Source organism: Onychostoma macrolepis, chromosome 05, assembly GCF_012432095.1.
Source record: "Onychostoma macrolepis isolate SWU-2019 chromosome 05, ASM1243209v1, whole genome shotgun sequence".
NCBI lineage: Eukaryota > Metazoa > Chordata > Actinopteri > Cypriniformes > Cyprinidae > Onychostoma > Onychostoma macrolepis.
The window spans coordinates 38891640-39035818 of record NC_081159.1 but is presented as its reverse complement, the minus strand read 5'-3'; the positions used below and the strand labels follow the sequence as shown (position 1 = coordinate 39035818).

The window sequence follows — 144179 nt, the reverse complement described above, 5'->3', positions numbered from 1 at the left end:
ATGATGTTTTCTCACCTCTACACATGAAAATGCGGACAGGGCATCAATGAGGATTTTATAGGGATTTATTTATAGAAGAATTACATCATGTTTTTGATCATATTGCTTAACAAAATCAATGTGCAATGCTTTGACCTAGAAATAAACAGTCATGGCCAAAAATATCAGCACCCTTGGTAAATATGATCAAAGAAGGCTGTGAAAATTAATCATTGTTAATCCTATTGATTCACAAAAATCTAACCTTTCATTGGATAATAAGAATTTAAAATGGGGGGAAATATCGTTATGAAATAAATGTTTTTCTCTAATACACATTGGCCACAATTAACGGCACCCTTTTATTCAATACTTTTTGAAACCTCCATTTGCCAGTTTAACAGCTCTAAATTTTCTCCTATAATACCTGATGAGGTTAGAGTACACCTGACAAGAGATCAGAGACCATTCCTTCATCCAGAATCACTCCAGACCCTTTAGATTCCCAGCTCCATGTTGGGGCTTCTTATCTTCAGTTCACCCACTCGTTTTCTATAGGGTTCAGGACAGAGGACTGGAATGGCCAGCAGAAGCTTGGTTTTGTGCTCAGTGACCCATTTTTGTGTTGTTTTTGAGGATTGTGTTTGGATTATTGTACGGTTGGAAGATCCAAACATGGCCCATTATATGATTTCTAACAGAGTCAGTCACTTATTGATTTTTTTATCTGTTGATATTTGATAGAATCCATGATGCCATGTGTCTAAACAAGATGTCCAGGACCTCCCGCAGAAATATAGGCCCACAACATCAAAAATACAGCAGTATATTTCATTGTACACATGGGGTACTTTTTATCCATGTGTTCACCAAACCCATCTTGAGTGTTTTCTGCTAAAAAGCTCATTTTTTAGTTTCATCTGACCATAGAAGCCAGTCCAATTTGAAGTTCCAGTCGTGTCTGATAACTGAATATGCTGGAGCTTGTTTTTGGATGAGCTAGGAGAATTTTTCTTGAAACCCTCCCGAACAACATGTGGTAATGTAGGTGCTGCTTGACATTTTTTTTTAAGGTTTTCTGACCTTAAAAACTCAACTATTTTCTGCAATTATCCAGCTGTGGTCCTTTGGAGAGTCTACTCAAACTCTCCTTCTCACCGTGTGTCACACAACGCTGTGTCTAAAAGACAGGAAGACTCAAGTGCTGTGCAAAACAGAGGAATGAAGTTTATTAGAAACTTCGGATGATCATATCCAAAAACAGAAACACAAATTCGGGAGCAAAAACTGGGCTTCCAGTGCCCACACCAACTGGACGGATGGCTGGGAGGAATAGACCAAAAAGGGTTCAGTCTCACGCTCCCAATCCGGACACGCTATCCAGTGGATCAATTAATCCTTGCCTGAGGATCCTGAACACAGTACAAAAAATTAGAAGAGAGGAGATCTCTACATATGCAAGGTAAGACGTAACACAAGAAGACATACCGACACAGAGAGAAGGCATAGATGGGAATAAATAGGAAAGGGGAAACAAGTAACAGGTGCGGGGCTAATGGAGCGCACAGCGCTGTGAGTTAGCGTTGATTGCTCCCCCACGTGCAGCCGTAGATGACAGGATGAAAACAAATCACCACGTGTAGCTGACATAGCAGAAATGAGTTGGAGAGAGGTGCCGACCATGACAGAATCCCTCCCCTCAGGGATGCCTCCTGGCATCTCCAGAAGACTCACCATGACACCGATGGAACTGGTCTATGAGAGCGCGATCCAGTATATCGCGAGCCGGAATCCAGCATCTCTCCTCCGGACCATAGCCCTCCCAGTCTACCAGATATTGGTGACCCCTACGCCTTACATCAAGGAGCCGTCGTACAGTGTAGGCAGGCAACCCCTCGATGAGTCTGGGAGGCGGAGGGGCAGAGGTCTGGGGTTGGAGGGGGGAGCGAATGACGGGCTTGATTCTAGATATATGAAATACCAGATTAATTATCTTAAGCATAGGGGGTAGTTTGAGTCAAACAGTCGCCGGGTTAAGCACTTTGGCCACGACGTATGGTCCAATGAATTTAGGTCCCAGTTTACGTGTGGGCAGCTTGAGAGGGATGTCTTGGGTAGACAACCAAACCTTCTGACCGCAAACATAAAGTGGGGGCTTAGAACGGTGACGGTCTGCCGACGTCTTGTTCCTTTCGCCAGTCCGGATAAGGGCTTGTCTGGTGAGCCTCCATGTCCGGAGGCATCTTTGAATAAACGCATGCGCGGATGGAACAATGGCGTCGGATTCTTGTGAGGGATATAAAGGGGGCTGGTAGCCTAAACAGCACTGGAAGGGTGACAATCCCGTAGATGAGACCGGGAGGGAGTTATGCGCATACTCGACCATGGCTAATTTGGAACTCCAAGTCAGAGGCTCTGCTGACGCCACGCAACGCAGAACCCTCTTTAAGTCCTGATTGGCCCGCTCGGACTGACCGTTAGTCTGCGGATGGTAACCGGAGGATAGGCTTGCTGTCGCCCCTAGTAATCGACAGAACTCTGTCCAAAATCTAGATGAAAACTGGGGACCCCTGTCAGAAACCACATCCACCGGGAGGCCATGGATGCGGAAGACATGATCAAAGACAATGAACGCTGTCTCCCTCACTGAGGGTAGTTTGGGGAGGGGAATGAAATGAACCGCCTTCGAGAACCTGTCTACCACGGTGAGGACCACGGTATTGCCACTAGACAGGGGTAGGCCTGTGACAAAGTCCATGGAGATGTGGGACCAGGGTCTCGAAGGGATAGGCAGTGGTCGGAGAAGCCCTACTGGGGGTCGATTAGAGCACTTACCCACTGCGCACACCGGGCAGGCAACCACCACGTGTAGCTGACATAGCAGAAATGAGTCGGAGAGAGGTGCCGACCATAACAGAATCCCTCCCCTCAGGGATGCCTCCTGGCATCTCCAGAAGACTCACCATGACACCGATGGAACTGGTCGGTATGTTCTCTCACACAACGCTGTGTCTAAAAGACAGGAAGACTCAAGTGCTGTGCAAAACAGAGGAATGAAGTTTATTAGAAACTTCGGATGATCACATCCAAAAACAGAAACACAAAGTTTGGGAGCAAAAACTGGGCTCCCAGTGCCCACACCAACTGGACGGATGGCTGGGAGGAATAGATCGAAAAGGGTTCAGTCTCACGCTCCCAATCCGGACACGCTATCCAGTGGATCAATTAATCCTCGCCTGAGGATCCTGAACACAGTACAAAAAAATAGAAGAGAGGAGATCTCTACATATGCAAGGTAAGACGTAACACAAGAAGACATACCGACACAGAGAGAAGGCATAGATGGGAATAAATAGGAAAGGGGAAACGAGTAACAGGTGCGGGGCTAATGGAGCGCACAGCGCTGTGAGTTAGCGTTGATTGCTCCCCCACGTGCAGCCGTAGATGACAGGATGAAAACAAACCACCACGTGTAGCTGACATAGCAGAAATGAGTCGGAGAGAGGTGCCGACCATGACACCGTGCATTAGGACGATATAGACACACGTCCTCTTCCAGGCAGTTTCGTAACATTTTATGTTGATTGGAAATTATTAATTATTGCCCTGATGGTGGAAATGGGAATTTTCAGTGCTCTAGCTCTTTTCTTAAAGCCACTTCACTAATTTGTGAAGCTCAATTATCTATTGCTGCACATCAGAATTTGGGCTTTTTTCCCCCTCAAATTTATATTTCTGTGAAACAGGAAGCAATGGCTGGTTCAAGTTCATAATCACCCTGGAGTGCTCAAAATTATGAATATGAATGGGAATATACTTCAGAGATATTTTACTCATAAGAATTTCTAGCGGTGCCAATAATTGTGTCCAACGTGTATCTGAGAAAAACATGTATTTAATAATGATACCCCCATTTTAAATTCTTATTATCCAATGAAAGGTTAGATTTTAGTGAATTTTTAAAATAAAAGATCAAAAGGATTAACAATGCAGATTAATTTTCACAGCCTTCTTTGATCATATTTACCAAGGGTGCCGATATTTTTGGCCATGACTGTATGATTCCAATTAGATATGTTTTGTCTATGCTCTTACTTAGTATATTTACAGGATATTTATATGAGAAATGCTTTAGCATTTAGCATCTTTAAATCTACAGATAATGTGTCTCATTCTATGACAATGTAAATATAATCAAAAATAGGTGTTTAAATACTTCTTGGGGTTTTGAAGGATGTTTGGGCAGAAAAGATTACATTTGTGTAAGCTTTTGCTAAGCTAAAATGCTATTTACCAATGTGATTATATTTTATGATGAATTCTATTAAGAAAACACTTGAACAAAAAGCTACAAAAACTATATTCTTAATGAGTATTTTTGCATTGTGCTCTAGAAAAAAAAAAGTTATTCTGGCTTGTTTTCATTAATGTAAGTGTATTTTGTCGTGATGACAGATTTTTATTCACTTGTAGGCTATACTAAAATAAATAAATAAAACTCAATTAAAAAAAAATCTAATAATAATAATAATAAAAGTGAAAAGAAAAAAAAAATCTAGAAGTAATCCAAAGTAAGAAAATAGTAATATACATAAAGATACAGAGTGCTGCAGGGATGACATATTTGTGTAGACCAAAACCCATAAATAAGTTAGTATTTTAGCACTTCCATTACCATCATCTTGAAGTCAGTGTGTTTTTTCAAGGGTATTTTAGTTGCTAAAAGTGCCTAAAAAAAGGTCTGTGTAATACAAGCTCAAGATATTTTTATGTATTATTGCATCAGTTATACCATCTTGTCATTTTGTCTTAAAGCTTTGACTTGTCTTGCGGCTAAATTGGACTACAGAGGCAATCAGGGACATTAAACATCACTCCGAACAGGTAAACTCATCTACATACTAATGGGCTTTTGCAGCTTTATTGTGTTTATAATTGCGTTCTTGCCAGGGCTGGACTGGTAATCTGGCATACCGGGCATTTTCCCGGTGGGCCGACGCACTGAAGGGGCCGACAGAATTATAATTTTTTTTTTTTTTTGCCAAGGACCATCACTAGCAGCCAGTGGCCCATTGGTTTGACTCCTCTATTGACAGCGTAAACCACCCAATCACAATGCGCTATAGACGGAGCCATGAAGTGTTTTGCTCCGCCTATATAAAGAACGCTTCACCCCCAACTTCTTCCTCGTCGGCTTTTCCCACGTTTTCACAGCAGCTTTATCAATAACAGGCTTGCTCTGCGGTGAGTGATGCGGCGTAAAGAGCCAGGAGGAGGAGGAGAGGAGAGCAGTTGAATCGGTAAAGTGCTTGATAAGGACTCGCAACGGAGGCAGGCATCTATCCTGTGTGCGCGAGCCATTAGTGCAGAATACACAAACATTTTTTAATAAAACGTAAATTCGTACACCGCCAGACTTGACGTTTTTTTATTATCCAAAACAACTCGATGCAATGATACATATCTACACTACCAGTCAAAAGTTATTGAACAGTAAGATTTTGATTTTTTTTTTTTTAAGAATTCTCTTCTGCTCACCAAGCCTGCATTTATTTTATCCAAAATACAACAAAAGCAGTAATATTGTGAAATACTTTTACTATTTAAAATAACTGTATTATTTTAGCAGCAAATCAGAATATTAGAATGATTTCTTAAGAATCATGTGACACTGAAGACTGGAGTAATGATGCTGAAAATTCAGCTTTGATCACAGGAATAAATTACATTTTAAAATATATTTAAATAGAAAACAGTTATTTTAAATAGTAAAAATATTTCACAATATTACTGTATTCAGACTTGGTTAGCAGAAGAGACTTCTTTCAAAAAAAATAATGAAAAATCTTACTGTTCAAAAACTTTTGAATGGTAGTGTATATCACATATACATACATTATATATATATAGAGAGAGAGAGAGAGAGAGAGAGAGAGAAAGAGATAGAGATAGAGAGAGAGTGGTGGGCCACCAGGACCAAAAAATGCCAGGGCCGATTTTTTGTCCCAGTCCAGCCCTGGTTCTTGCAAACTATTCTAACTCAAACTTTCAGAGAAGATGTTTTTCTGTTGTTTCAACTAAAAGTTCTCAGAAGTGCACCTATTATGGATTTTTGAAAGTTACCTTTCATGCAGTGTGTAACGCAGCTCTTAGTGAATGAAAACATCCTGCAAAGTTTTAAATCTGAAAGTGCACTGTGTATAAAGTTATTGTCTCTCAAAAGAAAGAGTCGACTCTGAATCATTGAAACGAGTCATTTTTCAAATGAATCCCAAGCTGTTTCATGTTGATGTCAACATTAAACATTAGCATATTGCCTGCATGCCCACTTGTTGGTCTTAGGCATAATGAAATTAAAATTCGACCAATCGACCAATCACCGCAGATTAGCGTCACGCAAAGGAGGGGTTTGGAAAAAATGAATTGTTGAGTGAATCGTTTGGGAGTCGTTGAGCAAGTAAGGCAAAAATAAATGCATATTATAAGACAATGAAAGTGTTTTTTGACCTTGCACGCATGTCAATCTGTTGTTGGACTCCCAAAACCAAAATATGAACCTTTCATTCACACTTTAATGTTGGTGATGTCAGCATGTGATGTCATGCGACTGTGGTTTATTTCATTCAAGCCTACAGTATGTTTAGCTTTTACTTCTGATGATTGTATTTTGACTTCTCAACTTATAAAAGTTGTGTTCATTTGTGACATTTTGTGAACAAAAAAGAATCAATCAAAGTTTATTTTCAGCAATAATCCAAAAGCCATTGGAAAAATCCTATTGAGTTTTTGACTAGTATGGCTGTCACGGTCCTGCTGGAGCCAGGGAAACGCGGGGACTAGGAGTTTCTTCCAACATAGGCTTTATTTTGGAATTGCAGGAACACAGGAATGCAGGACACACAATTAACAATTAACAACCGACAAGACGACAGGGAAACACAGGGCTTATGAACTGAACAAAATCAAACGAGGAGAACAGGTGGGGAACAAATCAAACACGGCTGGAGACTAAAGAACTCATAATGACAGGAACAGGAACAAACCAAATATGGGCACGAGAGGAGGGGAACCACAAGACAGGACTGACATTTCTCCCCCCTCCCAGAAGGCGCATCCCGCGCCTAGCAACATCCAACGGGGAGGGGGGGTGGGCGCTCTGGAGGCCTCTAGGGACCAGGAGACATCATAGACGGCCTCCAGGGCGGCGCCCGTTCTGGGAACCATGGCGGATCAGGGGAGTCCGGCAGCCATGGTGGATCAGGGGAATCGGGATGCCATGGCGGGTCAGGGGAATCGGGATGCCATGGCGGGTCAGGGGAGTCGGGATGCCATGGCGGGTCTGCCTCTGAGACCTCGGCCCCAGCCCCCACCTCGGCCTCTCTGGCGGAGCCCTACTACCCCCCCCCCCAAAAAAAAAATTTTCCTGGGGAAATTAGAGGTGGTCTTGGGCTGGGGTTCAGGGGAAGCGGACTCTTGGGAGCGCCTTCGTGGCGCAGACACTGGGGGGCGCTCTGGCAGCGCGGAGCTGGACGGGACCAGCGGACACTCTTGGAAGCGCCTTCGTGGCGCAGGCACTGGGGGGCGCTCTGGCAGCGCGGTGCTGGACGGGACCAGCGGGAACTCTGGAGGGTTCTTGCGAGGGGCCGGCACTGGCGGGCACTTGCGAGGGGTCGGCACTGGCGGGCACTTGCGAGGGGCAGATTCTGGCGGGCTTGCCTGGGCCGCGGACGGCGGCGGGCTTGCGTGGGCCGCGGACGGCGGCTGGTGAGAGGAAGCCGCGGACGGCGGCGGGCTTGCGTTGGCCACGAACGGCGGCTGGTCAGAGGAAGCCACGGACGGCGGCTGGCTTACGTGAGCTGCGGCTGGTGAGAGGGGGGGCCGCGGATGGCGGGCTAGTTCCGGCTCGGGCCCGGACGCTTCCCAGACACCGGTAAATAGCCTCTCTCCAACACAGTCCCGTGTTGTCTGGGAGCTCCATGGGATGGTGGAGATTGGCTCCGAGCCGGAAAAGGTGGAGGATGCCCGCGTCTTCCAGCGGCATGCCCCTCGCGAGCTTACAGAACTCGGCCGCATACTCATAGAAATGGAGATCCCGTTGGGCAAGGGCGAAGACCTGCACGGCGACCTCCATCGCCGCGGGAAACAAAAAACAGGAACAAAAAACTGACAAAAACGTGGAAAACAAAACGGGGAAAAAACGGAAGAGGTTACGGTTTTGGTCGGTTGTTCTGTCACGGTCCTGCTGGAGCCAGGGAAACGCGGGGACTAGGAGTTTCTTCCAACACAGACTTTATTTTGGAATTGCAGGAACACAGGAATGCAGGACACACAATTAACAATTAACAACCGACAAGACGACAGGGAAACACAGGGCTTATGAACTGAACGAAATCAAACGAGGAGAACTGTAACAGGTGGGGAACAAATCAAACACGGCTGGAGACTAAAGAACTCATAATGACAGGAACAGGAACAAACCAAATATGGGCACGAGAGGAGGGGAACCACAAGACAGGACTGACAATGGCCTACAGAAATACACCATAAATGCAGCACTCTATTTACCGATTGCTCCGCTTCAGAGTGCCGTGACTGCTGCCACCCATCATGTTCTCCAGTAAGTGCTCTGTGAATATGTGAGGATCATTAGTTCAAAAGAACATTCAGCAACAGGTGTGCTCGAGTTAAAAAGAGTGACCTTGAATTTACATTTGAAAGATTCTGGCAATACTATTGAAAACAACCTCAGAAGGTTTTAAGCCGGACTCTTCAGAGAGTCTCTTCAGAGTGGCATTGCCTTGTGATGACACAGTGCTGTGTTTAGCAGTCATCCAACCCCCTTTTTAGTCAAAGAAACCCAGGTGTGTGAAATTTAGCCCCAGTCCAGAACAGCTAATACTGGAAGCTATTGTGGTGCACAGCATAAAGGAGCTTGCTTTGGGAAACCCAAAACTGCAGGCTGCTCTTGTTGTTCTTATGCAGCATATTTACTGTGATAAGTTTAGTGCATGCAACCTTTTTTGACATAAAGTGCAATTTTTAATTGCCATATCCACAATGATAATATGCACAGCCCCCATTTAAATTCATAAAACAATAAAATAAAAATAAAAATAAATTATTAGCTGTAAGATTCTGTCATTTACAAAGTACTGGATTGAAAGTGAAAACAACATAAAAATGAACCACAGTACATTATTACTGTGACTGTAAGTGGGTCTCAATCACAGTCTCTAGGATATTAGTGACATCACACATGCAATAAACATGAAATAAAATATTATAAAATTTCATAAAATATTATAACATTTGGTGTTATAAAACATTGTTATTAAAATAAACATTTATTTATTTATTTTATTTAGTTTAAATAAGTTTGGGATCAAATGTTAGTATTTAGTTATTGCTGAACCTAAAATATTTGTTTGATTATTTTTCTTACAATATCTTTATTAAGAGGGTTGAATGGCTGAGCTTTATGACTGCATTTAACACTACAGTTTAAGGAAAAATCAAGAAAATGAAATTATATTACTTGTGGGAGGTTCCCTCCCATTTCTATTTTGTTTCTGTGGTCATTGAACGAGCAATGCCAGGTGGTCCAAATCATAACCAGGATATAGTTCCTTTCCGGAACCTTCAATCTCTCTGATCTTCTATGGTGGAATGAGCTTCTGACCTCTATCTGATGAACTGAAAGCATCACAAGACATTTGACACGTTTAAAACTATAGCTACTTTTCATAGTAGGTTCATTTTATGTTAGATTCATTGAACATATCTAATAGTTTTCTCACAACAAAAAAGTGACTGCCAAAAGTGGAATAAGAGCAATTCATCAAGGAGGCAACAATATTTGTAATATGTAGGTTTGACAACTAGATTAGGGAGCAAGCTAGAGAAGAGGAGAAATGCACAAGAAATATAAATGTAATATAAAAATGGCATCTGTTCCAGATAACAAAAAAGTATATAATGTATTCATGCAACATACCGGCAATTCATACATATTTTACGAGTTGCCAAATTAGCAGAACATGCTAATATTATTGTGTCAGTGTTTTTCTCAGTGGTATTAGAGATATGACAGAAGATGCACCAAAACATGATTAGAAAATATCAAAGGAACTTGTTACACCATCTTAACATGAAGCAACACAAATAGATTTATTTTTGGGCCAAAGCATATCAGAACACAATTTAAAATGAAGTGTTGTCACAGCATTTCCTTTGCCAGACAAATTGAACAGGGACTTTGTGCCAGCACATTGGGCTTTCCCATTTTCACAAGCGGATTATTAGTGCCATTTTTGAAGGCAAACATCACTAGTACTTTTGCTCATATCCAAATAGCGTTGTCACTGTACCAAATTATTATTTAACACTCCTTTTAATCATTTAAAAAGTTTAGTATTTGTGAAAATATTAATGCAAATGATTAATTATGAGTATTACTTACACATTAAACATTACTTGATTTATTACATTTTAGTGCTGTCAAACAATTAATCGTGATTAATCACATCCAATATATATATATATATATATATTTTTTTTTTTTTTACATAATATATGTGTGTATAATGTGTATATTTATTATGTATATATAAATACAAACACACGCATGTATATATGTAAGAATATATGTATATATATATATATGTATGTGTGTATTTATGTATACATACGTACGTGTGTGTGTACTTGGATGGGTTAAATGCAGAGCACAAATTCCGAGTATGGGTCACCATACTTGGCCACACATCACGTCCTTTCCTTTTCCTTTTGCTTTTGATCACTTTAATGCAATAAAAAAAAGATACTGATGTACAGTTCTATTGCACTTACATCATTGTGGTCTGGGCTGTTTGTAAATGACGTCAGGCCTATTTGTTTACAGCACTGTCTTCACAAACTTCCAAGTAATGGAAGCATAAGGAGAAAAGTACAGCTAATTCAGCTTTTATCGAAATACAACAGAAGGAAGTCAACCTGGGAGGAAATTAGACTGATGAAAGGGGCATGACACTTTTTTGTTCCTACTTTCTTTATGATTCATTTTCATGTGCAGCATCTGTTCCTCCATCTACCTTTCCCGCTTGTGTGTGTCTGTTTAACACCACCTGATTTTAACACATGTAAATAAATTCACACGCTTGCTCTCTCCAACATTTATTCACATAACTCTTACACCTCCAACTGCTGGTGTGTCCTAACAGAGATAATTTTAGCACTGCAACCAATGACAGGAAGGGGAAAAAAGCTCTGCCAAGCTATGTTTACATATCTTTGTCAAGAATTTGAACGTTTCTGGTTGCCAAATCTCTCTCAACTTCACTGCTGTGCATTCTAACAGATGGAATTATGTGCTCTATTATGCCAGCTCTCTCATTCTCTCTTTCTCTCTCTCTCTCTTTCATCTTATATGTGTGTGTGAGAGGAAGTTTCTTTCAGAAATCTTTTGAAAAAGGAGCCCACACATGCGATCGCACGGCTGAATAACTCTCCTCTCTTTTTTAAAGTTTTACTGCCAGCAATCCGATGCGTCTCTCCTCCCCCAGTAAACAGCATGTGTGTGTTCTTACCCCATCAATAACTTTGCCAATGCTGTGAAATATGATTATGAACACAGAGACTTAGTTGACACTCTCAGCGATCTTTTGCAGTTCCCGCAGCCTTCCTCTAATTTTGTCTGTTCGATCATCGCCCCTCCTGTTCTGAGAGGAAGGAGAGAGACGTCCTGAAATAAAAAAAGTTCCACCCACCCTCAGGCTTCAGGCCCTCGGTAGTGTCTGCGTGTACTTTGCTAAACGCTTGTGTTTAACAGTGAAAAGCAAACAAAAAACCAAAAAGCGTAGGTTTGGGGGACACATTTTAAGAGCTGCCAAACCGACCACACGGAAGTGCCCACTTATAACACAGAGCCGTCCAAAAACGCCCAAATATAAACTGCACACAAGAATGAGCGCAGATACACGTATACAAGCGATAATGTAAGACTGTGAGAGGAACAGTCTTATAGCACTTACATTTTGGAGTGAATCCCCTAAGTCTCCCATAAATAAAACAAAATATTTTTCTAAGTAGTAAATAAAACAAAGATTATTGGATTACCTTTTGCAATAAAATAATATTTCTACTTCAAAATTTCACATTTAATACAATGTGTTACTTATGGAAGTTTGTTTTTGCCACAAGAAATAAATAAAATAAAATAAAGTTTACATATCGCCAGGGGTGTGAAGTAACGAATTACAAATACTCACGTTACAGTAATTAAGTAGGTATTTTATTTATTTATTTATTTTTTGAGTAGTTTAAAAATTGTGTACATTTTAAGTGATGTAGGCCTATCGGTACTTTTACTCCGCTATTTTCCTCCGTTTGTGGTCGTTACATGCTTATTGTAATAGTATTTTTATCCATCAATGTGATTGGATAGAGAGATAGTAATCGGTCTCGTGACTTTCGTCAAATCAAATTGTGCATAGAAAACTTTAACCGCAACTGCTGTTTACAACCTGGTCTCCTAAAAATACGTACCTCTGCGCACTTTTTGTGCGACACCGTTTTACGTACCTTGCTGCACGTTTCGCCGCAGTTTCAAATAGAAATGTTCATTGAGTGGCGCTAAAACACAGGTTCAATATGTGAACCCTGGCACGTTTTTATTACGTAGATATCGGTACGTATTGCTGTTTTTTTATTACGTTGCTTCAGATACTTATTGCGGCGGTTCAGAATTCAAATATCCGGGGACTGTCGCTAAAAGTTAATGCTCTATCGTGTTGGAAATATGCCCTACACCAAATCCAGCCCTAAACCGACCCGATAGTGTTAACAAATGCAAAACTGATATAAAAATGTATTAGCTGATGCAACTGTGCCATTTGAACTTCCTTTTACGCAGATTTTAACTGCTTTGTCGAACTGTAGTTACACGGGATTCGAACTGGTACTTCTCGTCTTCAAAGTCCGTCTCCGTACTCCGTGAGCTACCGAACAAGCTTGTCATCTATGAAAACCCATAGATATGAAGCTGGATGTGCGCGATGCTAACGTTCAAAAGCATCAGTTTTCAAATCTCCCTGCATATTAATATTGTTTTGAAGTCATAGCATGATATTCTTCAAGTAATTGTGCGAAAATCACGCTTTATGAATGAAAGTGTTCATTTACTTTGGAAACTGCAGTGATATGTACTTATTGGTACGTATTTCATGTCACGCTAAAAAGTGCACCCAGGTACGTAAATGCCATGAGACCAGGTAAGCTGTTTATCATGGCCGCTGGAAATGCAGTCTTCAAGCATCAATTCAGTCGCATCTTCCTCTAACATGTTAAGGTAAATTTCGGATTTCTGCCTACTAAATGATTTGTATATATGCTCGTCTCGCTCTCGCGTGCGTTCTGCAGCAGTTACTTGGATAAGTCGTTGTTGCTTGTTGAACTTATTGATTTTTGATGAGTTTGAGCGCGTGATGCGCGCTGTGGAAAAAGTGTGTTGGAAACACTGTAAAACGATTTGAAATAATGTACTCAAATTGAGGACCAATCTGCACCTTACTGATGACCCGTGGCGTTAATAGCCTACTGCATCTGTGTCAGCGCGTGATGTAATAACACTGAAGCTCGTTAATAAACGGAGGGGGAGGGGGGGGGTGTTTGGATCCATTTTATACAATCCGCCTTCATTTAGCAAGTGCACTCGCGCATAAACAATTTTCAAGTTCAACACTCTTTGTTCCATTCAGTTGTGGATTTTAACCCATATCATGGTGTGTGATGCTGAACTATGTGTTTCTAATGGTGTTTGTATTTGCACTGTTCTAAACATTAATATTTTATGTGCAATGACAGCATGCTGTCTCAGTGGCCTTACACATGATTTTAAATCTATTTTTCAAACTTTGGGGGTTTTGGGATTGTACTGAGAGTAACGTTCATATTTTCTTCAACTGAATACTGTTTACGTGCTGTTTTGATGTATTTTAAAGAATTGGCAGTCAAAATTAAAACTGCTGGATGATAGATATTCTTCATTCTTTATGACAAACAAGATAATGTGAATTACAGAATGTACACCGGTTTTTAAATGTATAAATTGCAGTGTACAGTGTTTATTATGAGGGGGTAGAATTCATTGCTCAGTACTCATTACTCAATACTCATGAGTACTTTTAAATAGGCTACTCTTTTACTCTTACTCAAGTAGTTTTTTTGGAGAAGTACTTTTACTCTACTCACACTACATTTTTTGGAAGGTAATGGTACTTTTACTTGAGTATATTTTTTTCAGTACTCTTTCCACCACTGCACATCACAATTGAGTTGTTTTTTTGTTTTTTGTTTTTGTGGGGTTTTTTTACTCAGAATTGTGAGTTATAAACTATATACTACCTTTTAATTTTTTTATTTCATGGCGAAAAAAAAAAAGAATTGCGAGATGTAAATTCAGAATTGAGAGAAAAAAAAATGTCTGAATTGTGAGATTAAAAAGTCACAATTAACTGTGGAAGAAATGGGTTTACATTGTAACTTGCTGTTTCTTTGTAATTAGTTGTGAAATTTAATAGCAATTTCGGAGTGAAAATTGTTTCTAAAGTTTTTCAGTGTGCAGAATATGTTTTGTTTCTAAAGTTTTTTTGGCAACAGTAAATAAGAAAGATAAATGGCAACAATTTAAAGGTGTATATATACACATGAGAGAATACAGCAAATGTATTCACTTCAATAGGGATCATGCGGCCAAAGGGTGAGAAAATGCTGCTGCAACATACTGTTTGGGTCAAAAATAAGATTGAAAAGATCTCCTGGCTTTAAGGTTTTATTTGGAGATAATGAGATCAATGTAAAGGAATCAGTTAGTTACCTTGGTTGTTTGTTGGATTGCCACTTGTCGGGAGTGGGCCAAGCGCAAAAGGTTATTAACAAGGTAAATCAAAGAGTTCGTTTCTTGGCCACAATCTCAAGGTTTCTGGACAAGAAAGCGATGTTAACTCTGGCAAGTGCTTTAATTCAACCTTATTTTGACTATGCATGTTGCTCTTGGTATAATGGTGTCTTAAAGCACCTGAAACATAGGCTTCAGACTGCTCAAAATGGGGTTATAAGGCTTATTTTGAACCTCCCCATGAGATCTCATCTTGATATTTCTCATTTTGAGACTATTGGGTGGCTAAAAGTCACCTGTGCATGGTACATAGGACTGTGCATGGGGTTGTCCCCAAATATTTGATCAATTATTTTAATAGAGTGAGAGATGTTCACAGCTACTCCACAAGGTGCAGCCTTACTGATTTTGTACTTCCTAGAGTTAAGAGTAATTTGGGTAAAGAGTCCTTTTTGTATGTAGCAACAAGCTTGTGGAACAGGTTGCCAGGAAATCTAAAAATGATTAGAAGTTTAGGAGGTTTTAAGAAGGCACTGAAAAAATGGCTCAGATGCCAATCTTAGTATGATAATGTTGTTTTATTGTTTTGTTTTTGATAGATCTATTTAATATATATATATATGGATGTGATGATTGATGCTTTATCTGTTGTCTTTTGTTTTTGCTCTGTCCTTCCCACCTAACCCCCCACCCCTATGGGACCACAATGGAAATAAGCCCTTGGCTTTATTGTGTTATCCTGACCTTGTTTTTTTTTTATGTTTTAATGTATGGTACAATTGTATGGTGTATCGTATTTATTTATTTATTTTTCAACAAAAGGGTCAAATAAAATCAATCAGTCAATCAACACACACTGATGTAAACTCATGGAAAACAAATTAGCTACATTCCCTGCTTGATTTCAAACTGATTTCAGTCTTCAAAGGCATCCTACACTTTCCCAGATATCTATCTTTTTTTTTTTTGTCTGTAAGCACCACAACCAGTTTAGCACCCCAAACAATATTAGCAATGTGAAACGTTTATGTTCACCAATTTTTAGCAAAGCACCATCAAAGAAGGCATCATCCTTGTTATGCTACAGCTTTTTTAAACTTCTGGGAACATTTATGCATCTGTACTGCAACTTAAAATTTATAACTAAGTTTATATCTCACAATGTGACATTATAATAATTAGCATCTCATAATTATCACATTATTTCTTGCATAGTTACCCTATATGTCAAAATTGTAACTTTGTAAATACTGTATACACTCTCATCCAAAAGTTTGTGGTCCGTTTCTTATACTCACCAATTATACCTTTATTTAGGAAGTAACATTATAACAATAACAACAGAATAGTAATATTGTTAAATATTATGATTTAAAATAACTGTTGTCTATTTAAATATATTTTAAAATGTAATTTATTCCTTTGAGTCAAAGCTGAATTTTCAACATCATTACATTTAGCTTTCTAAATATTTTTAATCTTTTTTTCTGTAGCTTTTAAACACTCTGTACTTTCAAGAATGTTAATGTTACTCAACGACCACAGGGCTGGTGGGAACTACTAAAGAAGTCAAGACACATACCTCCATCTTTCCATTAAAGTCTAGTTGTTCAGATTGATTTCTTGACTTCTTCTGGGAGAGTTTTCTTGCAGTACTCCTGTAGATAGATAAACAAAGTCAGTTTAGATAGAACAGGATTAAAGTCAAGAGTGACAGCCACATTTACAGTAACTGCAGTGAACATTACTTGAAATTAAATAAAAGTGAAGTATACAGCTAAATAATAGCAGACAAATCCTTAATTTTCTATTTATAGTAAGAGAGGTGAGAAAAACTTCTGTACAAAAAAAAAAGTTGATGCAACACCACATTAATCACATTATTGACATAATTTACATGCACATACGGATGCTGAAGAGCTGGATCGCTACAGTTAGATCTCCTGTGTGACAGTTATTAGCTGCTGCTGTACTTTTCCATTTGTCTGTCACATATTCTCAGTATCGATCAGCTGCCCACTGTCAGATGCTGGAGGCGTTTTTGTCAATTCATCAATGACATGTACTGATCGAAGAGACAGAATGTCCATCGCTATTCTGCCGTCCCTGAGCAGCAGTCAGACTGGGCTTTTTCTCGTGCCGTGTTCAGCGGGAGAGGTCACACAGGGCTTGTGGGATATGTTAAAACATGGACCATCTTCAATATTAACACACTCCAGCAGGTCAGCAGCATCTGCCCTGCTGAACTAAAACAGCATGAATTCACATTCATTAGTGCAGGTTTGATGTTGGTGTAGATGGTGCAAATGTGAACACGCTGTTCACCAGCAAAATCTAGCAAGTCTGTTTGTTTCAACTAGTTTTGTCTTGCTGGTGAAGCTGATAATGACCAAGCCTTGCTGATTTAGTTACACAACCAACCTTTGACTTTTCAGCAGTACCAATGTTCATCAAACCACCAAAATATAACTCTGCTAATATTTGCAACTTGTTTCAGAGGATTCTGGGAATCCTTGGATAAGACATCTGTAATTCCATAAGCCTTGGTTTGTTTTATCTGTCTTTGGAAGTATTTGCCAGCTGTGGCTTTCATGGTTATTATAGTAACTTTCAGAAATGTTACTTAAAATAACCATTAACTGAAATATATCTATATAATTAATTAAAATGACAAAAAGTCAACGAAATTGCTAAAATACAATGGCAAATATAAAAATAAAAATCAATTCAAACATTAATACAACTATAGTAGTATCTCAATGATACTAAAATAACACTGGTGGATTTCAACATTATTTGGTTGTAGATTTCTTTGTATTAAAGTAAATTATTATTATTATAGCTTGTTATTGCATGTGACTTATGTTGCACATGAGCATGCTGAATTATGTCTGTTTGCGTACTATATTTGACCATGCGGTGCATAAAACGATCACAGAGGCTTACATAATAGATGTTATGTAATTCATACAGTACTGTAATGAAAAATAGTGTGACGTATTTCAATATACTTCCATACTCTGGGTCACTAAAACATATATATCCAAGACTTTTTGCAGAGTCATCCAAACATTTGCAATGCAGCTTTTTAGTGGAAACTTTTTGGTGCAACACAAGCAATTTCCAGTTATTTTAACAAACAACAAGAATTTATGAATCCAAGAAAGAGATGACTGTGCCAGCGAACTCATACGGCGCAAACGGCCATCTGTAGCTGTTAGCTCATATAGGAGAAAAATGAATTGCAGTCTTCTTTAATTAAGCATCAGTCTGCAGGTTTTGCAGTCTGCTGTTCTGGCTTGTTACCGTCTGGAAATTTAGGCTCAAATCATATATACAAGTATGTAAACAACAAATTCTTCTAGCTATGCAAGCTTGATTTCATGCATCATTGAACTTCAAATTGTATCAAAAGGTAATCTTTAATAACTCTATAATAAACATTGCTGCAAAGTCTACCTAGCATAAACTACATCTTATTTTAAACTACTACTATTATACAGTTCTTACAAACAAGTTTGTAAACACAACAGCTGTTGAAATCTGTACACTGTAAAAAAAAAAAAAAGTTGAGCGAAAAAAACATTTTTTACCAGCTTCAGCAGATTTTTGAGTTTGCTCAACTTGTTTTTGTGGGAGATTCTCAAATTTTTGTTGTATAAACTTAAAACAACAAGTTGAGAAAACTCAAAAATCTGCTGAAGTTTGTTGCCTTAAAATTTTAAGTTGGCTCAACTTTTTTTTTTTTTACAGTGTATATTTAGCAACCTAAATATCCCAAAGTATAGCCTTCATTTAATAGTGTACTAAAAAGATTCATCCTTCCTTGTCCAGTGCCTGTGCTTTTTCTCTTCAAAAGTTATGAGCGATAAAAATATCTACTTCTACACTATTGGACTGTGATTTACTCATTTCATTCACCTTTTCAGGTGGGCCATTTTGAGATAACACACATCAAGCTTACATCCAAACCAAAATACAGTATACCTCTATTTACATCATGAGAGTGCAGGTTTTTAATATTTCATGTTTCTCTTGAACCTGTCTGACAAAACAAACCAGCTAGGTTATATATTTTATTGATCAGTAAGGCTAGTTGAAGAACTGCATAAACTGCCTGGAGATGTTTTCAGGAATACAGTTTAGTCGCAGAATGAAAAAGCTGTGTTGTGCGGTCAGAGCAGCGTTTCATAGCTCAGGGATGGATGGTGCTCTTCAACCCCTGGACTGAAAGCTCAGTACAGGCACACAGATGAACTTTACAATGAGGACAACTGAGCTCTTGTCCACAAGTCAGGCATACAAAAGCAGTTCTCCACATCTGCACTGAAAGCAAGAAAGAGATGCAGTGATACAAAATGATACAGACAGAAGACTAAAATCAATAACTGATGAAATCTTACACACACACACACACATACACACACACACACACACACACACACACACACATACATACATATATATATATATATATATATATATATATATATATATATATATATGTATATATCACAGTGCTCACTGTGAGACAAGAGTGACCGAGACAGAGACACACTTCCTACTTCAATGTTACCAATTTAAATCAATCAGAGACATATACATCAACAAATTCACAAGCATTATAAAGAACTTTACAGCCATGACTGAGGAGGAACAAATAAAGATAATACTAGGAGAGGGACAGACAGCAGCACTGGCTGCGAGATACGTGTGGACGTGCCACAGCCTGAGAGACAGCAGGTGAATGTACATATTGTGTGTAATATGTGTATTATTATGTCTGACCTCAGTGCGTTTCCCTACAGTCTACCACAGTGACCCTCAGCCTGTGTGTGCTTATATGTGGTAACACTGTGGTATGAAATGTTCACACAAGTTCTTATTTGTTACACTGTTTATTTAAGTTTATATTGTTATAATGTTTTTATTATATTATTTTTATCTTTTCATTGTTATTATATTTCTCCACATATATTTCAAGCTTTGGCAATATTGTATTTTTTACAGTCATGCCAAATAAAGCAATTTTGAATTTGAATTTATGTATATGTATATATATATATATATATATATATGTGTGTGTCACGGCTACACCAGGCTCCACTCAACGCTCCCAATCACCCGATTACTAACCAGCCACACCTGTCACGCAATCACCAGCACACACATAAGCACCCACTCAGCACTCACTCATTGTCTGGTCTCCCTCGTGGATCACAGATGCTAACGCTACTCAACTCTCCAAGAGTGTATTATCTCCTTCCAAAGAAACTTCTTCATTGCATACGATCTTCCAGGACATTCTCCATCACTCACCTGTTCTCCCGACTCCTGGATCCCAATACTTACCCCTCTGTGCTGTGTGTGTGTGAGTTCCAAGTCCGGTAATCCAATCATCATTCCCTCCAGTGTCTTGTCAGTCTCTCCAGTCTTTATCATTTCTGCTGCACTGTGTTTGTCAATAAATACACCCGTTGTTGGGTTTTGCAACAAACTGTCTATCTGAGTCTGTGTTCCCTGACAGAAGACCAGACCTGATCAACATGAACCCCACGGGTGTTGACCCATTCCAGGAGTTAGTGGACTCCCTCCGCAAAGTTCTCAGTGCACCCACCACTCCGGAACCTCATCGCTTCCCCACCGAAAGAGCAAAAATGTTGTATATCCTCACTCTGTTATCAGGTCGAGCGCTCCAGTGGGCAGAATCCTTATGGCACCAAGATGGTCCTGCAACTCAATCGCTCAGTTCCTTTATGACTCATTTCCGTGAGGTATTTGGATGACCGGCTGGAGATTCAACCATCAGCGAGCAGCTCTATCACCTACAACAAGGCACGAGCTCGATCCAAGACTACGCGCTTCGATTCCGAACTCTCGCCGCATCGAGCGGATGGAATGAGCGCTCCCTATTGAGGACCTTTAGACAAGGTTTGAAACCCACATTAAGGCTGCATCTCGCTGCATACGGCGACACCATGGGGCTCAAACAATTCATTCAACTTACCATTAGAGTGTCCAATCGCATCCAGGGATGTATGGGGCATAATTTGGGCCAAACATTTCCTCTTCATACCCTCCAGCCAGAGTCCCCCAGCTTTCCAGAACCTGAACCCATGCAAGTGGACCACACTCGGATTTCGCCAGCGGAACGTCGACATTGGTTAACCCAGGGCTTGTGCTTATATTGTGGCCAGACGGGACATCGTCTTCCTACCTGTCCAATCCGTCCTCCAAGACCTTCGGTTAGTACAGTTTACTATTCCTCCCCCAATACAAAACCACTCACCATTATGGTTCAACTCGCTGTCCCCGGTAACTCCGTTACAGCGCATGCCCTCCTCGACTCTGGGTCAGCCGCCAACTTCATCTCAGACGAGCTCAGCAATCAACTCCTACTCAAGAAAAAGATGAATACCATTCAGTACCAACTCCGGTCCATAACTGGTAGCCCCCTTGGCCGAGGGAAGGTCCGTTACTCGGTCGGACCCATCAAATTACAAGTTGGGCAGTTACATACTGAAGAAATCCACCTGCTGGTTCTGGAAAATTCCACCGCTGGGGTTGTATTGGGGCGCCCGTGGCTCGTTTCCCATTCTCCTGTCATCTCATGGACCACTGGTGACATCCTGAAGTGGGGTAAGAGTTGCTTCCCCAGATGCTTTCCAGTGTTACCACATGCTATGTCACCTTCACCTGTCATTTCTCTCAACTCCACGTCCGTCGAAAGTCCCACAGAGAAGCTCTCTGTGATAATCCCCTCAGAATACTCCCACTTCAGCAACGTGTTCTGTCCGAAACGAGCCACCCGTTTACCACCTCACCGACCATGGGACTGTGCCATTGACAGCTTGCCTGACCAACCAGTGCCCAGAGGTAAAATCTATCCTCTCTCCAATCCCGAGCAGAAGGCTATGGAGGAGTACATTGAAGAGGCACTTCAGCAGGGTTCCATTCGTCCATCTACCTCCCCTGCTGCTTCCAGCTTCTTCTTTGGGGTAAAAAGGATGGTGGCTTGCGGCCCTGCATTGATTACAGAGCCTTAAACCGTATCACAGTCAAGTTCCGTTATCCCCTTCCTCTCGTCCCAGCAGCCCTGAAACAGCTTCGCGGAGCCCGGATCTTTACCAAGCTGGACCTCAGAAGCGCTTACAACCTCATCCGAATACATGAGGGGGATGAGTGGAAGATGGATTTTGTCACTCCTACTGGCTACTATGAGTTCCTCGTCATGCCATATGGACTCGTCAACGCCCCCTCCATATTCCAAGGATACATGAATGAGGTGTTCCGGGATTATCTCCACCGTTTCGTCCTGGTGTACATAGATGACATCTTGATATATTCCCGGAACGAGGCCGACCATCGCCACCACATTTCCGAGGTCCTACAGCGGCTCCGCGAACACCATCTCTTCCTGAAAGCTGAGAAATGTACCTTTCACCAGACTTCAATCCAGTTCCTCGGTTATGACATCAGTCCCAAGGGAATCAAGATGGACGAGAGGAAGGTGGAAGCCATCAAGACCTGGCCCATTCCCAAAACCATCAAAGAACTCCAAAGATTCCTAGGTTTCTCCAACTTCTACAGACGATTCATCCAGAATTACAGCTCAGTCACTTCCCCACTCACCAGTCTGCTGAAAAATAAGCCCAAGTCACTATCCTGGACTCCCGAGGCCGACAAAGCAATGAAGACACTGCAACAGGCCTTCACCTCAGCCCCTCTCCTGATCCATCCTAACCCAGAGAAACCTTTCGTTGTGGAAGTGGACGCGTCCACATCAGGAGTAGGGGCAATCCCAGCAGCAGGGGAATCCTCCCAAACTCCATCCATGTGCCTTCTCTAAAAAGTTATCCCCGGCGGAGCAGAACTATGATATCGGTAACAGGGAGCTCCTTGCCATCAAGCTCGCTCTGGAAGAATGGAGGCACTGGCTAGAAGGAGCCCTGCATCCGTTTGAGGTTCTCACTGACCATCGTAACCTTGAATACCTCAGAGAAGCCAAGCGCCTGAATCCCCGACAAGCCAGATGGGCTCTCTTCTTTACTCGCTTCGATTTCACCATCATCTACCGTCCAGGGACCAAGAACTCCAGGGCCGATGCCCTCTCCCGCCTTCACGCTCCCGAAGATCCTCCTGAACACCCTGAAACCAGAACTCATTGTAAGCCCAATTCAGTGGTCCCTGGACGAGGAACTAGCCAGTGCCAGTACCCTCGAACCTGCTCCACCGGGGTGCCCTCCGGACCTCACCTACATTCCCACTTCTCAACGCAATCAGTTAATCCATGACTCTCATGTATCTCTGGGCACTGGTCACCCTGGGGCCAATCAAACCCTCTCGCTGCTTAAAGATCGCTTCTGGTGGCCCGGTTCTGTCACGGCTACACCAGGCTCCACCTCCACTCAACGCTCCCAATCACCCGATTACTAACCAGCCACACCTGTCACGCAATCACCAGCACACACATAAGCACCCACTCAGCACTCACTCATTGTCTGGTCTCCCTCGTGGATCACAGATGCTAACGCTACTCTACTCTCCAAGAGTGTATTATCTCCTTCCAAGGAAACTTCTTCATTGCATACGATCTTCCAGGACATTCTCCATCACTCACCTGTTCTCCCGACTCCTGGATCCCAATACTTACCCCTCTGTGCTGTGTGTGTGTGAGTTCCAAGTCCGGTAATCCAATCATCATTCCCTCCAGTGTCTTGTCAGTCTCTCCAGTCCTTATCATTTCTGCTGCACTGTGTTTGTCAATAAATACACCCGTTGTTGGGTTTTGCTACAAACTGTCTATCTGAGTCTGTGTTCCCTGACAATATGTATATATACGATATATACACCGAAATAAAAAATAATATAAATATTTATAAAATAAATAGAAATATATAAATAGCTAAATAGAAATATTAAAAACTAATAAGAATGGCAAAAGCATGTTAAAATATTAGTAAAACTTTAAAGTACAGTACAATTAATATAAAAATTGAAAATATAAAAAAAGTCTAAATATTAATACTATAATAGCAAATTAATAATAAAGAGCAATGTATCACAAATTGTTGCATGACTATACTTTATCAGAAACTGTACCATATTCAGTAATAGCATGAAAGTGTAAGTTCAAAGTTGTATTTGTCAAATAAATTCATAACTCATAGCTGCAGTACTTGTGGACAGTGAAATGGACCATAAATGTGCCACTGCTGCTAGATTTAGCAGTAAACTTTATCTGGCATCCCTTTGGCTTCTCCGGGGCATTTATGATTCAGCAGCATGGACCGGATCTGCTCCGATCGTGTGTCAGATGACCCATAGCAGAGAACAACAAGTCCCTGGATATGCCAAAGATTTTGAAGTTCATGGGACGGAATCTAAAATATATTCAAGAGGTTTGTTTGTGGCATATGCACATATGGACATTATAAACAGTGATTCAGGATTCAGGTAGAATATTTTCAGCAATGCCAGCGGAGATATGACTCTTGAATTTAATTAATGTAGTAGATTGTCAAATTGTTATATAACCTTTACATTAAATTGAGGAATGCTCTAGATCAAAGAAATAGTTCATCCAAAAATGAACATTTTGCAATAAATGTACTCACCCTCAGGCCATCCAAGATGATGATGAGTTTGTTTCTTCATTGGAACATATTTTCATCACTCGTTCACCAATGGATCTCATGCAGTGAATGGGTGCCATCAGAATGAGAGTCCAAACAGCTGATAAAAACATCACAATAATTCACAAGTAATCCACATAACTCTTTAACATCTAACATCTTCTGAAGAAAACACCACATGTTTGTAATAAACAAATCCATTCAATTTCTAAACATCGCTTCTGGCTAAAATAATAAAGTCCGTAATCCATGATACTGCTTTTTTCAGTTCAAGTTTACTATATTTTCAAAACCACTATGTGGCATGTACATGCTAAAACGCTGTGTATTTCAACACTTATTCTAGTGCAGTGCCATGCCTCATAGACTCCTGTTATAAGTGCATTACTGCCAATATAATTTTTGTTTGTTTTCACAAACTGATGGATGAGCTGAAATTATCTTCTGCTGCAGATAAAGCTTCACTTGTATTAAACCTGGAACATTCTTTTAACTTTGATTCAGGCAGAGAGATGTGATGTGAAGCTATAAGTCACCATTTTCACCTGTAAACAACTGAATTTATCTTATTTGTGTTAAACATCTGTGCATCTGAATAAAGTCTATACCATATTCAAAGGGAGAAGAGAGTGACAGATGAAAAGAGAGTTGAGGTGAGGTACATATGCATCATCATCCTCACATTGATACACACCTTATTTATGAAAGTCTTTTACACTGTCTAAACTTGAATGTTCCCGTTATAATCACACTTTTGCAGTGAAGACAGTTTTGTTGATTATAACCAAAGTGTTCTAGTCTGGATGTGTCATTTGCATGCAATGCAGACGGGATGTTACTCTGTGCACATAGACCTGTTCAGACGTGACGTCAGTTTGTAGGCCGACACAGAAGGCTAGTTCACCACGCGTTCCCTCAGGAACTTCTAATGGGTTTTTAGAGTGGTGGTTTTGGATTTGTGAGTAAAATAAAGTTTGTGGTTAACATGACTTTAAAAGGCTTTCCCATTTCATTCTGGAACATCAATTACACACAGACCTCAAGATGTGATTCTAAAAACCACAGTATGCTTTAAAACAGAAGTTCTTAATAAGTAGCTTGTGCTATATGTATAGGCTACTTGACAAATCCATGTGTTGCTATCAAGATTCACATTTGTGGTATGACTGGTATATATATATATATATATATATATACACTGTGTATATATATATATATATATATATATATATACATATATATATATATATATATATATATATATATATATATATAAAAAGTGATAAGTTAACTTAACTTAAAAAATTGAGGAAACATGTTGCCTTAAAATTTTTAAGTAAATGATCATTTAAAAAATAAGTTAAGTGAATTGTCAAGTTCACTTAACTTTTTAAAAATTATTATTTACTTAATAATTTTAAGGCAATGGGTTCTCAATTTTTTAAGTTAATCAACTTATCACTTTTACAGTGTATATATGTATGTGTGTATATATATATATATATATATATATATATGTATGTGTGTGTGTGTGTGTGCGTGTATACATATATATATATATATATATATATATATATATATATATATTCTGAATTTTTCTATAGTATAAGATTATATATTATATTTATTATTTGATCAAATTGATAGACAGGCTGTTAATTTGTCCATATGTGACTAAACCAACTGACAGATTTTGTAGATTTTTTACATGATAATCAGCAGCTTTGCACATAAAACACAAACACACACACACACTTACTTCATAGTATGCTTCACACAGTTATACATAAATATATTATGGGGCATTTTAAGATACCCTTAACTGGATTGTTAACGTACAAGAATTTAAAAAAATAAATAAAAAAAATAAAATAAAACCAATTAGGATTACGTTAATTGTATGGCAATTATTTATGGTATGGTTTTATTTATTTGTTGTTGTTGTTGGTTTTTTTCACAGAGAAAAAACAGTCATGAAAAGAATAAAAAACCACAACCAGCAATAAAGTTAGTGTTATCAGGCTTTAAAAGGCACGTTCTAGCTTTATTGCATTAGGTCACTCAAATATAGATGGGTATTAGTGATCCTTTCATATATTCCATTTATCTCCGGTGTTTATATCTAAGCACAATCTTTGTTTACTAATAAAGACAATTCCCTCAATTCATTCTGTATGAGCCAATGAAGGATTAAGCCGTACATCTGTCCCATTAAACAGCATAACATGCACTCCATAATATTATCTTCATAACATTTTCTCAGAAAGCTTTATCGGATATGAGAAAACACTTTATTGCACATGCACAAGAGAGTGATGGAGCTCATGTGCAGAGAGAGAGAGAGAGAGAGAGAGAGAGAGAGAGAGAGAGAGAGCGAGATCTGCAGAACGAATGGTCACCAAGAGCTTTTCTACTCCATATGTTTGTACAAAAATATAAACAGGGATTTCACTATCATGGAAAACCTGGATATAGATATAATTCCTGGAAGGCCTTGAAAAGTAAATCTTAAAAAAAAAAAAAACAACAACAACAACAACAAAAACAAAAAAAAAACATGGCAATATTTAGTTATTATACAGCAGTGTTCAAATGTTTTTTTTTCTTTCTTTTTTTTTTTTTGTTTGTTTGTTTTAACCAAGGCTACAATCATTTGATCAAAATACAGCAAATACAGTAATATTTAAAATATTTTTACAATTTAAAATAACTGTTTTCTATTTTACTATACTGTAAAATGTAATTTATTCCTGTAATACTCAGCTGAATTTTCAGCATTATTACTCCAGTCTTCATTGTCCCTTCAGAAATCAGTCTAATATGCAAATATTTTTTTGGATGAATCAGTTCACAGATTGGTCTGCATAGAATGATTAATTTTTTTTTTTTTTTTTTTTTTTTAATATTTGTGAATTTCTACACAGGCCTACAGATTTTTTTTTATTTTTTAATCATTCTATGCAGACCAATGTTATACGGGTGAATTCCCCCCGCCTTCTTGAGCTATTGATGCCATTGTATATAATGTGCTATTTCTGGTTATCCATTATTAATTTATTCCACTAGTGAACATATCCAATAATAGGAGGATCACTAAAATAAACTGAGTAGCATTAGTCTGATCATGTGATCTCAACATGACTGTCCCCACATTGCGACCTGCTAGGCTACCAATATGATTGTAGTCTGTACATCATGTTCAAAAGCACTATTAATGTATTTATGAATAAAACTTTGTAATGAGGGGAAAACTGACTTAAGCCTATGTAGGCTACTATATAAACATCTGACAGATTTTGGATTTGTTGGGGATCAAGGCTGTCAGTAAAGCGCGTGGGTTAATACGAAGCGCGACCCGCTGACATGTGTCGCAGCTCCAGGTGTTTCTTTGATTCATGTTCGACGTATCAAATGCGCTATTTGTTTTTGCAGGCATCAAGATTCAGATTGTCTTGCCGGTCTGCAGCGCGTGAAATGCAGGAGTGCCACCTAATGGCTGCCGGAGGTAGAGCGTACTGCTGCTGTCACCTCTTTATTGTGTGTGTGTGTGTGTGTGTGGGCTCGGCTATATGAATCACTCTCTCAGCCGGTGAGGGGGTGGTGTGTGTACTGACAGAGAAAGCAGATGTTCGCTGCTTTTGGAAGACACACAAAGTACGTGGATAGATAGAGAGAGAGAGAGAGAGAGAGAGAGAGAGAGAGAGAGAGAGAGAGAGAGAGGACGAATCAATGAAGATGTTATAAAAACAGTAGAACCTTTTTATGATGGATTTCCATTAAGCCGCAGGTGGAAATGAGAAAGTACACCACTGATGCACAGTCTCTTTACATCTGCACAGACTCATCACAACCCTGAATGGAAGAAAAGAAAAACAGAAACAAAACAAGAGGGGAAAAGACAAAGATATCATTGGAAATTCAGTGCAATTTCATGACCTCATTCAAGGTCAAAGAGGACAGAGATATAAAATAATATGACTTATCACCTCTCACACCTCTATATACACTTTTAGGCAATATACAGCTCAATAATAAAACAGAAACTTATTCTCCTGGATGCGGTTTTTCATCTTTGCTCATAGAGATTCATGCAGCATTCAAGTGAAGTCAGAATGATCATATTTATAGGCCAAGTGCACATAAACGCCACTATAAAGTCATAATTACCAGTGGCAAACTCGTTACTTTTTTAAAGGCATGAAATGGCAGTTGCAATCATCTTTTCTTCGTTACATATAACTGACTGAAATGGATTCTTGAATGAACCCTGTTTTTATTTTCTCCAATTGATTTTCGTCCATTGGATTGATGACAATTGCTAATTGGTTGCAGAGTTTATATTGTGCCACCCTCACAGCATGTTTTTTTTTTTTTTAATATATTGATTGATTAATGTATCAGATACATATATAAATATGTATCAGATGTACTAGTAATAATAATCGTAGTAGTGGTAATCGGATAAATCATTTATAATAAACACTACAATGTTCTGTAAACCACCCCAATGAGTTGGGAGTATGTTGAATGTTGACTGTGCAGTTTAGTTTGTACACATTTTGTGTGATGTTAATGAAAATCAGTGACTGCTAAAATACTACTCATTTATGTTGACAAATAGGTGTGCAACAAAACTACATATCACACCATACTTTCTGATAAAATAAAAAATGCTACAATATAAAGAAAAAGCACCAATTACACACCAAATGTGCTTGCTTTGCTCTTCATTAAGACTAAAAAAAAGATTAATGTCTATGTCAGGAATAAAGAACAGGGCGAATTATCCAGTAAAACGCATCACATTATAATAGTTCTGTTATTGTTAGCTAAAACAAATACTATTAAGAATCACGGTAACACTTTACAATAAGGTTCCATTAACAAACAATGAACAATACATTTATTACATGTTAACAAGCACAACATTTTACTTTAACAATGCATTAGTAAATGCTGAAATTAACATAAACTAAGATCAATAAATGCTGGAGAAGAATTGTTAATTCTTAGTTCGTGTTAACTAAATTAGTTAACCAATGTTAACTAATGAACCTTATTGTAAAGTGTTACCAGAATCATTTTCAGTAATTGAAATAAAGCTAAAGTAAAATAGAAGATAACTATTAGATGAAAACCTTACAAAAATAACCTGACATAACGAAGTAAAATAAGTACCTATAACTGTAACAAATAATAATAATAAAAAAAAAAAAAAAAATATATATATATATATATATATATATATATACTAAAACAAACTAGAATTACAATGGAAACTAAAAATGTAAAAATAAATAAATGAATAAGCATATGATGAATAAATGCATCAATACATCATAATTGTGATTTCCAAACTTGTAATTCAGACCATCCATCCTTTCAGACTTGAACACAGCACCAGAGCTTTTTGAGCCAATAAACTGAATCATACCGTAAATGCCATATGACTCATTCCTGAGGTAGAGGACAATAACATCAAGACTGATTGGATGATGGCACCAACCTCACTAGTAAAAGATAAAGTTGCTAAATAATAAGTGTGAATGGAATGGAATTGCAAAAAGAATGGTTGTTTTCAAAGAGGTTCCCTGAACACTCACTCCGTCTGCCATTGGTTGAATAAACAGGTAGCCCCATACTAAACTCACACCACTCACTTTGACTTTGGATGAGCCAAAGCTGTTGTGTTGGGCTGGTTGAGATGTAGTCACAGCAAAGGTTGTATCTTGTGCTTTTAGCAATATATTGATTCATTTGTACACATCTGATTGGCGCAGATCCAATTTGCCCACAAATTTAGGATGGTGTTAAATGACAAACTGATTCTGTATCCAAACAAATGGTCTGCAACTCATACATCATGAAGTGACACCATTACTGTGCTTAATAATGGAGTCTGTGGTCAGACCATTCATTTATTTTTGGCCTCGACTGATTCTGAGCAGCTATCCTTTCCAATTAACTCTGACTGCTGATCAGTAAGAGAAAATCCACACCGCTTTTTACGTTCCAGGGCTTCCATGAAAAACAATGCGGTGCACCCGCATTATACAGACTCACTCACAACAACGCACATGCACATGTGCTCTTCCTCAAGCTTTCTTGTTATCCTTCTTCATCGGGGAGCTGGATCCATCACGTTCAAAGTGAAAGAGGGCACCTATCAAATTATGGAGATGAATGCCCTGTTTCCAATGCATTATACATGCAGAAAGAAAGAGAGACTGTGTGTGAGAGAGAGAAAAACAGGCAGAGAAAGGAAAGACATACTGTCCTTTATGAAAACACACACCTTTGTTTCAGTATTCCAGGAATCCCTCCATGTACCTGCTGGTGAAATCAAATTAAGTGAAAACTGCAAGGCCCCTGTCAAAGCACAAAAAGGTAATTAATTCCACAGTTGAAGCTCAAACGCAGTTTCAAACTCTTCTGTCAATGTTACGCCCACGGCCCACGATAATTGTCACCAAAGTCAGCCACTACCTTTACTTACATCTGCCAGTCAGCATTTCAAAAAGTACTTCAAAAAGTAACTAACTAAAAGTAGGTTAAGAATCTAATGAGATTACTGAAGGAATGACTTTTCAAACACTTCTCCCATCTGCCATTGGTCGTTTCAACAGACAGTTCCGCCCCCAAACTAATAGTTTGGTTTAACCAATGTTGCTTTGCAACACAATCAGTATTCGAATATGTCTACCTTCATACTATATAGTATGTGAAAAATAGTATGGCAAAAGAGTAGTATGTCCGATAGGCTGCAACTGATATAGCACACTTCCCTACTATATAATATGTGAAAAACAGTATGTGACAAAAGAAGTACAATATGTCCAAACTATAGGCAAAAGTACCCAGATGACCTCTTCCAGCAAGATTCTGAAGCCTGCACATGATGGACACTTTACCATCCCTGGAGGCCACGGGAGAGGATTTTTTAATGGCAGTGAAGTGACACAACTGATAGGTCACATGATAAAGGCAACATGGCGAATGTATTACATTCAGATTACATTCATACTATATAGAACATACTTTTTAGCAGTCGCAAAGTAGTTATCTATTCAAAATAAGTACCTATTGAAGAGAGTATGCAATTAGCGTATATATGCCTATTTCCATACTATATAGTATGTGAAAAACAGTATGGCAAAAGAATGGTATGTCTGAATTCATAAGGTGTATCGAAAATCGAATACTTTGTCCCTGGATAACCTACTACAGTAATCTGGATTTTGAAGTATGTATCACATTTATACTACACTACACAGAATGTTATGAATGAGTTTTTGGAGTGAGCATTCCACTGACTGACTTTTAACAGTCAAGATTCAAACCAAATAGACAGTATGCAATTTCAGACCCACACTGTAAAAAAAAAAAAATCCGTAAAATTTACGGTAAAAAACTGGCAGCTGTGGTGAGAAAGACACATGATGAACCAAAGCCCATCACAAGCAGCTTTTAAATAATAACATATATACAGTGTCATTCACACAAACATTAAACACCATCACAGTGAGACTCATTAAACTGAAATATGCAATAAAAATTAATTTAACAACATTAGATGTAACATACAACCTTAATAAACATAACTGATAAGAAAAAACTAAGAAGAAACCTAGTTATTTCAAAGAAAAAACATCAAATTCAAACAAAATTTGAACTGCAACGCAGAGAATTCTGGGAACGACAATTTACATTCTTTTTCACTTCCAAAAGCGGTATTTCACCATAAAATTGTCTGAAATGTCTATTACAGTTTTTCACCGTATATATTAGTTGAACTTACCGTTAACCATTTAACAGGTTTTTACCGTAGCTTTTTCACAGTTTTTCCCCGTTAAAATCACTGTAATTTTTTATAGTGCAGATAAAGTTTTGATAGCAACTTACAGTACACTTATCATGGGAATCAATGTATAAATTGCTTACTTATGAATGTCTCCGAAAGTGTTGCAACAGTAGTGTAACAAAACATAATTTCTTATGTTCAAATTCTTCAATTTTTACATTTGTGAGATTTCGTCAAAATTTTGCAAGCAAAAAAGGTCAATGTCAATAGTCAATACTATAGTGATGTATTGTAAGTAGCACAGTCACTTTCAAACCAAATAAGTTACCACATGAGCTTTTAAGTTGAACCCATTGTGAAATCTGCATGTGGAAATCCTTCGGCCTCATGCAAAATTCCTATTCTTATTCCTATTCCTATTGAAATGACAGGATTTTGCTGTGAAAATTCAACCATACAATATTAAATGTGACCACACCTTTATGTCACTTGGTTGGTACTTGTAGATAACCATATTGTAGTATCTTCCTGAACAATAACACATGGATTAATGGTGCTGATGTATCACCAGTGACCCCTTGCAGGTTAGACGTATGTAGTATTTATGTAGTTGTTTGTTGTGTGTGCAACAATACCATGTGTTGCAATGCATTTACCAAGCGTTTGCATCTGCATACTTGTGACAAATGAATAAATATAAATTTAATTAAACCATTTCAAAATTGTGATTCAAAAACTCGTTCAAAAAACGTATTTTCTTCCTCTACATTTCAGAGAAAAAAATTACATAAATGATGTGGTACATGACAATGTTTTAGACCCAGTTATAAAAATAAAGGTTTTTTCAAGTTGCATTAATTGTATTTAGTGTAAATTTATACATACTGCAAGTTAGATGCTATCAAATGCAACACTTTTAATGCTATTTTGTTTTTCAAATCAGTAGTTTAACTGAAGTTTAACTCCTCGAGAACATGCAGTCTGAGTGTGATCTCGTTTCCATATGCTGAGACATTCTTGAATTATATCACATCATTGTCAACAAACAATCAGTATTGTCATATGTGATAGCAGCATGGGACATCTGCACAAAGGATTGATTCAAACCAACATGGGGTCTTTCAATACGACCAATAACACACACCTCCAGCCCTCGAAATATGAATAAACAGATTACAAGTGAAGAAATATTGCCTCAGATAGGGTGTGTGTACAAAAACCAAAAAAATGTTATCTCATTTTCCTTCTTTATGCTGTGTGCATCTGTACACTGTAATCTACATATAAAGTGAGTCCCATATTTATTGCTTCACTTTTTTCTTCTATGAAAAAAACATGATTTTGCTCCTTCTGAATTCAGAAGCTGGTGTTTTATTTTTATTGTTCTTGAGTTCATAAATTACACTGTACTGGACAGTGTTTAAAGGCCCAAAGTGTATTTGCCATTTGTATGCCATGAATAATTCAATGAAATAAAAGGTTTTGATTGCATGCAACTGATTATATATAATGTTACATAACAATACGCACTGATGCTGTGGGCTAGTTATGGCAAGCTTAAAATAAACCTTATTTTTTAGAGCGTGAGGTAACATCAGTGGTCTTTTGACCCGTGATTTGACACACACAACCACTGTCAACGTGGGAATTAACCTCATGATTCCGCTTGACAAATGACACAGAAATATTACTTAAGGCTGTGATTCAAGCCTTTGTAGAGTTAAAAGGAAGATGCGAACATGTTATGATTCTACAATGCTATACAGCTATAATGATATTATATAATGTCAAAAAGGTTTATCAAAATATGATGATAACATAACAGCACTCCTAAATCCCAAAATAGTCTCATCTTATCTATGCTGACACCACATCTCTGTGTTGTCAGCAGTTTTGTGTGAACTGCAAAACTGGCCGTAGTTGCTGTCTGACCAGTATTAACCCTTGTGAAAAAAAAAAAAAACACTTTACCAAACTTGCAGAAAGATACTTATTACGGAAATAATATACTTTAAAATAATATACTGAAGTGCAAATTGAATGCAATGTTTTCAGAAACATTACATGTTGTTTACAATTAAGTGAAAATGTATTACAGTTTATATGTACATTAAATACAATCAGTAGAACTTCCGAGTGCTTTTTAATCCACTTAAGTAGGACTTAAGTACATCTTTATATGCAATTACAAAACTACTTCTGTTGTGTTTGAAATTCTATCATATGCTTAAAAAATATTACAGAGTACTGCTGAATGTACTGAAAAGCATTAATGGTAAACTAATATATACTTTAACGTCATTAAACTTTCATGTATTTACATTACATTTAGACATTTAGCAGACACTTTTATCCAAAGCGACTCACAAATGAGGACAATGGAAGCAATCAAAACCAACAAAAGAGCAACAACATGCAAGTGCTATGACAAGTCTTGGTTAGCCTAACGCAGTACATGTAGCAAGGTTTTCTTTTTTTTCTTTTTTTAAAGAAAACAAGTAGATAGAATATAGAAAAAAGAAACCTGGTGTTTTTTGTTGTTGTTGTTGTTTGTTTTTTAAAGAAAAGTAGATAGAATAGAAAAAAGAAAGCTAGTGTTAGTTTTTCAAGAAAAGCTAGCAGTTAGAGAATAAATATGCAATTGATAGAGGGTCAAGTGTGTGTATTTTTTTTATTAATTTTTTTTGTTAAAAAGAAGACAGATAGATAAAATAGAATTAGAATAGAGAGTGCTAGAGTTCGAGGGTCAAATAAAGATGGAAGATATATGTTTTTAGCCGTTTCTTGAAGATGGCTAAGGATTCAGCTGCTCGGATTGAGTTGGGCTGGTCATTCCACCAGGTGGGAACAGTTAATGAAAAGGTCAGTGAAAGTGATTTTGTGCCTCTTTGGGATGGCACAATAAGGCGTCATTCACTTGCAGAACGCAAGCTTCTACAGGGAACAGGTCTGAAGTACTGAAGTAGGTCTGAAGGGGTGCAGAGCCACAGGTGGTTTTGTAGGCAAACATTAATGCCTTGAATTTTATGAGAGCAGCTATTGGTAACCAGTGCAAATTGATGAACATAAGTTATAGCATCTAGCTAAATTCATTATATTTGAAATTCATTTCTCCTATTTACCTTTTTTTTTTTCAGGTGAATACATTTAACACTAGTGGGAAGCAACAAACTATTAGCTATTCCTAATTCCAATGTAGTTAAACTGTTGAGTAAGCTTTTTGGAGAGTAGTTAGCCAAACACTGCTGCTAATAAGCAGTAACTACACAGAAGCTAATTAAGAGGGCAATATCTTTTTAAGCATATAATGAGCACAAAAACAGTGAGGATCCCATTATACAGTATCTCACAGAAGTAAGTACACCCCTCACATTTTTGTAAATATTTTATTATATCTTTTCATGTAATAACACTGAAGAAATAACACTTTGCTACAATGTAAAGTAGTGAGTGTACAGCTTGTATAACAGTGTAAATTTGCTGTCCCCTCAAAATAACCCAACACACAGCCATTAATGTCTAAACTTTTGTGTGGCCACCATTATTTTCCAGCACTGTCTTAACCCTCTTGGGCATGGAGTTCACCACAGCTTCACAGGTTGCCACTGGAGTCACACTTGTCTTTGTACTCCTCACCTGGTTGCCGCCACACACACTTGACACCATCTGAACCAAATAAGTTTATCCTTAGTCTGCTTGTCTTCAGCAAACTGTTTGCGGGCTTTCTTGTGCATCATCTTTAGAAGAGGCTTCCTTCTGGGACGACAGCCATGCAGACCAATTTAATGCAGGGTGCGGCGTATGGTCTGAGCACTGACAGGCTGAACCCCCACCCCTTCAACCTCTGCAGCAATGCTGGCAGCACTCATACGTCTATTTCCCAAACACAACCTCTGAATATGATGCTGAACACGTGCACTCAACTTCTTTGGTCGACCATGGCAAGGCCTGTTCTGAGTGGAACCTGTCCTGTTAAACCGCTGTATGGTCTGCTGTGCTTTAGCTCAGTTTCAGGGTCTTGGCAATCTTCTTATAGCCTACGCTATCTTTATTTAGAGCAACAATTCAATTCCTCAGAGAGTTCTTTGCCATGAGGTGCCATGTTGAACTTCCAGTGACCAGTATGAGTGAGTGAGAGCGATAACACCAAATTTAACACACCTGCTCCTCATTCACACCCGAGACCTTGTAACACTAACGAGTCACATGATACTGGGGAGAGAAAATGGCTAATTGGGCCCAATTTGGACATTTTCACTTAGGGGTGTACTCACTTTTGTGGCCAGCGGTTTAGACATTAATGACTGTGTGTTGAGTTATTTTGAGGGGACAGCAAATTTACACTGTTATACAAGCTGTACACTCACTACTTTACATTGAAGAAATGGCACTTTGCTACAGAGTTGTCACATGAAAAGATATAATAAAATATTTACAAAAATGTGAGGGGTGCACTCACTTCTGTGAGATACTGTACATATATTATACATATCCCATCCCTAGAGAAGGTTAACATTACATAGAAAATTAAATAAAGTCAACTTTTAGACCCCACAGCTTTTGTAATTCTCAATATCACCACATAATGAATGAATAACGAATGAATACTTACTAAAGAATTACACAACTACTGTAAGTAAATTCAATCTTACTGGACAGAGTTATAAAATATGTAGCCTTCTAAATAGCAAATCTACGTTTGATTGTTACATCGTCAAAAATGCAACTATATTATTGACCAGCTCTAATCTGCTAATTGTAACTATAAGGCATTAAGATATTAAAAACATGAACATCGTGATTTTCTGTCAGGCTGCTTTGAAACAATTTGGACTGTGAAAAGTTCCAATTTGACTTCACAAGGTCATGATACATTGGTTTGTGTGTTTTGATCAAATCATGAGGACTTATGATGATGGAAATATTTGTTACTCAGAATAAATACATGTTTTAGCTCGGTGTTGTGTTTTTGATTATATTTTGTTGTAAAAAAATATGTTCTAAGTCACCATTAGGGTGATTAGTGTTCTCATTGGTGTAATTTTTTTCCCTTTCCAACAAATTTATATAACCTTTGAGGTATAGACATATTTTTATTTAACCTTTTAAAGGGGCTACTCATGCCACAGTCGTTTTTCATTCTTGGCTTATAAGTAAAAGCTGGAAATACCTTTGTAACAAAGTACTGCTAATGAACATCTAGATGCCGTCCACACTGCTAGGAGTGGCGTTTTTGATTAAAATAATGCTTAATTTTAATGCTTAATTTTAATTCTCAATTAACCAGTTAACTGGTTGCTTTTTGCTTTTTACCATGCATATTACTAACATATTGGCTGCTTATTAGTATTTATAAAGCACATATTAATGCCTTATTCTGCATGACCATATTTTAGATCCCTTAATCTTTAAACCCCATACCTTAAGTAAATTACATTCATAAGCAGCAAATTAGGAGTTCACTGAGGCAAAAGTCATAGTTAATAGTTTGTTAATAGTAAGAATTGGTCTGTGTGACTGAAAATTCTTACATATTCCCTTTAGGTTTACTCGACTACCTAATACACAAGTTTGACAAATTTGGTGGAAAGAATCTGTCAAACTAAGAAAGGTCTACATCAATATTAGTTCATGATCTAGTTTCCTCATCTTAAAGGGATACTCCGCCCCAAAATGAAAATTTTGTCATTAATCACTTACCCCCACGTCGTTCCAAACCCGTAAAAGCTTCTTTCATCTTCTGAACACAATTTAAGTTATTTTAGATGAAAACTGGGAGGCTTGTGACTGTCCCATTGACTGCATAGTAAATTGCACTGTCAAGGTCCATAAAAGTATGAAAAACATAGTCAAAGCAGTCCATCTGCCATCAGACGTGCAATCTGAATTTTTTACGATGTGACGAGAACCCTTTTTGTGCGCAAAAAAAAACAACAACTAAATATAGACTTTATTCAACTTTTTCTGCTCCTCCGAAACACTTCCTGCAAGCGCGTTCATGAGTTCACTAGCAGAGCACGACGCAAGCACGCCTCAGATGACGCATGACATAAACGCCGTGACCCACTCACGTCGAGGCCAGCATACACAGTAAACGACGTTTACGTGCTGCTGCGTCATCTGAGGTGTGCTTGTGTCGTGCTCTGCTAGTGAACTCATGAACTTAAAATAAAATCATATTTAACTTGGATCTACAAGTAAAACAAAAAGTATTAGTTTTGAGTCGACAGAAATTATGTTTGCTGAAAGCACAGACCAACTTTAATTGTTCAATTTTTTTTCCCACCAGTTCCACCAATACTAATTTTGCATACTAAATAGTATGGATAACATGCAAATTAGGATTCAGCCAGCCTCAACAGAACACTGGGATGTGGGCTGTATTATGGGGTGTCCTGTTATTTCTCAAGGCAAAAGGCCCAAAGGGTTGTTAATTCGTCATGGATTTAAAACGGGATATAAATGGATGAGGAATTGTGCCATTTACTTAAGAGAAATTGTCTAGAAATCATTAACTTCGGCTCAATTAATTAAAGCTTTTTATTAATCTTCCCCAAATACTCCACAGAGGGAAAGAAAATATTAACAGAGCGAGAGAAACCGTTGGTTAAGCATAAAAGGCTTCATCACACAGACAATAAAAGAGTAGATTTAATTCTCGCTCTGTATATGCTAAACACCAGAATCATTACGCTGAAAACCCAACTTAAAATCATCTCATCAGAACTTCTAAAGTTCATTGAGCACGTCTGAGCACAAGAGAGATATCAAGAGCAGCGAGAGTGCAAAAAATAAAGTTCAGTTCTTGCCATAAAACAATGTGTTCTTATATATATTTTTTTTTTCTCAATGAAACCCACGGTGCAAATTACAAGATTTGGCTTGAGCGCAAACAAACCACTCGCTTGGAATATATTACATCTGAAATATAATCTGTTTACAGGTTTATGGGGTTATGGAAATATTGACGACGGGTTGTTGCCTGCACTCCAACGTACCCACAATTCCTCACACCAAGCATGAAATGTCACATAAATAAAATATAGTTCTCCAACTTCATATGTTGTTATCCTTGAATTCAAGCCGTCATTATCAGAAAGTGATACTGATGTGTTTGTTTATTACCGTTTAAATCATGCTTATATTTTTATTATTGATGTTCCACTTGAGGAATAAAGGTGGGGTATAAAACAGCAGTGCACACTCAGGCGTCTGACATTTTAGGGAGCCCTTTCAGAGTCATAAAGGTGCCGGAGAGATGGATGAGAGAAGAGAAAGAGTGCAAAGCCAGACCATTAGTGGAATAAAGAGAAGGGAGCAGTGGAAACGCAGAGGAAAGTGAATTAGAGAAAGATTATATGGAACAGGAAGAATATAACCTCTCTTTCTTGACCCTTACCAAAATGCAACAAGGTAACAGCAGTGTGCTCTAAAATGCCATTGTTACCACAGTTATTGCTACTGGAATAAAAACTGTTGTTACTTGGTATTATCCACCAGACACAAGATTCTGAAAGGTTATTTTGCCAGTTAAAGATGTTCCTCTGATAGTAGTATGGTGTTCAAGTGATTTTTTTGGTTTTTCACAATCTTTGCATTGTGAAATTGTCTTGACAGTTAAGCACATTTTCCCCAAATTTTCATTACTATAATACAAACTTCAATTATAATTATTAATGTATATGTTTTGCATGCTCCCCATAAGATTTTCATTACTGTAATAAAAATACTTTGATGTGCAATACCTATATCTACTATAAAATAAGAATTGTTGTAAAAACATGCTTGTCAAAATGCAAAAACATCCAAAAATGTGTTTTAATAGAAAAGAAAAATTGTGCATTTTAAAATAGCATTTATAATATAGTGAAATATGACATTTTGACATACTTTTTTTTACAGTGTGTGACATTGTGAGATTCACCCATTAATATTAAATAAATATGTTTGACCAGCTTTGTTTTATTAATGCAAATACTGCAATATTTCCTATTATGTATTCATGATTTTTAGGTAAAATATGATTTGGTAAGATTCAGCCATTAATACTTTATGAATACGTTTGACCAGCTGTAGGTGCTTTGTTTTCATGGTTGACAAAACAAAACATTATAATTGGGAGGCAAAATGTGCTTAATTGTCATGAAAATAATGCTGTAATGCAGAAACTCTAAAAACAGACTTCATTTTCTTTATCTAAATACACATTTTTGCGATTTTCAGGTTAAGTATGATTTGCATTTTGTGAACTTCACCCAACTGTGGTATTTGATTTAAATGAATCCCATGTGCGTTATATCATGAACAGCCTGGGTGAGAGTGGAAAAAAAGATTTACGAATGGATGGGTGAACAGGCAAAAAACAAGCGTAAGGAGTCTCTGGTGAGAAGCTGAGTGTGTTTTATACAGCAGGTGTGTAGAAGACCTCTCCACTGGTCAGTCGGCGTATCAGCTCTTTCCATAGAAGGTCTCTCTCCATCTGCACTCCTTTCATAATGCCACGGTTCTCCTGTGCCCGACGGGACAAATACGGAATCACCTCGTTCACCGGACCATAAGGAACATACTTGTACACAGGGAATCCTGCCTGAGCTAGAGATATGAGCAGACAAGAAAAGAATACCAATTGTAAAGTGTTTTACTGCATTTCTTTGGTCATGTATCCATTTGATTGACATGCATTTTATAACTGTACTCTTGGTAATAATTTACATCTTATACTTTCATATAAAACTTCACTATCTTTGTAATACTGTATCTCATCTTACACTATCATATATAGCATAGTGTTCCAAATATATAACTTCAATAAAAATAGTTACAAATATTAAGAAAAACTACAATAGCACCTCAGAAATACTAAAATAAGATATAATGATATCCAAATAGGTTTATAATTAATAAAAGTTATTCTAAAATTGTACTGTAATTTGACTAACGTGATCCCTATAGAAGTGATTTTATAAACACTACTAGCATGTGTGTGTGTGTGTGTGTGTGTGTGTGTTTGTGTGTTCACCTAACGGAAAGCTGATTTGGTCGCACATTCCCAGGAGCTGGCCGAAGTACACCTTCTTATCTGTGGGTGCCAGACCCATTTCATTCATCCTGTTAGAGCATAAACACACAGAGCGCCGTCACAGAAAGTGAAAAATGAGAGAGGCCCCTTTGGCAAGGTCATTTAATACCGGATACATTCTGGCGATTGCTCACTCAAAGTTTTACACCCTCTTATCGGTTACAGCCATTACACGCACGAACAAGACACATTCTGAGACACTTAAGGTGATATTAAGTGTGAATGATGTAAAAGGGGGGTAACTAGTGTGGACCTCTATATGAATCAAGCCCTGGTGACACTATTTGACATTGTGACAGAGAATGTTAATGACAGCGGTCACTGGCACACCTTTGTCAAATGAGGTTACACCCCTAAGGAGTGATTACAAAAAATTAATGATCGCACATTACATTATTAATTTACGCAAATTAATTTACTCCCAGAGGGATCTAAATGTTCCTGGTGATACAGGGAAGGACCTGATATCAAAGAACAGCACTGTAAATGTGAATGTGAGTTTTTCTTTGCTCAACATCTCTTCACTTTATGTCCAAAGGTTCAAAATAACAAAGGTCAAATTCATTTAATTTTGTGATTTTTTTCAATGCCTAATATGTATATAGTTTATTGATATACACTACCGTTCAAAAGTTTGTACATTTTTAAAAAGAAATGTATGTTTATTTAGCAAAAATGCATTAAAATTGATCAAAAGTGACTGTAAAAATCTTTTGACTTTCTATTCATCAAAGAATCCTGAAAAAAATTATCACATTTTCATAATAACAGAATGATTTCTGAAGGATCATGTGACACTGAAGACTGGAGTAATGGCTGCTAAAATATAAAAAAAAATAAATTGAATTTTAAAAATATATTAAAATAGAAAACAGTTATTTTGAATTATAATAATATTTCACAATATTACTGTTTTTATTTATTAAATAAGTGTGGCCTTAGTAAGCATAAGAGACTTCTTACAGTAACATTAAAATATTATTCAAACCCCAAACTTTTGAACACAATTGTATGCTTATTCCATATATATATTTGTAACTAAGAATGAAGATACATTTTTTCTCATGTTGTTTGTAAGTTTTTTTTTTCTACATTTTTGCTATGTCACACCATGGGACACAGTCCAATTTTTATTTGTCAACTACCCATATATATTATATTATGTGATTACATTTTAAAAATGATCATCTAAACAAAGCGAGTACTTAAGAACTTTTAGTGTACTTAGTTAGTGCACACTGGAGATGATTGTGTCAGTGAAGAGAATTCTTAACATGAAATATGAGAGATTTGATAAAATAAGGAAAATCAAGATACATATCACATCCATGTCCAATCAAGCTGTAATTTTGTCAAACTGTGCAAAAAATATTATGTATTGCGTATTTGGGATACATAAAATTCTAGCTGTGGTGAGATTCAGAAATTTTATTGAAAAAAAAAAAAAGAAAAAAGTTATAATTATATTTTTAAGATATTTACATTTTTAAGATATTTAAGTTGTGGTGGAAATTACATTTGTTTGTGATGGTTCATATACTGTATATAATAGAAAGACAGAAGGAGAGAAAATCAGTCTTACCTTCTGAGTGTATGTTTAACAGTGTCTATATTGTGCGATGCCACCATGACATTTGCTTTCTTATTCAGTTCGATCTCCTCCAGCACGTAATCCAGACACCTGAAAGACACCAGCTGCTCATAAATCATCCTACTTTTGGTCCGCACTTTCAGCCAACATGACTGTTGACCGCCAAACACAAAAGCTTTTGAAAAGATCTGATTTATTTTGAAAGCTGTCAGAATGTGCCTTAATCATAAGAAGCTTACCTACGGTGAGATAAGCCAAGACTCTAGATAAATCTCTCCTGCCTGTGAAACATTCTGTTAGCACAGAGACCGTCTGAATGAAGCACAGTTCAGGGGAAGTATGATGTTCTGATAAGGACCTATATGTGACAAGTATCTGATCTGGACTCAGAAACTACTTGTCATCCTGCTCCGTAAAGAGAGGCAAAGTGAACCTGACCCCAGACTTCCCCTTCCTGAATTAAAACATTCTTATCAAATGAAGAATTTTTCCATAATTCTCTGTTCAGGAACAGCATGTTGCCCACCTTGATGGTTTCAGTAAACTCAGAATGGCAAAAATAATAATAATAATAATAATAATAAAATAAGACCAAACAAGCTTTAAAATAGTTAAATGGCTAAAAAAAAAAAAATAAGAAAAATATTTTTTTTTTTAAAAAGACACAATAAACAGACATAATTTAACACTTTAATTTCTATTCTTCAACCATTTTCATTTTTGCAGAATAAAATCTAGATATATAAAGTGTGATTTATTATATAAAATGAAATAAATAAATAAATAAAATAAAAATATAATTATTTAATTGTACAATGGATATACATTTATCTGGTTAATTCAGTGTCTAAAATAAAAAAAAATAAAAAAAATTCTTTTGGTAATCACAAATGACTGTAAAAGTCATGTAAACTCATGGGTCAAAATGATTTCTGGTAAGAGTTTAAGAGTCAGGAGCCAAAGACTGATGGGCAATGATGTCATTATATGGATAAGACTGGCCTCATGAATATTAAATAAGCTCACGATGACTATGCTTTTCTAGACAGTCCAGTCATGTTACTTAATTACGTAACATATCTGTACATGGCATAACAATCATTATAAATTATTTAAAATTAGACCAAACAAGCATTAAAATATTTAAACAGCTAAAAAAATAAAATCAAAGTCATAATTAACTGACATAATTTAACATTTTAACTTCTATTCTTCAGCAATTGTCAAGAACCAGGCTTCCTATAGTATCGTAAAAAATGTACATTTAAAATGTGATTTCTAAAATAAAATAAAAATAAATAAAATATCTATAATGAATATACATTTCTCTACTTAATCCAGTGTCTAAAAAAATACTTTTAAAAATCATAATCCAGTAGTCAAAAAATTACTGCAAAAGTTACATAAATGCATTGGTTGAGTTCTGGTGAGAATTTAATGTCATTATTTGGATAAGACTGAGCTAATGAATATTAAATCAGCTCACGGTGACTGTGCTTTTCTAGACTGTCAATTCATGTTGTTCTATGCCGTCATGCCATTGAAATATCAAGCCAGCACTGTTTGCTTATACATAATCTAATATTAATCCAGAGATACAATACTACATGTAGATATCAAACAAACGTAATATTATAAAAAAATTTGACATAACATAAAATAAACTAATAAAAAATCCTAAAGGTACAGCAAAATAAAGCCTATATCTGAAATGTAGTTTTCATATGAGCTAAGAGACAAATCATATTAAATTATGGGGATGTGGGCTGAAAGTGGGAGTCCATGGGCACACTGCATTAGACTCTATTGGAATCAGCTGTGAGGGTTAGTGGAGTCTCGTGTGTGTTTTTTTGCGAGTAGCTCTATTTGTTTTGCGTGGGTGAGTGACCGTTAATGGAGCTGCTGCCCAGGAAGAGCTGTCAGATGAGTCACTTATGAGGCTCTATTTCAGTTCAGATGCTGCTTAGAAAGTAGCAGCCTTTGTAGACAACAAGGCCGCTCACTATGTTTTGGAACGGACTTCAAGCGTGAAATTTGCATGGAAGAATTTGGAACATTTCTTGCCTGTGGTACATTCTGTTAGTGGATTCATAGTCGGGGTTGATGGGGTCTTCGTATCCAATCTCCACAGCTCGGCTTCTCTCCTGGTACATGTAAGCCCCCCTTACCAACTTGGCACCGAAACACCAGCCCTCCCTTCTTGATAGCTCCACATCCATGGACACATTATCAAATGCCTCCTGAGCACAGAGAATTCATGGCATTGCTACAGATAACCTGATTTTGTATGAATTTGATATATCATGTAAACAAACATTTGCAATGCGGACCTCCCTCAGGAGTAAATAAAGGAATAAATTGTCATGGTATTGAAATCAATGCTCTGGGGACTTGTTTAATATGTAAAGAGGTTAGATAACATTAAAGGAATAGTTTATTCAAAAATGAAAATTTGCTGAAAATTTACTCACCCTTAGGCTATCCGAGATGTAGATGAACTTGTTGCTTTATCAGAACAGATGTGGAGAAATTTAGCATTACATCACTTGTTCACCAATGGATCCTCTGGAGTGAATGGGTGCCGTCAGAATGAGAGTCCAAACAGCTGATAACATCATCACAACAATCCACACCACTCCAGTCCATCAGTTAACATCTTGTGAAACGAAAAAAATAAAAAGCTGCATGTTTCTAAAAAAATGAATTTTTTTTTTTTTTTTAAATCATTGCTTCCAGCTAAGATACAAGTCCTCTAGTTGCTTTCTCCACTGAAGATGTTGTCTTGTCTGAATCAGGAGAGAAATATACACAGATCAAGCACCATATACAAGTGTCCAAAACTGTTCTAAACAAATATGTCTGTAGATTTTGATGTGAGAGGACAACAGGGGATGAACTTCACTGGAGGAAGCATCATTATGGATTATGGAGTCATATTTTGATTGTTTAAAGTTAAAATGTCTTAATGTTGGATTTACGTCTTGCAAATACGCAGCTTTTCACTTCACAAGACATTAATTGATGGACTGGAGTTGTGTGAATTATTGTGATGTTTTTAAGCAGCTGTTTGGACTCAGTCTGACGGCACCCATTCACTGCAGAAGATCCATTAGTGAGCAAGTAATGTAATGGGAATGATACATTTCTTTAAATCTGTTCCAAAGACTAAAACTCATCTACGTCTTGGATGGAAGGGTGAGTGAATTTTAATTAAATTTACATTTTTGGGTGAACTATTCCTTTAAGAAACGTCATCTACTGTATTTTCTGGAAAATGAGTATAACAACAGGTTAGACTTTTTACAGAAAAAATACAGATAAGTTCAAAACATACATCTGTGAATAAGCAATATTACATTCAGAAATAATGTAAAATACCAGTAAATAAAAACTGAAATGTTTACAAACATTATAAACAGGTATTTTAGTTTCCCTCATTCTACCAAAGTATAAACCAAACATGAATTAACAACATTTATTATAAACCCTAAAATAATATATTTAAAGTGAAACTGAAACTACCTGGATTTGGCAAATGCACTATATAAATATTTTTTTGTCTCATGCATCTCTCTTGTTTGGCACAAATGCAAATCCTGATCGTTATGGAATATAACTTGCAGCACATTTTTGATGATTAAAAAGCAAAAAATATATTCTGAAAAATACGGTACATATAAATGTCTTAAAGGTTAATGGTAGCAAAAACAGCATAATTATTCATAAATGCTAAAGAAACCGTCATGAAAAACTGATTATTACAATTGTTGGTGCAAGAAACCATGACCAACATTATAAGCAGACCCTGAAGTATATGGAGACTATATGGAGTGTACTGCGTGCACTGCATGCATTTAATTGCCATCATCATCATTTATTACATTTCAAGATTAAATTGCAATACAAAGACAGATTCCAAGCACCACAGAGTTAAATATCAGTTTTGATGCTACATTGTCTTAAATGTTATCCTGCTATAATAGCATGTTTTCTGCACAGCATCTAACTGTAGATAAATCCCAAAATATCATCATGTGATCCACGTTAACACCATTCAAAGGTGTCAGACGTGTGTGTGTGCATGTGTGAGGCTCACTTTGAGGTAGCACTGATAGGTGTTGAAAACGACAGCTTTGTCTCTGTTGAAGATTCTCTTCATTTCCACAGTGAGTCTGCTGATGGCAGGCTGGAAATATGTCTGTTCGGCGTCCACCATTAGCCTGACGCCATTTTCCACCGCATGCTGTTCAGCACATGAGAAGCAGGCGGTGAGTTAAAAACACATTAATCAGCTGACTAAAAAAAGATATCACCACAGACAGCGGCATTTTAATTTATATGGCATCCGTCATTCCTGATACAACCAAGGATTTGTCAACAAATAATGATGCTATAAACTTCTCTATAATAATGACAGTGATACAGTGGTGCTAAAAAGTATTTGGACATTTAAAAATGTCTGAATGTCATTGCATTAGATAACAAAATAACAAACCAAGTGGCATTCATTTTAAATTGCACATGGAAAACACTTCAAAATAAAAGTAGTTTGACAGGTTTAAAGGCTAAAACAATAAATACACTGTTCAAAATGTAAATACAAAGCATTAACTACACTACTGTTCAAAGGTTTGAGGTTATTAAGGTTTCTTAATGCTTTTGAAAGTCTCTTATGCTTACCAAGGCTGCATATATTTGATAAAAAAACAGAAAAAAACAGTAATAATGTGAAATATTATAATATAAAACATCTGTTTTCTATTTGAGTATATTTTTAAATTTAATTGCAAAGCTGTGGCACATGATCCTTCAGAAATCATTCTAATATGCTGATTTGAAGCAACATTTCTTATTATCAATGTTAAAAACAGTTAAGCAACTTAATATTTTTGTGGAAAGCATGGTACATTTTTTCAGTATTTTTTGATGAATGGAAAGTTCATAAGAACAGCATTTATTTGAAATACAAATATTTTGTAACATTATAAATTTCTTTACTGCCACTTTTGATGAACTGAATGCATCTTTTTTTTTTTTCCTCAGAACAAAAACAACAACAAAATCTTACCCCAAACTTTTAAGGTTGGAAATTATATTGGCATAAGTCGCGTCACACCACAACTCACATTAGAATGAGTGAGATCCACTAGGTAACAGTTTCAACTTGTAAAAAAAAAAAACTTTTATTCTCCAGGTAACCAATTTGGAGAAAAATTGTTTTATGCAATCTCTAAACTTTGTTTGATTTGGTACTTCCAGGCTGAAAAACAGGAAGCCTTGAGTCTACCGTGAGTCACACAGCTTGTAGCACTTGTACCAGCGGCCTTTCACAGTGCGACATAAACCCGATACATGTTCCTCGCATCAAGTCGACGGGGCGGAACAGCTCTCTAACCTCCACAGTCTGCTGAAGGCTTTCTCAAAATCGATCTCTGTTGCATTCTTCATCCATGACTGTCTGTTAGACCATGACCTTCTGCCACTCCGCATGAATACCACAGGAGAAACATAAGAGGAACACAGCCAATGAACGCACCTTGGCCAAGACGTCCAGCCGCTGAAGCATCCTTTTCATCTGCCTTTCCTCTTCCTCGGTGAACCTGGACAGAAGAGGCTCCAACTCACCAGTCTGTTAAAATAACAAATAAAAAATGGAAAGCAATTCAGTATTTGAACTGAAATTCAGAATATGGGTGCATTTTCATTTGAGAAGTGAATCTTACTAATATTAATTATCTTTTAAGTACAGTTTTATTTATTTTTATTTTTTAAATGTGATTTTGGATTATTGGACAGAGATATTTCAGGTAGAGGGTACAGATTTTGTATTACATTACCTCCTGTAAAAATTTTTTAAAAAAATAAAAAGTTGAGCCAACTTAAAATTTTAAGGCAACCAGCTTCAGCTGATTTTTGAGTACTCAACTTGTCGTTTTAAGTTTATACAACAAAAATGTTAGATTTTATTTTTTTTTACAGTGCATTTTATTATGCAATAAGAAAGGAATTCATAGGTTGACTTCCTAAAGATTATAAACATTGTGTCCAATTCTCAGCAAACGCATGAGTTTGAAGAGAAACTACCCGTCTGACAGAACAATACACTGTTTAAAAAAAAATAAATAAATAAATAAAAAAAAAATTAAAAAAGTTGAGCAAATTTAAAGTTTAAGGCAACCAACTTCAGCTGATTTTTTAGTTGTCAACTTGTTTTTGTAGGAGATTTTTTAGTTCTCAACGTTTTGTTGTATAAACTTAAAACAACAATTTGAAAAAAAACCCCTCAAAAATCTGCTGAAGCTGTTGCCTTTTTTTTTTTTTACAGCACTGTAAAATAAATAAAAAGTTGAGAAAACTCAAAAATCTCCTACAAAAATAAGTTGAGAGAACTCAAAAAATCTGCTGAAGCTGGTTGCCTTAAACTTTTAAGTTTGCTCAACTTTTTTTTCTTTTACAGTGTAGAAGAAAGAGGTGTTTTGGAAACCTGATTGGAAACAATATTTATTAGAGCTGCTTGTTAATTGTTATTGATCATACTTAGTGTTAGTATTGAGCATTTGATTTGTAACAATTTGTGATATAAACAAGTGTTACTTCAGTATTACTTGTAATAGTGTTTATTCATATTTTGAATTAGATTTTACTTTTATATTTTCAGTTTCCGGATACGTTGTTTACAGTACATTCAGATCAAAGAGTAAACAACTTATCCGCGTACATACGTTGCATACATTGTTTACGTATATGTGATACTCTTCAAAATGGCGCTATAGGGTGACGTGAAGGAGACGAATTGTTGAATTAAGTCATTATTTTTGTTTTCTTTACGCACAAAAAGTATTCTCGTAGCTTCGTAACATTACCTTTGAACCACTGATGTCACATGGATTATTTTAACAATGTCCTTGCAACGTTTCTGGACCTTGATCGTGTTAGAATCCTTGCTGTCTATGGAAGGGTCAGAGATTCATCAAACCTATCTTAATTGGCGTCTTCCAGGTTTGGAACAACATGGGGGTGAGTAATTAATGACAGAATTTTCATTTTTGGGTGAACTATCCCTTTAAGTCACACCTTTAACTCATGCAAATATATGAAGACTATTTTATGTGCTTGTGATGGAAGCCTCTTGCTTCTTTTGCAGGCAAAATTCCAGACATATCTTCATAATCTAATTACCTGGGAAAACTCAAAACTGCGAAGGGGCATTGCAGTGTTTATTGAACCAATTAGACCATGAGAAATCGATAACCCTCTTAATTTATGCTGTGGTTAAGGTATCCATTTCTTTCTGTCTGCCTACCTGCAGGTTTGGGACAACCAGTAGATCAGATATCTTTGTTCTCTCGTCGATCAGACAGTTCCAGTCCAGCATGTCCACCATGCTTTGGGGAACAAATAAAATATAGCAGTCACGTTTCAGCAGCTTGTCACAAATTATGTTTCTTAAACATCAAAGCATTTGCATGCATCATTGCGGAATTGGTCGATTCTGCAGCGCAAAGTGCTCTTATATGAGTTTAGTTACTCAGGGGTTTAGTTGACTCGAGGGGGTCAAGCAGAGTAATGGAGCACCCGTGGAATAGTCCTTGAGTGGCTCTCCTCAGTTCATAAGATAACTTCATTGTCTGCCATTGATTGGGAAGATTTACAAGTCTGAGTGTCAGAACAGCTACGGGAAACTGGTGTTTCTCACCCTGATGAGTGCAGTCGTCCATCAGAGAAGCAGCTCTGAATATTGCCTTGAGCTCCCAGTCTAGCTAGACATGTCTGCAAAGAAAACACACACATTTCCATTCATCATCCAAAAAGACTGCATGATTAAAGGGGGAGTTCACTCAAAATGAGCCCATTGGGTTTTTGTGTTCCAAGGAACACAAAGTGATACATTATGAGGAATCAAGGGTCAATTCATGTAGGATCACTGATCCTACATGTTCACTCAAAAATGAGAATTTGCTGATTTCTGCTTGATCTGTGCATATTTCTTTCTTGAGAAGAGAAAGGAGAAAGTAATAATATAGACAGAGGACTTAGAAGCAATGGTTTGAAAATGTCTTGATAAAGGATATGTTTATTACAAACATGCTGCTTTTTGCTTTACAAGACATTAATTGATGGACTGGAGTGGTGTGGATTACTGTGATGTTTTTATCAGCTGTTTGGACTCTCATTCTGACGGCACCCATCCACCGCAGAGGACCCACTGGTGAGCAAGCGAAGTGATGCTACATTTCTCCAAATCTGTTCTGATGAAGAAACAAACGCCTCTACATCTTGGACGGCCTGAGGGTGAGTACATTTTCAGCAGATTTTCATTTTTGGGTGAACTATTCCTTTAAGCAAAACCTATTTAGGTTTCTGTAAAGGAAATAATCATGTATAAATGGCCGTGTAAGTGTCTGCTAAAAGACTACTTAATTATTTATTGTCACGTTAATTAGATTTTTCCCATTAAAATGAATGCAGCTCATACTGTACAGTCGTTGCAATATAGCCTCCAGTTGCTTGCTGTAGGTCAGATTTGTTATAGCCGCCTTACAGTCTATTGCAGTATTAAACACGCTTTAGTGTTGGTTGATCTGTGCGTTTGGCCGCAGTTTGAACCCAATTCATACCTGCAATTGCTCTAGATCCAGTTTCTGCTCCAGCACCTCCACGCCGTCTTTCCCCTGCTTGGCAGCCAGGAAACTGAAAAAGCGTCTCCATTTCACCAGCACCTCGGAGAACTGGAGCTACAGACGCCCGAGGGAAGGATGAGGAGCCTGTTTAGTTCACCAAGGTGACGGATTTTAACCCGTGTTTTCTGATGAATGAACCCTGCCTGAACCTCAGTCTTACCAGGAATTGTGGTCGCCCCAAGGCAGTCATCTTAATAGCCGAGAAACCGTCTTCAGAACTTCCACCTGAGCAGGCAGGTGATTTTCTTTTAGAGTTATTTTAGAGGTAACTGCAGCAATGGAAGTGAAACTGCCTTTTTTAAGGAGCAATTTTCCAGGAACGCTGAATGAATTCTATGCAGTTATACTTAGTGTTGCCTGTGCATTACAATGGGTGTTTCTCCAATAGTGCTGGCATAATGGAAAACTCGAGCTGCATGCACATTCACAAATATAAATGCTTTCAAAAGTTGGTCAGCTTCCATGCTTTCTTGGCACTCGTACACATACACTAAAAATACATACAAATAATCTGCATAGCACACAACAAAGATTAAAGGAATAAAAGGATAAAACTTTGCACCACTTTCCACGAATAGAGTACATTTTAGTGTACCATAATTTTTGTAAAGGAGGCATGAATCTTTGCTTGAGAGGTTTGATAGAAGCTACATTGCAAGACACCGCTGTTTACTTTAGAGTATAAGTGTTTTAAAACTTACTCTGCATTTTTTTTAAAAGTCATCATTATACATGCCATCATGGCATCAAAATCTAAACATGTTTATGTGTCATACTCTATGTTAGTATTGCCTATGAATATGTGCCATATTGAATGATTTAAACTCATATAATATGGCACAATTTGTTAACAATAACAAATTAACAATAAAATGTATTAACTTGGAATATGTTGTGCTTAAACCGTAAAAAATTAATTATTTTTAATAAAATTAATATTAATGATATTAATAAATTAAAATTATCAACCTTAATTAAAATGCTAAATAATGCTATTTATTTAGTTATTTATATTTTACCCTAATAACTATTGTTTCTGTTTGTTTTTCAGTTTCTGAAAGAAAAAAAGATTGTTCTGGATAATTGGGGGGCCGTCAAGTCAAAAAGGTTAAGAAACACTATTTTAAATAATTCAGACAGACATCCAAAAAAATGCAGTAAGCTCATGCAAGATGAAATGAAAAATAAACAGATCATATAATATTTAGTTGTTGTCGGTTAACATTATATGAAGGTCAACAAGAAATAAAAAATAAAATAATTGACTTTCTTTTAAGTTTTAAGCCCTGCTTTGTATCTTATTCATGGAAAGTGCCCTATTTACTTTCTATGTTTTGGTCATTGCATATGTAGCTCCTGGCTTTTGTTTTGCTTGTAAACTGACTCCAATTCCAAAGTTAATAACTGATCAGCTTTAATAGATGGTCTGTTACCCGAGGCTTTGATGCATTTCAGGAAAGTCTCCATGTGTTGGTCGCATTTCGCCTCATCAGCATAGAAATAAGTACGAGCGCTTGTCACGCCTTCACGACGATCGCCAAACTTCCGATGGGCTGTGAACTTCTCCCGGTGGTCAGCTCCTGAAAACAATGTCCAAAAGGGAAAGTTTGACCTTTTGCTTCAATATTACAAAATAATTGAACTGTTAAAATGGTGCACATACTCACCAGGGCTTTCTTTCTCTGATATAGACATGCACGATCTATCAACAAAGAGAGAGACATTGACATTTTTAATAAAACAGGGGACTAATGAAACCAACTACTTGTTCTTAGGTCTTTTTAGAGACCTTTAGCCAACAAAATGAAGAAACAGCAGTTTCTGTAGAGGGGAATCAATACTAACTGCAGAGGCTGCTATGAAGTCACTTTACGGTGGTGCACTTCTGCTATTTGTTTCCCTTCTATATTTCAGGGTCAGCACTTAAGAGTCACACACTGACTCCCGCCTGATGTCTATGCTTATACCTGCATGCATTTAAACTCTCTGCTGTACAACACTGACGCTCAGGCCAGGTATTCAAACCAACTCAAATGTTACACAGCCACACGGGGCAGTGATTTGTTTAGATTGAGCTCCTTTGATCTCCACATCTTTCGAACGGCACTCACACCAACGCCTCCGCTCTTCCTCATCCACCGTCACATTTTACATTTACATTTATGCATTTAGCAGATGCTTTTATCCAAAGCGACTTACATTGCATTCAAGTTACAGTTTTTACATTTTATCAGCTCTTGCTTTCCCTGGGAAAGCCGTGGATCTCACAACCGTGGATACAATGTTTTGACGTCTGTAATATTCCAACAGGAAGGAATGTTGAGATGTTGATGGGATCATTAGCGGATGGACTCGAGCCCTTCCAGACTTAAAGTGCTCAGTTAATGCCTCAGCTTGCAGCTAAACAAAATAGAGTTATACATGCAACATATGAGAATGACAGATCTTATCCAAAATCTCTCCATTGTTTGCAAGAGAAAATCTGAAGTGATGGGTCTATTTATCTACATATAGCAACTGAATATAAATGCAAAAGAAAAGAGATATTTTCAATGAAAAACTTTAGATTTTACTACAAAGTTACAGAGTAAAAAAGGATGCATAAAGAAAGATTTAGACTATTTTTGCTATATATATATATATATATATATATTCATACACATACACACACAGTATAGGCTATATGTGATAAATTGAACAGTTATTTATTTAATTGTTTTGTTTTGATTCAAGCACCGAGATTTTGTGGAATTGTCTTGGACAGACAGCTGAATGTTATATAGCGGACAATTCATAAAATCAATACATGCAAGACAATTACAGAGGACCGATGGTTGTTATTATAATAATGGCTGTCTGCATCAAACCAAGACTTAACAATAACAGCTTGTTCATACAAAATGATACATGGCAGCAGGAACGGCGTCTGAGAACTCACGGAATGATCAGCCCTGGGTTCCTGCATATTTGATGGCAGCCTACTCAAATGCCACATCCTCCAGCGTTCTCCCTCTATCACACCCTTGATAATGCAGAAAAGCCAAGCTGAGCACTCTATTCTGTATAACAGCATTACAGGATCCATTGGGGTGGATGTTAATGCAATATTGATAGGGGCAGAGGCTCTAAAACACACATCACGAACATAAATTAGCTTTTATTAGCCAGTGACCAGCCAGGGTCCTCTGTGGTTGTAAAGAGCATTTCCAATAAACGCTCCATTTCAGCTCATTTCGACTGTGAGGCGAGCGATCGTGGTGATCTAGCGCCCCTCTCTGGCGACGGAAAGAACTGCGCTTCAGAGCCACAGAGTAATCTGAGGAGGGACGCCTATAAAATTGCTCAGACCTCTGACAGCTGCGTTCAGAAATGAGAGCAGTGATGTGGAGGAGAAGTCCATTTATTGGATCGCACTCTGTATCACTGGATTTTCCTCATAATTCAAATGGCATATCATCTATATCTCCGTCTCTTTCTCTCTCTCAGTATTCAGGCAATACGTTTCATTTATATTTCCAGCAGGAGACCCTCGGGGACGCCACCGACTCTCTGTAATTTCCAAAAGGTCATTGACAAGAACAAATGAAGACATTTTTTAATCAAATGTCATAACGTTGACACAGCTGTTGAAATGTAGGGGAGGCTAATGGTTAAGGACCTGGGCTGATAACAGAAAGGTCACGGGTTCAGTTCCAGGTCAGGATGAATGACAAAAAGTTACATTTGGAATTATTAATAACAAACCTCCAAGTAGACATACAGGCCATAGACTGCATTTCTAACTAGCCCAGACTGCAATTAGTATACAACAAGTTACACGAATAGAAAACCGTTTACTATTTGCCAAATAATGTGTGTAAATGTTTCAGTAATGCTGACAAACAGGAAATAAATTACATTTGAGAATATATTTTTAATCTTATTCAGAAAGTTGAATATGCATTGGGTGGTTGCTAGGGCATTATAAGAAGTCAAGATCTCGGAGTTTGCAAACAGGATTATTAAAGTTAATTATTACTTATATTATAGCTCAAACTGAAACAAAAAACTACTTATTCATTCATTCATTAGAGAAGAGATGCTTTGCGCCCGATTTAGCTAACTAGCTATTTTGTGTTAAAAATAAATAAAATAAAATAAATGTATAATATATATATATTTTTTAATTATATATATATATATATATATATATATATATATATATATATATATATATATATATATATATATATATATATATATATAAAAAATTTTTTATTTTTTTAATGCAAAATAAAATAAATAATTAAATACAAATTAAAATAAAGTAGTGCTGGGCAACGATTAATCGCATCCAACATAATTTATTATGTATATATAAAGACACACATATGGTATATATTTTGAAAATATTGACATGTATTTGCATGTATATAATTATATTATAAATAAATATATATTATATATTTATATTTAGTCATTTAGCAGACGCTTTTATCCAAAGCGACAACAGAAGCAATCAATTGTAGTATTAAAACAACTAAAACAGAGCCAAAACTAAAAGCTAAAACTTTATAAATACTGTATATACACATTTAAAAAAAAATAAAGAAATTAAATAAAATTACAAACTTAACATTTAAATGAAAACAAAAAAATAAAGCTAAAAACAATTCAAAATATTAAAGAACAAAAGGTATAAGAGTATAATAATGATTCTAACATAACACTAAGCCAAACACCAAAAACAACTACATATGTGTATGTACAAGCACACACACACATACATGCATATACACACACATTTATAAATTTAATATATATATTCTTTCATTTCCATGTAGTTAGTTGAAGTACTAAAATAACTCCAATTAAATAAAACTAAAACTTAATAAAATATATTTTTAAAAACTAATAAAATGACAAACATTACTCCAGCTTTAACTAAAATTAAAATGGATAACAAATACAAATCAAACTACATTAGTTTATCAGTAATCCTAAAAAAATAACACTGAGCCAAACACACATGCTAAAAAAAACAACAACTTACTTATCCATAGTAAGAAATGGTTATAAAAACTGAAACAGAAGTGAAACAAGTAGTAGGAAAGAGGAGAAATAAAAAGCGATACTTATTTAATATATTTAAAATATATTTAATATATAAACATAACATTTTTTTAAGTATATGCATGCATGTGTATTTATATATGCATAATAAATATACAACGTACACACACATATATTATGTACACAATTTTTTTTTTTTTTTGATGCGATTAATCATTGCCCAGCACTAAAATAAAGCTTAAATAACAATTTTTAAAAAATAAAAATACACTAAAATTCATGAATGGCAACAAATAATAAAAAAAAAAAAAAAACACAATGAAATCCAAATGTATACATTTACCATTCATTTTAAACTTTTTTTTTTCTTTTAATTAAGACTCAAACTAAAATAAAAACTGAAAATATAAATATATTTGGGATGATCTCCATGTTTGACCAATAACACAATCTCCAGTCATTTTTTTTGGTCTTTTACGGAGTTCAGACACCCCTCTCTCCATTAATTCATTCCCCAGATAGAGATTTGTGCAAATCACTAACCCTAAATATGTGTAATAGTGATAGTTATGCAGGTTTCAAGCAAAAAAAAAAAACTGAGAGCAGCTCTCTATCTGTATGTGTACCACGAGACAAGCCAATCAAAAACAATGGGCCTTGACCGAAACAACCAATAGCATATCGGCTCTTTGTTAACATCTGTGACAGCAGATCAAATCTCAGTCTATTTCTGTAAGCTCTCCACATGAGCACAAATCACAGCATGGCCATTAACCTCTAGGCCCTCTACCGAAAAGAAGTTAGTGTGGTGCAAAGTAGGTCTTAAAGACTAATTCAGGCCGAATGATTTTGGAATCATGCTGCCAAGCTAGGAGGGTCTGAAAGGGAGAAAGTTTTCGAAACACTTAAGGATTCAACTAAACTAATTGCCCAAAACAGCAGATTGATATTAGAAGAGTAAAAGTTCTTAATTAGCTGCTTTAAATTAAGCACTATAGCTCTATGGAGCAAAATAATTGCGCTCATTTATATTCTGTTCTTATACTTAGTGTGATCTATATCACTGATTTATTTATTTTGCTCTTAATTGGTCAGGTCTGGCTCATGTATTCTGCAAATAAATGCCTGCAGACTAGTTAAATGTTCAGCTGAATGTAAAATTTACCTATCGATAGAAAGTGTATCTATCTATGTATCTATGTATGTATCTATCTATCTATCTAAAAATAAAATAATCTTATGCCGAATGTCTTAAGGAACATTCTCCTATAAAGACAACAGACTTTTCATTTTGTTAAATTCCACACAAATCTTACCAGTTATCTTGGTACCTATGATCAACTGAAGCAGTAGTAAACATGGTAGTTTGTGGATGTAGGGAGCAGAACTACAAGAGGGCACTTACTCCATCTCTTTCCTCTCAGCCTCTTCCTGTGAGAGATCCTCTTCTACACTATAATCCAGCACAGCCCCGACTCCATACGCTTGGTTCTTCTGCACTACTGGCCTGATGGACTGATGGTCCTCACCTGCCACAAACTGACCGTAGAATGTCATCTTCATAAACTGCTCAAACGTCTTCTGTCCCAACAACTTTCTGCTGAGGTCCATTATCTGTATGAGACAGAGAAAGTGTTGTCAAGGCATGCGGATATTACAGTATCATCTGAAGTCATCTTGAGCTGAGAGCCCTGTATTCTTTTAGGTAAGCACTCAATGCATACTGATATGAATGATTAAACGGTTTCACCTAAACACTATTGTTATTTAATGCAATGACATGCATACATATATTTAAGTGTGCCTTGAAGTCTGGGGCCACTGTGTACAGGTATACTGTAAATGTGCAGGGACTAGAGAGCACCAGGACTATGTCAATCGGAAACACAGTTCATCCATGGAACTCTCTTCTAACGAGCTGGTGATTTGAATCAGGTGTGTTGAACAAGAAGGACATGCAAAATATGCAGAGCTGGGGGTCGTGAGGACCAGGATTAAGAACCGCTGCTGTCAACGTTGGCTAAAGGTCAAAGTGACTTGCATATGTCTGAGGTACATTCTGTCCTTGCCAGTAATCTTGGCTCTAGTAACAACCCACTAACCACATGACTTCTCCCTGGCAAGATGCCACTCCTGTCTATCATCTGGGACAATGCCACAGGAGTAATTCCAGACAGGAACATGGAAGTCGTTCATATACAGTACTAGAAAAGGATGCCATGCATTTTTTGGGGGGGGTTAATATTGTATGAATAAACTATATAAACATTAAATACATAACATACCTCTTTATTCTTCTCAACCAGGATGTCATAGGAGCACAGTTTGAAAACCACCAAGCTTCTAAGCAACTCAAGAGTGTCTTTGCTCTTGTAGGCTTCTTTTGTCTGTTCAAAGTCAATGGTGATATTGTTACTGAAAGATACATGCTCTCTGCTGTCCACAGGCTCGTCCTGTGTGTTTGTTTTGGTTGGATGTAACGCTTGCACACTCCGACGATGGCGAGTGGAGATCACCAAACTTCTGTCAAGAGTCGCGCGCCCAAAGGCAGGGAGAGTTTTGCGGAGAGACATCAGTTCAAGACTTCTGTAGAGTTCAAGACTTCTCCTGCAGTATTCGAAAACCACACTGTCCTTGAGTACATTATTTAAAGCTACCTGTCTGTGGGGTCCCGCCCATATTCGGATCTGGGCTGAAGGATTGGCCCAAATCCAGTGACGTTTCTGTTTACCAACGTAGCACGCGCATGTGCTGCCTTAAAAGGGAAGCTGTTGCATAAACGTTCCGTGACGTTTTATAATCCCGAGATGTACGTAAATGTACAAATTGGTTTAGTTAAACTTTCAGGTTACACATGCAATTTGTGGGTTTAGATAATGCAGAAAATAGAGCTGTGTTTGTGATTTAAAAGTTTGTTGTGCATGTCCGTTCCGTGAAGTTAACAGAGGGGGGAGCCGTTGTATTGTTAAAGTAATTCACTTTACAAGACTGAAAAAAAAAGAAAAAAAAAAACTTCTTAGCTAAACTGACAAAACTTCTGGAGATGTCCAAAAGTTACTCATAAACAAAGTAAAATAACATTTTTTTTTTTTTACTTATTCAGACTGCAAAAGTTTAGGTTCGGGTTAGCCTACTCTGTATTATAATTTACAAACATTATATTAATAAATTACATTAAGTCTATATCATAATAAATGAGGGGAAGAATCTGTACTTATTGACTGCTTTTAAATAAAAAATTTAAGTGTAAAAATAATTGTGCTGTGTGACTTACACACAATATTACCACATGCACATATGTAGGCCTATATTGGGTCGTTGGGCTTAATCTGGCCTATTTATCTGTTTCTTTATATTCGTTTATTTACTTTTACAATTCTAATATTTCTCTTTTTGTGGTTATAATTATGGGTGGGTAGTTATTACATTACATAAAACAACTAAAGTTTATTGCATGGGTAAACTTGTGCGCGCGTGCGCATTAATGAGGAGAGAGACCGGCAGCGTGTTTGACGGGGCAGTAAGGGGGGCTGGATGGGTCCTAAGCATACACACTATAGTCACACCCACTCGATGAGGAGCTGCTCGGGTGGTTTCGGTCAGAATTTGGGAAACCGCTGCACGCCAAAGAGAGCAGGCGCACCGAATTCCCAAGAGCCATAGCCAGAGATAGGATCACTAATTAGGAATTTCCCTTCTGAAAAGAGAACAACGATCCTTTTAAAAGTTCCCGTTTCTTTTCCAAAATGGACGCACATAAAGTTTTGCAGAGCTTTTTTTTTTTTTTTTTCTTGACAAGGTCTGAAGCAGCATATCCTCTCTGAAAACCTGCATTTTGGGATTAATAGCGGGAAATTGGGAATATCAGGGTGTCAGAAATTTCCAACTATGCACCAGTTACATCCACCAGTGTTTGGAGCGCATAATAAAAGCAGAAGTTCTCCTCAGGAACTGGGGCTGGACGGAGGGAATAACTGTTTGGTTTTATAACTTCTGTGCGCCCTCTCCTCCTCTTTTCTCTTCTCTGCCTCAGCCCTTGGAGTCTGAAAGCGAGTGGATAAACGATTTATGCGGATAAAATAACTTTCAAACTATTGAAGTCGACGGTTTTGAGACTTTGAAGATACAGAATAACCCATCTGAACTTCTAGAGATTGTAAAGAAAAGGAATGCTGAGCAGAAGAGGCGCATGGAGAGATGCTGTTTCTTCTACCATGGATCTAAAGGGCACTTTGGCGGTTTTAGTGCTTTTGCTTCTATGCTTGTGCCCTGTTTTCAGTCAAGAACTCAATCCAAAGGGTAGGAACGTGTGCAAAGTTCCAGGGTAAGTCGGATGAATAACTTCTAGGGGGTAAAAGAAAGCAGTAATGTCTTCTGATCACACGGTAGACGTGATGCATGATATCAAGCAAGTACAAAGGCCTTATGTGAATAGGTAGGCTATGAAAATCAAAGTGATTAAATTAAAGTTTTTTGAATGCAGCAGTAATTAAATGCAGCAATTAAACACTAGGCCCATTTCGGTGAGCTCCAAGAAAACAGTCATGAACATAGAGGTATTTAAATTAAGATTTAAAGTTAAAAATGACTTATCTTTTACATTAATCTATGTTTTTAAAGTTAAAGATAAGGACAGGTTGTTTGTTATTTCACTATATGTTTGTTATAACACTAATTAATCACAATATATATGAAAGTGCACAGAAATAAGTGACTTTCAAACATGCCTTTTAAAACTGTACTACCATTGTGTGTGATGTTGTTCCAAATACAAATGATTTGTGTCAGTCATCCTGTTTCACATCTGGGTCCCTGACACACATTGAGGGATAGGGGGCGATACCAAATACTCAAGCACTGAAGCACTGAAGTCGTGGCATAGTTTAGAAATTGTATAAAAGTCTGTCCAAAAGAACAATTAAATGAATCGGCATTAAAATCCTTATTACTTATTAGTGCAAACAAATGTTTTATATTAGTTTAAAGGAGAAAAACAAGCATAATTCTTTATCAAATATTTTGTAATAATCTTTCACTTTACTATACTCCGCTCACTATTTCAGAGTTTGAAACAGGGGGAAAAAATGACCTGTACAGTTCCACAGTCACTACAGATTGTAAACTCTTCCCTGACCTGTAAGGTCATCGAGGGTGCAACAATTACCCACAACAAACTGTATATATGACCTACATTTCATTAAAGGGATATTTCACCCCAAAATGAAAATGTTGTCATCATTAACTCACCCTCATGTTCTTCCAAATTTTGTCTGTTGAAGATATTTTGAAGAATATGGATAACCAAACAGCAACTATTTGGTTACAAGCATTGTTTCTTCAAAGTTCAACAGAAGGAGGAAATTCTTACAGGCTTAGAACAATAGGAGAGTGAGTAAATGTTTTTTTGGTGAACTATCCCTTTAAGAATCGATGAAAAAAGCTCATCGCAGTCTTGATAATAGTATTGATGTTAAAATTTATGAAATTACAAATCAAAACATTTACAAATAAATATTGCACAGACATCAGAGGAAACAAAACCAGTGATTGACTTTATATAATAGCTAATGCCAATGGTTATATCTAGTGAGCAGGATGAACTTATCTAACAGTTATCAGAAGCACTTCCACATTGAATTTCAAACTGAGAGATTTGTTTTAGCCTTTTCTCGTGCATTTTCAAAAAACTGTGTTTATACCTTTTATAATTATTTCGGGGGTGGTGCTTGTCTAACATGCTATAGCAGAAATCCATGTGTCTAAATGATGTGGTTGGTCAAAACTTCTGCAGATCTGCTTTAAACTACATAAATTCTGTCATCATCTGTGATTGTTCTCCCCCTGTGGAACACAAAAGGAGTTATCAGCATGTTAAAGCTGCTCTTTTCCATCAAGTGAGCCATGACTGAGAATAGTGCAAAGAAGTGACCTACATACTTTTGATACTACACTCTACACTCTCAGAAATAAAGGTACAAAAGCTGTCACTGGGGCGGTACCTTTTCAAAAGGTACACTTTTGTACCTATTAGGTTCAAATATGTACACTTTAAGTACTAATATGTACATTTAAGGTACAAAATGGGCCCTTTAGGTACAAACATGTACCTTTTGAAAAGGTACTGCCCCAGTGACAGCTTTTGTACAATAAACAGTAATATTGTGAAATATTTTTACAATTTAAAATAACTGTTTTAATATATTTGTAAAAAATGTAATTTATTCCTGTGACGCAAAGCTGAATTTCTCCAGTCTTTACTCCATCATTACTCCAGTCTTCAGTGTCACATGGTCCTTCAGAAATCATTCTAATATGCTGATTTGCCGCTCAAGAAACATTTCTTATTATTGTCAATGTTGAAAACATATGCTGCTTTATATTTTTGTGGAAACTGGTATACAGGATTCTTTGATGAATTGAAAGTTCAAAAGAACAACATTTATTTGAAATATAAATATTTTGCGACATCAAAGACATTTATAATCAATTTAATGCACTCTTGCCAAATAAAAGTATTAGCTAAACACACACACACACACACACACACACACAGAGACACTTACCCCAAACTTTTGAACTGTACTTCTAATGGTAGAAGAATTGCTGCCATTAAATAAACATTTATTTGACAAAATATTAACAATAATACTTAAGAAAAGTAGTTGAGCATGGTGAACCTGGAAATAATCTCTAAACAGTCGATTAATTGGCCTGGCTGATATATATATATATATATATATATATATATATATATCCAACATGTTCTAATAATCATACAAAATGACATCGTGAGGTTCATGATTTTAATTCAAAGCACAATATGTTATGTAAAACAGCTGAATTTAGATGTGTTTATCTCAAAATGATGTTGTATTTCTTCTCACTTGGCATTTTAGGGGAATTCTACTAGCAGTGTTAAGCACTGAATGGTTTACTCTGTTGTTTAGAAGTTTGTTTACTTTGCGATTACTGGCTCCAGATGGCTATCGTTGTACTTGAGATCAGAATGGAATCCACCAGATATGATCTAGTTTGTATTCTCACAAACAGAGATTCTCACCCACCACAGACGTTGACAGGAAGTTCACGTTCGTTTCACAAAATTGCTCAGAATTTCCACACAGGACTTTATTGTTGCTGAATCAAGTTTGGCCCCCTAGCTGTTGACTGATGCTCAATTTCCATTTGTTTAAGCTTTCATCCGCGGTCCTAGCTTCGTGTTCTGGCTGCAGTGTGTTTGTTGGGTTTGACACAGAGCAGAGAAGTCAGGGCTGTGGTGTAGATCATGTCTGGCTAAGACACGCACACATAGGCTAAACAAACTCTGACTGAAGGCAGAAAGCGGCCCCCACGCTTCAGAGGAAGCCAAAGTGTGGACAAGGCCTCTCTGGGGTCACATGTGGAGGAATATGAGGGGCGGCATATGTCTTATATCCAAGGAGCACTTAGAGAGTATTAAATTTTAAGGGTAAGCCACTTGAAGTAGAGATAGCAGGGATAATTTCAAAGGTTTAAAGAAGAGTAGGAAGATAATTTTGTTTTTCATGCATGGAATGTTAGAGTGTCCTTAAATGAAACTGCACTTACACATATTGTCCATTGAATCGCTTGATATACACTCAGTTCAAAAGTTTGGGGTTGGTTAAAAAAAATTGGTTGGTGTCTTACGCTCACCAAGGCTGCATTTAATTTATCAAAAATACAGTAAAAACAGTAATATTGTGAAATATTATTATAATTTAAAATAACAGTTTTCTATTTCAATATATTTTAAAAGCAGATGTAAAAAGTGATGTAAAAGCTGAATTTTCAGCATCATTACTCCAGTCTTCAGTGTCACATGATCCTTCACGAATCATTCTAATACATTAATTTAGTGCTCAAGGAACATTTATTATTATTATCGATGTTGAAAACAGTTGATAAAAACTCCTGCTGTCAAATGCATCCAAAATAAAAGTTTTTGTTCACATAATATATGTGTGCGTAATGTGTATATATATTATGTATATATAAAAACACACACAGTATATATTTTGAAAATATTTACATGTATATATTTATATTCATATAATTTATATTATATATAAATATATTTGGTATATAAACTTAAATATATACGTACATGCATGTGTTTGTATTTATATATACATAATAAATGTACACAGTAAAAGTTTTATTTTGGATGAATCGTTGACAGCACTTATAAAACGATAAACATTTTTCTGTATTGAGAAAATTGAAAAATCTTACTGAGCCCAAACTTGGTAGTGTACGAAATTTAAAGTCCAATATATATATATTATTATTATTATTATTATTTTTTGTGAAGAATTTAAAGGATAAATACCTACATTAAAAATAAAAATATATAAGCTAAATATAAAAGTCATTTTTTTAGATGTTTAGTATTATGATTAGCAATATACAAATTTGTGTTTATGTATGTATATAAACATTACTGTTCAAAAATGTGAAGTTGGTAAGATTTAAAAAATATATATTTTGAAAGAAATCTTTTATATATATATATAAAATCTTCTGTAACATTTTTTGTCTTTACAAAAAACATGTCTTTACTGTCACCTTTGATCAATTTAATGTCTCCTTGCTGAATAAAGTATTAATTGATTTAAAAAAAAAAAAAAAAAACTGACTCAAACATGCATGTTGCATGTCTACAAACATGCATGTTGAAAATTACAGATACATTGTGCTGTGGTGGTCATATGGGAGAAATGGGTTAAATTCCAGTCCTTATTGTGTCCAAAAACCATTCCTCCCTCTTCCTCCCATCATTTTCTGTCAAAGAAATGCATACAAGTTGCTGCAGCAGGCCTGTTGTGAGATGCTTTGAATAAAACATCCACCGCAGACACATGCAAAATTCCGCCGGGATCATATGTGATAGATTAAAAGAGTAATTTGTGCAAAAAAATGAAAATTCTGTCATCATTTACTCACACTAATGTCTTTCCAAACCCGTATGACTTACTTTCTTCTGTGGAACACAAAGGAGATGCATATGACTCATGCACTATATTTCAATTCTTCTGAAGCATTAAGATAGCTTCATTTGAGGAAAGTGAACCAAATTTAAGTCATTAGTCACTGAATATGTATTCAGAATTGGTGCATGAAGAACTGCGAATGAGATTGAGAGTTATTTGGGGGTTTTTAACGAATAAAGACATTTTATATTTTGGATTTAGAAGAACCTACTGCATTTGAACAAGCTCAATTTAATATTCGGAAAGGCTATTTCAAAGCTTTCTGTTTATATGGAGTCCAGACTGTTTATTAGACTAACTTACTGGCCTAATGAAGGACATTTGCATTGCTAATCAAATCAGGCCTTATTTTGGATTCAGTCGCTCATTTGACGATGCAACAAAGTTATTGCTTCAAACAGCTCGTCTGGTTCGCATGACTGCTGTCGGCGAGAGGGTGGAGAATGGAATGAATGCTTACGCTTGTGCTTGTGCGACTGGATGCGAGTCAGTGTATGTTTGCTATCTGAAACATCTGCGCTTGTGAAGCTCAGGAGAAGCTACAGATGGCATCCAGACATTTGCAATATTCCTCAAGAGCCACATGCTTAAATCTCTCATGGACAGTTGAAACTTTGGTCAAGGCATTTGCAAAATATGCTGACGCAAATGTTTAACGATCAGCTGTCCTTCCAGACAGCAGCTTAATGTGGTATATATTGAATATTCCTTAACCAATAAGAGAGTGCACTTAATTTGACCTTGATTTGTCATCTTATCTTCAGGTCACCAGGGTTTACATGTTGCAGCGGATGGGCGCAGCAAGGCGAGGAGTGTTTAACGCGTAAGTGACATTTCCTGTATGTTAGATCACTTCCTGAGTGTCACTTGATTTATTTCTTGATTATGTCCTTCTCCCCTCAGCTCTCTGCGAAGGTAACTTCACTTGTAATGAGAACGAGGTGTGTGTCCGACCAAACGAATGCCGCTGTCGTCATGGATATTTTGGGGCAAGTTGTGACACAAGTGAGTTCATCTAGCTAATTTTAATTGTACTGCTTTTTACTCCACGTCAGTTAGCTTTGAGGTAATCTATATGCTAATATAGCTACAATTGACAAGTGGACTAAAAATACTTTATCCAAATTTTTGTCCAATAAGTTGCTCTTAAAAAAAATATCAAATGATGATCAAATGATCAAAACCAAAGGCAAATCTTTCAGTGTTCCACTCCAAATTCTTCTTGTGAAATGAACAGCACTGTTAACATTAGCAACCAATTTCAGCAGACTTTAAAGAAAACGTGACTTCAAAATTGAGCCATTTGGCTCTATTTGAATATGTCTCTTATTCTAAAGAAGAAATATCATAATCGCTCATAATTTTCATAAAGTTCCTTCACCTCTGAATTGATTCCTCAATTCTAATGATGAAAACAAGACCACTTGAGTACGAAGAAGTCATATTGATCAATAATATTTAACTTAACTCCTATTCAAAAGTTTGCAGTCAGTAACTTTTTTATGACATTAATAATTTATTCAGCAAGGATGCATTGAATTAGTATAAAGCGACAGTATTTTTAATGTTACAAAATATTTCTATTTCAAATGCTGTTCTTTTGAACTTTCTATTCATCAAAGTATCCTGAAAAGAAATGTATTACAATTTCCACAAAAATATTAAGCAGCAAAAACTGTTTTTAATGTCAATAATAATAGGAAATGTTTCTTCAGCAAATCAGCATATTAGAATGATTTCTGAAGGATCATGTGACACTGAAGACTGACGTAATGATGCTGAATATTCAGCTTTGCGTCATATGTCTAAATTACATTTTAAAAATATATTAAGACAGAAAGTTTTAAATTGTAATAATAGTTCACAATATTACTGTTTTTACTGTATTTTGAGCAATTAAATGCACCTTGGTGAGCATGGTAGTGTATTTACAATATAACACACTTATAATAAGCATTTTATTTACAAAATAGATATTTCATGCTTCTTTCAGCTTCCCAGTTGCACAGTAAACATGTTTCTTTTCCTTTGACGCTGTGCTTTTTCTGACTCCTCTAGAGTGTCCCGCTCAGTTCTGGGGTCCAGACTGCAAGGGCATGTGCACGTGTCACCCTAACGGAAAATGCGACGACGTGACCGGGAAGTGCACGTGCTACCCAAACCGCTGGGGTGAGAACTGTGAGAAGCCCTGCAACTGTCAGAAAGGGAAATGTGACCAGGAGACGGGCAAATGCACCTGCCATGCCGGGTACTGGGGGCCGCAGTGCAACAACAACTGCTACTGCAGCATCAACTCGGTGTGCGACCAGAACTCGGGCCGGTGCATCTGCAACCCCGGCTGGTTCGGCCGGAACTGCGGCGCTCAGTGTGTATGTAACAACTCGCCTTGTGAGCAGTTTACGGGCCGATGTCAGTGCAGGGAGAGGCTCTGGGGTCAGCGTTGTGAACGGCACTGTCAGTGCGCCAACGGGAAGTGTAACCCTGTGGATGGATCGTGTACCTGTAAACCTGGATACAGAGGAAAGCTATGCCGGGAGCCATGTCCAGCTGGATTCTATGGACAGAACTGCAAAAACAAGTGAGGAAGAAGTATCTTATGCTTACTGTGGCTGCATTTATTTCATCAAAAATACAGTAAAACTGTTGTGAAATATTATTTCAATTTCAAATAACTATTTTCTATTTTATTCTATTTTTAATTTTATGACGCAAAGCTGAATTTTCAGCATCATTACTCCAGTGTCTTAAGTGTCACATGATCCTTCAGAAATGATACTAATATGTTGATTATTATTATTATTATTATTAAATCTCAATGTTGAAAAAAGTTTTGTGGAAATTGTGATGTACTACCGTACTAAAGTTATACTCCCGTATACAAAAGGGGTAAGTAAGATTTTAAAAATACAAAAAGGAAATTAATTGTTTTTATTTTTTGTTTTGTTTGTTTTTCCAGCAAGGGTGCATAAAATTGATAAAAAGTCACAGTACAGACACTTATAATATTACAAAAGATTTATATTTCAAATAAATGCAGTTGTTTTGAACTTTCTATCATCTATTCATCAAATAATCCTGAAAAAAAAAAAAATATATATATATATATATATTAGAGTTACCACAAAAATGTTAAGCAGCAGAAACTCAATTTTGATAATATTAAGAACCATTTTTTACAACTGAGGACCAATAATAAAAGCATCAAATCAGCATATTTCACAATATTGCTTTTCAAAACAGTAAATCTTTTTTAAAAAAAATCTGTGTACAGAATATTGGTTTTTAAAGCTTTATATTTTTGTAATTTTATTGCCATATCATGGGGGGGGGGGGGTTGGGTTGTTAGTTTTGCAATACAAATGTCAAAAAATTCTTAAATCAAGATATATTTACTTGAAAAGCAAAATGACATAAGGTATTGTTTTCTGAATAAAATATCAAAATTATTTAAATTTGTTTAAAAAAACAAAACAAAACAAAATCTTGTTTTCCTTTTGAATTAAGTAGATTATTCTGACATTATTGGCAGACATTTGACCTTGTTTTAAACATAAACTCACTTAATTTTGATTTGAAAACAAGACTTAATATCTAAAGTATTTTTTTCTTGATTTAAGAATGTTTAGATATTTGACAAGACAAAAGTACTGAGTATGAAAAAACATTTTTGGTATATTCTGGTTTTGACTGTACCTGAACCGTCCGGTCTTCTCTTGTTTCTGTTGCTCCAGGTGTGGCCACTGTAAAGGCCAGCAGCCCTGTAAGGTGACGGAGGGTCACTGTGAAACGTGTGCGAGCGGCTGGAATGGGACAAAATGTGATCAGATGTGTGCAGAGGGTTACTTCGGAGAGAACTGTAAGGATCAGTGTCCACCATGCAAAGACGGTCACTTCTGCAACCGGATCAATGGGAAGTGTTCCCACTGCAATCCCGGCTGGATTGGAGATCGGTATGCAATTTTGGCCATTGTAGCCAACTGTTATTAAAAAAATACTGTTAATAAAACAAGAACGAAACAAAAATACAAAGTTGACAAGTGAGGGGGGAGTTCACTAAAAAAATAATTATGTCAGCGCTGTTTATTTACATATACTATCTGCATTGTTTTTAGTGAAACAGCCACTTCACTTAAGGAATTATGCAAATCAAATAATAATTAAAACATAAATTGAAGTACATAAAACCACTGATACATCAATACACTACCATTCAAACATTTGTGGTTGGTAAGATGTTTTAATGTTTATGAAAGTCTTTTGTGCTCATCAAGGCTGCATTTATTTGATTAAGAACTGTAAAAATGTGAAATATTATTACAATTTAAAATAACTGTTTTCTGTTTTAATATATTTTAAAATGTAATTTATTCCTGTGATATAAAGCTGAATTTTCAGTATCATTGTTCGAGGTCTTCAGTGTCACATGATCCTTCAGAAATCATTCTAATATGCTGATTATAATGAAAAAATCATTCTAATCAGCTGATATGCTGATCAAACATCAATAGTATCAGGCAAATAACGCTGATTTTTATGAATGAAGCACAATCTACAATACTAATATTTGCTGTAAACTAGCTTGATTAAACTAAATTGAATGTGATCAGTAATTAAAACAGAGGTCGTTGCTATTAAATATCATACACAATAGTGGAAGTGTACCTAGTGAATTAATCTCTGAAAGTTTTCATATGTTGCTGCTCATTAAGTATTTTCTTGGAGACTGTTTTGATGAAAACTAAAATCAAATTTGAAATTGACTATTTGTATAACCTCCACCTCTTTCTCTCTCTGTATTCAGCTGTGAGGTGCGCTGTCCTAACGGCACCTATGGAGAAAACTGTGAAAAAGACTGCAGCCATTGTTTTAATGGAGACTGCCATTTTGCCACAGGAGAGTGTCTCTGTGACCCTGGCTTCTATGGGACATAGTAAGTCACATCTGAGTCATGCACAAATTAAGGTCATCTTGATATCTAGGCCTGTTTTCATTAACCAATGAATCATCCTAAGAGTCATCCTAAATGGCTTAAAGATGAGTAAACCTTTAAACAAATTACAGTGTGCAAAACAGGACACCAAAAATGATTAAATGGGCATTGATTCATTGTAAACAGAGGCACTAAACATGTCCATCATAGAAAGACATGATGATCCTCGGTGGAGCATCACATAAACACATAATTGTTTGTTTTGCGAGGAAAATCATATCTTTGCCCTTATAACAGAAGGAAAGCATTTTTGATACTCTGTTGACTATAATTACGATTGCAAGACTTACTAATATTAATCGCTTAAATGTTCAGATTTCACTAAAACTTTGTTCAGAAGACAATTTCAGTCTTACGGTATCTGTTTTTTGGTTTATAAACTTTTTATTTAATAATATTTCTGTAATGGCAAATCTGAATTTTCAGTGTCCTTTACAAATCATTCTAATAGGATGATTTGCTGCTTAAGAAACATTTATTACTTATCATAATCAATGCTGAGCTGCTTAATATTTTTTGTGGAAACCTTTATAGTTGTTTTTGTTTTTTTTTCTCAGAACTCTGATGAATAGAAAATGCATTCATTTGAAATCGACATCTTTATAGATTTAGATTTCTGTTTATTTATTAATACAAAAAAAAAAAGGTCACACTTTATATTAGGTGGCCTTAACTACTATGTACTTACATCAAAAAATAAGTACAATGTACTATTGTGTTCGTACTGTATTGCAAAACACTTCTGCTGCTATTGAGGTGGGATACGGGTAAGGTTAGGCACAGGTTTGGTGGTCTGGGTAGGTTTAAGGGTGGGTTAAGGTGTAAGGGATGGGTCAACAGTGTAATTATAAATGTAATTACAGAAATTAATTACAGATGTAATTACATATAGGTATTTTAAAAAACATAAGTACAATGTAAAAACATGTATGTACACAATAAGTGCATTATACCGAATGATTAATTTAAATGTAAGTACATATAGTTAAGGCCACCTAACATAAAGTGGGACCAAAAAAAAAAAAAACATTTTAAATGTCTTTACTGTCACTTTTGATCAATTTAATGCATCCTTGCTGAATACAAGTATACATTTAAATAAAAATCCTACTGACCTCAAACTTTTGAATGATAGTGAAAAATTAAATAAACAAATATAAATTGTTAGAATATTCATCTTTTACTTCTAAAATGGCCAATGGTGATATCCTTGTAATATCTGCATTCTGAACTGCAAATTAGTTTATTTCACTTGATCAGATTATTTCAATCTATCTGTTGAGTAAGACCAATCACTACATATTAAATACTATTGAAAATGATTCTAATATTTACCACAAACTACACTTGAATCATATCACACCTTTATTTTCGGTTGATGAAACATCACTTGATCGAAGATCTGAAAGGCAAGATCAGAGGACGCATTGAAATAGAATTCATTGTTACTTAAAACTTTTTTTTTTTTCTCAGAAAGACACTTTAAAATGTTTTATCAGTTTCAGTTCAGAGTCTTTAAATGAAAATATCTGTTCTTGTTTCATTCCTTGGAAATGCTAAATTCCTCTTCCCTGTTCTTGCATTTCCAATATCAACATAATTGCCTTTAATTCCCCAAACTGCCTTGTTCCATTTTCACTGGAAACTCCTTTTGCTATGTACACACAATGCTTGTATTGTTTTTTTCCCATCAGTGTTGTTTATGTGCTCTTTGTATTTCTACTCATTTTAGCTGCAACTTGACCTGTGAGTTGGGTCAGTTTGGAGTGAACTGTGCCCAGGTCTGTCCATGTCACGACAAGAACTGCAACCCAGTGTCAGGGGCCTGCAACCTATGTAAGAAACCCTTCCTGTCTCTCTTTGGGAAAAGCAAATGTAATTTCTCGAGCTTTCTGTTATATCATTTGCTATGGAGACACAGAACTCTTAAAGTGTTGAGACATACTTGTGGGGTCCAGCATCAGTCATTTTTTCCATTACGTTAAAGGGAGGGGGGAACAGCTGCCCAGTTGCCAAGGTCAACTTAAGATTCAACCTTTTGACTCTCAACGGATTTGCGAGCACATTGGTTAGTAAAGGTGGAACGAGATGTTTTTAGATACAGCAAATGCAGCATGACATCACGTCATTATGCATTGTATTACAGCCACCCTGATTTTTCCAGGCTAAACTGTTTTTGTCAATGGTGCGCAAAATGGGTATGTTTTTCCCCTAAACAGGACAAAAAAAGTACCATTAAAGTAGTTCACAATATCAGTTTCTAAACCATTAATGGTGTTTCGCTTTCCATTAAAATATGTAAATATCCTTAAAACAAATAGCTTTGTTTACAAGAAGATTTATTTTCAGAGTATACATCTCTACCTAAAGCCTTTATATATAATGCATTATAAAGGTATTCATAAAGTACATTCTAATGCATTATATCTTTTCATAAATAAACAAATATATAATATTTGAAGGTTTGTTTGTCAGGTGTGTTAATGCATTATACTTTCTAAAAGTATAACAATGAAAAAAATAAGTTTCAGAATGTATTGTAACTGTTGAGGTCAAACAATGCATTATAAGGTGTATTACAAGGCATAACTAATGCATAAAAACTACTTTTGGAATGCATTTTATATAAAGTCGTTAAGTAAAGTGTTACCATATTTTACTATTTTCTTGTTAAGCAAAAGTTTTGTTAGGTTTATGCTTAAAACAATAAAAAATATTTGCATATGGGGTAAGAAAAATACATTTATTTCCAATATAAATTCTCTGAAACCAAGTCTGATTATCCTATACATTTATCTTATTTTATCAATGTATATATTTTACAAAATCATGCCAAAACATCTGAATAATCAAGAAAAGTAACACTTTCATAACCTAATAAAAACATTTCCCAGAACATAAAATTGTTAGCTAGAATGCTAATAAAAAGCATATATGTATTTCTTTGGCAGTACATAGGATTTGTGTGCTTTTTTCATAGTTGTTGAAGCTGTTTGATTGCTTTGAGTGAGACACAATCCCAAAATTCAATTCATTACTCACTACTCTTTAAGCTAGTGTATATATAAGGCTCATTAACTTCAATGCAGCATAATCTTCACTATCACTGGATTCAGGCCCGTCGCTAGTGGGGTGAAAGGTGGTGATGATTACAGGGGCCCAAGGCTGAGGGGGGGCCCCCCGGCGATATCAACCGACTGGCTGAGGCCAGCCTAAAAAGACGCTCAGGACAGGTGACGGGCCACTGCTGCGCATCGTCACGAAAGCATATCATATGCACGTGTGTTTAAACCTTGCCAATTTAAACATAAATTTAAAGCATTCAAACACAAGAAGCTGAAAAACTCAACTGAGTAGGCCTACTCGCACGCCGTGTTCGGTGCGCATGCAGCAAGACCGAACCAAGCTCTACTTCGCGTCCTCCTGCGTCTGAACAAACAAATACAAATCGCAGTTTAAACTTGCAAACAGAAAAAGCACGCGGTGTTCTGTGCACACAGGGTGCACACAGAGAGACACGTCTCAAAGCGCTTGAACACCGAATTTGCTTCTTCTTGCTCTTGTACCGAAAAATAGATGTCAAAATACCCGTCTTGGAGAGAATCCTCGAAAAAACTGTTGGTTATGTCGTAAGTTAAAGTAAACAGTTGAGAAAGAAATCAGATGTGCATCATTCAACCCGATCTCATTAAAGTGCATATAAATAGTACGCCAAATAAAAACGAAAACTCGTGGTATTGATACGTAAAAATGGACTTTGGCGTGTCTATGCTACTCGATGGGTAGGATTAGGGTTGTGGTGTAGATGCGTATCATATGTACGTGAAAACTGCGTATCATATGCATGCCAACAAATTTCGTATCATATGCACGTGAAAAATGCGTATTATATGCATGCCAAAAACGTGCGTAGCATGTAAACACCAAAGTCCATTTTTACGCATTAATACCACAAGTTTTCTTTTTTTTCTTTTGGCATAATATTTATACGTATTTTCATGAGACCGGGCATTATTATATTGGATTGGATGCAGTGTCTCTTAAAGTGACCATGACTAATTTACTAGCTGCTGTCGGTGTCCTTCATGTTAATCCAAGAAAATGAAAGAAAGAAAATCACTCACTGCTCTTGACTGAATGACTTTGTAGTTTTAACACTAATTAATCCACAGACAGACCAAAAATTATTCAGACACCAGATATAATTTTTGATATTTTTTTACTAGTGGGTGCAGGACACTATAGTTAATTTATGTGAGTGAGTATAGTAAAATAAAGTAAACTGTGATTATACCCCAAAATTCTTCATACAGTGGACTACCAGTAAAATTTATTTAAAAAAAATTGTGACCAAAAATTATTCAGACACTTTGACCTGATCATGTTTTGCTTAAGTGTTTTTTCTTTAATTGCTAATGTGACCTTTTTACACCACAGACTGAACAAAATTAAGCATTGCTTGGTAATTGGTCAACAAAGTATTGATAGTTATATATTGTCATACTAACAGTTGTCTGAATTTTTGATTGATTGTAATCCATTACATACCTTGTAAGTTATCTGACATTATCAAGATGAATTTGTTCTGACACAGTTTAACTCTGAGTTCTTGTCATATTTTATTACCATGTTCTAAACTATAGCAAATAAACTGTGATAATGTGAGAAATGTTGAAGGTGTCTGAATATATTTTGGTTTAACTATATATATAATTTTCACATTTTACAGACTATGCAGTGCTATTTTACATTTGATTATTCGGTTTCTGTACCTGGACACCTACAAACTTAAAAAAACGTAAACATTGTGTGAAATAGCACACATAAATAATAAGAACGAACATACAAATTAAACAATTTCAAACAGGGTCCACTGGTACAACCTGCAACGGGGCCCCGCAAACCCCAGCTACGGCCCTGACTGGATTAAAGTTAAGGAATGGGGTAGAAATCATTCGTTTTTTCTTTAAAAATCTAGGAGAAACTTGTTGTGCAGGCAAATAAAAACATAGTTGCTATTGGTAACATGCCTGCGTAGTCCTCACTATGTAGGTCACTGCTGTAGACAGCAGCAGTTTAACATGGCGGCCCTGATGGTGTTTCCAGAGTGGTGTCTTATTTTTACGGCTGTGTTTTTTGGCTCTTTTCCTGCCTGCTCGTCGAGCTAGTTAGAGCCGAGGTTGTTTCACACAGCTGAGAGAAATACTACAGGAAGAGAGCAAGAGAGAGAGAGAGACAGTAATGAGGAAAGGTGTGGGTCAGCAGAGGTTTCACAGGGACCTAAGTGAAGGCAGTAATGATGTCACCGTGGCCGACCTCAATGAGGCCTTCCTTGAATGCAGCTGTGCTTTCAGGACATGTGTGGATGTGCCCACACCCGGACTGAGCTTCACACTTCTGTGACAGAATCTACAGCACAAATCAAAGAGGCAAATGGGTTGTCGTCAGTTATTATGCTTTAACTGTTTTCAGTTGGTTTTTAGAAGCAAATGTTTGCACAAGGAATATTTGGGTTCAGCTGAAAATCATTTCTGTTTTATAAAAAGGAGTAGCTCACTCCAAAATGAACATTTGCTGAAAATATACTCTCCCTCAGGCCATCCAAAATGTAGATGAGGTTTTTTTTTTTTTTTAATGAAAAGACTGAAGAAATTTAGCATTTGATCACTTGCTCACCAATGAATCCTCTGCAGTGAATGGGTGCCATCATAAATGAGTCCAAACAGTTGTTAAAAACATCACAATAATCCACAAGTAATTCACACCACTCCAGTCCATCAATTAATGTCTTGTGAAGAGAAAACTGTGTCACTGTAAGAAACAAATTTGTCAAGATGTTTTTAACTTCAAGCCTCTATCCTTAATATTGTTTTCTCCAATGAAAAAGTAGTCTCGTCTGAATCAGGAGAGAAATATGCACAGATCAAGCACTGTTTACAAGTAAAAACAGTTCAAAACAGTCCTAAACAAATATGTGGATGAATATTGATGTGAGAGGACAACAGGGGATGGACTTTTTCATTGGGGAAACAATATTATGGATTATGGACTCGTATTTTGGCCAGAAGTGGTTCGGTCTTTTAAAGTTAAAACATCTTAATGATGAATTTGTTTCTTATAACACTGAGCTTGATAGACTGGAGTGGTGTGGATTACTTGTGAATTATTGTGATGTTTTTATCAGCTATTTGGACTCTCATTCTGACGGCACCCATTCACTGCAGAGGACCCATGGGTGAGCAAGTGATGCAATGCTAAATTTCCCCAAATCTGTTCTGAAGAACTGTTGAACAAACTCATTCACATCTTGGATGACCTGAGGTTGAGTAAATGTATTGCCTATTTAAATTTTTGGGTGAACTATTCCTTTAAAATTGAAGTATAAATTGTATACGGCCTGCTGGATGTGTTTCACTTTTGGGCATTTTTGAAGTTGCAAAAATATAAAAATAACATAACATGTTGTATGCACCATATTTTTCATCCGGATCATCCAAGGCCAGTAATTATTGAGCTATGTATTATTGAGCTAATAACGATGGATGATCCAGACAAAAAATACGGTGAATCCAACAGCTGAAATTCTTCATTCTCACCAGTGCCAAATTAAGCATCCTAACATTGTCTTTGTTTATGAACGGAAGAGCCAAATGGCTACACTTTATGCTCCAGTGATAATGCCTGTTGGCAACAGATGCAAAGAAGACACTGGCAGACGTCCTGCATCTCACAGGATACAACTGTTAGCTCTTAAACTCCTGAACTCATGTAGTAAAAGCTTTCCTGTAGCTCAAATAGTAGAGCATGGCGCTAGCAACGTCAAGATCATGGGTTCGATTCAAAAGGAAAGCAAGAGCTGATCAAATGTAGAAACTGTAACTTGAATGCAATGTAAGTCGCTTTGGATAAAAGCATCTGCTAAATGCATAAATGTAAATGGACATTTAATTCATTTCTGTAGAATGTTCTTTAGCAGGCAAAATTCAAGGAAATTTTAAACCTCTTTAATCTAACATTTGCAATGATGCAACATGAAATTATTCTGTGTATCAATTTGAAAATATTGGAAATTACTACACGGCTCTTGATTTTGATTGGTCAATTGCAGCATTCTGCAGGGTACTTATAAGGATCATTAACTTTCAAGTTAGTTTGAATTTTAAATTCAGTATTTTCAATTGCTTCTCAGACTTTGAGCATTTAGAAGAAGGTTTCACCTGTTGTTCCGTACAACTCAGTTGCATCTTGGTCTTCTACAGCCATGTTTTCACTGAACAGCCTCCATCTCTCCTGAAAAAGGCTGCGTTAAATGAATCAACTGAATGCACAAGTGAGTTTTGAGTTAAATTTGGAAACTTTACACTCTCCTTCTGTCTGTCTTTCTCTCAGATCCTAATCAGCGGATGGGAGTAATAGCTGCGGGAACGCTGGTGACATTCCTGCTGGTGGTTCTTCTCTCTCTGCTGTGCTGCTGCTTCCTCTGTAGCAACAAAGACAACCGCAAGTAAGTACAAATCAACACTAGTTTCACAATCCAGTTCTTAGTAAGTCCCAGCCTTCTGAATGGTTAAAGACAACTATTAGAAGGTTATTTATAGACTGTAGTAAGAGTCTCATTCATGAAATTTTCACAAATATGAGTAATTTGCACATAAAATGGACTTTCACAACTCTTCTCTGAATTTGCAAATGCTTTGTTAACCTCAGATTTGACAGTTAAATATTTTAATGAATTCTAATCATTTATAGGATGCATTCATTATTTGAGTGGTTTGACATTAAAATTTGGCTAAACCAATAGTGTGAGTTTGAGGCAGAACTACTTTGGAAAAAAAAATAGAACTTACATACTGCACCTTTAAATAAAAAATAAAATAAAAAAATATTGAGAGTGTCAGATATACCCCTTCCACAATTGTATAATCAGAAATACTAGTTTAAACTCAAACACATTACCATTAAAAAGTTTGGATTTTACGCTCACCACTGCTGCATTTATTTGATCCAAAATACAGCAAAAAGTGTAACATTTTTAAATATTGTTACAATATAAAAATACGTATTTTCTATTGTAGTTTATTACAAAATGTAATTTATTCCTGTGATGCAAAGCTGAATTTTCAGCATTATTACTCCAGTCTTCAGGGTCACATAAACATCTCAAAAACATTTATTGTTGTTACACTGTAAAAAAAAAAAAAGAAAAAGAAAAGTTGAGCCAACTTAAAATTTTAAGGCAACCAGCTTCAGCAGATTTTATTTTATTTTTCAACTTATTTTTGTGGGAGATTCTCACATTTTTGTTGTATAAACTTAAAACGACAAGTTGAGAAAACTCAAAAATCTGCTGAAGTTGGTTGCTTTCAAATTTAAAGTTGGCTCAACTTTTTTTTTTTTTTTTACAGTGTAGCAAAGTTGAAAAGAGTTGTGCTGCTTAATATAGGCTATTTGTGGAAACGGTGATACATTTTTTCAGAATTCTTTGAAGTTTCTTTATAATACACTCTCAGAAATAAAGGTACAAAAGCTGTCACTGGGCGGTACCTTTTCAAAAGGTACACTTTTGTACCTATTAGGTTCAAATATGTACCTTTAAGGTACCAAAATGGACCCTTTTAGGTACAAACATGTTCCTTTTGAAAAGGTACCGCCCCAGTGACAGCTTTTGTACCTTTATTTCTGAGAGTGTATAACAGCTTTAAACAACTAGTCTAGAGTGGTTCTGCTCACACTGTACAAACTGTTTGTGAACACAGCTGCATTTGGTGCTGTATAACCAGACTGCCTGCGATATTCTGCATCGACGGTGTGAACGTGGCCCTTGTGTCTCCCTCAAACGCTCTCTGTTCTTACACCCCTGGCAAAAATCATCTTTTAACAAAGCCTGTCATCAGAATTGTTCACAGCTCGCTGAAGTGAAAGCCTCTTCTGTTCTCCGCAGTCAGTCGGGAAAACTCAAGACTCTCGTGTTCTAGAAATCACAGTCGGCTGTTTTCTTAAACTTTCCACCTTTTCTAAATGGCTGGAAAACTAAAGAACGTAAGACCAACTGAGCCTAGATTTCCTCAGTTTGCCCGTGAGGCAAATGTATCTCTCCATTTCTTCTTCATTTGAACATCATATCTACAATCTCTATACAGTTTATGCTAGAAGGCAATCGATCTACAATAACACACATCTACAATATGCAATCCATTTCTAGTCAGTGTAATGTTGGTCTAACGTCACCCTTCCTCCTTTTAGCCCTGACCAGGAAAACTCCACCAACAGCAAGAAGGCCAAAATAATCCTCTGTGGCGGATTCAGTCGAATCAGCACCAAACTCCCCAGAATCCCTCTGAGGAGACAGAAACTACCCAAAGTTGTTGGTATGTCTTCATTTTCCATCATCTAAAATTACATATGGTTTAGGTCAGTGTGTCATGAGTAAACAGATCCATGCAACAGATGAAAGATGCAATATGATGTGCCTGATGTTTAGTCTTCAATGATTTAACAAAAACAGCATATTTAGCAAGTATATTAGTGACATGCTTTTCGTGTTAGAGCATATTTTGAAGCACATTTCCCTCAGCCTAAACAGACAGTGTCATTTTTACATGTTGGCAAAATAAACTTTTAATTAAACCTTTATTTTTTTTAATGTAAAACTTTTCAAATCTAGTTTAATAACAGAAACAACTGTAAGATACATTCTGGTTCAGCTAAAGGGAGTGTAACTGAAGGATGCAATCCTCAAGTGACATTTATGACAGTTTAACTTTTTTTTTTTAACCCAACACATCTTAAAAACAATTGGGCCACTGATAAAACCATTGAGATGCCATGCAATGTCAGGACACGCTGCAAGTCTGTGTCATGTATGAACTCCCCTAAAAGGATAGTTCACCCAAAAGTGGAAATTCAGTCACCATTTATTCACCCTGGTGGTGTTCTCGTGCTCTATGCCTTAAGGAGAAATTTTAAGAAATGTCCTGTTCATGCTCATTCACGTGAAGGCATAAATCAGCATCAAGCTTTAAAAAAAAAAAAAAAAAAAAGACAAACACAACTTGAAATAATGCCTAGAAATCCCAAAAAGGTGTCTGCATACTTTGTCCACTGTTGAATATCTTTGATTGTCTGATGACAGAATGATTTATTTTTATTTTTTGATAAGTGTGTTTTTGTGCTTGTACCTTGACTAGTTTAAGCCTGTCATGGATAAATATGACACTAAAACTGCCAGTAGGTGACGCCAAGTCCCTGTCTTGATGAGTGATTCATTGATTCATTCTTTCAAACGATTTGTTCAAAATGAAGCGTTCTAAGTGCATTCTAAAGCCCACAGTATACTTCAATTTTTTATGCATACACTAGCATATACACATAGTCAAATGCGTAGCCTTCCCAAGTATACTCCATTTGATAGTGTACACGAATGCAGACTAGAAAGCTTCATCTTAGTCCAATGTCTGCTTTATTTTAGTTATGACTGATAAAAATGTCTTTGTACTGTTTTAAACTAAAGTTGCCACTGTCTCATAACCCTCTCACACAAGTACTTGTCAATGCAGGCATCTGTTGTTCCGTCTCTTTAGTTTCGTGTTCTACTGTAAAACAATGGCTTGGGTCAGTGTCGCCACCTTGTGGAACAACTGATTAGTGCAAAACCAAGTCAATGCCCATGTGTGACCTACAAGTATACGCTTCATCACACGGTAAATGCTTTTGGACTCTCAAGATGTGTTTTTGGGTTTTTTTGAGTGGCATGTATGTCGTTAAAACAACATTTAAGATGTTGTCATAGACGATAAATATTACACACCCCTAACTGGGACATTTAATAAAATTCACGATATAAGGATGAGTAAATTATGACACACTTTTAATGTTTGGGTAAAACATCCCTTTACCCAAATCATTTGTTGGTTGACCACTCTGTGGTGCTTTCAAATCATTGCTGTGTTTGATCTGTCAAATCAACTTCTGACTCAACCAATGGCATGAGTTTGGGCGGGGCCCTTTGTTTGTCTGACTATTGGCAAAAAGGGGAGTTTTTGGGAACCTGTTTAGAAGGAATCCTAATTCAAGCAATTCTTTCTGGTGCTGCTACTGGTTAAGAGCTTCGGTCGGATTGAAAAGCACTCTACGTTGACCCAAACACAGTCTTTAGGGTTTCATCTGAATGGAATGCTTTGGGTGCACGTTTTATTTCCCTTGGCACCCTGTGAAGCTTCGAGTCCTTATTAATCTGTACCCAAACAGACATTTGTTTTCTTATTCCCCGCATTTCTTTCCTCATTTCCCTATTTCTTGTTAAAACAGACGGCTGGGAGCTGACTGCTCCCCAATCAAAGACTCCTGTGTTTTTGCCAGGATGGAGACCCTGTGTGGAGTCCTTGTGGTTGGGGAACTGTATTGGCTGCGGCTGCTAAGAGTCGGTTTTTGGGAGAATATTAAAGTGGCCATGAAAGCATATTATACTTTTTTGAGGCAGTTTTGTTTGTGATATTCATTTTGGACTTGAATTCGTCTCAGAGAGCAAATTGCAAAAGGCTTGGCATACTTGAGTTAGCACCGCCGAACATTAAAGAAAGTGAGTTGGGACTTTTTAAATATAGAAAAATGTGGATTAGTTTTGCTGTGGAGTTTTACAGCTGTTTTGCTTTAGCATGCACAAATAAAAGAGGTCAAATAACTACACCAACTCACATGCTTTCCACAACTGAATGATTCACTTTTAGGGGAAAGCTCACACAAAAATAAAAACTCTTGTCATCATTTGCTCACCATCATCTTGTTCCAAACCTGTGGAAAACAACACACAATTTTAACAAAATGCAGAAGCTGCTCTTTTTCATACCAGGGCTGAAAACAAGTTCCCAAAACAAAAAAAGAAAAAGGACCATAACATTTTCCCTGGAACACATGTATTTCTATTTCAAGCCTTCTGAAGTCACACATTACATTTGTGGGGAACAAACCATTTATTTCAAGTACTCAGATGTCATTTACAAAGCTGACACAATGCAATCAGATGCTAATTAACTTGGTTGATATCAAAATGAATGATATTAAATTAGGTGCCATATTTGAAGAAGAAAAGACACATGAGAATGAGATTTGAGAGCTACAGTTGAGATTTATAGCCCCTGGTCACTTTGTGCTTTTGTTTTATGAAAAAAAAAAAACCAGTCTGAATATAAAGATAAAATATAATTTGGCTGCGGAACGGGAAAATGATGACAATTTTATTTTCAGTCAACTACTTCTATTTAGTTTCCACTTGAATTTGTTTGAAATATTATTGCATATACAGTATATGAAATTGTATATATAAAAATTACAAAAAAAAACTGAAAACTGAAAAAATAAAATTCTATTTAGCTCACAAGATTTAAGTTAACATATTTGTCATTTGAAGATGTGAAAAACAAAGAAAGACAGCACAAGTACAGACAAAAAGAAGCTTGTTAGGTTTTAAATGATAAATGAATAGATAATCAGTTGAAAATTAAAGATATTTTGACAATAACATGTCTAAATGTGTAAAATGTTCATACTTAATGTGATTCTCTACACCTGTGGTTAGTCTGCTAAGAACCTGAGGAGAACTGACTTCATAGATCCACTATAAAACACCAAAACACCAGCTGACTAAAAGGCTTTGAGCAAAAATGAAGAAAAAAGTTCGGAGAAAAGCCCTAGTATTCGTCACAATGTGACATTTTATGTGACCTACAGTAAGTCTCCAAAAGAGCCACGTGGATCATCTCCAAACAAGAACTCAAAGGTCTCAATCAAGTAAATAAGAGCTGAATTCTGATTTTACGAAGAACATGGATGGCACAGTTTTAATTAAAACACACAATACCCCAGTGTATGGGTAACAGGCGGTCACGGGTGAGCACTATTTAGTTATTTAATGACCGAGAGAAAGCCCAGAGCCATGCTGTCCTCCAAGAGACACGTGCTTCCACGCTAATTTACCACATTACATAAGAGTAAAGAAAATCATCTGTAAAACAATAATGTCACTGTTGGTTAGGGTCTAGTATGGCCTGCAGATTGTTTCAATAAAACCCCTTAAGCTGTAAAACCCTGGACAGACAACAAAGAACAAGCAAGTAGTAAAATGCAATAAGAAGATTGCACTTTAGCTGAAGAGATGTGCTCTCAAACACAAACTGGCCCTTTCATCCTCAGACTTTATGAGAAAATTGAGTGAGAATGCATGTAAAGCGTCTCTTTCATCTGACAAATCAAAAAGCGTCAAATGACTTTAGGAACTGCCAAAATCAATGCAAAACATTTCTTTTCACGCTCATTCTTGATTGGTAAACAATTGGGGTTTGCGATAACATAAGAGAGGAAGAACTGAAAGCAAACGCAGATGTAACGTCGACCCTGTTCTCTTCCCAACCCCCTCCAACTCTTTACTTAATGGGAGGAGCTGGATGAAAATATCGCTCTCTGTTTCCCTCTTTTTCCTCTTCCTCCTTTTCCTGTTGCAAGCCAGCGGTTCTGCTATCCTCATTGGCCGACTGCAGCAGTGAGGTCTGCTATTTTTCCCTTTCTTTTCTTCCCTCACTTTTTTTTTTGTAACTCTACCCTCATATGAGAGCAAGCGGGGGGCTGGGGGTTCTTCAGACAGGAAGTGACCAAATTTACCACAGTGTGCTTTTAGAGCCCTTTTTACTCATACTACAGCTGGTAATGACAGATTTAGAAAGCAAAAAAAAAAAAAAAGATTGAAAATGTTTACCCCTTCATCTCCTTGTGACCTACATTCTGTTTCTCCATAATTCAGATGAGTAGTTAAGGAAAAACATTTCTACAGTCAATCTGTTTTGAATCAAGCAGCCGTATTTGGATGATTCTCACAATTCCTGTCAAGAACATGTCCAAGAACACACACAAAATATAATATACAATTTTTAATTTTGCTCAAAATAAAGCCTAATTTAGGCCCATCACAATAAAGCACAAATTTCCCCCAAATTCCCTATACCATATTGTCAGATATTTAAATTGTATTTTATAAAATAAACATATGATTATAATAAATATAATATATATTAGTGTATAATACTGTATATATTAATGTGTATTATTTATAAACATTTTATATACAATAATTATATACTGTATATATATATATATATATATATATATATATATATATATGAGAAAAGGGTAGGGGCTTAAACTTCATGAAAATAATGTCACAATGCAAAAAACAAACAAAAAAAAAAAACATTTGAGCACTTTCTTTATTATTTGAGGTGACGTGCAACATGCAACTGCATATTTTTGTGAGATTCATCCATTTACGTTTTACTTCTATATCATACTAGCCTAATTTAGGTTCATGTTCTCACACATTTAACCAAGACATATGAAACACTGTAAAGAATGATCCATGGACAATGTTCCTGTGCACAGCTTTTTAGCTCTTGATGTACATTTCTCTTAGTCCAAGTCTATAAACATGTTTCTGGAGAGGCGTCAGAGAGACGGGCCACCTGCTGCCCTACACCAGAGTAGTTTCTGCAGCTGCGGGGACTTGTGCTGCTGGGACGTCCCAGTAATGCACTTTTGTTCAAGGCCTGTAGAGCACAGGGTGGGCAGCCAGACCAGCTAGGTCTCTGTCCCTGAGAAGACAGCAGTTGTCCGATGTCAGTAAATCACTCAGTAACAGCACTGAGTCTGTTTGCATGTATTCCTAACATGTATGTCATGCCATTTCACGGTCCCACAGGGGCATCATGAATCTGCATGATCAGAATACTGGTGACATGAACAGCAGTACAGAGAGAGGAGATATTCCTTTGACATTTCGGGAAAGTTCTTCCAGCATCTACAGCTGTTTGGAAAAAGTATAAAGTATGGAATGTAAATTGTTTCAATGAAGGCAAAACTCCAAAAATGCTGTTTTATTTCTCTGTGGTTTTCACTGCTATGTGCTGTTGAAATGTTTATTTTTGCAAATTTACTTTTAAAGCTTTTTTCCACCCTGGGAGAACGTTGGAAGGAGTCATTTGCGAGCCGATTGCAAAAGATCGAGTCTTTCTAGATCTAAAACACATATGCAAAAACTCAACATGAAAGTTCGCTTTGTTTCAGTCTTTGAGTTATTCACTTTATGAGTAAACTAAACTAAACAGCCCATAGTTTGTCAAGTGCTGAAAATCAATCTTTCACTGTGTACAGTAAATCTTGTTGCTGGTAGTCTTAAATGTAAAAGCTACTAGTAATTGAAACCATATGATGAAAGAACATTTAAAAACCATTTTAATTTTACTACTTACGCAACTGATGTATTTCAGAATGAAACAAGACATTTAATAAGCGAGAATGTGGATTAACATGTCTGATCCATCATGAATTAATTGGATTGTGGAAAATGGTGTTATGAGCCATAATGGAGACAGATGGTTGGAGGGGGAGGGGCTTAACAACAAGGGCTTAATGATGTCACCTGAAACAGAAAGTTGTTTCAGAGACAGATTAAGTTGAAAAATCATGCATAATAAGACCAAAGACATGTATAAAATGCAAAAGAAGTTCTTTTTAAATGGAAGCTGACTTGAAAGAGATCCTCTGATCTTGCCTGGAAGGCTTCTCATGGCCAAATAGCCAAAAGAGCAGTGTGAGAGAGGCGTAACCAGGCCAAGAAAGTGTGGTTACCATCTACTCTATTTCATCCTGAAAGGAGCAGCAGACCACAGGAATCCTGAGTTGACCATCTTTTCTAAGTCAGCATGAATGCATCATCACATATAAGGAAGTGGCCTCTTGAAAACCACCATGACCTTCATTAGGACCAAAGTCACATGCAGGAGAACAGGGCAAAAAGTTACCACTGTATATGTGTAAACTTATGATTAGACTTGTGATTAGACAGCATGTTTAGTTCCTGATGAGCCATTGTTAAAAGAAGCAAAAACCAACATCAATTGAAAATACCGTATTGTCCCGAATATAAGACGACCCTGATTATAAGACGACCCCCTTTTTCCAGATGTACCTTTTGGAAAAAGGCTTTTTGAAATTTTTTTGGAATCCAACTCTTGTTTTGTTTTGTTTTGTTTTTTTCTCTCTGTAAAACACATTTTTTTTCTTAAGTTATTTTCAAATTGCATATTTTTCCTATTTTAATTTTTGTTTTGAAAGTATGGTAAATACTGGTAAAATGTACCAACAATGACATTGAAAAATATACACTTTTTGATACACCTTTGAAATAACAGGTAGCCCATCTGAATTATATAACATGTAGGCTATCCATCTCATAGTAGCCTACCAAAATTTTATTATCAGTAGAAGTGAAATCTTATTGTAGTCTTCAAATCTGGGTACTGTCTTATGTTTTAAAATCACTTACAGAGGAAGTTTGTTCCCATCAGGCTAACATGACAGTCACAACTCATGCTGCTGTAAGATTTTCTTTTTCTTTTTGAAGTCGCGATCTTTACAACACACATTGCATTACATATTTCATGGCACACTCGTTTTATGCGTTTTTGGCGCCACCTATTGTTGTGGGTGTATTACTGACATGTCAAAGTCTAGACCCCGAATATAAGACGACCGCGTTTTTTCAGATGCATTTCCAAGAAAAAAACATCGTCTTATATTCGGGTCAATACGGTACTATCTATCAAGTAGTATCTATCAAATGTATGTTATGTGTGTGTGTGTGTGTGTGTGTGTGTGTGTGTGTGTATACTGTATACACACACATGGTCAGAATTGTTGGTACCCTTGGTAAATATGATCAAAGAAGGCTGTGGAAATAAATCTGCATTGTTAATCCTTTTGATCTATTATTTTAAAAATCTTTCATTGGAGAAGAAGAATTTAAAATGGGGGGAAATCTCATTATGAAATAAATGTTTTTCTCTAATGCACATTGGACACAATTAATGGTACCCTTTTATTCAATACCTCTTGAAACCTCCATTTTTCAAAATAGTATAGGAGTCTTCTCCTATAATGCCTGATGAGGTTAAAGAACACCTGACAAGAGATCAGAGACCATTCCTTCATCCAGAATCACTCCAGATCCTTCAGATTCCCAGTTTCATGTTGGTGCTTCTTATCTTCAGTTCACCACTCATTTTCTATAGGGTTCAGGACAGAGGACTGGAATGGCCAGCAGAAGCTTGGTTTTGTTACCCAGTGACCCATTTTTGTGTTGTTTTTGAGGTTTGTGTTTGGATTATTGTACGGTTGGAAGATCCAAACATGGCCCATTATAAGATTTCTAACAGAGTCAGTCACTTATTGATTTTTTATCTGTTGGTATTTGATAGAATCAGTGATGCTGTGTGTCTAAACAAGATTTCCAGGACCTCCAGCAGAAATATAGGCCCACAACATTAAAAATACAGCAGCATATTTCATTGTACACATGGGGTACTTTTTACCATCTTGAGTGTTTGCTGCTAAAAAGTTAAATTTTTAGTTACATCCAACCACTGAAGCCAGTCCCATTTGAAGTTCCAGTCGTGTCTGACAATGGAATATGCTGAAGGTTGTTTTTTGGTGAAAGCATTTTCTTTTCTTGATTTTTTTCTTGAAGCCCTCTCAAACAACATGTGGTGATGTAGGTGCTGTTTGATCATTTTTTTAAGGTTTTCTGACCCCGAAACTCAAGCTTTTTCTGCAATTCTCCAGCTGTGATCCTTGAAGAGTCTTTGGCCACTCAGACTCTCTTCACCATGCATTAGGACGACATAGACACATGTCCTCTTCCAGGCAGATTCATAACATTTTCTGTTGATTGGAAATTCTTAATTATTGCCCTGATAGTGGAAATGGGAATTTTCACTGCTCTAGATCTTTTCTTAAAGCCACTTCACTAATTTGTGAAGCTCAATTATCATTTGCTGCACATCAGAAATATATTCTTTGGTTTTTGTCATTGTGATGGGTGATTAATTTGGAATTTGGACTTTGTTTTCCCTCCTATTTATATTTCTGTGAAACAGAAAGCCATGGCTGCACAATTTTATGTTCATAATCACGCTGGTGTGCTCAAAACTGTGAATATGAATGGGAATATATTATATATATATTTACTCATAAGAATTTCTAGGGGTACCAGTAATTGTGTCCAACATGTATTTGAGAAAAAAAACAAACAAAAAAACATTTATTTCTTAATTATACCCCCCCCCCCCCCCCACCCCCACACACACACACACACACACACACACTTTAAATTCTTATTCTCCAATGAAAGCTTAGATTTTTGTGATTTTTTAAAATAAAAGATCAAAAGGATTAACAATGCACATTTATTTTCACAGCCTTCTTTAATCATATTCACCAAGGGTACCAACAGTTCTGACCACATGTGTGTGTGTATATATATATATACACACACACACCCACCCATATTAACATTTTTTGTTCAAATTTGTTGAAATGTGTTATGTTGGTCCACCAACACCAAATTCCTAGCTCTTCAGATGATCTCCGATCATTCCACTAGCATGCTTTGAAGTCTAGCGTTTCACTCATGTGCTGTCAATGCTGGCTTTCATACAGATTATCCACGCTCCACTATTTGCCCTTGTCGGTCACTAATGCAGACTGTAGAGCCTAACATCATCACATATGTTGTCAAAGAGCCTTTGTGTGTTGTGGAACCCAGGGAGCCTTCTTCAACTGATCTGACCTGACCTCTCTGTTTGTTTTCCCCTTGTCCAAACCCTTAGTCACCCACCATGATCATGAGAACACCTTCAACAGTATTATTGAGCCGCCCTCCGTGGTGGACCAGCCTTCTCCATCATGGTCATCCCAGGAGTCCTTCTCTTCCTTCGAGACGAGCGAAGATGGGCCTGTTTACTGCGTACCCCACGAAGGTGAGCGGGAACTAGTGCAGATAAGCCATCTGTTTGTGCAACATGGAAAACAGATGAGGGAGTTAAGAAATCTCCAGACAATTTTATTAAATGACCCCATTCTGTGGTAAACGGTTGCCCTCTGGGTGCGTATATCATGTGCATTGAGATAACACAAACAGTAAATGCTATAAATGACCAACTCAGCATATCCAGCGCTTTCAGGATGTGACTCAGGACTTTCCGCATAAACTGTTGTGTGGGAGATTCCTGGAGAACTGATATAAAAGCATTTTAAGGAAAACTGTTTAATCTTAATGTGCAGTTTCAGTGTTTCATAAAGCATAAAGTATAATATTCCTTAGTTGTCCTTATTTTATTCTAGAAGTGTCTATAATAATGTAGAATTCTTGCTTGGTTAGTTGTTTTTAAAAACTTTTCAGAACAGTGAAAGGTTACTATCTTAAGACTTAATTAATAATGCACACTATATACTGTATACTTTTACTGCAATAAAACTATGTTCAGAAATGACCAGGCAATTAGGTTTAAAATACTAACAAAACAGTTTTGTTATTGTTAGCTAAAACTTCAAAAAAAAAAACTTAAAAAAAAAACAATGTTAATTGAAATGAAGCTAATGAATCTATCTGTTTATCTATAACAGTAGAAATGTTGCCAGAAATGTGGTAACTAATTGATATAAAATTTGTTGAAGTACTAAAATTATTAAAATAAAACTGACATGACAATAAATTAAAGATACATCGATATATATAAAAATAATAAATATACAAAAATAATAAGATGAAATCAGATAAATGTATTAAAATTAAACTGAAAACTTTAAATATAAAAATAAAAGCTAATTCAAAATATTAATAAATACTATAATAGTATGTAAATAATACTAATAAATAAAAAATATAATGGCAAAATCACCAAAAAATGCCTTATTGCGTAGTTTGCACTAGAAAAAAGATTAAGACTAAGACTAAGAATTTATGTCAATAAGAGGTTTCAGCACATACAAAATAAGTTAATATTGTGTAATTTGCATTATAGAAACAATATCTCCATGTATGTTTTGCTTTGCCAGTACATTTTTTTAAAATAAATAAAAATAAGTCAGCAGAACACAGAGTAATTGTATAAGTGGTAAATTGTTTTTGAGTAAGTTGTTGAATGATTGGGTCACACTTTATATTAGGTGGCCTTAACTACTATGTACTTACATCAAAAAATAAGTACAATGTACTTGTTGTGTTCATACTGTATTGCAAAACACGGGTAAGGTTAGGCACAGGTTTGGTGGTCTGGGTAGGTTTAAGGGTTGGTTAAGGTGTAAGGGATGGGTCAACAGTGTAATTATAAATGTAATTACAGAAATTAATTACAGATGTAATTACATATAGGTATTTTTAAAAATATAAGTACAATGTAAAAACATGTATGTACACAATAAGTGCATTGTACCAAATTATTAATTCAAATGTAAGTACATAGTAGTTAAGGACACCTAATATAAAGTGGGACCAATGATTGTTTTAAATAATCACTCATGAAAGGTCACCTGTTTGTTTCCAGATTGAATCAGTGTTTTTCAACAAATCAGTTGTGTGAATTATTCACTGACTCATTTATATAGGCAGTCACTTGTTCTGTTTATGAATCAATCAATGTTTTTAAATCAATCAGTTCAATGAACGACTCAATGAGTGACTCATTCATAAAGACTTATCGGCTCCTATATACTGGTGAAAAATACATAATGTACAGACTGGAATTTGGAACAAAACCATTTAAATTACAAATATAAACAAAGACGTTTTAAAAAGTGCAGCTTATATTCTTTCCAGTTAATTTATCACACAGGAAATGGCCATACAGTTTTTCTTTTAATTTTATGAAGGATTTTGAAATGTTTAACAAGCAGAACTAAGACTTTATTAACCAAAAATATTTGTCTCTTCTACTTACCCTACTCGCTTGCATTTTTCAGAGACTACAAATGAGAGCTGTGACAAGCGAAATTCTAGCACTGCTCAAGAAATACCACCGACCCCCAATGATGAGGATGCAGGAGAGTACACGTCCCTCAAAGACACAAGAGAAACTACAAAGCAGTACATTAGCGATGGGAGCGAGCAGCCTCTCCTGAAGTCTTCAGACAGCGAGGGCTCCACCAGTGGTTCTGAGTCAACCATAGGAGCTGTTTACGCCCATGTCGCCCGCCTTTCCAAACACTCCAAAGAGGAGGAGGACAACGCCTCACCAGAGAAGACAAAAGAGAAGACAAAACCTCGTCCTCCAGACCCTTCCACCAAACCAAAGGTGTCCTGGATCCACGGAACATCTGGAACCAACCCAACAGAGCAAAGCCCGTCACCACAAAAAGAGAAGAAGAAGAACAACTCAGAAAGTTCTGGAAAGGTTGATGAGAAGCAGCGGTCAAAGGAGAAGTCTAGCAAGAACCGTGAAAAGCATCAGGACAGTAAGAAAGCAGATGGACCCGAATCACCAAGCAAAAGCAAATCTCACAAAGCTTCGGATACCATTGAGCACCTCAATGGAACATTTCAGAATGCCCTGAAGAAGATCGGAAACTTCCACTCGGACAAGAAAACAAACGACACCAACAAAGATCCACCCAAGAGCCCAAAGATCATGCATCCGCACATGAACTCTGAGGCCGCCACACTACTCGCGGCTCAGCTGAAGGAAAAGACCCAAAGCCTCAATCGGAACGAGGGTCTCACGGTGGGCATCAAGCCCAATGGTGTATCAACACCTCAAGCCAACCGAGAGAAACCCACCCCACCTCAAAAGACCAAACGCTCTGCAACTGGGACCAACAAGCCCCTTCTTCCCACCTCCAGCAACCTCCAGAAGATGGTAGCTCCTATTTCAGACTCTACACCTGAACCTAAAAGCCCAGAAAAGCTAGGGGTTAATGGGACCAGAGTTGAAGGAGACGCCACACCAAAGAAAACGCCCATCAAAAAACCACCGAGGAAGAAAGGAAAGGAGGGAACACTGGAGACGGAAGGCAAAACCACTCCAAAGATGGCCATTATGCCACCACAGACTGTCAAGTAGATCTTTGATCACATTGGTGCGTCCATTTTTGAGAATATAAACGTACAGTTTTTCTTTTGTTAAACATTATATAGGAATTGGATTTTTTTTTTTTTTAAATGGACGAGCTGCTTATAGGATTTAATATTTTGAAGGATTGTGGTTCTCATTAACTCTTTGAAGACCAGGGATCCAAAACAACATTGTGGCTTGTGTACAGTATTAAAAAGGAAGAGTGAATGAATTTAATGTAATAAGCTCATTTTATATGCTCTCAGTTTTACATATGCATCACTTTACATCCAAAGAGAGATTTTCCAATGCTATCGTAATTGTGTGATCAGCAGGTTTTTGTGTCTGAATGGTTGTATTTAGCACTGTATTCATAGGTGTAAAGAATGAACCAAAGGTACTTTAAAGGTACAGAAAGAATGATTCCAATATTAATTTTCTCTCAGGCTGTATCAGTATATTCAATACCTTGTAAATGATGTCATGAAGGAAATTCTCTGCTTGGGTTCTAAGACATATCATTTGATTCATGTTCATCAGTACTTCACCTTGCATCATGCTTTTTAAGCTTAAAGTGATATTTCTTGCAAATCCACAGTGATATTTTTTCTTGATGTTGAAGCTTAGCACTAGCTTTTCCTTTTCCCATAAAATACCCACAATCGGTAATGCATTTTTTATTTAATTTTTTTTCAGGCCAGATAAAAACTGCATATAAATGAAAATGTAGTGTTTTTTTGGTTTTTTTTTTTTTTTTGGCTTTTAGTCTGTGCGCATTGGCATTCATGCTGTTTATATGATATTATAGTTCTAAAAGTTCAGAACATAAGTACAGTTATACAACCTTTCTCCTCTGGGATGGATCTTGTACACCGGGGAGTATTCAAATTCTCATGCAATAAAATGCAGTCCTTGCTGAACTTCTTGTTGAAATAGGAAATAGGAAACACACAGGGAAAAATTACAATGTTTCAATCAGTTTTGAACTTATTGTTGATATTTGCATTAAAAATCAGCACTTAAATTATTCTTAAACTCAGTAATTATTTTTATGCCTTGCAAATCTCACATGCTTTTCTGTACATGACTAAAAGTTTCTATAGCATAACTACAGCATTACTATAGTGCTCACTGGCATTTTATGAAAAATAATTGTCATACTTTATATAAACACATACATGCAACCTTGCAATCTACATACTTTCACCATCAAATATTGTTTGTCCTGCCATAGAAACAATGTAATGCTTTAAAGATGCCAGTATAAAGCAGCCTACGAGTCCGATTGAAGGGTATTACCTTAATTATTCATTCCTCAGAGTTTGCCTTGACTATACAATTGCAGGTAGTTCAATGCAACCAGCAAAAAATATTTTTTTCTGTGGCTAAAATGAACACAATAATGGCTCATGACTGCAGTGTGTTTGTTTTTTTCAAGCTTACTATCTGAAACACCCTATAGCACTTGCAAATACTTTTTTAGGATGACACCAACAGAAAGAATTCTGGATGGTTATATTTTAACAAAGAACCTAGGGTTAAATGTTCAATCACAAAAAGCTTTCGATTGTGGTGTACAGTAACTGCTATTCCCTCATATGGTACCTTATATTTTTCTACATGCTAAGATATTTTGTAATAATATTTTTACCCTCATTTGTAAGCTGTGCTTATACAACTTATATCGTGCTTTTTGATTTTATGTGTGTCAAATGAACTGGTTTTCAATTTTGATAACATTTTTTTTTTTTTTTGCGCAAGCATCAGGTACATTTGGATTTAATGTTTAAATATCTTTCTGTTTACTCTCAAAATATCTTTTTCACATTTCTCTGTGGATGTTATTGTTTTTTTATGAACGATAAACTGCATGATGCAGAGTTCGGTGAGAGATCGCTGAGAGATATCTATGCATGTTACTCCATGTTCTGTTTTTGCTGTTCTGTTACTTGGGACCTATGACAAAAAACGACTTTTCATGTTTTTGCACGAATCCAGAACATTACCATCCGCAGTATATTACTTTATGGGTGTATGGATAACAGATTTTTTTCTACTCTGACTTTGGCATGAGCTTTGACTAAAGCTCAGCCTTAAAACATGGAGCATTATTAGTAACACGCATTATCTTCATTCATTTTGTCCTGATTTTTGCCTTTCTATGTTGTTGATGTGTGGTTGTTCAGTTACCGTATTTGAAATAAAAGCAAACCTGTAGCTCATGAATCTAAAGAGTGCAGATATCAAATGGCTCTCCCTTCAACTATCAGTATAATATAATATAATATAATATAATATAATATAATATAATATAATATAATATAATATAATATAATATAATATAATATAATATAATATAATATAATATAATATAATATAAAACAAACATTTTTATGACATTAAATCTATAAAAGATTATTTAATTGTACTTGTGCTTAAAATTGTAAGAAAATAAGTCATTAAAAGTATATATATAATTATATTATATGGTCTAAAAAACAGATAACAAAAACATAAGTAAATCTTACACAACCTTATTTAAATATTTTGAATTGTCGCTAACTGAATCAACATATATGTAAATAAAATACAGTAAATAAATAAATAGAGCAAGCCTGTTTTTTTTCACTAAATGAAAACAATATAATATATAAACATAATGCATTAAAAATTACATTTAATTTAATTTAATTGATAAGCGCCAATATATGAATGCCTAATAATAATAATAACAACAATAATAAACAGCGATATTTACCTACAGATATATTTACAAAATATTTTGAGGCATAAAATATGTAAAGACTTCTAGAATTTGAAATTGAGTGGAAAATTGATAAGAAATCACATCTCATATTCAATCTCTATCTACAATATTGGTTATTTTTTTTTAATATACTATAAATGGTCAATATATCGCTCACCCCACAAGATAAAATTTAAAAAATGGTCGCACTTTATTGTAAGGTCCAATTCTCACTATTAACAAACCATTAACAACAACTTTTGCCTTAATAAACAACTAATGTGCTGCTTATTAATAGTTAGTAAGGTAGTTGTTAAGTTTAGGGATGTAGAATATGGGCATGCAGAATATGTGCTTTATAAGTTCTAATAAACAGTCAATATGTTAAAAATAGACATGCTAATAAGCAACTTAATAGTGAGAATTGGTTCCTATATTAAATTACCAAAAAATAAAAATTATTATTATTGTTTAGACAAAGCAGCTCTTATTCATTAAAAGACGATCCAGGATGTCTCTAAATGACACTCTACTCTCTCAGTTTTTTTTTTTTTGTCTCTCCCATCCATTTTCCCGTTTATACAGTAAATGATATTTTACAGTTTCCGCTGACTCCTGGCTGCCTCTGTGCTCTGAGCAGGGGATCATGGGGAGGTTTTTCATTGCAGTAGCTGTTGCAACGGTGGTCATATGCTCATCAAACTCTAAAGGGCCCAGAGGACTCAACTGGCGAGCTCCTTTACTGGCACAACAGCCCCTTTCATACAGGAACAGTTGGAAGTCTGTGCAATGGGGCCCTGGAGTTAAAGCATCATGCGCTGCGTATTTGCGCTCTATTTTCTCTGTCTTTTTTTAAGGAGGGCTTGAAGAAAGCAGCCAAGGTTTCGTGGGCAAAAGGCAATACAGGCAAGGAAGATCATGTGATCTGTAATTGAAACCAGAGATGTTTAAGCATCCAGACACACATACAAGTGTGCACATTTCCCAAGTCATGCCACTGCTGACACTGAGCTTCTTTTAAACACGGAATTACATTCGCTTTCATTTCAGTATGTATGTGGCCTGTTGTTGGTGAATTTAAATTTATTTCCATAACGGTTTCACTGGCTGTTACGTAGCAGATATACAGATTAAGCATTAAACCATATAATATAATAAATGCAATATAATTAAAACATTTGAGAAAATTCAACAAAGAAAAACAAAAGACAAGATTTTGTACATACAATTCTACCAAAGATTATTTTTCTCAATGTACTTGTGATTAAAATTCAAAAAGATTTCTGGATCCATCTTCCCTTGTGAATCTAACAAAATCCTGCTTCACCTTAGAACAATTAAGAAAAGTAAATAAAAAATGTGAAATTGTAACCTCTCTCTCTCTCTCTCTCTCTCTCTCTATATATATATATATACAAAATATATTTCTAAAATTATATTAATATAATAGATAAATATTAAGTGTATCTTTGCTTAAAATAAACAGAAGAACAATCACATTTTTGGAAAAAAGAAAAACTAAATTAAAAGTGAGAAATAATTTCAGTAAGTAAAAAAAATTAACATTTCTAAAGTAATAATTAATCAATTACATCACTGAAATTATATTTAGATTTTATAATTATAAATGATAATAAATTACAATAAATTAAATATCATTAAATGCTAATTAAATACAAAGAGATGAATTTTTTTTTTTTTAAATATAACGCATCTAGATGTTTTACTTCAGAGCAGGTTTTCACATTATTTTTCATTATTCCACAAAAAGAAAAAAACTGAAATACAATAATTGTATTTTTTTTCAAATAAATAAACATGAATTCTACGGAAGTATAAAAATACTGCCATTAATTATAAAATTTTAACCATTAAAGTAATATATCATTATTTTGTCTACATTACAGTAATGTGAATACACACATCCTATACTCCAATATCATTTTCCCAGTAAAATTAGGTACTGTAGAGGTACGAGACAACTGAAACAGCACTCCAGCGCTGGAAAAGTCATTTAGGCTGTGATTCTTCCAGGAAAAAAGCGTGTTCCAGAAAGTATTCACAAAACAAGTCTTATGGCTTTCAAAAAAGATATGGTTTATGACTGTCATCTGCAGCCGGACAGACAAACTGATATTTCAGAAGAGGCGATATGACAAATGGAGTGCCAGTCTAAACATACCTCTCCAAAACCTGGAGCACAATCAAGCGACAGGACCATCAGAGCCCACAACCGGCCCGCGGCTACACGCCTGTTCACAACCCAGCCATCGCCATGGCAACAGGGACAGATTGCATCCACATCTGGTAGCGATTTCAGCTCTTGTGAAAGAAAAAAAAAAAAAGCGGGGGCAGAAAGAAATTTATGTGTTAAGGCAAAAAAACACAAATATTTTCTGCAATGCAAAGCAGAAAAAAGCAGAGAGTTGAGTTACACTTAAAAGAGGCTGAGAAATGTGTTTTGTTTGTTTGTTTGTTTGTTTGTTTGCTTGCTTGCTTTTTTCCCTCAAACAGAATGGAAGCAATATTTCATACTTCTGTAAGTTATGAGAATCGAACGGAGCCGTGCTGGTCCTCTGGAAAGCTGACACGCTTTGCCTGTTTAAGCAGGTTTTCATAGGAAACAGACTATCCAGCAGGCGACAGACTCCAGAGAGAAAATGATTGTATAATAAAGGCTGACAACAACATAACTTAAACATAAATCATATGCTTATATTCTAGGTGGGAAAGCAAGAGCTCTTCCTGTTCCAGTAGAATGTTTGGTCTCTAAAACGGGTTGTGCGCTTTTGTTATTTTCTTATTTCATCTGAATCTCTGTTACCAAAAAAAAAAAAAAAAAGAGTGATAGATGATAATGCAATGCTTTGGTTACCATATTCATATATCATTCCATATACACACTATTCTGGGTTAATTCAAACAATAATATGGTTTTGCCTTTATATAGTGTCAAAAACCTTTGGACAGAAGGTTTGTGGGGCCTCAGATGCACCTAGAAATGTCTCGGTGTCAATGCTTTAGATATTAAAATATTAAAGCAAGAATTTCAAGAAGGAAACAAACATTGTGTGTGTGTGTGTGTGTGTGTGTGTGTGTGTGTGTGTGTGTGTAATGTTTTACTTGAAAAGTAAATTCTACATAATACACCCAATAATCTTTTACAACAAGTAATCTTTTACTATTTTATTATTAATAATACTTTTATTCAGCAAGGATGCGTGAAATTGATCAAAAATTACAGTAAATATAAAAAGTAAATATCAAAGAAAAACTGCTAAAACTGTAGTAGTAGTATAGTAATAATAACAATAATAATAAAAATAATAATATTTTTAAGCAGCAAATCAGCATATTAGACTGATTTCTGAAGAATCATGTGTCACTGAAAACTGGAGTAATGATGCTGAAAATTTCGAAATATATTCAAAAATAAAACAGTTATTTTAAATTGCAATAATGTTTTACAATATTACTGATTTGCTGTATTTTTACTGATGGATGGATGCTCGGAAAAGTGAAATTTGGTCCCTTGCATCATTTGTTTGCAGATGCTACATGGTTTGATATTTTGTTTGCAGCGCTGGACACCGCTAATGCTTACATACTTCAGTGAAAAATGAATAGAAATTATGATTCTTTCTAAAGAAATATAAAGTAAATGCATCACAAATAAACAACAGAAGACGTGACTTAGTATGAATATGTGTTGTTATTCTGTTCAAAATATCATAAATTTCCAATTGATTATTTTGCACTCCTGAAGAAATTACTATCACCGCAACTAGGTTTTATCATAACCACTGGTCAAATATCGAAGCTGGAGTCTTAAATCTTTGTAACGCTACACAGTTTGTCGAGACCAAGTAAGAATGTGATGTTTTAATGTGTGTGAATGTTTTACAATCATAATCATGGGACCTATAAGGTAATGCAATGACATTCTGAACAAAATCTGTTATTCAGAAAAAAAATAATAATAATAAATTCTGTTCCCAAATCCGTTTTGTAGGTCTCTGATATGTTGGAAACACTCTAGCATCAGTTTTTGCCATGGTGTTTTTGTCTGTTTAGTTTCCTGAGAGGTCTGTGAATCACAGCATACGTGTCTGTGCCATGTGTGGGTTATTACTGGAAAGACGCTTGGCGTGTGTCGCTGCCTCTAACCGCTGGATGCTGAGCTCAGCTCCGCAGCACTGAGATCATGTGTGTGTATAATATACTGTTACAGGCTGAATCTGCTGGACTCACACTGAGATATAAGACTGACTGATCTGAGGTGATAACAGAGCACTTCATCATACAGTTAATGAGACATGCGGCTAAAAATAAATGACTTACTGCACTCCATTTACTCACTGTTCACCAGTTTGTTGATGATTATTACATTTATATTTCAGTGTGCTCGATTGCACGTAAATGGTTATTTATTATTTAAATTGTGTAATTGTTTGTCTTTTATAAAATCACAGGACCAAGAGTTATTATCTCCTGTTGTGGAGAGGTTTGCCGTTTTTCACATTAAAATAAATAAAGACATAAATCACATGGACTCACACTAAAGGGTTGACCGGTGTCCTATCTAGAGACCAGAACATCATAGAGACTTGAGGGTGCAGCACCTCGGGTTCTTTCTGAATCTGGAAATCAACCACAAACAATCAAACAAAATAACTTTTTTTTTTTTTTTTTTTTTTTTTAAAGGAACACATTTTTAACACAATTTATGCATTGTGACATAAGATTTTTTTTTCCCCAAAGCAATTAATATGTTTATTATGAATATTTCTTCTATTAATAATTAATATTATTATTTTATCTACAATTTCTTATTCTATTAATAGTTAATATTATTATTTTATTTACTATTTATTTTATTTTATTTTATTAAATTAATAATTTTATGCAAAGATAAATTAAATGTATTAAAAGTGAGAGTAATGACATTTATAATGTTACATAATACTTATAGTTAAAAAATAAAATAAAATAAAAATATTAGGCAGCGCAACTGTTTTAAAAAGTAATGGCTACTGCAAATTCAGATTTGTCATCATAGGAACAAATTATAATTTATAAAAAATACGGAATTTAAAAGACTTAATATATATATATATATATATATATATATATATATTAAAAAGTTATTTTAAATTGTAATTGTAATTTTAAATTGTAATGTTGTTACTGTATTTTTGATCAAATAAATGCAACCCTGTGTAAACATGAGAGATTTCTTTCTAAATATTTTTTTTTAAATCTTACCAACTTCAAACTTTTGAACAGTAGTGTTTTATATACATACATAAACAAAAATGTGTATATTGCTAATCATAATATTAAACATCTAAAAAATGACTTTTATATTTAGCCTATATATTTTTATTTGTAATGTAGGTATTTATCCTTTAAATTTTTCACAAACAATATATGTATATATATATATATATATATATATACACACACACAAACACACACACAGTATCTCACAGAAGTGAGTACACCCATCACATTTTTGTAAATATTTTATTATATCTTTTCATGTGACAACACTGAAGAAATGACACTTTGCTACAATGTAAAGTAGTGAGTCTGCAGCTTGTATAACAGTGTAAATTTGCTGTCCCTCAAAATAACTCAACACACAGCCATTAATGTCTAAACCGCTGGCCACAAAAGTGAGTACACCCCTAAGTGAAAATGTCCAAATTGGGCCCAAAGTGTCGATATTTTGTGTGGCCACCATTATTTTCCAGCACTGCCTTAACCCTCTTGGGCATGGAGTTCACCACAGCTTCACAGGTTGCCACTGGAGTCGACATCACGGAGCTGGTGGATGTTAGAGACCTTGCACTCCTCCACCTTCAGTTTGAGGATGCCCCACAGATGCTCAATTGGGTTTAGGTCTGGAGACATGCTTGGCCAGTCCACCACCTTTACCCTCAGCTTCTTTAACAAGGCAGTGGTCATCTTGAAGGTGTGTTTGGGGTCGTTATCATGTTGGAATACTGCCCTGCGGCCCAGTCTCTGCTTCAGTATATCACAGTACATGTTGGCATTCACGGTTCCCTCAATTAACTGTAGCTCCCCAGTGCCAGCAGCACTCATGCAGCCCCAGACCATGACACTCTCACCACCATGTTTGACTGTAGGTAAGACACACTTGTCTTTGTACTCCTCACCTGGTTGCCGCCACACACGCTTGACACCATCTGAACCAAATAAGTTTATCTTGGTTTCATCAGACCACAGGACTTGGTTCCAGTAATCCATGTCCTTGTCTTCAGCAAACTGTTTGCGGGCTTTCTTGTGCATCATCTTTAGAAGAGGCTTCCTTCTGGGACGACAGCCATGCAGACCAATTTGATGCAGTGTGCTGCGTATGGTCTGAGCACTGACAGGCTGACCCCCCACCCCTTCAACCTCTGCAGCAATGCTGGCAGCACTCATACGTCTATTTCCCAAACACAACCTCTGGATATGACGCTGAGCACGTGCACTCAACTTCTTTGGTCGACCATGGCAAGGCCTGTTCTGAGTGGAACCTGTCCTGTTAAACCGCTGTATGGTCTTGGCCACCGTGCTGCAGCTCAGTTTCAGGGTCTTGGCAATCTTCTTATAGCCTACGCCATCTTTATGTAGAGCAACAATTATTTTTTTTCAGATCCTCAGAGAGTTCTTTGCCATGAGGTGCCATGTTGAACTTACAGTGATCAGTATGAGAGAGTGAGCGATAACACCAAATTTAACACCCATTCACAAATTTATTAAATTTGCCATTTTCACTTAGGGGTGTACTCACTTTTGTGGCCAGCGGTTTAGATATTAATGGCTGTGTGTTGAGTTATTTTGAGGGAACAGCAAATTTACACTGTTATACAAGCTGTACACTCACTACTTTACATTGTAGCAAAGTGTCATTTCTTCAGTGTTGTCACATGAAAAGATATAATAAAATATTTACAAAAATATGAGGGTGTACTCACTTCTGTGAGATACTGTATATATATACATATATATATATATATATATATATATATATATATATATATATATATAATTCTGACAAGTGTCAGTTATTTTATTATGATATGGGTGATTGCTAGGTAGTTGTCTACTAACCAATTCAAAGGAAACACAACCACATCTCAAACTAAATATCATCACAAAATATCATGATATTCAGGTCTCTGACTTGAGTGCTTCGAAAGTTTCAAAAGTTTTTTTTTTTCACCTGTAAAGTATCAAAGAAACGATGCAACACACTCCATAACTGTTAGCAATAAAAGTTGTGTTACATTTGCGATGGAAGACTTGGCTCACATATTGTCATGTTTGCCCATTTTAAGCCGTTACGTATAAAGAGCAAAGCCCCTATGAAGAGATGAAAGTCTTCCATTAGTGAGACAGATATACAGGGTCAGCAAACAGTTGTCTGCACTTCTCTTTTTTCCTCTTTGTCAGCATATTTGTGTGTCAAGTTTATTCAAGAGGATCTACCTCTAACGGAAAACTTTTCTGTATTTCTCCCCTCTTCTCTCTCTCTCTCTCTCTCTCTCTCTCTCCCTCCACATCCCTCCCACTTTCCCTTTCTTTCCCTCCTTATCATCTCTCTTCCTTCTCTCGCTCTCCCCCTCTTTTTCCCTCTCTGAGAGGAGGAAGTAGTATGGTTTATTCAGGGCTCAGGTTTCAGAGCAGAGGTTTTTTTTTTTTTTTTACTGGCTCTGGAGAAAAGAAGGAGAGAGCTGCTTCTGTAACCGTCACTGCACACAACAGTGATGAAGATTAGACCAAAATGGAAAACAGTTTATACACTCATTTCCTCTTTCGTAACTCCAGTGCAAAGACTCTTCTGCTTTTATACATTAATGCTGCTTGCTTAATGTTCTCACTATTAACTATCTACTTATTAGCATGCCCATTATTGGCTGTTTATTAGTACTTATAATGAACATATTCTGCATGACAATATTCTACATCCCCTAATCCTACCCAATACCTAAACTTAACAACTACCTTACTAACTACTAATAAGCAGAAAATTAGCAGTTTCTTAAGGCAAAAGTCGTGAATTGGACCTAAAAATAAAGTGTAACCATTTTCTAAAAGTACTTCACCATATATGCCTTAAAATGACTGACTGATATATAGAAATTGAAGAGTTCAGATGCAAAAGCCTCTAAGTGCCGTTTGAAATTTCCTTCTAAAATGAGCATTTTTATCAGGCTCCATATGTTTATGTTCAGTTATTTCACTTAAATGGCAATGAAAAGAACCCATTCACTGCCATGAAAGCGAAATTACTGAACCAACCACATAGGAGCCTGATAAAAATGCTCATTTTAGAAGAAAATTTCAAACGGTACTTAGAGGCTTTTGTATACACAAATATATACACAAATATATAAAAACAAAAATGTGTATTTTACTTTTTTGTACTTTGGCTGTAATACTGTATATTTTATACACTAGTATATACACCAGCTAAAAGATGGTCTTAAGTCAATTATTTCTATCTTTTGCTGTAGTGTGTCAGTAGTAAATATCAGTTTACATATCCAAACATTCATTTTGCCATTAATTGTAATAATCCAGTGAGATTTTTCTCTGACAACAGCCAGTGCTCCACATAGAGATCTGATCTCATCATCATCCAGTCTGTCTGAAAAGACATGAAGAAACAGAACAAACTGAGACAGACTAAATCCAGAAGAAATGTGGCAACGTCTCCAAGATGCTTCAAGAAACCTACACTGTAAACAATAAAGGTGCTTCACGATGCCACAGAAGAACCTTTTTTGTATAAATGGTTCCAAAAAAGAACCTCTGAAGAACCTTTCTGTTTCACAAAAGGTTCTTTGGCGAAAGAAGGTTCTTCAGATTATAAAAAGGTAAGAAAGTGATGGTTCTTTAAATACCCTTTGACTGAATGGTTAAATGGTTCAAAAATGGTTCTTCTATGGCACCGCTGTGAAGAACCTTTTAAGCACCTTTATTTTTAAGAGTGTACCTGCAAAGCTCCCTGAAAAGCTATGCGCAAGTGCACCTAGGACAAAAGCTGCTTTAAACGTAAAAGATGGTCACACCGAATGTTGATTTAATTTTGTTAACAGAATTTAATTGATAAAGAAAATCTAATTGTGACATTATTTTTGACAGCATCCTCATTTTACAGCATTCATACACAAGTGCCTAAAACTTTTAACAGTATCGCAGGTAGGTTTCTTGAAGCATCTTGGAGACATTGCCATATATTAAAAAATAAGAGATGCATTATTTAGGGGTTTTAATTAGATCTAATCTAAATTAGTATAATCTAGTTTCATACTTTTACTTCAAAAAATATTTTTCTAGAGAAAGAAAGACTTATTTACTTCACCTCAAACTCAAAAAAAAAAAAAAACTACACTAAGACATTACATTTTAGGTAAGTACTATTTGAACATGTATTTTTGGTTTTAAAATAGAATCTTGAATCAAGATAAAGCAGCCAGTAACACTGTTCTGTTATCTATCTGTCTGTCAGTCTGTATTAATTCATAATTCCAAAAGCTTCTTCTCCTAGAGGTGGACCTGTAATCTTCCTGCTCTTTCAGTATCTCAGAGAGCCACAGTCTGGATTCATTAAAACGTGTCAGTATCTTTAAAGCTGTGTCTACATCCTGTTCCTCTTTCACACCCCCTCTTCTCTCTCTCTCTCTCTCTCTCTCTCTCTCTCTGAGCCTCAGCCATTTCACAGAGCATGTGGTTTTCATTAGGAGAGTTGGATTAGAGCACAAGGGCACATCTGCAATGGTGGCAATCCACACTCCTCTCCTTCTCTGCCTTCCCTCCATTATCTCATATGCGATCGGCTTCGGCCATTCAGCTCGAGCCAGCTCGCATTCAGCCTCATGATGTCAGCTGCAAATCTACCCTCAAAATCTAAATATACAAACCTGACCTGAAATTCCCATAACTCTCAACTTCGGAGGCTAGAACTTCTAATCAGATCTGAATACCACTCTTAAATACAAAGGTTCTTTATTAGCATTGATGGTTCCATGAAGAACCTTTAACATCCATGGAACCATTCCAGGTTCTTTATAGTGGAAAAGGTTCTTTAGATGTTTAAAATGTTCTTCACACTAAAAACAAATGGTTCTTTTAAGAACTGTTGACTGAAAGGTTTTTTGGGGAACCAAAAATGGATCTTCTATGGCATCGCTGTGAAAACACAATTTTGGAAGCTTTATTTTAAGAGTTTGGAATTTTCCATTCTACAAAAGGTTCTTTATACTGGATAAAAGGTTCTTTAGATTATCAAAATGTTCTTTTCGCTGATAAAAATGGTTATTTTAAGAACTGTTGACTGAAAGGTTCTTTGAGGAACCAAAAATGGTACTTATAATATGGCATCACTGCTAAATACAATTATGGAAGCTTTATTTTCAAGAGCGGACTCTTTCCATTCCTCAAAATGTTCTTTATAGTGGAAAAAAATGTTCTTTAGATTTTTTTAAAATGTTCTTTTCACAAAAAAAAAGAAAAAAAAAAGTTGTTTTAAGAGCTCTTAACTGTAAGTTTTTTTGGGGGGGGACCAAAAATGGTTCTTCAATGGCTGTGAAAACCCATTTTGGAACCTTTATTTTTAAGAGAGCAAGAGAAACCTAAAATCATGGGTTAACCGAGTCTGCATTGCCAAATATAAATAATCGCCATCATTTTTTGGTGATGAAAGCTGGAAACAAAATATGAGTGCATGTGTGTGTCTATGCCCTAAGGATCCAGACGTCCAGGATCAAACGATGCTTGTTTTGGAAACAGGGGGAAGCACTACCTAAATGCTGAGTGTGGAGAAAAACAACGGAGAGGGAGGGGAAGAGAGAAGGGGGAAAAAAGAGAGGAGAGGATGAGAGCCCAAAGGATCCGGTGGAGGAAATGGCTTCTGCTCATTATGTGTGCTGCTAGAGAATAGCATGCTGGGATACGGACGACAGTGATGCGCACGCGTGTGTGTGTGTGTGTGTGTGTTGACGTGTGTACATTGATGGTGGCGCTCTCGTTTAGGAGAGAAAGAACGGAAGAGCTCGTAAAAAAGCTTTTTGATGTTTAGCCAGAGGCGTGTGACTGATACTCATGTGTGTGTCTGAGTTTCAAGACAAAACGGATGGCAAACTTCTGTTTTTATTCACATGATTTAACCCTGTAAAGCATATTTGATAGTCATATTCCTACGGTCTCTAAATTATCAACATGATCAAAACCACATGTTGTACATTTTAAAAACATACCCTTTCAGGCCGTGGTCATGAGTCTTTTTGCTATGAAATCCTTACTGATTTTTATAAAGTAAATGTAATAAATTTTACTGTATATTGTTAGCAATATTTTTATAGTTAATAGTTGCTTTTACTGAACTAAAGCAACCTAGGCTTACTTGATTATCCTTTTTTTTTTTTTTTTTTAGAAAAAAAAAAAATCATGTTAGAATTTACCTAATATTAAATATGATACTTGAGGAACATTTATTTGTCATCATTATATTACATTGCATTATATGTTTACCCCCAAAATAAAAACTACAGAGCTTTAATCATTAAACTATAAGCATTTAATTATCATCTTACTGAGACATATTATTAAGAAATACAGACCGACAACTGATATTAATATGCTTTTTTATGTAAAGAGTCGCCTATACTGTTACAAAGATCTCATTGATTTACATTACAAGCCATCAGAATTTCATCTTACTTTTGACCATACTGTATAAATATCAACATCTGCACCAAATTGCATATTTCTGTTCAGTTTGAGCCTCAGAATAAATTTGAGCTTTTTGAGTGTGAGCTCCATATTCTCCTACATCATATGAGCCATAAAAGCCTCATACTATAAAATACGATACTTAAAAATGCAGACTTTATTTACATATTTTTCGATTAAAAAAAAAATAAAATACTTCTTCTAAAGATTCAGTAAACTGTTCCTTTAAAAAAAATAATAAATGTTTGCTGACAGTCTAGTAAATATCATGAATAGAAGAAAATATCAAAAGAAGATATTCTGAGAAATGCATTATTTTGCCCATACAGTGAAATCGAGATTGTTTTGGACTCACCTGTCGATCAATCATTAAATTATATCACTTGCATTTCATTTGAACTTTAAGGCTTTAAACTTTTCTCAGTCAAATTTGTAAAGGTCCAAACATATAGCCAGACAAAACGTCTCCAGTTTTCCTGACATCAACATGCACTGACACAGATGTGAAGCACATGTAAAGTAAACAGTGGAAAATATATCAATATTTCTCAATTTAACACTTTTTTTGTACAAAAAGTTGTTTTTCTCTGGATGTTTGTCGGGCAATTTGTGAAAGATTGGACTTATCTTGTGATCGCAGTTTTATAATAAAGGTATGACATCCCTATTTTCATTTGTACCTCCCGACATAAATAACTATATTACTGTTGCTGAAACATCTATATTGTTAAACAGAGGCCTGATATTTTAACTAAACCTGTAGACCTTTTAAAAGATATTTATTTTATGCCTCTATATTTCTACTATATGTTAAAAGTCATTCCACATGTGTCTTATTTTATTTCACCTTAGGGAATTTAAGAGGAAACATCTGAGACAATGTGGATAATTGAATAAAACATGTCTAAAAAGTCCCCTTTCCTGAACCATTCTGAAGGAATAAACGATCCTGTAGGACAACAGTGGTGTTGAAGCTCAAGTCTCAGACTGACCGCTTAGTCACATCTTCGCAGAATTACACTGGGTTTAATGTGTCGCCTGCAGATATTGTGTTTTTCAAGTCCAGAGAGGAAATCTGGGTCTTTTTAGAGGGAGATGACTGTGTCATCTGACACATCAGCGCCTGGCCACAGCTGTAGAGACAGACAGACAGACAGACAGACAGATGGGGCCCCAGCTCAGTCTGTGGATGATAGAGCATGATGGTTTCACTGCTGCATTCCTATGGAGAATGGTTTATTTTCATTGGAAACATAATTGTCTGTGGCAAGAGTTTTGGAAGCGCTTTTACCCAAAACACTGCCAAAAGTCCATCCTGTAGCATGGTCGCCCTCTATAGGTGACCTAAAATCAACACACTCCTCCCTTTAAGAATGAGTAGTATTATGCAAGTGCAGTGTAACTGAATACACCCATACAGAAGTCATTCAATTGGGTATGTATATAGTTTGCTACTGTATGTAAATACACAGACTAGAAAGCTTAGTACATACCAGAAGTGGGCAGAGTTGACATTACGCGTCCTCAAATGCACTGCCTCGACCCTGGCTCGTCCTTTGCCTCCATATTTTGTAAATAATAAGTAAAATAGAGAATAAATGATGAAAACACTGAAGGAGATAACATTTTTGCATTAAATATTAAAGCATTTCTGTATAATATTACACATTTCTGTTATATATTAAAGCATTTAATATCAACAAAAATTGGCGTACATTAGCAAGTCAGCCATACTGAACAATTTCCAAACATTAATTTAAATGTCACAGGACAAAATCCAGTCAATATAACAGAAAAACAATGTACTGCTTACTCATTATATTAGGATTATTTACATTACTTAATTATTAGCTTTATCCAAAGATTCAATATATGTGGTGTTATTTAAGAGATCTGGTCTCTTTAACAACAATCAGTTAGCGATATTAAATGAAAACTGAAACTGAAAACATGCTGAAGAAATTCTGAAACTTCAGTAAAAATTCTGAAATATCATAGCCATATTTTTAAGTTTTCAGTGATATTATTGTCATGTTTATTTTCACAAATCTGTCTAAATCTGTGTTAGTGAGCACTTCTCCTTTGCCAAGATACTCCATCCACCTCACAGGTGTGGCATATCAAGATGCTGATTAGACAGCATGATTATTGCACAGGTGTGCCTTAGGCTGGCCACAATAAAAGGACACTCTAAAATGTGCAGTTTTATCACACAGCACAATGCCACAGATGTTACAAGTTTTAAAGGGGGCGTGCAATTGGCATGCTGACTGCAGGAATGTCCACCAGAGCTGTTGCCCGTGAATTGAATGTTCATTTCTCTACCATAAGCTGTCTCCAAAGGCGTTTCAGAGAATTTGGCAGTACATCCAACCGGCCTCACAACCGCAGACCATGTGTAACCTCACCAGCCCAGGACCTCCACATCCAGCCTCTTCACCTCCAAGATCGTCTGAGACCAGCCACCCGGACAGCTGCTGCAACAGTCGGTTTGCATAACCAAAGAATTTCTGCACAAACTGTCAGAAACCGTCTCAGGGAAGCTCATCTGCATGCTCGTCATCCTCATCGGGGTCTCGAGCTGACTGCAGTTCGTCGTCGTAACTGACTAGAGTAGGCAAATGCTCACATTCGATGGCATCTGGCACTTTGGAGAGGTGTTCTCTTCACGGATGAATCCCGGTTTTTACTGTAAAGGGCAGATGGCAGATAGCGTGTATGGCATTGTGTGGGTGAGCAGTTTGCTGATGTCAACGTTGTGGATCGAGTGGCCCATGGTGGCAGTAGGGTTATGGTATGGGCAGGTGTATGTTATGGACAACGAACACAGGTACATTTTATTGATGGCATTTTGAATGCACAGAGATACCGTGACGAGATCCTGAGGCCCATTGTTGTGCCATTCATCCACGACCATCACCTCATGTTGCAGCATGATAATGCACGGCCCCATGTTGCAAGGATCTGTACACAATTCCTGGAGGCTGAAAACATCCAAGTTCTTGCATGGCCAGCACACTCACCGGACATGTCACCCATTGAGCATGTTTGGGATGCTCTGCACATTTTAGAGTGGCCTTTTATTGTGGCCAGCCTAAGGCACACCTGTGCAATAATCATGCTGTCTAATCAGCCATTTCTGTATAATATTACACATGTCTGTTATATATTAAAGCATTTAATATCAACGCCCCCTTTAAAACTTGCAACATCTGTGGCATTGTGCTGTGTGATAAAACTGCACATTTTAGAGTGGCCTTTTATTGTGGCCAGTGTAAGGCACACCTGTGCAATAATCATGCTGTCTAATCAGCATCTTGATATGCCACACCTGTGAGGTGGATGGAGTATCTCGGCAAAGGAGAAGTGCTCACTAACACAGATTTAGACAGATTTGTGAACAATATTTGAGAGAAATAGGCCTTTTGTGTACATAGAAAAAGTCTTAGATCTTTGAGTTCAGCTCATGAAAAATGGGGGCAAAAACAAAAGTGTTGCGTTTATAATTTTGTTCAGTGTATATGTGAATATATTGGAAGATATAATGTGATATAAGAAATAATATATTTTGATATATGGGTCCTTATATTTTTCAATATTCTGCAATATATGCATTAACCATGTATAGCCACATATTGATACATATAAAATATATATTTAGCAATAAGACAGAAACAATACAGTACTACATAGCTTTATTGAAACACTCATTCCTTTTTATTAACACATGGGTTTACATACAAAATTAAATGTCTCAAAAATACATTCCCAATATGCCTACAAAGGTTCCCAATTCTATACAGACTCAGGCAAATTAACGTCCACATTTAATCATTCAGCAGACACTTTTATCCAAAGCGACTTAAATGAGTTTTTTAAACTAAAAAACTTGAATAGCAATCAAACCAACAAAAGAGCAATAATATGTAAGTGCTGTGACAAACGCAGTACACGTAGCCAGTTTTTTAATATATATATATATATATATATATATATAATTTATATATATATATTTTCACATACATTTAGTAGATATTAACAATATTATATTTGCTATATATTAATACACACACACACACACACACACGTATAGTCATACATTACGGGATATATACACATACATATATGGATATATATTACAAAATGTATTTGTCAGATTTGGTTACATATATATGTAACAAACGTGTTCCCATATAAATGTTAATATATAGTAGGAGTGGGCGATATAGCCTCAAAATTATATCACAATATTTCAAGAATATTTGCAATATTGATATTTATGACGATATACAAAACAATATGGAACAACGTTTTATTGGTGATTGCAGCTGGCAGGCAGTAGCATTTATTAGTGCGGACACAATGAAGGGAATTTTCCATCCTTTTCCAATGAGCTACTGACATTGATGACAGACTGCCTAATTCAAAGTGTAAATCTATTGTCATAAGCTGGCAGAAGCAGCATTATAGTGCAATAGTACTGACCAGTGTTGGACAAGTTACTTTAAAAAAGTAATTAGTTATAGTTACTAGTTACTTCTCACAAATAGTAACTGAGTTAGTAACTGAGTTACATCATTATAAAAGCAACCAATTACCAGGGAAAGTAACAATTGTGTTACTTTAAAAAAGAAATAAATAATAATAATAAGTCCAAATATGACAAATAACTCGGATGCCTCCAATATTAAATGTTAAATGAATGAAATGGACACTACATGGTATAAATTATTATTTTTAAACATTGTACACTAATACAAAATAAATTACTAATTATATTAAAAATACTAATTTAACACTGTTAAATCATGTTTGCTGTCATGTTTGGTGCATTAGTGCGCGCCTCTATTTGATCGTGTCACGGCATTGTTTGGTACAATTTATATATATATACACACAGTATCTCACAGAAGTGAGTACACCCCTCACATTTTTGTAAATATTTTATTATATCTTTTCATGTGACAACACTGAAGAAATGACACTTTGCTACAATGTAAAGTAGTGAGTGTACAGCTTGTATAACAGTGTAAATTTGCTGTCCCCTCAAAATAACTCAACACACAGCCATTAATGTCTAAACCGCTGGCCACAAAAGTGCGTACACCCTCTTCCACTCCTCTATGACGACATCACGGAGCTGGTGGATGTTACAGACCTTGCGCTCCTCCACCTTCAGTTTGAGGATGCCCCACAGATGCTCAATAGGGTTTAGGTCTGGAGACATGCTTGGCCAGTCCATCACCTTTACCCTCAGCTTCTTTAGCAAGGCAGTGGTTGTCTTGGAGGTGTGTTTGGGGTAATTATCATGTTGGAATACTGCCCTGCGGCCCAGTCTCTGCTTCAGTATGTCACAGTACATGTTGGTATTCATGGTTCCCTCAATGAACTGTAGCTCCCCAGTGCCAGCAGCACTCATGCAGCCCCAGACCATGACACTCTCACCACTATGCTTGACTGTAGGCAAGACACACTTGTCTTTGTACTCCTCACCTGGTTGCCACCACACACGCTTGCCACCATCTGAACGAAATAAGTTGCACAGGACATGGTTCCAGTAATCCATGTCCTTGTCTTCAGCAAACTGTTTGCGGGCTTTCTTGTGCATCATCTTTAGAAGAGGCTTCCTTCTGGGACGACAGCCATGCAGACCAATTTGATGCAGTGTGCTGCGTATGGTCTGAGCACTGACAGGCTGACCCCCCACCCCTTCAACCTCTGCAGCAATGCTGGCAGCACTCATACGTCTATTTCCCAAACACAACCTCTGGATATGACGCTGAGCAGGTGCGCTAACTTCAAGTGGAAGATAACTCCAGTGGCAACCTGTCAAGCTCTGGTGAACTCCATGCCCAAGAGGGTTAAGGCAGTGCTGGAAAATAATGGTGGCCACATAAAATATTGACACTTTGGGCCCAATTTGGACATTTTCACTTAGGGGTGTACTCACTTTTGTGGCCAGCGGTTTAGACATTAATGGCTGTGTGTTGAGTTATTTTGAGGGGACAGCAAATTTACACTGTTATACAAGCTGCAGACTCACTACTTTACATTGTAGCAAAGTGTCATTTCTTCAGTGTTGTCACATGAAAGATATAATAAAATATTTACAAAAATGTGAGAAGTGTACTCACTCCTGTGAGATACTGTGTGTGTGTGTGTGTGTGTGTGTGTGTGTGTGTGTGTATATATTCACACATACATGATGCAATAAATTTGCTCATATTTGGATACATATATTTTGCATACGTTCACATATATACAGTATATGTGACATTATACTGCATATATGTTAAATTAAATGTGTAACTAATATTTATATATTTACAAATATATAATTCCATATATGAAAATATATTAAAATAAATATTTACCTTGAATTGTGTTTATATATTGCTAATACATATTCCCATATAAATGTGACTATATGAGCACCATATATGTTGAGATATATTCCCCAATATATGGAAAGCGTTATATATTATTCAGTATATTGTAATATATTACCACAATGTATTATTCTATATAATTACCAATATACTGAAAATTCTTTAATATATTGACCGTTCATGTATAATAAAATATATTTTCTTTCCGTAAGGGTGGAGCTCAACCAGAGTGACCATCAGTGTCTTGATCACCTCTCTAACCAAGAGCCTTCTCCTTCGATTGCTCAGTTTGGCGAGGATACTAGATCTAGAGTCCTGATGGTTTCAAACTTCATCCATTAAGGATTATGGAGGCCAAATGCTCCTGTGAACTTTCAACACAGAATAATTTTTTTGTAGTCTTCCCCAGATCTGTCTCATCACAATCCTGTCTCTCAGCTCTGCAGGCCATTCCTTTGACCTCATGGCTTAGATTTTTCTCTGACATCCATTTCAGCTGTTAAACTTTATATAGACAGGTGTGTGTGCCTTTCCAAATCATGTCCAATCAACTGAATTTGCCACAAGTTAACTCCAGTTGGAGTATAGAAACATCTCAAAGACGATCCAGTGAAACTGGAATGCTCCTGATCTAAATTTCAAGTATCAAAGCAAAGGGTATGAATACTTGTGCAATGTCAGTGTTTCCTTTTTAATAAATTTGCTAAGTTGTGGTAAATTCGGTTTTTGCTTTGTCATTATGGTGAGTGGGGTGTAGATTTATGTGGGAAAAAAAGTAATTTAAAGCAGATGAACATAATAACGCAACATAACAAAATGTGAAAAAAAAAAAAAATTAAGAGGTATGAAGACTTTCTATAGGCACTATATGTGTATATATATATATATATATATATATATATATATATATATATATATATGTGTGTGTGTGTGTGTGTGTGTGTGTGTGTATACACACTATATAGAGAGAGAGAAAAATGTAACTATGAATATATATATATACTGTATATATATATATATATATATATATACTTATAATAGTACTTGTAGAAAATTCTAAACGTTTCTATCTATATACACTCATCAAATATTATATCACATATAATATATTATATAACTTTTAACAAATGTAGGATAATATAAAAATATATATTATTACTTACTATTTATATCTAACATTGTATACTTTCTAAGTCAGCTAAAATGGCCTTTTATTGAAGATGACTGATGACTATTTATTTCTACCTGTTACTGTAACATACATTTAGGGTAATGACTGAAACTAAACTGAACTGAACTAAAATTTAAGAGACTTGTGGTATAACATGTAGACTGATTAAATTAACTAAAATGTCCAATATGAATGTTTTTCCAGGTGTGTAAAAATTATCATTGAATCATCCCTCATCAACTCAATGTATTCTACATTATGTGTCGTTATTGTTATTAAAATGAAGGAGCACCATGAATTCATAGAAGAATTTAAAAGACTACGTTTAAACGCTACTTCATCAGAGTGTTAGTCAAGCAGCAGCTGTTGTGTTCTGACTCTGGTTATTCATCAGCAGACTGTGGGAGAATCTGACACAGACGCAGCTGCTCTGTGGCCTCAACTCCTTCATATTGAGAAAAAAAAAAACATTAAAATACAACAAACTTCACAAAATATTTGATTTTTATCAAACAAACAACAGCTTTAAGTCCCTTTTGGTAAGAATTAGTAGATTTTAAATAATCAATTCGCTATACTAAACTTTTTATCCAATTCTTCTGAAACAAAACGCAAAAAATCAGCCAATCAGACTCTGCCACATGGCGGCGGATACCTATCAGCAACCCATATCTACTGTATTGACCCTCATTTCACCAAAGGACCTCAATCTTTTGGAAACAGTGAGGTCTCCCATCCCAGCCGCAGTATGTGGCTCACACTATTGGCCCTTCTGACTTTGTATGCCGCGGGGAGAAGTGCGGTAAATGTTTCAGAAAGCAGCGCTGAGAAGGAAAAGTTTGTTATAGCCAGAGGAAAACTTATGGTGAGTGCTCAATACATGCTTGAACGCTTGATATATGCAAGATGTTAGCTCTAAAAATCACTTTCATTGTCCAATGATATGAGACAGACTGCATCAAACTATATTAGCACAGAAGTTAATGAGATTAATACATTTAATGTCAATTATAACATTGTATTAAGCAATACAAATACATACACTACCATTCAAAAGTTTGAGTTTTTTTTTTGTTTTTTTAAGAAGTCTCTCTTATGCTCACCAATGTTGCATTTGGTTACACTTTATTTTAAGGTGTCCTTGTTACAGTGTAATTATACATTTAAGTACTGAGTAAATATTAATTAACTTCATGTATTTACTATATGGTTAGGATTGGGGTTTGTTTTGTGGTTACTTACATGTAATTATGAATAATTAATTGTTATTATAATAGTAAGTACATGTAACGTGTAACAAGGACACTATAAAATAAAGTGTTACTTTGCATTTATTTGGTTGCATTTATTTGATGATAAAAAAAAAAAAGGAAAAACAGAAATTTTATGAAATATTATTCTGATTTAAAATAATGATTACTTTATCATTACTCCAGTCTTCAGTGTCACCTCTTCAGAAATCATTCTAATATGCTGGTTTGATAAAGATCAATTTCTTTTTATTATCAATGCTAAAAACAGTTGTGCTGCTTAATATTTTTGTGGAAACAACGATACTGTTTTTTTTTTTTTTCAGGATTCTTTGATGAATAGAAAGTTCAAAAGAACAGCATTTATTTGAAACACAATATTTATATTTGGTGTGTTTCCACCACATATTTTTAAAAAGCTTCCATAATTTAATGCATCCTTGCAGAATTAAAGAATCAATCTATTTTTAAAAAATTCTTACTGACCCCAAACTTTTGAACAGTACTAAATACTCTATTCAAAAACTCAAAATACTGTATATGATACAATGTCAAGACCTCAAAACACATTTGCTGACAAAGAATAGTGTTACTTGAGTTAAAACACTTCAATGTTTTGCCTATTGTTAATCTCTTCCCAGGCTCCCAGTGTAGTGGGATGATCCATAAAGAAGATGCCAGAGCTCTACAATTTCCTGATGGAGCGATTGGCATTGTAGTATCCTGATATTACCATAGACAATCACTCTCATTTTCAATTCCAATGTTTTCAGTCTAGTGCTATTAGACTTTTTAAAGAATGCTGAAAAGTCTCCATATTTCTTGGAAGATTGTGGCTCTGCTAAGACAGCGTTTGACGGGGACGTAAATGTTAATGAAATCTTTACAGGCCCAGAGTGCTGTTTTCTGTGCTGCCATATGTTTAAACACTTAGAGGCCGGAGTCATGTGCTTCATGGCCTCAGAGGTCATTTGCCTGCTGCCGTTAACCTTAACCTGTTTAAAGTCACAACCTGGAGTACGATTCGGGAGAGGATAAAAACCCACGCCTGATCTTCTACAACGAGAATGACGAGGAAGTGAAGGTAAAGACAATGTTATTATTTTACATGCAAGTTTACATTTTTTTCATCATTTGCATTATAATTTTTTTCCACTTAACGCTGGATACTTTAGATGTTTACTGTATTTGTTATTTGCTTTAAAAAAAACTTGCATGCCTCTGTATTTTTTAAATATTATTCATGCATTTGCAAACAAGTGTCACAATCCATCACAAAACCAATGGCAATGTTTTTATTGGCTTTTGTAGATTGTTATAAGGGAAAGAGCAGCATGAATATTCTATTCATCTTCTCCTTTTGAGAAAACAAAAAAATCAACAAACCTGACAAAGAAAGGGTGTTTAATTTTTTTTATTTTTTTTTTAGAAATGATAAATACACTGATTATTTTCAAATTATTCACAAAGAAGGAAAAAAGGTAATTGAGAGAAAAATATTACGGCATTTATTTATAGCAAAACACCTAAAGGAAATTAGGAAAATACACACAAAAATATAACTATTAAAGTAAAAACAGAATGAATATAAAGAACTATAAAAATGCAGGAACAAATATAAAATGTAAAAACAATAGAAATGTTTTTTTTTTTTTTAGTAAAAACTTAAAAGTGGAGTAAATAAAAACTTAAAGGTGGGGTATGTATTTAAAAAATTTTTAAATGCTTTAGAAAACTGAGTCGGGCCCAGTACCAAAACAAACTTGTAGCCAAACAGCAGTAAGGGGCGTGTCTACTCATGATCCAGAGGTGAGAGCGCTCAGTGCACATGATGGACATTAGCTGAGCGAAGACAGAAAGATAGAGATGGCAGATAAAAAACAAAAGAGGAAAATGTCTGTGGAACAAAAGATGGCTTACACCGTGTGTACATCGGACACCACGCCGCACCGTAACAGCTAAAGTCTGTCCACACTGGACGCGACAAAGCGACCGTTGAAAATCATTTGAAATTTGTGTCAATATAGAACGCGGCAGCAGTTTACTGTCGAGGATTTGTCGTGTCGCCACGTCGCATCCAGTGTAGACAGCACTAGCGTAGCCAGAAATGTTTAAGTGGGTGGGCCTACATAAAACTGGGTGGGCCAGGTGTGTAGCATATGGAAACTGCATGCCAAATTAACAAAGAATACAGCACCAAGGTGTAACGTGGCTGACGAGACGTGCGGATCCAAGTGCAAGCTTTTATTTAAAGGCATGGTCATATATACAGGCAGGGTCGAAACAATGGCAAACAGGTATGGCAGGGACAAGATAAAGAGTAATCCTAGGGTGAGCGAAGGTCGACGATGGGCGAACAGTATCCAATAGGGCAAGGCAGAGAGATAATCCAGGTACACAGGCTATAATCCAGACAAGGGAATAAACAGAGTCCGAACAGTGAGACAAGGGTAAATACTGGGAACACAGACTAGAAAACAACAAACGTTCCGTAAAGCAGCTGACACTAGGGGAGTGAAAAACGCAGGGCAATACAGGAACTGAACAGAAACACAGAATGGCACGGAAAGGGTTAATCCAGGAAACACAGGTTAGAATATACAGGAACTCCACAGAAACACGGAATGGCACGGAAAGGGTTAATCCAGGAAACACGGGCTAGAATAAAACACAGGAAAACAGGCAAGGCAAGACTAAGAAAACTACATTGGCTCCAAATCGCTAGGAGAGGGATATGTGCATACAACACTTGGCAGTGAGGGTGAGAAAGTCCATGGCTTAAGTATAGTGTGTGATTGGTGATAGCTGTGTGATCAGTGCCTTCAGCTGTGTATGTGCAATCAGTGTCATCAGTGCAATGGATGATGGGAAATGGAGTCCAGTGTGATGGGTGTTGTGAGAGTCAATGTGGTGAGCGAGTGACCTCTGGTGGTGAGTGAACGGAAGTTCATAGACCGGATTCATGACATAAGGTTCATTACACAGTATGCATTAACATTAGTAATTTGTTATGTTAATGTTCATTTCAAAATTTACTAATAGGACATTATTAAAATTAAAAGTTAACATTGTTAACCTGAGCTGGTTAACAAAGATGAATAAACATGGCATGTATTGCTAATGTTAGTTAATGCATTAACTAACCTTAACTAAAGGAAGTTTATTAAAAAGCATTACCTCAGTGTGAAACAACGGGGCTTTGCTGATGATTTCATAAGCAAATGTTTCTGTCAGTTCACGCACATCGAGGACCGCAGAAATCTGCGCAGCTGCAAATTATGCAGTTTGTTGTGGTGAGTGGCGACCAGGATCTAGCACAATTTTTATGTGTTTCTTTCCACAAAGGACGCATCTGTTTAGTGGATCAAACACTGTACCTATGCTAATATGATGTTTCACTGGTTCAGAAGTTTCCGATCGATAAATCCAGCACCCTCAGGTGGTCTGTCGGGTTTCATTTGTAGACGGTCTGGATTTATTGCTAACACTTTTACTTTTTAAAGAATTTATCTGATTTATGTTTGCTTCACTAGGCTATTATCAAATTTAACTTCACAAATGCAGGCATTTTACTATTATGTCTTTATGTCGTAAACATAACATTGTGGGTGGGACTAACAGACATGGACGAATCATCATTTTGACAAGCGTATGATGATATGCACCTATAGGAAGAGGGAATACTAAGAAACGACCTGCAATTGACCATGAAAACAAGCGTTTAATATTTTTAATAACAGTGAAATAAGACGTTTAGTATCTTACTAAATTACATCCATTTGGAAAATTACAAACTTCTCATTGGGTGAGACCCCCCCAAGCCCCCCCCCCATAGCTACGCGACTGGTAGACAGCATCACTGATTATAATGAGTTCTATAGTATTTTGTCGCGCAGCACAGCTCGCGTCCGGTGTAGACACGGTGTTACTATAAGGCAAGTAGGACCTGTGTAAATATCGGATCAGCTTTCCAGTGCTGGAGAGAATTTGAGGAGCGGGAAGGCCTGTGATCGGATGCCGAGGTTGCTTTGTTTCTTCTCAATCGGTGAGTAACAATGGTTTTGCTTTGTTTCACAGAACTAATCATTGCCTAGGATGAGTACGTATGTGTGGGGCGGAGCAATCAAAATAGGGGCGAGACCTTTTTGGGGTAGGGGCGTGTTTGTTTTGGTGATTTCAAATATCAACATTGGCTACCAGAAATCACTTAACCCACCTTTAAATGCAAAAATTTAAAAACTACACAGAAGAACATAATTTTTGAAGTAAAAACAGAATAAATATATACAATATAATGTGAAAAATATATTATATATTTGTATATATATTAAATATATAAATTATATATATATATATATATATTATATATAAAATATTTATATATTAAATATATAAATATAATGTGAAAAAAATTAATTGCAAATAATAATAATAATAATAAAAGTGTAAAAAGCACATTAAATGTAAAAAAAAATCAGAAAATAAATAAATAGAACTTTTAAAAATAAAACAAATATAACTAACTATACAAAATGCAAAAACTATAAAATGGCAAAACAATAAGTGTTAAAAACAAAACTTTATAATGTAAAATGATTTTTCTTAAATATATCAGAAAATTAAATAAATGTTAAAGTAAAAATAGAACTAACTTAACTAAGTATAAAAATCTAACAAATTTTAAAATCTAATAAAATGTAATAATAAAATGTATAAACTATAAAGAAGTCAAATGTAATAATATAAAATGCAAAAACTAACTACAATATAATATATATATATATATATATATATATATTATTAAGTAATATGACAATTATAACAATGACAATTATGAGATTTGCTGTCTGTTTAGTGTCTTTCACTCTCTGATCTCAGGTTGTTCCTGTGAAGAAGATGAAGGCAGATGAGATCAGCAGCTTGCTAGATTCTCTGGGTTTCTATAAGAGGTCACAGAAAGGCGAGGAGGTCCCTGAGGAGTTCAAACATTTCCCTTTAAACGCGCCTCGGGATGAACTGTGAGCCCCGCTGGTCAGCGCAGGAACTGCAGCCTGCCGCCAATGACGCGCAGAGTCTCAACGCTCAGAAACACGGCCGGACTCTGCACCGACACACAGATGGCTGGAGGCAGTCCTAATCACACACATTTACAATAAACGTCTTACATCCTTGGCTGGTGTGGCGTTGTTTCGTTGCGTTTCATTAAAATGTATGAGCTTACATGGCTTTCAGAAAGGAAAGCAATTACACAACAAACCCACGGAAAGATGGTCATTAAAGAAAATAGGTGGCAAGTCACTGAAGCTGTCAGAATAAATGAGAAACCTAATTGTTGAGTTTTGCATTTCTAAACAAAATTGTTCCTCAAAATTAGCTGTCAAGAATAAACAAATTAATTGGAATTGTATTATATTCAAATTGTGGACCATACAAAACAGCTCTCAAACATCCACAGTGCTAATCAGAGTTTCTTTCAAAATACCACAATTACAGTTAATTACTCTAAAAACACGATAAATATGGGGCTTGTTTTTAAGCTTGTTTTCATCTTGTTTTTAAGCTTGTGTATATATATATATATATATATATATATATATATTTCAATTTACTTTAATTTTCTTAAATACATTTTCTAAATATATTCTGTATTAAATATAATATATATTAAATATATTTCTAAATTATATTTCCTGAAACTATTAAAATGAATTTTTAAGGAGGTATACAGTACATATACCCAATTTTATTTTATTTTCTGTTGACAGTGGTGACTTTATTAAACACTTAGTGTATGTATCTATAATATATTATACTATATTGTATAAATATTCCACTTGATTTAAGCATAAACCTCACTAAATCAGTTAGACTTATGTTTCAAAACAAGAAATAACAATTTGCTCATGGTACATAAAAAATAAACTATATATGTTTTTGTTGATCTATATGTGTTTACATATTTTTTCCTGAAAAACAAGTGAAATACTGAATATGCAAATTATTATACATTTTTTATGTTTTTTTTTGTTTGTTTTTTTTGGCTGTATAGTAACATGAACTGTATGGTTTTCACGGTGGGGGCGACATCTTAATCTGCTGTCAGACTCCATCTGTTTCCTCAGATTTAATCTGGTTAACGCTTGGAAGACTGCAGTTAATCTCAAACCACACAAACCGAAGTGGAGAAGCGTGGATGAGTGTTTGATGTGGTCTCCAGCATGCCTGTGTTCTACACGCCGATCCCTCAGAACCTGAGAGTGGGTCTGGCTAACGTCAGCGGCTCAGTGTTTATAAATAACAGAACGCGAGACAGCGGACACTTCAGGGACCCTTATCAGGATCATGAAGGTGAGACGTCTGCCAAACACAATGAAACGACTCTGCAGCCTGCCTTGATTATACAGGTTACACATTGGTTAGACTGTTGGTTTTTGTCACACTGTACGAGTGGATATCATGTAATATAAAAGAAGGAATTTTTACTGGAATTTTTACAGGCACTTTCTGAAAACATGACCAAAAAAAAAAAAAAAAACATTGATCTATACCTAAGAGGTCTAAATGTAAATATTTGATATTAAATATATATATACATACATTATACATACATGCATAATATAATATATAATGTTAGGATTGTGTATAAATTATATATAAAATTATACTTTATATTAAACAAACTGTATACACTTATAATTTAAAATAAAATAGACTTTGGCTAAAGTGATTTCTAATAGTTGCTATCTCAACAGCAGTGTTCAACCTACTTAAAAAGAGTTATGTAAGGAATTAATAATAAACAATTTAAAAAGTATTTATATTTAATTAAAGATTACTATAAAACACCTTGTTGAGTGCTCTTTCTTACTATGCTGTGCTGTTGTCTAGTGTGTGCTGAGGTCTCGTCTCATCTCCCGCTGCAGATGCTGCTCTACTTCAACATCTTCTTCTTCCCCTTCTGGTGGATCTCTGAGGTGCTAATGCTGCATTTAAAGGTGCATTCAATTACAATCATAAAGATATTGTCAATAAACAAATCCCTACTTCATAGGGGTCATATTAAGGGAAAGATCCTTGATCTTTCAAAATAAAACTGCACATTATGAAAGCATATTCTAAATTCTTCTGAATGAGGGTTATTTTAGTATAATTGATATATTATTGTAGTTTTTGTTAAAATGTTTTAATTTGATTTATTTTTTATAGTTTATGTTTTTATTTTAATGAAAAGCTTTAGTCATTGTGTTGTCATTTTTGACAAAAATGTCTATATAGTTATTAATGTTTATTTTAGTTTTAGTTTAGTGAACTTGAACAACAAGCTGAAAACAGCTTTCGTTTCTTTATGTTTTATTTCAGCTAACATTTATTTCATTTATTATGGTTTTAGTTTATTAAAACATATAAATACTAAGTATTAAATATTTAAATATTAAAACATATAAAACGTCTTAACCAGTGTTATTTTAATACCACTGATACAGTATTATAGATTTTGTTAATATTCTGAATTAGATGTTCAGTATTGAATTTTCTGATTCCATTTTAATTTTAGCAAAAATTTTACTATTTTTAAACAAGTCTATATATTGTTAATAAATTTCAATTTTAAATTAATTTTAAGTTTTTTTATTATTATGTTATTTCTGTTTATGTTTATTTCATTATAAGTGTATAAGTATAAGCATTATAAGTGGACCTCAGGGAAATAATAAAATGACAAACCTAACTGTTTAAAAAATTTTTTATGGCTTTCATGCAGAAGGCTGAAGAGGTCCGGAGAAATTATGTGTAAATGACAAATGAGTTTTGAAATAATTGAAAATACTTTCAAACAGTTTTAGGGAGCGTTTTAGTGACTTTGCTGTAAGTGATTATTAAAATGAATGCATGAACATCACATCCATAATAGCTGCAGCTGGCAGGCCATTAGCAGCAATGCAAGATAAAGTGTGTGCAAACATTTGAGCGGCTCCTGTATCCATGGTGATGGTCTGCCTTTGTGAACTGCACACTGAAGTTCAAGTGCTACTGTTATATATTTTACCATTAATAGCTCAGCTAAATCACAGCAATTCAACGAGATACTGCTGTGATTATCATTTCATAAAGGATCTTCACTGTCCTGCACCCCTGCTCACCTACTTATAATAATATTTGGATAAGCAGTATTTTTTGAGATCAGGTAGGGTGGTGGATATTTTAAGGTCATATTTCATCTTACCTCTGTTTCTTTCTCCATTTGCATAGTTCTGTTATCTGCCAGTGTATTACCAGTGTCTGCTGGTGACGGGTATGGTCCTGATCAGCATATTTGAGGTGTTGCGGGTGTATCTCGGTTATGTTGGGAATCTCAAAGAGAAGGTAAAGCACAAGAAATGTTAGAATCATTCATCTAAACGCTGTTCATGGACTAATACAGCCTGTATGTGTGGAAGAGGAAAATCATGAGATTAAATGCTAATTTTACTCACACTTCACTACTGGTAAATATTTTTTAAACATATTTTTATATGGTTTATAAACACTTTATATATATATATATATATATATATATATATATATATATATATATATATATATTTATACACATGCATATGTGTGTATTTATATATAAATAATAAATATACATAGCACACATATTATGTAAATACAAACATTTATTTGAAAGCCTTAAAACTATGTCATAGTAAAGAAGCAAGATTTAAAGAAAAATACAAATTTTGAAATTGCTATTCATTTATAAATATATTTTCACTCATTATCAACATTAAAATTATGACAGTACAATTGTCTTTATAAGTAAATATATCTAAATATATCACACACACACACACACACACACACACACACACACACACATTAAACAAGTACATACTACATTTTACTACATAAAATGAGTGACCAGAGCATTCAAACTCTAAAATACTGTATATAATGTAATTTTATGAATTCTATAAATAACAAAAAATAAATGAATAAAAAGCAGTGTCCACAGCTGATGAAACAAATGAAATAAAAATAACATACAAAAAAAAACAAAACAAAAAAACATGAAAGTAGTGACCACAGCTGATAAAACAAATTAAATATAAATAAATGAATGAACAAATAAATAACTGTAGTGACCACAGCTGATAAAACAAATTATTAAATAGAAAATTATATTAATAAATAAATAAAGCATGAAAATAGTGACCACAGCTGATGAACAATTAAATAAAAATGAACCACTTAAATAAATAATTGTAGTTACTGATAAAATGAATTAAATACAAAATAGAATATAAACAAATAACTAACTTTCATAGTTATTTATTTGTTTAAATTCCATTTTTTTTTTTACTTCATTTGTTTTATCGTGGATGAATGAATAAACAAATGAATGAATATTAGTAGCAATCTAAAAGAAATGTTCTTAAATTATATAATGAATCCTTAATTCTACTTTTCTTCATTCTTTTCTTTAGGTTCCAGAGTTGGCTGGATTTTGGCTGATCTCGTTACTCTTCCAGCTGCCTATCCTCCTCTTCTTCATCACTGACGAAGACACCATCATTCTTCCTCTGGAGCGGGGCGTTCACTCTCTCTATCTGAGCTTCCTGCTGGGCGAGCTGCTGGCCTCGTTTCTGGCCCTGCGCGTCATGACTCGCAAACTCGCCCAGCAGTTTCACATGAGGCAGTTCGGCCCCGTCCAGGGTCTCCATACAGCAGAAGCGCTGCCCATGTTTGGACTGCCATACGGGGGCAGGAGTGTGCTGCCTGTGAGGGACATTCAGCCGCACTGACAGATGAGGCTCTGTGCTGGTTAAAGTTCTGGTCTTCCACCAATGTGACCTTTAGCAATAAGTGCACTTTTTGTAATACCAGTATGTTATGTGGTAAATCTACCAAAGTAAAACTAGTTTCGGGGCTAGTTTTCACACAGGAAGTGTGTACATTGGCTCTGTAACAACTGTATGAGGTTTACAGTTAAAACAGTCTTTCAAAAAGTGCAATTATACAAATGCATATTTTTTCTAGTTCTGAACTGTTGTAAACTGAATCAACAACATAATGAAGGCTGATTTTAACTTGAAGATGTGAGGACCATGTTCCTAATTTTTCTAAAGTAGGCTGTTTAATAAAAGGATCCCATTGTGTTTCAATATGAAACAATGAATATCGTTTTTGTAGTTACAACTTAACATACTTTTTTATACAGATACGGCCTTTCAAAAATAAACTCTCACTGAGAAATTCACTGGAATAAAATATGTGTATCATTAGGAATGATACTACAATTACAAATGATAAAGCAGGCAAGCAAAAAAAAAAAAATATTAACTACAAAATATTTTTTTTCTTTTGAAAGAAGTTAATTTTATTCAGCAAGGATGAAAGTAAATACATTTACAATCTTACATAAGATTTCTATTTCAAGTATGCTGTTCTTTTGGACTTTATATTTGTTAATTTTTTTTTTTTTGAGCAGCAGATCAGCATATTAGAATGATTTCTGAAGGATCATGTGACACTGGACACTGGAGTAATGATGCTAAAAAATTCTACTAAAAAATAATATTTTAGAATATATTCAAATAGAAATCAGTCATTTTAAATCTTAATAATATTTTACAATATTACTGTATTTACTGTATTTTTCATCAAAAAAGTGCAGGCTTGATAAGTAAAAGACTTTCTGTAGACTTCTATTAATTTTATACCAAACTATATTTTCTATCCCCTAAACCTACCCCTTACAGAAAACACTTTCAGATAAACATCATTTACTATTTTGAATTATTTATTTATTTTTACATCGTGGGGACCACAGGCAAAATGTCCCACAATGTCAAAAATTTCAGGTTTTACTATCCTTGTGGGAACCCACAATGTAGCATAAACAAGCACACACACACACACACACACACTAATATTTACAGTGTCATAATGAGGGGAAAAATATGTATCACTGTATATATCACTGATCTATAATAGATAATTTATATTTAGTATAGTAGTTATTCGTATAGATCAGTGATACACTGTATATAATATGTATAATGATGCAAACACAATAACAAATGCAAACATGTGTGATATATAATGTAGCCACATGGTGGCGCTGTGAGACTGTTTCCCTCCTCAATCCACACTGCTGCAGAACACAGAATAACAGAATGACTCATCAGCCTAAACTCCCATGAGAACACAGACATCAGACTTACTCTTACACTCCTTTCTGAGACATGAAGACCTGCGTGTTTCAATGAACAGATTTGTAAAAATGAAGTACAATGTAATAACAGTAAATCCAATCGACTGACTGAATGCAAATTCAGCTAACATAGGTCAAGCAAATGTGTGTGAATACCTTCATGAAAGGTATTCATAACATGGAATATAATGCATTACATGTTTGCAAAACTTGCAGTCAGACATAATGCATTTTAATTTTACCAACAGCCAAATTATTACACTTTTAAAGAGCATAATGCATTATAAAAGTTTTATACAATACAGATCGTTTCAAAGCAGCTTTACAGTAATAAGCAGAAACTAACAATGTTGCAAAATTCTTCAGTTATGAGAATGAACTGACACATAAAACCATCTGATTTAATGCACCACAGTTTTTAAAGCTATAATCATAAATGTTTACAACTGTGAACACATGACTGATTATAATGCATGACGCATACATAGGCTCATGTACATATTACCCAAATTCATTATTCATTATTACAGATCATTAGCCAAATGATGTGTTTGTTTTAACAATTTCTGCTAGGTGGGAGGTTCACACACACACACACACACACACACACACACACACACACACACATTTCTCTCTCTGTAGATCTGAGGGGCTTTTCATGAGCAAGAAGATAAAAGTAACTTGTGCACCATATTGACTTGTGTCTTACATTTGAGCAGTAATTTGGCAGTTCCTGGAGAGACAAAGAGTCTCTGTCAGTGTGCAGAACGCTGATACACATCTAATTATTACTATAACAGATGGGAGACCTGTCAGCATATGCTGGAACAACATTATAATGCTAACGAAAGCACTGGCGAGATTAGACGTTCGCCTCTGATTTCATTTCTAATGATTTCTGTCAGCACTTCTGTTTATTCACCGTAATGGATGATATTTCAGATTGTTTCTTACATATCTTTTTTTTCCATAAATATCTTTCTTTCCTGCATTCAGAGCCAGAGACAGTCTGGTTGGCAGTTGCTCCAGGTGTTGTGTTGTTTTTCATTTGCATTAAACAGAGTCTGGATCTGCAACGCAGTCAATTAAGAAGATAGAGTCTAGCAGCGGGCTTACAGTGGTTCTTGAGAACTGCTCTCACAGCATAATTCAATTTTTCTCCATCCTTGTTTACATTTAAAAATGCTGCAGTACTTCAAACGCGGAGGGTTGCTATATCACAAACCAACTGACAAATTAAGTGGGTTTTATTCTGCAGAGGTTCTCTTATAGTTGCAAAATGAATGTTTTTTTTTCCTTTTAAGCTCACCAGTTCAGGTGTAAAACATCACTGTGTGTACGTACACTGTTAGACATTTCTGTAATTTCTACTTACTACTACTAACAATAATAATAATACTGCAAAATCCCTTTACAGTAAATAACTGTAATACCCTTTGCATCATGGGAATTTTATGTGACGTCATTTCCTACATACAGAGACTTAGGCCTACTGTATTTTTTTTTTTTTTAAGTGCTGTATACTACTGTGTTTGCTGTAACGGTCTTTTTGGTGCCATTCTATAGAGGTTGTTTTGTTTTCCTTATTTCTTACATTTGGATTGACAAGATTTGCCTTACACCGAGTCTAACTGAAATTCTAGTGGTTGGCGGGTGGAGAGAAAGCTTGGTTGAGCACTTCACGTTTCAAAATCGAAACCCGGTGCGGGTGTTTTTATATCACTGTATTTCTGAAGGAAACCGGCTGTCTTCAGAAAATTTTGGATGTCATTTTCATTTCATCTTGCATGTAATGTCTGATAAAGCAGCGTTTGTGAGCGGAGCTCTGCTTTGTGTACAGCGTTACCGGGGAAACCTCGCTCTCTCCTGCTCCAACAGCGCCTCCCGCTGGCAGAGAATTAATTTGCAGATAAGTTATAGTAAGTTCAGATCATGTTCATGTTATAATGTTAGAATCAAAGAACAATAAACATAATAAACATAATTACCGTTGCACTCACCCTCAAGTAGTTCCACACCTGTATGAGTTTCTCTGTTCTGCTGAACACAAAGGAAAATATTCTGAAGAAAGTTTGTAATCAGGCTGTTTTGGAGCACCATTGACTTCCATAGTAGTAAAAAAAATACTATGGAAGTAGGGCTGTGCGATATGACGATATATATCGGATGGACGACATAAAAAGTCTATCGTTACATATTGGGCGAATTCCAAACAGAAGTGAGCATCCCTATGCCCTACTCCCTTCGAAGGGCAGAGCCCTTGAAGTGTGTTCTTTAAAGGGTGTAGGGCATTACTGTCTCATATAAGCGTTAGGAACTCCCTTGGTGGAGGGAACGACGGACAAAATGTTACCTTGACAACGCTGCGCGTGCGTGCAGCATTCAGCGCTCCAACAATTGTTGCAAATAAATATTTCTTTTTATTGTTATTATTTTATTCAAATATTGTCTAACTGTGTCTTATTTACTATTAAACTTTTTCAAACTAAACTTGCTAACAATACAGTCATAAATCATATTTTTATCACTGCCGAAAATATTTTGTATTACATAAAAATAAAGAAAAATTTAATTAGCTTATTCTACTTACGTTTGTATGTAAAGTCAAAATAAACCCAAACTTTTCTTTAAAATGCATCGCAAGATCTCCTAAGTGAAGATCACATGATCACAAACGGAAATCACTTCTGGAAGGGCCCTTCGTGAAGGGAATCAGTTGCTCACTTTCGTTTGGAACGTCCCTACAAATGGCGTCCCCTTCCCGAAGTGCCCTTCAAGGGTGCAAAAAAGCCGTATGGAATTCGCCCATTATGTTCTATCGTTTATTTCTTGGAGTCGCAAAATACATTGTTTACGGCAATACTACTTCATCATTTGGATGAGTGCGATCTTTACACGCCACCCACGGGACGTGAAGGGGAGAGAGAAGTGGAGAACGACCAGAACAAAACGAGGAGCTGGTTCCTAAACGAGGGACTACATCTGTAGCATGGGCACCCGTTTTTAAGCACTGCAGTCTTAAAGCCATTTTAAGCCATTGCGTGCGCCGTCTCTGATTCTGTGTGAGAGGATTTTTTTATTTATTTTTATTTTTTGCAGCTTTTTATTTTTATTATTGGCTTTGAACAATTATATAAACATATTTGTATGTGTCAGAATCCCCGTCTTTGCAAGTATTCTCATAAACAGCGATTTAGGTCTTAGGAGAGAGGAAACAGCTAAAAGAGAAAACGCATATGTAACAGCTGTATACTAGTACAGGTGCTGGACATAAAATTAGAATATCATTAAAAAGTTGATTTATTTCACTAATTCCATTCAAAAAGTGAAACGTGTATATTATATTCATTCATTACACACAAACTGATATATTTCAAATGTTTATTTCTTTTAATTTTGATGATTAGAGCTTGCAGCTCATGAAAGTCAAAAATCAGTATCTCAAAATATTAGAATATTACTTAAGACCAATACAAAGAAAGGATTTTTAGAAATCTTGGCCAACTGAAAAGTATGAAAATGAAAAGTATGAGCATGTACAGCACTCAATACTTAGTTGGGGCTCCTTTTGCCTGAATTGCTGCAGCAATGCGGCGTGGCATGGAGTCGATCAGTCTGTGGCACTGCTCAGGTGTTATGAGAGCCCAGGTTGCTCTGATAGTGGCCTTCAGCTCTTCTGCATTGTTGGGTCTGGTGTCTCTCATCTTCCTCTTGACAATACTCCATAGATTCTCTATGGGGTTCAGGTCAGGCGAGTTTGCTGGCCAATCAAGCACAGTAACACTATGGACATTGAACCAGCTTTTGGTACCTTTGGCAGTGTGGGCAGGTGCCAAGTCCTGCTGGAAAATGAAATCAGCATCTCCATAAAGCTTGTCAACAGAAGGAAGCATGAAGTGCTCTAAAATTTCCTGGTAGATGGCTGCGTTGACTGTGGACTTCAGAAAACACAGTGGACCAACACCAGCAGATGACATGGCAGCCCAAATCATCACTGACTGTGGAAACTTCACACTGGACTTCAAGCAACATGGATTCTGTGCCTCTCCACTCTTCCTTCAGACTCTGGGACCTTGATTTCCAAATGAAATGTAAAATTTACTTTCATCTGAAAAGAGGACTTTGGACCACTGAGCAACAGTCCAGTTATTTTTCTCCACAGCCCAGTTAAGATGCTTCTGACGTTGTCTCTGGTTCAGAAGTGGCTTGGTAGCCCTTTTCCTGAAGACGCCTGAGCGTGGTGACTCTTGATGCACTGACTCCAGCTTCAGTTCTCTCCTTGTGAAGCTCTCACAAGTGTTTGAATCGGCTTTGCTTGACTGTATTCTCAAGCTTGCGGTCATCCCTGTTGCTTGTGCACCTTTTCCTACCCAAATTCTTCCTTCCAGTCAACTTTGCATTTAATATGCTTTGATACAGCACTCTGTAAACAGCCACACCTTTCAGTAATGACCTCTGTGACTTACCCTCTTTGTGGAGGGTGTCAATGTTCGTCTTCTGGATCATTGCCAAGTCAGCAGTCTTCCCCATTATTGTGGTTTCAAAGAACAAGAGATACCCAGAATTTATACTGTAGGGATGGTCATTTATTCAAACTCAAATGTAAATATTCTAATATTTTGAGATACTGATTTTTGACTTTCATGAGCTGTAAGCTCTAATCATCAAAATTAAAAGAAATAAACATTTGAAATATATCAGTCTGTGTGTAATGAATGAATATAATATACAAGTTTCACTTTTTGAATGGAATTAGTGAAATAAATCAACTTTTTGATGATATTCTAATTATATGACCAGCACCTGTATATTGGATCCGGACTTTGGTCTTAACACTAGAACTGCCATGACGGTCAAAATGACCGTTTTGAAATGTATATGTACAATAACTTTGTTGAATAAAAAAATACAATCTTGCTGGTTTGTGACTTTTCCTAAAAGTGTTTCTATTTTTACTTACAATAGATTTTACATAAATTACATAAAAGGCAAAAAAAATATGAGCATTTCTACCTATTAAAGCCATAACGGTCATATTGACCGCTTTAAATCTCGCGCAATTCTATTGTTCTTTCCCGCGGTTTATTGTCTCTGTCAGCGTCTCCAGTACTATTAGCATATGCTCATTTGATTATAAATACAAATTCTTGGACTACAAATTATTATTGCCTTTTAAAAAATGGCAGCATCGCAGTTGACACAAGGTCCCAACCAAAAGCACAATCAACCCCCACAACTGACACCAAAACGGAGACAGTGCCAGGTGCGGAGAATCTGCAAACAAAATAAAACGCGACACCTGTTGCAAATGCCACAAACCCGTGTGTGGAAATTGTGCGAGAAGAACAGAAGTAACTTGTGTTGACTGTGAATCTTAAATAGCCGAGCATGATATAGATATATTTATTTAATATAAAATTTGTAGCGTAATTGTTTTATGGTTCCAAACTTCGTTCGTGACTCTTTTTAACTTTAGAGCTGCTTGTTTCCAGCTTATGTTCTGTGTTATAATGTATCATAAATGTTGTAAAAAAAAAATCATAATCAAATAGATCATTTTAAATGTTATTTTGTTGTTCTGAGTTATGTAAAATAAATACAGAGAAATACTGAATATGCAATAATTACATTTTACTATGAAATGATGCAAATATTTCTAAATTTATAATTATCATTTTTAACTAAATAAAAAGTCTACATGTTGGTGTTATTTGTTTTTTAAAGATATCCTAACACAGTTAATACATTAATCTCTCATTTGGGCAATTTATTTAGAGATTATAGAGTTTATAATATAGCGGTCAAAATGACCGCTCACGGCTGTTCTAGTAGTTTTGGAATTCTGGCGCTTCTAGTGTTAAAGGGGAAGCTGTCCAATATTCGTTCTGTCTGCCATTCATATTAATCATAGCACATTGCTAGAAAATCTCTCACTGCTCTTGACTAAATCACTTTTGTAACTTTAATAAGAATAATTAAAAAATTAATAATAATAATATATATATATATATATATATATATATATATAGAATCTAATACACATGTTAATTATATCTATCATAGATAGATAGATATAATTAACACAGTGAATACTAATTAATTTACACAATGTATGTAGCGTTTCTTATTTATTGTAGTTTTTTGTCCTATTGCTTGCAATTAGTTTCTTATCCTTATTTCATCACTGACTGTTTATTTGTCTTCAGTGAGTTTGAGGTTGTTTTTTAGGCTTGTATTAGTCTGATATTGACATTTGTGACAAGGATTATGAAAATTCAATGGTATCAAAGATTTTAATATCATAAAAACCTTTTTAAAAGAAAAAAGATTACTATATCGTGATATATCGTTATCGTGATATAAAATTAGTCATATCGTGATATAAGATTTTGGTCATATCGCCCACCCCTATATGGAAGTCAATGGTGCCCCAGAACTGCTCTGTTTCCCACATTCTTCAGAATATCTTCCTTTGTGTTCAGCAGAACAAAGACATTCGTACAGGTTTGGAACTACTTGAGGGTGAGTAAATGATGACAGAATTTTCATTTTTGGGTGAACTATCCCTTTAAGCTGTTGTTGACATCCTATCTAAAACGTGATTTAGCCCAAAAAAAAAAAAAAAACTTGATATGGCAATATTGAGATCTTGCTGTTTTGGCAAGAGGCGGGGCAGCACTGAAACGCCGTCTAAGCTGTTCGCCAATCACAATGCACTGGGACAGCTAACCAATCACAACACATTTAGTTTGTTGGAAAGCGGGCCATCAAATCCGGAACTAATCGAGCCGTTTGTGCCAGGCTGGGGAGTATTGTATTAATGTAAATTATGTGGAAAAACAATGCGATTTTCGAACCACCAAGCATGAGAGCATGTTCTAGTACACCTCCAAAACAAAATCAAGACTTTGTGAAAGAGCATAATAGGACCCCTTTAAGATTTACTGCATTTGTTTTTGTTTTTTGTAATTGTGTTTTAAAGGCAACTGCAATGAAGCAAGAAAGACATGAGCATGCCAGCCACCCTGAGACTGATAATTCATGGTAAGAGAACAACTATGGTTTTGAGGAGTTTGTGTATTCTATATGAGGTTTGCCTTTGTGTGCCATTTCTACGGTGGCCGAGAGAGCTCAACGCGCTGTGTTGAAAAACACCTGCAAATTAAGAAAACAACTTCATCAATTTTACAACACGCGCGCTGCAAATGCGCTGCAAATAAAGCGTGTTTCTTTATTTGTTTGCTTTGTGAGCATTTGCAGCACCTGCTGTCAAACTGATGAAGATGTTTTCTTGATTTGCTGGTGCTTTTTCTATTGCATGTGTTTTCTGAAGTTGTAGCGCGTTGAGATCTCTCGGCCACTGTACATTTCTACATCTTGTTTTTCAGAGAAGACATTTCTGTCACTAACACAGTGGATGGTGAGCAAAGGTGGTGGCCACGTTTTGGAGCAGCACCTGGGTTTTGCAGATAGGTATGTATTCTTTGGCTGCTTGTCTTTTTTCCCCATTATGTTTCTGTTGCCTAAAGATTCTTTGTGAGGATAAATCCAGAGGATACAACAATGCACTGCAAAACGTCCTAAGACAGGAGAAATGGAGAAGATGCACTGTTCCAGCATTGGAAGACTGTATTTTTAAGAGTTATACATGCAATGTTTTAAATAAAGAATTTGATATTTTGTAATTATTGTGTCTGTTTTAATTGAATGCCAGTAGTACCTATGTAGAGTAAAAATAAAGTGAATTCTATATAAAAAATTTAAAATCTAATGAAATCTATATTAAAATGAATGAATTACAGTAGTATACTGATGAATTGGATTTTTTAACAGTAATTTACTGTAAATCAGTACAGTTTGCAACTGTAAATCAAATACAGTTTGCAACTGTAAATCTTAATTACAGTAACTTACTGGCAACAATGTTGCCAGTAAGTTACTGTAAAAACCCTTTGAAATGTCTAACAGTGTAGTTGGCTGGTTGTTGTTACACAAAAATACATACAATATATAAATATTACCAATTACTGAAAGACTTGTGAACTTATTCAAACATCTCACAAAACATTACACTCTTAAAAATAAAGGTTCTTTATTGGCATAAATGTTTCTATGAAGAACCCTGAACACCCATGGAACCTTTCAAATGCAGAAAAGGTTATTTATAGTCGAAAAAGGTTCTTTAGATTTTTTAAATGTTCTTCAAAATGGTTATTTTAGGAACTGTTCACTGAAAGGTTCTTTTGGGAACCAAAAATGGTTCTTCTAAGGCAGGGGTCTCCAACCCTGCTCCTGGAGAGCTACCATCCTGAAGATTTCAGCTCCAACCCCAATCAAACACACCTGAACCAGCTAATCAAGGTGTTCAGGGCTACTTGATAACTACAAACAGGTGTGTTGTAGTAGGGTTGGAACTGAAGTCTGCAGGACGGTAGCTCTCCAGGAGCAGGGTTGCAGATCCCTGTTCTAAGGCATCACTGCAAAAACACCAAAACACTGCAAAAAATATTTTTAAAAATGTAAAGAAAAAATAATAATAATTCTGATCCCAGACTTTTGAACAAAACTACAGTAAAGTGACTTTCTTACAACAGAGACTATTAGATAAAATATGTGGAATAGTTAAATACGCTTAAAACAATGAACTAATTAGGATATAAATATCTTGAATCATATAGGCCTATGTTAACAAAACCGCAAAGAAAACAAAAAATCTCGTTTTGTTTCTCTTTTCTAATCTCTCTCATTTTGCCCAGTTTCTTCTCTCTCTCTCTCGTCTCAAATGGAATCATTTGTATAGTGCTCTACTCAATACATATAGTTCCAAAGCCGCTTAACAAACAATAGCGGCTCACAAACCCTCTAAGCAGCCACAGGCGAAAGAGTCAAGGAAAAACTCCCTAAGATGTTGAATGAGATGAGGAATAAACCTCTGGAGGAACCAACACTCTGCTGGAGAAAACCTCCTCCTCTGGCTTATACTTGAAATCTCATCTCTTCTGTTTTCTCTAATCTCTTCTTGTCTCCTCTCTACCACAGCAGAGGTCATTATAATCTGTATACTGTACATATAACTCTTAAAGGGATGGTTTACCAAAAAATTCTGGCATCACTTACTAACACGTCGTTCCAAACCTGTATGAGTTTCTTCTATGGAACACAAAAGAAGATACTTTGAAACAAGATTGGACCCCACTGACTTTCATTGTACAGAAAAACAAACATGAAAAAAAAGAGAGAAAAATTCTTCAAAATATTTTATGTGTGTTCCACAGAAGAAGGGGGTACTCTCCCTCTGTGTATACCTGTCTTTCAGGTTTTCTCAAACAGTTTTAGCTCTTCCCATTTGAGTCATCATTTCAGCAATCAAATAGTTTACTCCAAAATTAAAAAGAATTGAGGACAATAAGAACAAACAATGAGGTGAAGGCCTGACTGTCTCACTGGAGCACTGGCTTACTCCCATCAAACATTAAAAAAAAAAAAAAAACTCTCATAAGCCCTCAGTAAATATCCCTGAATTAAAAACAACACTGAGAAAACACTACCTAAGGATAGCTTTCTGTTTACAAAGAAATCTTTATGTAAGGGATAACCCATGACTAGTTGTGATTTTAATGCAAATGTGGAAGCAAAGAATCTCAGTAAAGCACATTAAACTCTAATTCACACCCAGCCATGGAATAACCCGCTTACAGCAAGCTTTGCCAGCACTGACAAGTTAAAGCTGTCAACAATGTTTTCGGGGCAATATTTGACTGAAAGAGTAAAAAAAAAAAATCGTCTTTGAGATGTTTCTATACTCCGACTGGAGTTAACTTGTGGCAAATTCAGTTGATTGGACATGATTTGGAAAGGCACACACACCTGTCTATATAAAGTTTAACAGCTGAAATGGATGTCAGAGAAAAATCTAAGCCATGAGGTCAAAGGAATGGCCTGCAGAGCTGAGAGACAGGATTGTGATGAGACAGATCTGGGGAAGACTACAAAAAAAATATTCTGCTGTGTTGAAGGTTCACAGGATCATTTGGCCTCCATAATCCTTAATGGATGAAGTTTGAAACCATCAGCACTCTAGATCTAGTATCCTCGCCAAACTGAGCAATCGAAGGAGAAGGCTCTTGGTTAGAGAGGTGATCAAGACACTGATGGTCACTCTGGTTGAGCTCCATGGTCTTATATGGAGATGGGAGAAACTTACAGAAGGACAAACATCACTGCGACACTCCACCAATCTGGGCTTGATGGCAAAGTGACCAAACTCAAGCTTCTTCCCAAGACAATGCAGGAGTGGCTTAGGGACGATTCTATGAACGTCCTCGAGTGGCCCAGCCAGAGCTGGGACTTGGAACCAATCAGACATCATTGGAGAAACCTACAGTAGTTGTCCACCAATGGTCCCCAACCAACTGGACAGAGCTTGAGATGATCTAAAAAGAAGAATGGCAAAAAAAAAAAAAAACTAATGCAGATGTGCAAAGCTTTTTGCATCCTCCTCCCAAAAAAAAAAAAAAAACCTGAGGCTGTAATTGTTGCCAAAGTGCTTTAACTAAGTTTTGAGTTAAGGGTATACAAACTTGTGCAATGTCATTTTGTCAGTGTTTTCTTTTTAATACATTTGCAAAGTTGTTGCTTTGTCATTATGGTGAGTGTGCTGTAGATTTATGTGGGGAAAAAAGTAATTTAAAGCAGTTTAACATTATAACGCAACATAACAAAATGTGAAAAAATAAGGGCTATGAAGACTTTCTATAGGCACTGTAAATACACCTTTTCTCATTGTATTCTGATATAAAATGCATGTCTGTTCATTCACATTGACAAATACACCTCAGTTAAAGCAAAGCAAATTTACATTTAGTCATTTAGCAGATGCTAATTCTTCGACAGCATCGCCAAACTACATCGACAAATTGGTATTTAAAAGCTTAAAGAAACTGATTAATTTGCAGATTATTTTTTTACACCATTACATGATTATCAGTATTCTAGACAATGTCAATTTGAAGCAACCAACTTAAATCTAGCTCTAAAATAAGAGGACTTATAGAAGGAACAACAAACTTTCATACTGTAAATCACATTACAGCTGAAGCGTGCAACTTTTCGATACTAAAATACTTACTCCTTTGCCAGTTTAAAGTGCAGAGACAACTACAAAGACAAGTCATGTGTAGACCTATTTTCCATTAAGATAAACACTGTGGATATATTGTAGACCAATAAAGCAACATTTAGCTCTGTTTGGCTGTCCAGTGGCAGATTAGAGTGTTTAGAAACCTGTTTGAAAACAATCATTACTTTTGCAGAAATTGCACACTCAACTTTCAGTTCACACTCAAGTATCCAGCAAACTTGGATCAAATTCTCTTTAAATTATGATGTGGTCAAAATATCTTGCATTTACGACTGGAAAGTTACAACACTCTGACCTCAGATGGCTCATTAGCAAGCAGCTGTATTGCCACAAAAGGGCCTTTGAGAGGTAATTGAACAATACACGCACAGACAGTTTTCATACTTTAAATATATATTCTGTGCAGTAGCGTGGTAATAATAGTATAGAGCAATGGCTTCGCTTCCCGTGAGTCTTTTTGTATTGTGTAGCAAATCGCTTCTGAAGCATTTGAGGCTGGTAGATACACCGCCACGAGAGGTACAGTTTCTGGTTCAGCCCGCAGGGAAAAGATAAAGACGAAAATCTCCTTTGCATTTTTAAGGAGATCCATCTCAGTTCCTTTGTTAAGATGCAGGAGATGACCTAGCAAACATGTCCCTTCGAGTTAGAGATTAACCTAATCACAATATCCCACATTTAATCTAAAGATTAACAGCATTCCTAGGAGTGACAGTGGATGCATTGGCTGTTGTCGAATGCAAAAGGGAATTCCCTTGATTTTATTTAGCTGTTCTTCAGGGAATGCTGTACATTTTCCCCATCCACAGCTGCATGACATGTAAAATAAAAGCAATAATGGGAAAGTGATGGATGCCATTGTGTGGATGGCTTCATTACATGTTGAGATAGAATGTCCTTTGGGAACCACATTCGGACTGTTCTGTGCATGATTGATAGGTTTTATTAACAGTTGTGGAAATATCATTTCTAAATCTGTTTCTAGAACCGCACTTCATAGGAAGAGTGAAACAGATAATATCATAATATTGGACAATTTTCATTATTATTTTATAAGGAATGTATTGTGCAGTTTTAGTATTAAAATGTCAACATGTAAAGTATATCATAAATTGTGTTCGGGGAGGCATACTATGCAATATGTAAAGAACATGCTGTTTGTCTGTATGCACAGAATAGTCAGATGATACTACATTTAAAAAAATGTGCACAAACATTTTAAACTCTGAAATAAAGCATCTGCTTTTCAATTTTCAATTTCTAGTGTGGCAAATAAACTAGGGATTAATTCAACAAAATGTATTTCTCATTATTGGATCTGAATGACAAAAATAAGACTTTTACACAAAATTAGATGCAAAACAAAAGTATTTATAAAACATAGAAAACTTGATTTTGATTGGATAATCATGGATTTCTGTTTTCAAATATTTTGAAATAAAACTAAATGGCATAATTGGCTTCATCCTTACCAAGCAATCATTTAAAAAAATAATAATAATAATTAGTTGTTGTGCTAGTTTCATATCTCATGTTTTATTTGGTTCCCTTCTCGCATAGTTCAATTCAGTTGATTCGACAATCAATATTTCCACTCCAATGTCCAGTTATGTATGTATGTTTGTCAAGATGTGGTTAAATAAGCATAATAATGTATAGTCAACCACTAACCTATATTTGGAATACTTGATTTTGATTGGTTAAGTATGCAATATTTTTGTATAATAAAACCCAAACTGCATAATTTACAGAGCAATCAATTTTCTACATAGCTGTGCCAGTTCACTTTGTATCACTCATGTATCCTTCTCACACAATAAAATAACTTAAAAAGTTCAATTCAATTGATTTGATAACCAACATTTCCGTTCCAATGACATTTATTTAGCTAGCAAGAATCAGTTCAATAAGCATAGGGAGGCCATATGTGCCATTTTTATGGCACACGTCCTGGCCAGGATTTTTATATTGCCTAAAACATCCAAAGTAGTTTGACCAATAACATGCAGGTATTGTACATAATCGACCAATCGTGGAGCATGAGAAGGTGAGAATGATCAAAGCGATGCAAATCGCGCATGTATAACAGTAGTAAACTTTGAGTAGACAACTAGTTTACATCAATGTTTTTAGCTTGTACTGCAACTATACTAAAAGTGAACTTATAGGTATACTGATAGTTTAATTAAATACTTGTAGTAGAATTTTTAGTACACTTTGAAGCATAGTCTCAGTAAACTACTAGTTTAGTAGTTTTATACTGCAAGTATACTCATAAGTTTTCTTTAAGTGAACTTTACATCATACTTTAAGTATACTACTATGTCCCTATTTAGGTATTAATTTGTATATATTTTGTTATATGAATATCTGAACATACAAAACATCAAAAGAAAGAACAGGATATCTGCTTGTAAACAAAAACATTTTATTCTAGCTTCATGCATTCTTTTTTAAAACACCTGAATTTGGGTAAGTTTCATAAAAACAAAAAAAAAGAAATAAACAACATTTTGAACAAAAAGCTGAAAAAATACTATGAATTGGATTCAGAATGCTAATCAAAACATAGATGGAGTCGATCAACACCCCAAAGCTTGACAGTCATTATTACCTCTTCATTGGCTGACATTTTATTCCATAATGTTACAGTTTCGATGCTGTTTTATGTCTGATGATCGTGTTAGATTACATGTGGAAGCATCTGTTGTTTCGGTTTCTTCTTCACTTGTGTTTTTTTTTTTTGGAAATTCTGTACAGATGATGTGTACTAGCACCCCCTACCGTATAACAATGAAAACACGGATTGTAGGGGCACAAGTATAGCTCAAATATATTTAGACCTTTTCTAACTATAAGTCAAGTATACTTAAATGTCATTTTAAGTATATTTCTGAGATGTACATAAAGATCATTTTTGAGAAGTACATAAAAGGTAAACTAAAAGTATACTTTCCTATTTTTAGTTTAAAAGAAGTATACTAATAGCACACTTGATTAAACTTCTTTTTTGTAAGGGGAATAAATAGCCTATGTGGCATAGTGAGGTCATGTGACAACAACGCAGCAAACTACTGTTTGAAATGCTGTTGCATAGTATTCTGCTATTGCATTCCTGAGTCAGAGCGCCTGGCAATGCAATGTGTGCTTTTCAACCAGTCATTGTTACTTGAATGTAATGCAGAACCATGGCCCTCGAAAGCGAGCAGAGCTCATCTCTGGCATGAGAATTGAGTTTTATTTAGCTAGCTGCATCCACACAGCCTCTCTGCCCAGACACCAATTGAGAAAATCACATTTTCAATTTGTCTGGCCATTTGTGTCAGAGGCAATTCTGAAATAACGGTGCCCTACAGGTGGTATAAGCAGCCGTTCAGGACGTTGATGAATTTGGCTTAGCAGAGGTTTGTGTTTAATCTCAGGATTCTGTGACAGCCATGAGCGCTGGGTCTGTTAGGAACTTGCAGCACGGTTAATGACTTTAGCCTCAGTGTTGACAAGCAGCTGAATAAAACACTACGTTTGACGTTCACTACGGGATGAGAAATGTTCCGGAGCGTTCAGGTGTCACTCACTATACTGACAGAGAGACAGTAGACGCAATGCATTAATTATATACATAGAGTGTGTGGCACCAAAAAGCATTAATAGCTGAGTCGCACTTAATGTTTGAAATGTTACTGCATTAGATAACAAAATGTAAAATAAATAAATCATTAAATAAAATAATTCGGCATCTTCCCTCAGAACAGAATTTCTGCAGGAAATGTGTCAATCTCAGAGCAACCAGAATCAACTACAGAATAGTATATTGCACCACTATTCAAGCTATTCATACTGGTGTTACTTTTATGTGTTTTGTATTACTACAAGATCATTTATTTCACAAAATTTTGCAAGAGTATAATATTTAAGTGTAATATTTTATTAAATAATTTATGTTAATAACTTTTTAAATGCTTAATCATAATAATAGTAAAATAACATTTCTTGTTAATAAATTATATAAAATATAAAACATCAGTTAATTATGGAAGCTAATCTGCCACAGAATAATACAATAAAATAGGTAATTGCAATTTGCATCTATTTTTTTTATATACTTTTTATTTCCAGAAACTTTCCAAAATGTTCAAAAGTTTCCAAAAAAAAATAAATAAATAAAAATCCCAAAAGTTAGCAAATTTTTGAAACCTTTCCAATCTTTTGTAACCCTAATATGGAATTATGACTCCATAATTGTGTGATATAAACTAACAATTCTGAAAGGTCTGATGAATTGTGACAATTGTGAGATGGAAAAGAAACAAAAAACAAGTTGTGTTTTATTATTAATAAATAAGGCAGAAATAAGCAACCATGGTTATTCTTCATGAGATGAAAAAGGGCCAGGTATCTACCCATCAGGTACCATTTGTGCATTAGTTTTAAATATATTCATCCCTCTGGCTAAATTCATAGACATGTTATTTTATCATGAAGTATTTGCAGTTCCCCTTTTCAGAACGTCATGTTTTTCCAGACTGTTTAATATTCCCTCTGACATATTTGGGTTCCTGAATATTTTTCTCTCCCCAAATAAAATCTATTCATGTTTAATGTCTGCAAACATTTTGGAGAGAAAATAGGCCATGTTCTAGAAACAATTTGACTAAAGAGAGGTGAAGACATGTTAATCCAATCCATTTGCATGACACAAAATATGACATTAATGGTTTCTACGAGACAAACACAGCCGCAGGTCATTCATTATTCAGCCTAAATGCCATATAACAAATGTTAAACAATGCCTAAATTTAGTGCCGTTCCATTTTGAGGCTACTTAAAAATTAGCTAAATACTACACATGCCTCGCAAGCAGGCTTTTGTTTCAATGTCCTATACCCTACCAAACAAACAGCACATAACACTTATCTCCACCAACACAGACACACTCCTAAAGACAAACGCACAAGATGTGCTGCACACAAATGAGCAGGGCTCTGCCCAGCAGTGAGGTTTTGTATTGTAAGTATGCATCAGTGCGGTTTGCAGCTTGGATGACCCAGATCCTACAAACAACCGGGTATAAGAAAGCCGATCTCTTAGTTTTGAGGCATGTACAGATTTTCCTGTCAAGGTTTGACAGAGAAACACACACATTCGTATAAAAGGCATTTGTGAGATGGTAAACAAACAACTGTTTAAGAAACCGCTGGGTTCTCGAGTCACTGACTTGTGGAAACAAGTTTACAGAAATCACTACAAAGAGACGACTCGGTTTTGTGTTCCTGTAGTCAACAGCCCAGAAACTGAAATCAGCCATCAGGAGGAGGAGAGGAGCTGCCTAATGATGTCATATAATCAAGGCTTAAGTTTATCATATTGATAATTATATGTAACGTGTCTTTTAAGGTGCATTTTGAGTGGTTGTTTACTGGCCTGGGTCAAAAGAGCTCACCCACAAGTCTCTCTGATATTCGGGTCTGTACACACACACAAAAATTGGTTCTTCAGTGGTTCTTTAGGGTGGTTAAGGTGCATTACAACACCACTGCCATATACTCGTTAACTTTGTCTTAATGTCTTAGTTTAAGTTTAGTTGGGGAAAGGGTTAAAAACATTAAAATATAGTGTTTTTCCTGAGATATGGAGGTATTCCAGGGCTCCCACACAAGACTTTTTGCCCTCATATCAGAGTGGAGTAACATATCGAAAATCTAAGGAGGAGAATGGGGATCATCTTGGAGTCTTGGTTCTACACAGCACCACTGTCACTCAGCCTCTCATGCTCACAACAGGTTCACTATCAGTCAAACTGGTGAAAATGACCATTTAAAACTGAGGATTTAATGATAAATGGTCTGAAATATCCAATTTTTTAAATGTACAGATATGGTGTGACTTAATTGTCA

The 144179-nt window shown here is 35.8% G+C and overlaps 4 protein-coding genes across 4 annotated transcripts; 3 read left to right on the top strand and 1 right to left on the bottom strand.

Annotated features, from left to right (window-relative positions):
• Positions 1-37642: 37642 nt before the first annotated feature.
• Positions 37643-59393, bottom strand: prodhb (proline dehydrogenase (oxidase) 1b). The gene is made up of 14 exons (XM_058777392.1): positions 58997-59393; positions 58117-58325; positions 53327-53361; positions 53093-53239; positions 51820-51884; positions 51597-51713; positions 50675-50748; positions 50282-50363; positions 48515-48607; positions 47075-47221; positions 45043-45218; positions 42970-43068; positions 41328-41416; positions 37643-40900 (listed from the first exon to the last, which is right to left on the bottom strand). Exons 1-14 carry the CDS (start codon positions 59282-59284, stop codon positions 40710-40712), a joined length of 1812 nt encoding a protein of 603 aa, XP_058633375.1. The 5' UTR covers positions 59285-59393; the 3' UTR covers positions 37643-40709.
• Positions 59394-60296: 903 nt separating this feature from the next.
• On the top strand, positions 60297-94886 carry scarf2 (scavenger receptor class F, member 2). The gene is made up of 11 exons (XM_058777262.1): positions 60297-61035; positions 66487-66545; positions 66626-66727; positions 67781-68300; positions 69454-69672; positions 70524-70652; positions 72445-72548; positions 78102-78216; positions 79956-80080; positions 89423-89572; positions 91554-94886. The coding sequence occupies exons 1-11, from the start codon at positions 60881-60883 to the stop codon at positions 92648-92650; spliced, it is 2775 nt and encodes a 924-aa protein (XP_058633245.1). The 5' UTR covers positions 60297-60880; the 3' UTR covers positions 92651-94886.
• A 20557-nt stretch (positions 94887-115443) lies between these two features.
• selenoe (selenoprotein e) lies at positions 115444-121097 on the top strand. The gene is made up of 4 exons (XM_058777294.1): positions 115444-115560; positions 116587-116663; positions 116951-117029; positions 120824-121097. The coding sequence occupies exons 1-4, from the start codon at positions 115444-115446 to the stop codon at positions 120965-120967; spliced, it is 417 nt and encodes a 138-aa protein (XP_058633277.1). The 3' UTR covers positions 120968-121097.
• A 1066-nt stretch (positions 121098-122163) lies between these two features.
• On the top strand, positions 122164-125733 carry zgc:112294 (transmembrane protein 17A). The gene is made up of 4 exons (XM_058777360.1): positions 122164-122293; positions 122834-122940; positions 124196-124309; positions 125416-125733. The coding sequence occupies exons 1-4, from the start codon at positions 122164-122166 to the stop codon at positions 125731-125733; spliced, it is 669 nt and encodes a 222-aa protein (XP_058633343.1).
• The last annotated feature ends 18446 nt before the right edge of the window (positions 125734-144179 follow it).

Coding starts and splice junctions, on each gene's coding strand:
- prodhb (XM_058777392.1), bottom strand. CDS start 59,284: ATGTCTCTCCGCAAAACTCTCCCTGCCTTTGGGCGCGCGACTCTTGAC. Junction 47,222..48,514: donor GGCTGGACGTCTTGGCCAAG/GTGCGTTCATTG, acceptor TGTGCTGAACAG/CATGCGGTGGAAAATGGCGT. Junction 41,417..42,969: donor GTTAAACATACACTCAGAAG/GTAAGACTGATT, acceptor ATGCTCTAACAG/GATGAATGAAATGGGTCTGG.
- zgc:112294 (XM_058777360.1), top strand. CDS start 122,164: ATGCCTGTGTTCTACACGCCGATCCCTCAGAACCTGAGAGTGGGTCTG. Junction 122,294..122,833: donor CCCTTATCAGGATCATGAAG/GTGAGACGTCTG, acceptor GCTGTTGTCTAG/TGTGTGCTGAGGTCTCGTCT. Junction 122,941..124,195: donor TGCTAATGCTGCATTTAAAG/GTGCATTCAATT, acceptor CCATTTGCATAG/TTCTGTTATCTGCCAGTGTA.
- scarf2 (XM_058777262.1), top strand. CDS start 60,881: ATGCTGAGCAGAAGAGGCGCATGGAGAGATGCTGTTTCTTCTACCATG. Junction 66,728..67,780: donor TGGGGCAAGTTGTGACACAA/GTGAGTTCATCT, acceptor TGACTCCTCTAG/AGTGTCCCGCTCAGTTCTGG. Junction 78,217..79,955: donor AGCAACAAAGACAACCGCAA/GTAAGTACAAAT, acceptor TCCTCCTTTTAG/CCCTGACCAGGAAAACTCCA.